This window comes from Gobio gobio (genome assembly GCF_949357685.1).
Source record: "Gobio gobio genome assembly, chromosome: 17".
NCBI lineage: Eukaryota > Metazoa > Chordata > Actinopteri > Cypriniformes > Gobionidae > Gobio > Gobio gobio.
Window position 1 is genome coordinate 48,540,846 of NC_137110.1, and position 129,834 is coordinate 48,670,679.

General features: G+C 37.8%; 3 protein-coding genes across 13 annotated transcripts; 2 read left to right on the top strand and 1 right to left on the bottom strand.

Annotated features, from left to right (window-relative positions):
* The first annotated feature begins 39,142 nt into the window (after positions 1-39,142).
* rtf2 (replication termination factor 2) lies at positions 39,143-104,828 on the top strand. Of its 2 annotated transcripts, none has more exons than XM_079840307.1 (9): positions 39,143-39,344; positions 40,773-40,867; positions 44,787-44,880; positions 47,290-47,429; positions 50,605-50,683; positions 90,027-90,140; positions 91,697-91,748; positions 96,167-96,244; positions 103,648-104,828. In XM_079840307.1, exons 1-9 carry the CDS (start codon positions 39,276-39,278, stop codon positions 103,845-103,847), a joined length of 921 nt encoding a protein of 306 aa, XP_079696433.1. In that variant the 5' UTR covers positions 39,143-39,275; the 3' UTR covers positions 103,848-104,828. The 2 variants fall into 2 exon arrangements, with proteins under 2 accessions (XP_079696433.1, XP_079696434.1); XM_079840308.1 differs by having other exon boundaries at positions 39,182-39,344; positions 96,170-96,244; positions 103,648-104,273.
* Positions 67,735-91,949, bottom strand: gcnt7 (glucosaminyl (N-acetyl) transferase family member 7). Of its 6 annotated transcripts, none has more exons than XM_079840303.1 (4): positions 91,896-91,949; positions 72,448-73,431; positions 70,939-71,034; positions 67,735-68,801 (listed from the first exon to the last, which is right to left on the bottom strand). In XM_079840303.1, exons 2-4 carry the CDS (start codon positions 73,394-73,396, stop codon positions 68,554-68,556), a joined length of 1,293 nt encoding a protein of 430 aa, XP_079696429.1. In that variant the 5' UTR covers positions 73,397-73,431; positions 91,896-91,949; the 3' UTR covers positions 67,735-68,553. The 6 variants fall into 6 exon arrangements, with proteins under 6 accessions (XP_079696429.1, XP_079696428.1, XP_079696432.1 ...); XM_079840302.1 differs by lacking the exon at positions 91,896-91,949 and adding an exon at positions 81,183-81,320 and having other exon boundaries at positions 67,744-68,801; XM_079840306.1 differs by lacking the exon at positions 91,896-91,949 and adding an exon at positions 81,924-82,195 and having other exon boundaries at positions 67,747-68,801.
* A 537-nt stretch (positions 104,829-105,365) lies between the features above and the next one.
* On the top strand, positions 105,366-121,560 carry tfap2c (transcription factor AP-2 gamma (activating enhancer binding protein 2 gamma)). 5 transcript variants are annotated; one of them, XR_013818306.1, is made up of 8 exons: positions 105,379-105,439; positions 111,000-111,452; positions 111,533-111,581; positions 115,182-115,404; positions 117,588-117,706; positions 119,660-119,801; positions 119,995-120,901; positions 120,970-121,429. XR_013818306.1 is itself a non-coding variant. In XM_079840871.1 (7 exons), exons 1-7 carry the CDS (start codon positions 105,410-105,412, stop codon positions 120,287-120,289), a joined length of 1,311 nt encoding a protein of 436 aa, XP_079696997.1. In that variant the 5' UTR covers positions 105,366-105,409; the 3' UTR covers positions 120,290-121,560. The 5 variants fall into 5 exon arrangements, 2 of the variants coding, with proteins under 2 accessions (XP_079696997.1, XP_079696996.1); XR_013818307.1 differs by lacking the exon at positions 105,379-105,439 and adding an exon at positions 108,833-109,137 and having other exon boundaries at positions 120,970-121,554; XR_013818308.1 differs by lacking the exon at positions 105,379-105,439 and adding an exon at positions 108,859-109,137 and having other exon boundaries at positions 119,995-120,909; positions 120,970-121,419.
* The last annotated feature ends 8,274 nt before the right edge of the window (positions 121,561-129,834 follow it).

The following is a 129,834-nucleotide window of genomic DNA, read 5'->3' on the forward strand; positions in this document are numbered from 1 at the left end:
CCCGCGCGAGCCGAAGAAACGCTGGAGCGCGCTTCGGGATCACGCGGGGAAACATGCATTTGGTGAGCGAGCAAGCGAAAGGGACGGACCCGTCTCTTGCTCGTCAACAAACCCATTCGAGAGCTCCGAAAACTGGTGCGGACTAAAAGTAGCCCAGACGAGCATAAAGCATTCTAACTGCAAAGGCTTGCAATGCTCACACTCGTCTGACTCAATGCAGCGACCGCATGCTCTGCCCCAAACACACAGCAATAAACGTGCACATCCAGTTCTATTTGAAAGAGAACATGGATATACAGCGTTTTACTCTGCTGACTCGTTTCCAACTGATCAGATTTAACTAGAACTCTTTCCACTTATGTTTCTTTGTAACAGAGATGAGAAAGAGAGAGAAATCTGCACACTGCCATGTTGAAAACTAACTCCTAACAAAGATCTCGAGTTGAGTCTTGAAACAGAGAGAGAATTTTTTTTTTTTTTTCAGAGACTTTGTAACACACCATAACACAGAGTTGGTCTGAAAACAAAAAGACCTGGTTTGCTCCAGCTGAAACTCATCTATTTATAGCCTCGTGCAGCAGGTGCGCCTATGACGTCACCGGCCGAGGCTATAAATACCTCCGGGTCAATTTCATTGACGTGTTTTCACACTATTTTCACAGCTGGTTATGTCAAAGACATTCCCATTTGCATAAGCTTATGCAGCATTGAGTGTAGCTTTTGAAAGGGAACACCGTTCTTGTAACATATGAAATATGATTTTCGAAAGACAAGTTGCGGTCTAATATAACACCCAGGTCTTTTACTGTAGATATACTGTATTTTACTGTAGATGTTCGATATACTGTTATCGAACATCCGACGCCACCCACACAGCTGAGAGCAGAGTTTAGCATTTTTTAATAAAGCATGAGAAAAGCATTTGATAATAGCAACATGGATATGTTTGCAGGAACTCTGCAATTGTGCACTCTAGTGAAGTCATGTCATGTCTATTTATACAGCACTTTATACAATAGATTGCTTAAAGGAGTCATGAATTGAGAAATCAACTTTCCCTTGAGCCTTTGATAAATAAAAGCTCATGGTAATATAAGAATATCCTGTAAGTTTCAGAGCTGAAAACTTCCTTGTGAGTCAAAGAAAAGCTTTTATTGACACCAGGCCCAGCAAACGCTCAATCTCAGAATATGCCAGGCTGTGACGTCAGAGTGTGGTGAAACACCGCCTCAACAGAACAAGAAGAAGAAGAAGAAGAAGAAGAAGAAGAAGAAGAAGAACACCTGATTCTGTTGTTCCCCCCACTGACTCACTGGCATGTTAGATAAATAACAGGCCTAAGCGGAGCATGGATTAAGCTTCCTTCGGATTCAGGAATGCATGATTGAACTTTATGTTTAATCCAGCTCACGTGCACTGTAAAAAATGTTGTGGTTTTACAACTAAAAAAATCTTAGTACTAATTTCCCCTAGCTTTTTTTTGTTAACTCAACTTTTGTAAATAACAGTTATACGAACAGAAAAAATAAAATAAAAATGTGTGACACAGACAACTTATTTATTTACAAAAGTTGAGTCAACAAGAAAAAGCTAGGGGAAATTAGTACTAAGATTTTTTTTGTTGTACGAGATTTTTACAATGTGGATTTTTGCTGAACCAACAAAACAAAATCAGTCTTTTCAGCTTTTTTCAAGTTGTGTTTTTTACAGTGGAAGACATTGCATTTGTTTGCTTCATTTCACCGTGGATTCGTTTGTAAACTAGAGACTGGATTTGCAGACAGGATGAGATTAAAAAACAATGCTGTGGCTTCTGGATCTGACAGGAATGATGCAACACAATTATGTGAGTAAAAAATGTTTTGTTTATATATATATATGTGATAGTATTGCATTGTTGGGTTTGATATATATTATGTGTATGTGTCTAACTAAACATAACTTACCACACTGTCACAGGCTTTGTATTTGAGTTGGTTCATTGACTGCGATTCCTGATCAGACTTCAACATGTATGGGCCAGGGCTCGCACTTTTGTGTGTGTGTGTTATGCACGGTTCATGGTTATATCCACCGATCGGGCCGGACAAGTAATAAAAAATAACACTCCAATTAATTGTGGGTGGGTCGATGAGAGATAAATCATTGTGTTTGTTTGATAAAGACGATTTGCGAGACCTTTTGGCGAATCGGTTGCCGCTTTTCCACACATTTTCAAAACAATTGCAGAAGCTCATTATAATATGCAAAACTGTTATCCAATCATATCAGTGGGCATTTACTTCCGTCTTCAGTGCGGCACACCCATAAAACCAGAGCGTTTCAGGAGCTAGGCTTAAAACCAGGGTATAAATAGCCTATTACTTATTCATTAGGATTTTTTTAAATGTAAAAACCACGCGAATGTCATAAGTTCACCTCAGACAACAGTATAAAAGAATTTAAAAACCCAGTTCATGACACCTTTAAAGGGTTAGTTCACCCAAAAATGAAAATTAGCCCATGATTTACTCTCCCTCAAGTCATCCTAGGTGTATATGACATTCTTCTTTCAAACAAATACAATCAGAGTTATATAAAAAAATGTCCTAGCTCTTCCAAGCTTTATAATGGCAGTGAATGTTGCTCTGTTTTTGAAGTCCATCAAACACCTTCTGAAGCGGAAAAAGTAAGAGAAAAATAATTAAATTAAAGTAATCAATTACTTAGTCATCCATTATAGCTAACACTTATGGTTATAAATAGATTTTACATTGCAGTTAATTTGTCAAATGAATATCATAGATATTCATCCAAGACACGGGACGGAGGTTAATGGACACGTTCTGACACTGTAGAAGGGAGGAGGAAATAAATTTTTTTTGTTTTTGGTGAACATTGCTAATGGTGAATGAGTAACACAGTGTAGTTGTAGTGTTTCAGGAGGTTTTGGTGTGTTTAAACTCTTCACAATCCTTCAAGGTGTCTGTCTGAACGCCAGAGGCTTCACACTCATCTGATGAATGAGGATGGACAGAACGGAGTGAAAACAGAAGGAGAGAGACATCAAACTCATAAATCAGCGTCATCGCAATGATCTGGCTATAATAAAGTGCCTCCTCCCAAATAAATGTTCTCGACAGGAAAAGAGAAAGGAAGACAACACAACGACTACAAGATAAGAGAGAAGTGTGAAAACATGGAAAGAAGACAGACATGCGACATCCATTCTCGTGTTACTCATCAGGTTTGACCTTCTCAAGAACCAATGAGGTTCATTCTTGTGTTACGCAGCACGTTTGAGCTTCAGCAAGAACCAATGAGGTTCATTCTCGTGTTACACAGCACGTTTGAGCTTCAGCAAGAACCAATGAGGTTCATTCTCGTGTTACGCAGCACGTTTGAGCTTCTCAAGAACCAATGAGGTTCATTCTCGTGTTACACATCACGTTTGAGCTTCAGCAAGAACCAATGAGGTTCATTCTCGTGTTATGCAACACGTTTGAGCTCCTCAAGAACCAATGAGGTCCGTAGTCACGCATTAAACAAGTACATTTGAGCTTCTGTTTATGCTCGTTGATGAATGTTAAGATGTGAATAAAAGTCTAAATTCAATATGTTCATCATATAAAGCGATCGAGGCTCTTCAGAAAATTAGGACTAAACCGCTCAATTCATATGGATTAGTTTTATGATCTCTTTATGAACTTTTTGAAGTGTCAAAGTGGTAGCTGCTTAGCTGTCAATGGAGAGACATAAAGCTTTCAGATTTCATCAAAAGATCTTCATTTGTGTTCCGAAGATGAGCAAAAGTCTTACGGGTTTGGAACGACATGAGGGTGAGTATGTTTGGGTGAACCCTTTAAGTTGCTTGTAAGAATCATTGAATAACTTTTATATTTAAGAGAAAGTAGACTGTCCGACCAGATCAAACATGTTTTTTTTAAACTTAATGTTTACTCAGGTCAAAGTACATGTATGATTTGGTCAATAATGAAGTGGTCAACCAGCCTTCAGGTTAAAATGATGATGGTGTAATGGATCTACCTCGTTCTGCTCTGCTTATAATAAATCTTTCTCCGGGGACAGAAATAAGGTCCTCAGACACTTCAGATTTGCGTTCGCTCCTAAAGCTCACAGCTCCGTCTGCTCTCAAGGATTGTTTGAAAGTTTTAAGTAGGGAACAGATTTGTAAACACTTCCTTAGGAAGAGATGGTGTTGCTGGTTAACACCCATTTCATAGCCCCGAGGTAACTAGAGGCACGGGGTACATAATGTATATTTATATAACAACAGGTTTGCTTGAGGTTACAAGCACTGAGGTTACGGCAAAAGAATTCCTGAACCTCTTTCCAAACAGTGAAGGCAAACACCTTTAGGATGAATTTAATCAAAAACAGTTCACCCCAAAGGAACATACTATATTATCCATTAGCACATATTGTGATAAATCTCTCTCAATGCACATCATCATGTGTGGCATGTGCCATACTCACATGTGCTCGTAATAAGGCCCATAAATGCCTTGATTTTAAAACCCAGAGCAGTGGGTCATGATGTAAGTGTTTCTAATGCTGCTGAAGTGCCTCATTCGACTGGAAACACATTCATGTGGAGTTGATTAAACTTGTGCTCCTCTTTGCCCTCAACTGGGCTTGAGTATGGTTCAGGCTCTGAAATTCACCTTGATCCACACACACACACACACACACACTCGCTAGGCCCATGCCCCGAGGCTGTGTGATTGACAGGTTGGGGTTGTGTGGTGGGATTAAGCCGAGCCAGGGGTGGGCGGGTCAAGGAGGGGGAGGAGGGATTAGGAGCGGTGAGCTTCATTAACCCGATTGTTTACACAAGCAGATCCCAAGCAACGAGAGCTTTTCCTTCCCACAGGATTCCCCTTCAAACCCCTGCCATTGTGGCCGTCCGGGACTCGTCTGTGGTCCCGCACACTGTGGTCTGGATGAGTATTTAATACAGAGAGCAATGCAATATCATTCATTCATTAGATTTCATGTCGATGTGTTACTGTATATGGTACCATTAGCTGTAATGAAGTGTGAATTCAACTGTTGGGACACTCAACGGCCACACCCTGTATGATTAAAAATGATTTTCTTTGGGTGGTTACATTTTATTTGTGACTAATATTATGATGTTGTGTAGTATAGCATCATAAATCTAACATTCACATGAATTTTGAATGTAGAGACTTTGACATTAAGTTGAAAAGCCAGAATGTTGCCCGATATACTTTAATGCACCCAATATACAGTACCATATTCATATACACTCACCTAAAGGATTATTAGGAACACCATACTAATACTGTGTTTGACCCCCTTTCGCCTTCAGAACTGCCTTAATTCTACGTGGCATTGATTCAACAAGGTGCTGAAAGCATTCTTTAGAAATGTTGGCCCATATTGATAGGATAACATCTTGCAGTTGATGGAGATTTGTGGGATGCACATCCAGGGCACGAAGCTCCCGTTCCACCACATCCCAAAGATGCTCTATTGGGTTGAGATCTGATGACTGTGGTGGCCATTTTAGTACAGTGAACTCATTGTCAAGTTCAATAAACCAATTTGAAATGATTGGAGCTTTGTGACATGGTGCATAATCCTGCTGGAAGTAGCCATCAGAGGATGGGGACATGGTGGTCATAAAGGGATGGACATGGTCAGAAACAATGCTCAGGTAGGCCGTGGCATTGAAACAATGCCAAATTGGCCCTAAGGGGCCTAAAGTGTGACAAGAAAACATCCCCCACACCATTACACCACCACCACCAGCCTGCACAGTGGTAACAAGGCATGATGGATCCATGTTCTCATTCTGTTTCCACCAAATTCTGACTCTACCATCTGAATGCCTCAACAGAAATCGAGACTCATCAGACCAGGCAACGTTTTTCCAGTCTTCAACTGTCCAATTTTGGTGAGCTTGTGCAAACTGTAGCCTCTTTTTCCTACTTGTAGTGGAGATGAGTGGTACCCGGTGGGGTCTTCTGCTGTTGTAGCCCATCCGCCTCAAGGTTGTGCGTGTTGTGGCTTCACAAATGCTTTGCTGCATACCTCGGTTGTAACGAGTGGTTATTTCAGTCAAAGTTGCTCTTCTATCAGCTTGAATCAGTCGGCCCATTCTCCTCTGACCTCTAGCATCAACAAGGCATTTTTTTCGCCCACAGGACTGCCGCATACTGGATGTTTTTCCCTTTTCACACCATTCTTTGTAAACCCTAGAAATGGTTGTGCGTGAAAATCCCAGTAACTGAGCAGATTGTGAAATACTCAGACCGGCCCGTCTGGCACCAACAACCATGCCACGCTCAAAATTGCTTAAATCACCTTTCTTTCCCATTCTGACATTTAGTTTGGAGTTCAGGAGATTGTCTTGACCAGGACCACACCCCTAAATGCATTGAAGCAACTGCCATGTGATTGGTTGATTAGATAATTGCATTAATGAGAAATTTAACAGGTGTTCCTAATAATATTTTAGGTGAGTGTATAATGATATAATAATAATAATCATCATTTATTTATTTAAAGGTATTTACAAGGTAATTTAAAGAGAAAACCATACACCAATCAGATATAACATTATGACCACCTTCCTAATATTGTGTTGGTTCCCCTTTTGCCCTGACCCGTCAAGGCATGGACTCAACTAGACCCCTGACGGTGCGCTGTGGCACCGGTCAGCGGCTATGCCGCCCCATGAGCCTTGGCCACCCGTGACCCTGTCGCTGGTTCACCACTGTTCCTTCCTTGGAGCACTTTTGATAGAGACTGACCACTGCAGACCGGGAACACCCCACAAGAGCTGCAGTTTTGGAGATGCTCTGACCCAGTCATCTAGCCATCACAATTTGGCCAAACTCGCTCAAATCCTTACGCTTGCCCATTTTTCCCACTAACAGGTGCCGTGATGAAGAGATAATCAGTGTTATTCATAATGTTATGCCTGATCGGTGTATATTACATTCTTTGTATCCATATAGTACCACTTTTGTGTCCAAAACCAAGGTATTTCAGAATTTATGGTAATTGCATGGTATTTTTATTATTTAGCTTTGAATTTTGTTTATGCTAACAGATTATTCTCAGTGAATTCAGATTAATTCAGTATTCGATGACTCTGGAATAGAACGATTTCTAAATGTTTAATATAATATAAAACATCAATTGATTCATTACTTTTGCTTAAAGGATTAGTTCACTTTTAAATCAACTTTTGCTGATATTTTACTCACCCCCATGTCATCCAAGATGCCCATGTCTTTCTTTCTGCAGTCGAAAAGAAATTAAGGTTTCTGATGAAAACATTCCAGGATTTTTCTCAATATGATGGACTTCAATGGGCTCCAAACGGTTCAAGGTCCAAATGACAGTTTCAGTGCAGCTTCAAAGGGCTTTAAACAATACCAAGCAATGAATACGGGTCTTATCTAGCGGAACGATCAGTTTCTGCGAGAAACCGAGCAGTATTTATGCTATTATTTGACCTCTTATCAGACGAACGTGATCATCTCTGAGCTCCGCCATAACTTCCGCTAAGTGAGGTCAAAATACGAGCGTGGTCATAGATGTATACGTAGATGCCTCATTAGCGCCTGCACGGATCAGTTGAATGAGCATCTTCGATCGAAATGTCTTTGACCTCACTTAGCAGAAGTTATGGTGGAGCTCAGAGATGATCACATTCATTCGTCTGATAAGGGGTAAAATAATAGCATAAATACTGCTCGGTTTCTCGCAGAAACTGATCGTTTCGCTAGATAAGACCCGTATTCATCATCTGATATTGTTTAAAGCCCTTTGAAGCTGCACTGAAACTGTCATTTGGACCTTGAACTGTTTGGAGCCCATTGAAGTCCTTTATATGGAGAAAAATCCTGGAATGTTTTCATCAAAAACCTTCATTTCTTTTCGACTGCAGAAAGAAAGACATGGACATCTTGGATGACATGGAGGTGAGTAAATCATCAGCAAAAGTTGATTTAAAAGTGAACTAATCCTTTAATGCCATAAGTTTAATTTATGTATTATTTTTTTAAATCTTTTTACCTAGATTCTGCTGTAAAAAAAAAAAAGCCATAGAAATGAGATGCAGGATAGAGGCTGGTTTGAATGACATGAACCGCAATGATTCTCTGGCAAAGATAAAGTGCTAAAGTCATGTATGCAAGCAAAAAAGCGTTAAAAGGTCCTGAAAGTGTACATTACAGGCAGCTTTATTAACTCGGCAGAACATCAGAACCTATCCGCACCTCCTCAAAGACATCTCCGGCCTCTTTATATGTCAGTGAAAGGGGTTAGGAGAGATGGAGACAGCCATAAATTGAGTCTCAGACTTCAAATGCTCTGATTCACTCTCTAAGCGGGTCCGACGCAGAGCCCTAAAAACAACACTGGGAGCTATTTACACTCCGTCATACAGAGAGCGAGAGACAGTGCGTGTGTGCGTTTACTCTCTCGCTAAATAGGCTTTATCTGAGAGCGGGGAAGCTTCCAGAGGTGCTGCTATCACCTCTCAAGTGGCTCTTTTGTTTAGGCACTGCAGGGCTGTTGTTTTCCTACTGCAGTGAAGTGGAAAAGTAAATTAGTCTTCCCTCCTGGCTGAAGGAGCGGTGTGAATGGTGTGTGTCGACAGGCAGGGTGTTGGACGGCTTTGGGTGGGCTAATGGGCCGATTTGCTGTCTCTTTGGCAGGAGCTGATGCATACTGTCAGCCCTTATTGAGACATGCTCAGCTTCAAAGAGAGGCATGGCACTGATGCATGGAGGCTCTAAATGTTTAATGCGTCCTCCTACGGGTGCTTTTTGTGCTAGTGTGTGTGTGTGTGTATGCACCGTATTGAATGGTATATTTGAAATGCATCAGTTTGCATGCATGCTTAAATGTTTGTATATACATGCAATAGCACGTTTAAATGCTTGCATGTGTGTTATCGCATGCTTAAACGTTTGTGCGTGTGTAAATAAAGCAACACATGTTACTCTCACTATGTAACCAGTTTTAAAGATCAGACCAAATCTCGGAGATCCCGGCAGATTCCCGTCCTCTCGGAATGTGGAATTCCAGACAGGAAAGAGGGATGGTGGAAGAGAAAAAAACAGCGCAGGGACATCTGGTGCTGATTTGGCCGGGGTGCTGCGGACACGGCCGGCCTGGCGTGTTTTGACTGGAATACCAGGGGGAAGTGGCCATTGTTTGTTTTTGAATAAGTGAGGTCATTAATCGATGAACGTGATGGAAGGAGCCTCGGTGCCAACTGACAGAACGTGGCAACTCAAACTTGGGTCGAGACAAGCGGAGGGTGGAGTGCAAACAGCAGGGAACCCTTATCCCCCCTTCCCTTCGGATGAAAAATAAAACCCCTGGAGCTCGGCTAGAGCGCACATCACAGGCCGTGAGGATGATGGTCTGCTGGCAAACGCTCTTCATGCAACACTGAAAACAGGCTCGCTGCCATGATGAAGCTCATAGGCATGTAAAGGGAATGTGAAAGCAACATTGATCTCATTTACTTTCTTAATAAAATGCACATTATTGCAAAGAATGAAAGAAATTGAAATCTTTCAAATGAACTTTCTCCACCTAAATTGTTTAATGTATTAAGCAATAATATCACAGCCAATAGTTTATTGTGATCCTGATGGATGAATTCAAACTCCTTGCTTAAAATCGTTACGATTGGAAATGTATCATATTCTAGTGTCGCAAACACTCGTACACTTGAAATAGACAAGTATATAATCAGTATATTTAATTTTTTCTAAAAAAGTGAACTTTCTCAACTGCTTAATCTTGGATTTTTATTTTATTTATTTATTTTAGGCTGACTTTATTAGTGATAGTTTCTTCATGAGTGAATTCAGGAAGGTCCTAACATTTGTATTATTATTATTATTTTGAAATATTCTGGTTTAACACCACAATGTGTTTACTTTTATTCTAAACCTTGTTTATTTGATTTGATTTCGTTTTATTTTAGTGTAATGCCACTTTTGTTCTAATTCTTTGAAATAGAAAAGTTCACTGAAACACTTCAACTGAAATATTTAATTTGTTCTAAAAAAAGTGAAAATATAATATAAATAAAAATATTCATACCAGTACCATTTAATTGTGTTGCGAATGCTGCTTTATGTTATTATTTGAAATATTTAAAGAATCAATATTTAATAATAAAAATGGTCCTTTGTTAAGATTTGTGGGTTTTGGTGGGTTTGTTTGCACATGCTGTCTGTGTAGTTTAGCACCCCATTGACTAAAGGAATTATGCAAATCGGGTAACAGCGCAAGCACGCCCACAAAATTAGTGCTGAATGCCATTAACATGACACAATTTCCCATCTTGCAGGCTGGTTTAGAGTGGAGGATGTCGAGATCCAGACACAAGAATGGTCTGAAATGCTGAAAGTGCACTTGACAGCTTCTGTGTGATGCTCTTCTCCATAGTTTGATCTTCATTGGATGAACTGCTGCTGCATTGACCAGTAGAAACAGAAAACAGAGCCAGACTCATGTGCTGTTTTATGCATAAGGGCAGTGTATAATAATGAGTTCCTTTCTTCTGTTGAAAACAAAAGAAGGCATTTTAAAGAATGTTGGTAACCAAACAGTGATGAACGTCAACTGTCTGGTACATTCTTTAAAATATCTTCTTTTGTGTTCAGCAGAAACTCATACAGGTTTGAAACAACATGAGGGTGAGGAAATGATGAATTTTCTGAATTTTGGTTGAACTATCCCTTTAAGAGCATATTTTGAACTCACTTTAAAGGAACACGTGGAGTGTTTTTAGAAATAGGGCTTATTCAACTTCTTTCCTACATTTAGATATGTGGGCAAATGCATTTTTGTCTCAGTGCATTTATTGTTTTAGTTTGGCAGGGTCGCCGTCACTAGCTTAGCTTAGCATAATGAATGGAATCCTATGTTGCCAGCTAGCATGTCCCGAGTAAAAGTGATCAAAAAAAAAAAAAGAAAACCCACCTAATTACTTCTTGTGGCCTGTGTATTCACAATGAGTACAAATAGTGATGCAGATTAAGACTAGGTGATTTCCTAGGCAGATATTGACATGGGACTATATTATGGGGAAGCACAGGCGAAGCACTGCTACTTGGGCGCAGAGATATCACGCAACACATGAAATCCCGCAACTTCCGTCAACATACCAGCGTGAATAGTAGCTGGCTATTTTTCATACAGTACATGAATGGCGATGAACATGTCTGATTTTGTGAGAGACGAAGAGGGTTACTTCTTATGCTGCGTTCACACCAAACGCGAATAGAGTGTCTGGCGCAAGTGATTTCAATGTTAAGTCAATGGAAAGGCGCGTTGACGCGTGTCTGGAGGTCCCGCAGCGCTGAAGGCGCGTTTCGCGCGGCGCGAAGGACGCGAATCCGCCTCATTCGCACGAATTGAGCGTCTTGCGCGATACGCGTGTTACACGCATGTGGTGCTTTTGTGCATTCACGCGTTTGAAGCAAATTCACGTCTGACGCCCGAGTTGAAAAATTTGAACTTTTCCGTCAATTCGCGCCGCGTTAACCAATCAGGGGCCTGCTCGCTGCAGTCACGTGATAAAGTGACGTGATGAGAAACCCTGCATAATTTAAAAATAGAACTATTGTGTCACAAAATGTAGTTTTAAGACTTTTTCAGGTGAGAATGCCAAACTAAAACAATGCATGCACTGAGACAAAAATGCATTTGCCCACATATCTAAATGTAGGAAAAAAGTTGAATAATCCCTATTTCTAAAAACGGTGGAGTGTTCCTTTAAGTTGCATCTTCATCTCGAGCTTCTTAATCATGAGTAAATAAAGTTGTTTGTCCTTGTTTGGTGTAATTTTCTTGCCCCATGCACGGGCATAAACCACTAAATGTTGTTAGATCTCTCTGAAAAAGGTATCTTATGTCAAGACAAAATCATCAGTAGAAGTAGCAAACTGAAGGCTTTTGTGCTATAATAAGCCTCATTTACATAGAAAGCATTGGATAAAAGTATCTGCCTCACAAATAAATGTAAATAATGCATCATCATTAAGGATAAAAAGACATAAATACTCACAGTGGAGTGCTATACCATCATGGGTGATTAGTGAATACAATGCATGTCTTTGCACTAAAACAGCAAAGTTTAGAGAGTTTGCAACGTTGAGTTTGATTAGATGCAGATTGCATCTTCCTCTCAGAAGCGTTCTCGTTGCAAGCATGGCACAGCCGTGGTGCCCTGAGAGCCTGAATATAAACCACAAACCCGAGACGACTGCCAAAGCAAATGAACTGCAAAGCCTGTTTGGAGAGAGAGATGGATGGCAAATACGCTCACCGAAATGAAGGCCATCAAACCTTTCAAAATAGTAATTTAGCACGCTGTCTAGTTCCGCAAACCTCTTCATTGTTCCACCATGACATCTTCTCCATTGAAGGGCCGGGGAGTCGTGATGGTGGGCATGAAACCCCATATGTTGGCGTCGCTCCATCGGGGCACATGGAGAGAGTTGAGGGTAATTGGTAAAGACAGATGTTTGATTTAGTGAGGTGTCAGGCTGTGCTGTGTGCTCGCTGCAGTATAACGTGTTTGCTTGCTGTGTGTTTCTTGTGTTTGGCTGTAGTTTATGGTTACTGTGTGTTCGAGTAAATGGAGAACGTGTGCTGGCGAAAAGGACGAGAGGAAGAGGCAAAGGGTGGCTCCTTACTGGCCCAAGTCAAAAGATCCCACCTTCAGCTCTCCATATCCAGGTTCTTCCTTCAATGTCTACAATATAAAGATTCTTTGAAGGTGCAGTGTGTAGTATTTCTGAGGATCTATTGACAGAAATGCAATATAATATGCATAACTATGTTTTCAGTGGTGTATAAAGACCATTTCTATACACAGTGAAGTCACCATTTTGTGTTTCTACAGTAGCCCTAAACAGACAAACTTCTCAACAGAGCGCTAGTCACGCTCTGCTCTCTCCGACGATGACATTTTTGTCCTGTATCAGCCACCGTAGCTTCTCTATGTGCTTCGAAAGGGAGGGGTGAGCGGTGAGCGATTGCAATTTACAACCTCACCACTAGATGCTGCTAAAATTCACGCACTACACCTTTAATGGCATGAAGAACCGTTAACATCCATGGAACCTTTGTAGAGCAAAAAAGGTTCTTAAATGCACTACAAAAGGTTCAACCTGGCGCTCAGGTAGAGTTAAATAGTCCGTAATAGGTGCTCTTGGGGTAGGGAAAAATCCAATGACAAAAAAAGGCAGGTCCCAGGCACTCCCAGGAAGGAAGGAATTAAACAGCCTTTATTTGGTATGGCTTAAGTAAACCAACAAATGGTCTTCTTCAGTGGTCAAATGGTCAAAACAACCAGTGTTGCTTTGCCTGAAGAAGACCATTTGTTGGTTGAAACATGTTGGCTCTTGTATTTTTTTAAAGAATGACTTAAGCCATACCAAATAAAGTCTTTTTAATTCATTCCTTCTCCACTTTTTGCCTGGGACCTGCCTTTTTTTTGGGTTCTTAAATGCACTGTAAACCCTAACGCTCAAAATAATGAATTGGTTTAGAGCCAACTCAAATTAAACAAATGAGTTCAATCAAATTAACTTACTTTTTCTTTTGAGTTCTCAAAACGGACACATTTGAAGTAATCTGAATGTTTTGAGTTTTATGAACTTGTTTCTTTTATTTTAGACAAACTTCAACTTAATTGAAACTGGGCTGAGATTTCTATTTCCCAGCATGCTTTGCCATGACAGTTGAAAGGGAGAGTAAATGCTAGAATTAAGTGTTATTTTATATTTTTTGTGCAAGATTAATGCTAAGGTGGAGATTTAGTGTTCAATGTTTTGCTATGTTAGTTTAGTTTCTGTTATGTTGGGTTATTTAAGTTGATCATTTGAATATAAATGTATGAATTATTTGAAGTTAAGAGCAATTCAAATGTAGAAAAATACAAATCTGTAAGTTCTGCTTACTTACTTTTTTTTTAAAGTTTTGCCAGCTTATTTGGGTTTGCTGTGTCTTCAATGAAAGGTTCTTTGGGGAACCAAAAAAAGGGATCTTCTATGGCATCGCTGTGAAAACACCCCTTTGGAACATTTATTTTTAAGATTTTTTCTCCCATGTTTTATGTCCAAGCACACCTTTAATTAATTGTTTAAAAGACTATTAATATCTAGTAATATCTAGTAATATCATCTAATATACTATAATTACCTAATATTTAACTGCACTGACACTATCAGATGAGAAAAACTAGTTTGAGTTGTAGTTTAGTAGCGGAGAAAGATGCGAGCGAAGCCATTCATCCGTTGTGGCACCGCTGCCGAATATCCAGAAGTTAAAGCCGGAGCGAGAACAAACTTTGCTGAGTTTTTTTGGTGGCCAAGATATTGTGTCCTGGGAAAAGTTTGATTTTCAAGCTTGCTCCGTTAGTGGTGAATCACTTAAAAATTCACTATTTATATCCTTTTTGACCCCTGCAGAGCACCGTACGGCCGCACTTCGCTGTCATTTGGATGCATTTCTAGACTTGTATTTCTTTAAATGCTGGCAAGTATTTTCAAGAGCAATATATTTAATCACGCTCAAAAAATAAAAGGAAGAAAAGCACGTAAACATTTGAATTATGCCGTTATTTACGGCAGCATTTATTCTTATCATACCATCATATTTTATTTACAGCAAACAATCATGTTACGGACCACATGAGCGGCGCGTTTCTGGTAACAAAAAAACTCTCCCCTCCACCGTGAATAAATCACAATCCAAATGCACAAGGTTTTATCACTGAGGTGGCTGCACAATCTGCACAGTTATTTTACGGACTTCCATGTGAGAAACAGAGGCGAACGGCGCATGACATCAAAACCAAACGTTAGCGATTGGTTATGGCAGATCCAGAGCGGCTCTGGGCAGATCCAATAGTTTTAAACTTCAACAGAGTTCCCGCCTTCAAGGAAGTGAACGCTTGTCAATGGAGAGTGGCCAGACTCTCTGTACAAATGAAATGTACTAAATGAAGAGGCTACTAAAGATCTGCTTTACAGCTGAAATCGATTTTATTTTATAATTGATTAAATTTACAACATTAAAGGATTAGTTCACTTCAAAATGAAAATTTCCTGATAATTTATTCACCCCCATCTCATCCAAGATGTTCAAAACATTCCAGGATTATTCTCCACATAATGGACTTCAATGGGAACCAACAGTTGAAGGTCCAAATCAATGCAGTTTCAAAGGAAGGGCTTCAGAGGCTCTGCACGATCCCAGACGAGGAATAGGGTCTGATCTAGACAAACCAGTCGTCATAAAAAAAAGTACATTTATACACTTTTTAACCTTAAAAGCTTGACTTCGGGTTTGTTCTTCTTCATGGCGTATGATGTCATCACGTCAGAAAGGTCACGCGTGCTGTAGGTGGAAGTACCGACCCAGTGCCGAGAAACTCCATCTCATGTTCTCCTCCAACTTTAAAATTATCGTTGTTTTACCTTCGTTTTTGCAAAGGGCGTTTGATTTAGTCTTTGCATGATCGTTTTAACACTGGCTCTGTACTTCCACGTACGTCACAGGCATGACCTTTCCAACGTGATGACATCATACGTCTTGACATCATACATTTGTGGTTAAAAAGTATATACTTTTTTTTTTTAAATGTCTGATGGTTTGTCTAGATCAGACCCTATTCCTCGTCTGGGATCGTGCAGAGCCTCTGAAGCCCTTCCTTTGAAACTGCATTGATTTGGACCTTTAACCGTTGGTTGCCATTGAAGTCTATGATGGGGAGAAAAATCCTGGAATGTTTTCCTCAAAAATGTAATTTCTTTCCGACTGAAGAAAGAAAGACATGAACATCTTGGATGAGATGGGGTGAGTAAATGATCAGGACATTCATTTTGAAGTGAACTAATCCTTTAAAACAGGGGTTTTCAAACTTTATGATGCCAAGGACCCGCAAATATGATGAATCTTTTATCAGGGACCCCCTTCCTAATCTATATATTTTTATGTATGAAAAAAACATTCAAACTTTTAGATAAGTGTGACATTATAAATACAACATATTGTTTCCAAACTTAAATTGGCTACACTAATGTTGGATGTTAAACCTAAAGAAGAACAATTTCAATTTAAATGATTTATATAAGCAACTTTCACAATAAATGTATATAAGCAGCTTACATACTGCGATTAGAATAGTGCCTTACAACCCAGTGAGCGAGATAAAGGGGACTATAGTGAGAAAAACTCACGAGAAAGATACAAAGGAAACATACAATTCTGGAAAATATGTATACGGTAAGAAAAGAGAGAAACATTTAGAAATGAAACAGTTAGAATGTTCGGTAGACTTTATCCATTTTTGCTTTGTCTTTTTATTCTCTGAACTTTTCTGGGGACCCCTTAGAACCTTCTGAATGGAGGACCCCTGGGGGTCCCCGGACCCCAGTTTGAAAACCCCTGCTTTAACCCATCTAACAGGGTACGTTCTCAAGACTTAATTACATTAATAGAATGCTCATTTAAAGTTTATCTGGTATTTGATGATGTTCTTGCAAAGGTAAAAAAGCTGTCACTGAGGCGGTTCCTTTTCAAAAGGTACCCTTTTGTTCCTTTTTGGTACTAATATGCACTCTAGGTACATATCTTTAGATGTACCTTTTGAAAAGGAACCGCCCCAGTGACAGCTTTTGTACCTTTTTTTCTGAGGACATTCAAAGTAACATTCCCATAATGTTTGCACAATGATTAAATGGAATGTTCCCTGTTAATGTTCCCTCATAACCATGGAAAAACATTTTTAAAAAGAACATTCAGTGATAACATTTTCATAACGTTAAAGGGGGGGGGGGGGCACTCAGTTTCAATCAGTCTCATGTCAATCTTGAGTACCTATAGAGTAGCATTGCATCCTGCATATCTCCGAAAAGTCTTTATTTTTATTATAATTATAAAAGAAAGATGCGCTGTTCCGAGTCTTTCCGAAAAAAGCTGTGCGGCTGGGGGCGTATCGTGTGGGCGGAGCTAAAGAATGTCGAGCGCGCGCCGCTGTTACTGTGTTGAGTGCGTCTGAAAGCTGCGTCATCCCTAAAAGCGGGAAAAAACTTTATTCAACATAAAAAATGGCTTTTAATCAGATACAGCCATACATCTATGATCCGGAATCAGACCCAGAGGCTGAAGTTGAACAGGAGCAGCAGCAAAAACGACTAGAGCAGGACATCTCTATGTGGTATAAGTTACACTAACTATATAATATGCTTAGCGGCTTGTGTTATTTACACATTTATACTTTAATTATATCGTGTGTGTGTGTGTGTGTGTGTGTGTGTGTGTGTGTGTGTGTGTGTGTGTGTGTGTGTGTGTGTGTGTGTGTGTGTGTGTGTGTGTGTGTGTGTGTGTGTGTGTGTGTGTGTGTGTGTGTGTGTGTGTGTGTGTGTGTGTGTGTGTGTGTGTGTGTGTGTGTGTGTGTGTGTGTTTACGAGTGGTTTGTGTAGACATGATTTGTAGTAAGCGGACTGGTTTTGCGCGTCAGGCTAGTGTTTACATAGAAAGACATGGAATAGTAGCGCATTTGAATGAAGAAGAGCGCTTATTTAGTTCAACACATTTCCCCACTCTTTGTGTATTGTTGTTTGGAGTGCTTTTACAATACACAAACATACACATATAGTGGCCAGTTAAACAAATGTACACACTATACATCGCATGCTCCATTGATCAATATGTGATCATGTTTGGGCTACTTGATGTGCATAGGCAAAAACAGACATTTGAAGCAGTCTTACTCACTGCCTGCGGTTCCAACGTTGGGACCTTTATCGTTGGGACCGCTCCATCCTTCAGTATTAGGCGATCTGAAAATCCGGCGTCGAACTGGGCCTTGTTTATAAAACAATCGGCAACGAAATGCAGGGAACAGACATAAATATTTGCGCAACTCAGTTGCTGATCTGGAAAAGCAAATTCGATCCACTTTTGCCTTAACGCGGGGTTATTTGGCTACGAGCCAGCGCTTTAGGGCGTAGCCTATTGCTTTCACGCGCTCTCTCTCTCTCTCTCTCGCGCGCTCTTCCGGTAGAATTGTCCGTACGGCCCATACAAGGAAATTCCGCCCTGTTGACGTCAAGCGGACCCATGATCGAAAAAAACTTTCCGAAACTTATGACTAACAGGAAGTACTAATTTTGGCAAAGAAATACTCCCATCAAACGTCCACCTTAGCTTTTGAAACTGTGTCCATGTTTAGCATGGGAATCCAAGTCTTTAACAGTGCAAAAAGATCAGTATGCATGAAACAGCATTTCACCCCCCCTTTAAAACAATGCTTGAAACAATCTGTGTTGTTCTATATAAATAAATGTGACGACTTAATTGACGAGCTTGATTTGAGGCATCATTTATGTCTGTAGCACAATAAAGTTTAACGGTACACTAGTGCAGGTAGAAAACCGGCAAGGAAACAGTAGAAATTCAATAAAAGTGTAACAAATATTGGCAAGAAATCTTGGCTTGTCTTGCAGGTTTGGCTGATGAATGAGGAGCTCCAGGAGAAGATCCAGCTGGAGAGGCGAGCGACTAAAGAGGCTTTTTAGCACACGGGGAGGACGGGAGCACAGATGAATTCACCTTCATCATCTTCATCACAGTCTGCCAGAGGATCTTTCTGCTGGAGTTCAGCTCAGACCTCAAGATTATCCTGCACAGTTAGGACAAATGTTTAACGTTTCTTTCAAACTGGACATAATAAAAGAAAAACGACTGAAATGACTTGTCTCAAAGGGACTTTGATTGAATGCGATTGAATTAAGTTGTGGCAAAATCATCAGGAATTGTGTTGCATTAGCTCATTTAATTAAAAAAAGCAGGGGATGTTCCTTCAGCGCTCATTTTCACGTCACTGCAAACATGCATCACGGATCAGACTCACTCATTATGACTGGTTGTTGTTATTGGCTATAGCACAACACACGTCTGTGATTGGTTATGATGCTGCAAACAACAAACAACACTTCCAATGCCATAATCAACGCTCTCACAGCTAGTCGTAATCTTTGTCCTTATTTGATGAATTGTGCGCACAGCCTCACTGACTCAATAAAGTGTGATATTTTTCTCTGTACTTCACACACCACAGTGACGGATCACCGAGGAGGAGCGTCAGACATGGAAAGATCCGGAGTGTGTGTGTGTGTGAGAGAGAGAGAGTGAATAATGAGGTGTGTGCTAGCACGACATTCATGATTTGCAGATCACTTCACACATACGGACCATTAAAGTTCTGAAATATCTCAGTGTGTTGGACTGCTGTGTGTTTGACTGGCAGGGCTGACCGCTGTGAAGCCACAGTAGCCCACAAACAACAGACAGTATAACACTTTCTGACAACCACTGCTTGCGATTGTGTTTAATTATTTAATTATTATTATTTATGTTTTTTTTTTTTTTTTTACACTTTCTGACAACCTAGCGGTGACTGGTTGGGAATATTTTTTATTATTTATTTTTTATTATTTATGTATTAATTTTTTACTTTTTTAATTTACACTTTCTGACAACTCAGCGGTCACGGTTGGGATTGTTTTTGATTTTTTTTTATTATACTTTTTTTATTATTTAAAAAAAATCTTTTTACAATTTCTGACAACCCAGCGGTCACGGTTGGTATTGTTTTTTATTATTTATTATTATTATTAATTTTTACACTTTCTGACAACCCAGCGGTCACGGTTGGGATAGTTTTTGATTTTGTTTTTTATTATTATTAATTGTTTTAAAATTTAAAAAATCTTTTTACACTTTCTGACAACCCAGCGGTCATTGGTTGGGATTGTTTTTGATTATTATTATTATTATTTTTTTATTATACATTTCTTTCTTTTTTTTTTTTATCTTTTTACACTTTCTGACAACCCAACGGTCACTAGTTGGGATTATTTTTTATTTTATTTGATCATTTATTATTATTATTATTATTTTATTTTATTTTATTTTTTTATTTTTATTATTATTATTTTTAACACTTTCTGACAACCCAGCGGTCACTGGTTGGGATTGTTTTTGATTATTAATATACATTTCTTTAATTTTTTTAATCTTTTTAGACTTTCTGACAACCCAACGGTCACTGGTTGGGATTATTTTTTATTTTTTTATTATCATTTATTATTATTATTATTATTATTATTATTATTATTATTATTAATTTTTACACTTTCTGACAACCCAGCGGTCACGGTTGGGATAGTTTTTGATTTTGTTTTTTATTATTATTAATTGTTTTAAAATTTTAAAAATCTTTTTACACTTTCTGACAACCCATCGGTCACTGGTTGGGATTGTTTTTGATTATTATTATTATTTTTTTTTATTATACATTTCTTTCTTTTTTTTTTTTAAATCTTTTTACACTTTCTGACAACCCAACGGTCACTAGTTGGGATTATTTTTTATTTTATTTGATCATTTATTATTATTATTATTATTTTATTTTATTTTATTTTTTTATTTTTATTATTATTATTTTTAACACTTTCTGACAACCCAGCGGTCACTGGTTGGGATTGTTTTTGATTATTATTATACATTTCTTTAATTTTTTTAATCTTTTTAGACTTTCTGACAACCCAACGGTCATTGGTTGGGATTATTTTTTATTTTATTTTATCATTTATTATTATTATTATTATTATTATTATTATTATTATTATTATTATTATTATTATTTTTAACACTTTCTGACCACCCAGCGGTCATTGGTTGGGATTATTACTATTTTTTTAAACTTTTTATTTTAGGCTGACTTTATTAGTGACATTTTCTTCATGCGGGAATTCAGGGAGGTCGTGAAATTGAATTTTCGACCATTTGTATTATTATTATTATTATTTTGAAATATGTCTGGTTAACACCCGATGCAGTAATATGTTTACTTTTCTTCTAAACCTCATTAGTTTATTTGATTTTGTTTTATTGTAATGCCATACTTTAGGCTGACTTTCTGTGATGAATTCACATTTTAATAGGTAATATTTAGTTTCTCAAGCGTGAATCTTGGGAGGTCCCGAAATTTAATTTGCTGCCGTCCATTTTCTTTCTTGTAAAAAAAGTCAACACCCAGTGCAGAGATATGAGTATTTTGCTGTTGCTGTTTAACAAGACAACCTTAAATAAATAAATAAATAAATGTATGTAAGTTGAATAAGTTGACTCTTGAAACTGTAGGAAATGTGTGTGTTGTATCCGCATGTGACAGACAGCAGCGGGGCGAGTGTGCACAGGTCTGACCCCGAGCGATCCCTCCTCGCCTCATCAAGCTCTCACTCATCTCGGGAAACAAACGCCCCCTGGCCAGCGCAGGTGAACTGCTTAAATCAGCTTTAACAGACTGATGACTAACCAGTCCAGATGAATGGTGTGGGAAAGTGAGAGGACGTGACATTTATAGGCTCAAAGGCCCGAGCGCTTGAGAAAGAAAACAGAAAGTGGAGGAGGGGAAGCCGGCCTGCTGAAGAAATATGAAAAACCTGAGCGGAGCCGTAAAATATGACATGTACAGAGGCTTGTTCTGTGAGGATATGAACTGTTGAGCACTGAAAAGATGGAATTACTCCAGAAAACTCGCTCTTTGATGGCTTACTTCAACTTTGTTTCAAAATGTATAATAAAACTGATACAAATGAGTCAATAGTTCGACTATAGAGCTATAACAAGAATTTGATGAGAAATGATCTCTGACTTTTGATATCTTGTCAAATCTGAGAATATTTTGAGATATCGAGGAGGATTACAAGTTTGTGTAGCACAAAACAAACAATGTTGCTTATAAATATTGTGACATTTTATTTTGTAAAAGGTTTGGTTTTAAATCTTTAGCTTGAATCTTTTTTCTTTTTATTTAATCTTCTTTATTTTTCTATTTTCTATAAAACAATTCTAAGCTGCTTAGAAATGATGTGTGTTTTCATCCTGTGTCTGTTGGGGAGAGTAAAACATGTTTCCCAAATTGTTTTATTTTATTATTTATTTATTTTATTATTTATTTAATTGTATACTTATTCTATTTTTATATTTTATTTTATGCTTATTCTATTTTATGTTAGGCTTATTCTATTTTTACATTTTATTTTATTTTAGGCTTATTCTGTTTTAATATTTTATTTTATGTTAGGCTTATTCTATTTTTATATTTTATTTTATTATTTTATTTTAGGCTTATTCTATTTAAAAAAAAAAATTTTTTGGCTTATTTTATTTTTATATTTTATTTTCTTATTTTATTTTATTTTAGTCTTATTCTATTTTTATATTTTATTTTATTGTTATATTTTATTTTAGGCTTATTCTTCTTTTATATTTTATTATTTTATTTTTATTTTAGGCTTATTCTATTTCTTATTTCTATTTTAGAAATATGCTTAAAACATTATTTATGTGTGGGAAAAAGTGACATAGCAAATTGGGGTTGAACAGAAAGTGCATGGACAAATCCTAATTTTGTATTTTCTCAGAAAATGCATTAAGCGTTTTATAAAAAGCCTGTCGACAGAATATATATATATACATATACATACATGCATCATGTTATTGTACTTCTGTCTCTTCCTCTCTCTCAGTTCCAGACCGCCTGATGATCTTCCTCATGTGAGCTATACTCTCAACTCTGCAAATTTATTGACAGCCTTTAAAAATATTCGCCCGTACACTTCCTCTTCCCAATGGGCGCCTGGCCCATAATCCTCCTGCCCCTTTATTAGATCATTTGTCAAACCCTAGAGCTCTTTACTTGTCTTCTCTTTCTTTCTGGCCCCTCCTTCCCGTTCCTGTCCTCTCCTTTGAGAGAGTTGTTGTGTAACGGCCGTTGGTGTTTTAACTCTTTGTCTCTTTTTCCTTTTAAAAGAAAACTGTACAGCTGATTAGCCTGTGCCGTAAAGACAGAGGCGGTCCTGAGACCTGAGAGGAACGCACCCCAACATTTAGAGTTGGAACATTCATGCAAGACTAGACGTTCAGTGTTATGAGAAACACATGGAAAGAAAGGCAGAAAGATTGCTGCAAACATTAAGAATATAAACCTGAGACTCTGTTTCAAAAGTGAGCTGCCTAATCATAGACATGCTCTTACAGTTTTTCTCAGTCGCTTTGGTCCATTTCTCAGATCAGAATTGAAATTCTCAAAGCTACCTGTTCAATCTTCACATCATTGTGTCACTTGTGCACATCAAAAAAGCAGTTTCTCATTTCTTTGAACAAGTTGCAAATGCTTGTGTACATCCATGCAAATGATTATGTACAATTCTCTGCTGTTTCCTACATTATCAGTTGCTTATGTCATGTTGATCAAAATGTTGAATAGTCTCGCCCCCCACAACATTTAGGCATTAGTTCATAGCAGAAGTCTTTACATGCAAAATGGTTGAACAAGTTGTCATAATATGCCAAGCATATTTCTATACATTTCCGTTAGACGTTCATATTTCTACTTTTGTTTTTCAGTTTTTTTTCTTTGTGCTATGCAGTGCTGTCTTTTTCTCTCTGTATCGCAATGACGTGGTCTGTCAACAAATTACAGTACAAACAGTAAAAGCGTAAATGTGAATCTTGTCCAGTCTCTTACAATCAAACTCACACATACACTGAGGTGTAACCTACAATTTACAATAATTGTCATCAAAACTTTAGCCATATTTACATCAGAACATCCCTCCAGAGTACAGTTATATTGACAATATGACTAAGCAATTTGACTGTGTTATTCATGCACAATGACACAAGGACTTGTCATTCTGATGGCAGACATGTTCATTGACACAGATATTTACTTTTGAGAGATGAACTAAGGATTTTGAGCAAGAGACTGGCTTTTGCAGGTAATCCATTAGCTATTTGTACGAATTGTTTTGAGAAATGCTCTTGCTGTTTTGCAAATGTCAAGGTCGAGGATGATTCGAGAAACGTACCAAAGCAACTGAGAAAAACTGTAATGCAAAAACACATGTGCTGCTTTATATAAGGAACATCGTTTTGGTCAAAACAAAACATGAAAAATTAAATAGATAGATAGATAGATAGATAGACAGACAGACAGACAGACAGACAGACAGACAGACAGACAGACAGACAGACAGACAGACAGACAGACAGACAGACAGACAGATAGATAGATAGATAGATAGATAGATAGATAGATAGATAGATAGATAGATAGATAGATAGATAGATAGATAGATAGATAGATAGATAGATAGATAGATAGATAGATAGATAGATAGATAGATAGATAGATAGATAGATAGATAGATAGATAGATAGATAGACACTCTAAATAAATAAATAAATGGATGGATGGATGGATAGATAGATATATAAACTTATAAATACACTTTAAATAAATAAAATTATAAAACAAAATATGAATCAGTACTTTATATTTTATATAAAACTTCAATAAACTTTATTTGACATTTATTTGAGTTTATTTGTGCTACGATACTGACATACAGCTCTTGCATTTGTCTTATTTTTACTGAAACAAGACAAACATATGGAGCGCCTAAAGGGACATGGTGAAGGAAAAAATATGAGATGGGAGGAAAAATTATATGTCAATGCTTTTGCGTTCTCTCGCAAAATGTTTGCGTTCCCACAAAGAGCACAAAACTTTTGCGAAGCAAACACAAAGTTTCTTTGGGGAACACAAAACTTTTGCAAACGAACACAAAAGCATTGAAATATATTTGATATTTTTCCCCTCATCTCATATTTTTTGGCTCAGAGTAAGAAAATTATTTAAAAAAAAAAAAAATTCAGTGAAAATGCAAAGCTCATGGCACAAGATGACGCAATGGCCAAAAATGATGGTTTGACGGACGTGCATGAAAACGAACATTTAAAAACTATCTCAGCTGAACATGAGACCGCGTTGGAGCGCCGGACAGCGTGACAGTTTACATGTTTAGAGACAGAACGATGGTTTCATTTGGTCAATAAACATAGCAATGTTGTGCACGTGAGAGCTAAACCACATGGAAATTCACTGACAAGCGTCTTTCCCAACGATTAGCGTAAAATGGCATCCATGTTCATCCATTTGGCAAACACACACATGCAGATTCCCAGTATGGAGAGTTTCCTCTCAGTCTGAGTGCTGATGTGGAAAAGCAAAGTGCTGCAGCTCATTGATATGCAGAAGCATGCGGCTCAGACAGGGAGTGCTGTTATTATTGGGGTGCGCGGAGAGGAGGTCTGGCACGGGTTTCCACACGGCAGCGGCTCTGCGCATGTCTGCCAAGCGCACAAACACACGCACACACACACTCGCCCCAGCCACAGGTATGTCCCCGGCCCGGTGGGTAACCTCTGCCCGGCCAAGGAGCTGTCAGAAACCCTCTCCTCTCCCATCAGCCTAACTCGAGTGGAAAAGGCCTGAGCAGCCGGTGAGGAGTTGGGGGTTGCACACCCATGCGCTTTCAGACGTATGGGTTTCCCTCTGTGTTTTAGGCTTCGGGCGTTCTTTATTAGCCAATTACGGATATTCCACTGCAGTGGAAACAACGCTTCTGCGAAGACAGACAAATTACGACTCTCCCTGATGAGGGAAAATTGGAGTGAGCGTGCATCATCCGTGCAGGCATAATATTTTTTGAAATACTCTGTGGTGGGCGTTTTCTTTTTTGCCATGCTAAACAATCTGGAAAATTTAGATGACTGGACTACGTTACCCACAATGCACCAAGCCGCAGCAGATCTAATCGAGATGGGACATTCTGACTTAGAAAACAGGAATTTGTCACGGGTTGTATTTCCTAGCTTTTCAGAAGTGAGTTTTGAGGCTAAATCAGGAGTGACAGGAGAAGAAAAGTCATGAAGTGATGAATGACGCTTTTCCCCAAACACTTGGAGAGATGTGTGGCATTGTCTTTGTCATTGCATATTTCGTTATTGTTCTTATTACTATGATTTGCAAGACACCAGGCAAAAGTTATTTCATGCTCAATTTTGCATTCATATAACTTTCCTTTTTCATTTATTTTAGATATCCCTCTAAAAAACCTTCAAATCTAATGTGTCAACAAAATCAAACAATCCAATGGTCATATTTATGTTCTGGCTCATTTGCATATTGAAGCATAACATTTCAGAATACCCCTAATACAAAACAATAATCAACTGGGGAAGTATATCAGCAGCCATATCACCCTGTAGCCCAAGACTGGTTTCCCACTGAAGCTAAGCAGGGCTGGGCGAACTGGGAAAACTAGGTTTCTGCTGGTAGAGGTGTTAGTGAAGCCAGCAGGGGGCGCTCACCCTGTGGTCTGTGTGGGACACCCCAGTATAGTGATGGGGACACTATACTGTAACAAGCACCGTCCTTCGGATGAGACGTTAAACCGAGGTCCTGACTCTCTGTGGTCATTAAAAATCCCAGGATGTCCTTCGGTAAAGAGTAGGGGTGTAACCCCGGCATCCTGGCCAAATTTGCCCATTGGCCCCTGTCCATCATGGCCTCCTAATTACCGATTGGCTTCATCACTCGGTCTCCTCTCCACCAATCAACTGGTGTTTGGTGGGCGTTCTGGCGCTATATAGCTGCCGTCATATCGCACATAGTTGGTGGTTGAGGAGATTCCCCCCTTCCATATAAAGCACTTTGAGTGCCTAAAAAAGCACTATATACATGTAACAAATTAATTAGTTAATTATTATATATCTATTAATTAAAATACATCCCCTTTTCACATGTAGTGTCTTGTTTAATTATGTGGGATTGTTTTTGCACTTAAACACTATTGTTCATTGGTGTGACTATGACATATACAAAAATGAGTTATTCAAATAATGAATGATATGCCTTCCGATTTTTGAAAAACTCACCAGCACGATACTAACATTTGTTAAGGTTACAAGATGTTATGATAAATAATTCCAGAAGTATTCATGTGTAATACAAACTGATAACATGCCTTGAACCTTGAATGTATTGCAAATTGCTGTGAGTAAAAGTGTCTACCAAATGAATGAATATACAGACTTTTGCTGGGGTGCTCTGATTGGTTGCTTACTGGTCAACGTGAAGAGTCTTCTGGTATTTCATGTAAGTCTGTGGGGGTTTTGTCCATCTTTAAGTCATAAATATTAGCAAGAACCACTAATGATAATTATAACTGACAAATTGGATGTTGGCTTATATGCTGACACCTTTTTCTGTACAACAATAATGTTTTAAGCATATTTCAATAAAATAAAACAAAATAATACAACCCCAAATCAGAAAAAGTTGGGACAGTATGGAAAACGCAAAAATGAAAAAGAAAAAAGAAGTGATTTCTAAATTTACTTTGACTTGTATTTCATTGCAGACAATATGAACACAAAATATTTCATGTTTTGTCTGGTCAACTTCATGTCATTTGTAAATATGCATAATTTCCTGTCATTCAGACCTGCAACACATTTCAAAAAAAGTTGGGACAGGAGCAATTTAGGGCTAGTAATGAGGTAAAATGGTTAAATAATGATGTGATTTGAAACAGGTGATGTCAACAGGTGATTGTAATTATGATTTGGTACAAAAGCAGCATCCAAGAAAGGTCTAATCCTTTAGGAGCAAAGATGGGCCGAGGATCGCCAGTTTGCCAACAAATACATGAGAAAATTATTAAAATGTTTAAAAACAATGTTCCTCAAAGAAAGATAGGAAGAGATTTGGATATTTCACATTCAACAGTGCATAACATAATTAAAAGATTCAAGGAATCTGGAGGATTTTCAGTGCGTAAAGGACAAGGGCGCAAGCCTAAGCTGAACAACCGTGATCTCCGATCCCTCAGGCGGCACTGCATCAAGAATCGTCATTCATCTATAAGCGATATCACCACTTGGGCTCAGGACTACTTTGGCAAACCTTTGTCAAGTACCACAATACTTAGTTACATCCACAAATGCCAGTTAAAACTGTACTGTGCCAAAAGGAAGCCCTATGTTAACAGTGTCCAGAAGCGCCGTCGACTTCTCTGGGCTCGGAGGCATCTGGGATGGACCATCACACAGTGGAAACGTGTACTGTGGTCAGATGAATCAGTATTTCAGGTATTTTTTTGGGAGGAATGGACGCCGTGTGCTCCGGACCAAAGAAGAAAAGGATCATCCAGACTGTTACCAGCAACAAGTCCAAAAGCCAGGGTCTGTCATGGTATGGGGTTGTGTCAGTGCCCTTGGCAAAGGTAACTTGCACTTCTGTGAAGGCACCATTAATGCTGAAAAGTACATAGAGATTTTGGAGCATAATATGCTGCCTTCAAGAAGACATCTTTTCTAGGGACGTCCATGCATATTTCAACAATACAACGCAAAACCACATTCTGCACACATTACAAAGTCCTGGCTGCGGAGGAAGAGGGTACGGGTACTTGACTGGCTGCCTGCAGTCCCGACCTGTCTCCAATAGAGAATGTGTGGCGCATTTTGAAGCGCAAAATGTCACAACGAAGACCCTGTACTGTTGCCCACCTTAAGACTTGTTTGCAGGAAGAATGGGACAAAATTACACCGGAAACACTTCATCACTTGGTGTCTTCAGTCCCTAAACGTCTTTTAAGTGTTGTGAAAAGGAATGGCAACATTACAAAGTGGTAAATGCTTTACTGTCCCAACTTTTTTTGAAATGTGTTGCAGGTCTGAATGACAGGAAAGGATGCATATTTACAAATACAGTGTTTTGCTATGGTGTTCTGATTGTTTGCTTACTGGACAAAGTGTGTCTTTGTGATATTCTGGTAGTTGATGTAAGTCATGTTTTTTTCCTTCTTCCATTTTTAAGTCATAAACATTAGCAAAAAACACTTATAATAATACTAACTGACAAATCGCCTGTTGGGTTATATGCTTTTTTTCCCTGTACAAAAATAACGTTTTAAGCATGTATATTTAAATAATAAAAAAGAATAAATAAAAATAAAAATTATAATAAAACAATTATCAAAATAAATAAAAATAAAACAAAATAAAAAAGTATTTTGCTATAGGGTGTTCTGATTGGTTGCTTACTGGAAAAAGTGTAGTCGGTGATATTCTGGTATTTAATGCAGGTCTGTGGGGTTTTTGTCCATTTTTAAGTCATAAACATTAGCAAGAACCACTAATAATACACTCTAAAAAAATGGTGCTATATGGCACTAAAAGTGGTTCTTGGTCATAATCATAGGGGAACCACTTTTGGTGCTATATAGCACAATATCTTAACAGGTTCTGTAAATGGTAGCGGTGCTATATAGCACCTCAGTCATCCCAAATAACCGCTGAAGAACCAAGAATTGGTGCACAGCACTTAAAGTGGTTCCCCTATGATTACGAGCCAAAGAACCCCTTTTAGTGCCATATAGCACCATTTTTTTTATAAGTATAACTGACAAATTGCCTGTTGGCTAATATGCTGACACTTTTTATGTACAAAAATAATGCTTGAAGCATGCATATTTCAATATAAAATACAATTAAAAAACAGTATTTTGTTTTAAAAAAAAGCATTTGCTAGGGTGTTCTGATTGGTCCTTACTGGACAAAGTCAGTGATATTCAGGTATTTAATGCAGGTCTGTGGGGGTTTTGACCATTTTTAAGTCATAAACATTAGGAGGAACCACTAATAATAATTATAAATGATTCATTGGAAATTAAGTCTGTATCGGCCCTGTAATAATGAGCACTTTCTGGAGCAAATTATAGTGACTTTTATTTAACGACCTCCTTAAAAATCCACAAATATTTGCCGTAAAATCGGACAAATTGTCTCTGTCCTTCCCTTCTCCAGGTGCATTCAGAGCAAACAAGGCACAGAACGCCTCTCGTCTTCAAAGTGTCTGCTGTGAAATGCACATGGCCCTTGATATTTTGATGGACTACTTCTTGAAACCTAATCAAGATACGCTTTCCCCTCCCTGAACGCACTATGAGGCTTATTATTTCAACCCCGAATGCGCTGCATGATGTCTATACCGTATCTGCCGGCCAAGATTTCTCCGGTATGCTACGCTTCCTGCTTAAGCATGAAAAAAAAAATCAACATTCCTCTGGGTTTCTCAATTTGGCCTTGGAGTTGGGATGGGACACAGCCAGTACAAACACCCTGATGCTTGGCCAATTAGACATGCTAAATGCATTTGATTCACTGGCCTGTGAACCCTGATGTGTTCAATTAAACACGCCTCATCTCCATGCGCCCGTTCAACCTGATTACACCTCAGGTTAAGCTAGACGTCTCAATCGCACGAAGAGTCTCTTGAAAGACGTTTTACTTGATGCTAGTCTGCATGAGGATTTGATCTAGTCACAGCATTTTAAATATAGGAATTCAGGATGGTTGGGACACTTCTTGCCATTGAGATGCCTGGGGGAAAAAGTCCCAGTCAAACTGAATTCACCCCTATATAAAACACAGTTCTGATCTATCTTACTTCCATCATTTACATATTTGTAAAACAAATGTGGTGAAAATAAGTTTTTAATGTTGTTAATATGTCTGTGGTGTTTTTAATATGCTTTCAGAAAAACCATGTGCAAATTCATAAGTCAACATAAGTATTTTCTCCTTAAAACTGCAGTGAAAAAAAGTCTCAAAAACATGGTTTGAAATGGCTGGTGTTTCTGACGTCACAAACTACCTAGTAACCAATCACGTCACAAGGGGGGCGGAGCTTTAGCATATCAATAACTATGATGGCTCTGAAGCAGAGAGTCTCAAGAGAAGCCATACCGGTATATTTTTCTGTTGATATGAAAAATCGGTTACATTTAGCAATATAGTGGGTGAATTATGCATGTGATGTACACTCACCTAAAGGATTATTAGGAACACATACTAATACTGTGTTTGAGCCCCTTTCGCCTTCAGAACTGCCTTAATTCTACGTGGCATTGATTCAACAAGGTGCTGAAAGCATTCTCTTGAAATGTTGGCCCATATTGATAGGATAGCATCTTGCAGTTGATGGAGATTTGTGGGATGCACATCCAGGGCACGAAGCTCCCTTTCCACCACATCCCAAAGATGCTCTATTGGGTTGAGATCTGGTGACTGTGGGGGCCATTTTGGTACAGTGAACTCATTGTCATGTTCAAGAAACAAATTTGAAAGGATTCGAGCTTTGTGACATGGTGCATTATCCTGCTGGAAGTAGCCATCAGAGGATGGGGACATGGTGCTCATAAAGGGATGGACATGGTCAGAAACAATGCTCAGGTAGGCCGTGGCATTTAAACGATGCCCAATTGGCACTAAGAGGCCTAAAGTGTGCCAAGAAAACATCCCCCACACCATTACACCACCACCACCAGCCTGCACAGTGGTAACAAGGCATGATGGATCCATGTTCTCATTCTGTTTACGCCAAATTCTGACTCTACCATCTGAATGTCTCAACAGAAATCGAGACTCATCAGACCAAGCAACATTTTTCCAGTCTTCAACTGTCCAATTTTGGTGAGCTTGTGCAAATTGTAGCCTCTTTTTCCTATTTGTAGTGGAGATGAGTGGTACCCGGTGGGGTCTTCTGCTGTTGTAGCCCATCCGCCTCAAGGTTGTGCGTGTTGTGGCTTCACAAATGCTTTGCTGCATACCTCGGTTGTAACGAGTGGTTATTTCAGTCAAAGTTGCTCTTCTATCAGCTTGAATCAGTCGGCCCATTCTCCTCTGACCTCTAGCATCAACAAGGCATTTTCGCCCACAGGACTGCCGCATACTGGATGTTTTTCCCTTTTCACACGATTCTTTGTAAACCCTAGAAATGGTTGTGCGTGAAAATCCCAGTAACTGAGCAGATTGTGAAATACTCAGACCGGCCCATCTGGCACCAACAACCATGCCACGCTCAAAATTGCTTAAATCACTTTTCTTTCCCATTCTGACATTCAGTTTGGAGTTCAGGAGATTGTCTTGACCAGGACCACACCCCTAAATGCATTGAAGCAACTGCCATGTGATTGGTTGATTAGATAATTGCATTAATGAGAAATTTAACAGGTGTTCTTAATAATCCTTTAGGTGAGTGTGTATTATGATTTTATGATGAACTATGTGCCTTTCTCCACTCAATTTTGAAGCGTTTCTAAGGATGCTGATTTTTTTAAGACTGAGATGGCGAACGGGAACATGGTTTGTGTGACACTAGCAACACATTATTATCTGTTTGATAACTTATAGGGTAATCATATTAATTACTGTAATGTGTCCGATGGTGTAAAGAACGATACCTTTGTGCAGCGTTTACTACAGTAACTTTAGTAAAAGTTGAGCGAGTGGATCTCTGAGTGAGTGGGGGCGGAGCTAATTTGCATATTGATGGTCCCGCGTATACTAAATGAAGCAAGGGTGAAGTTACATTCAATTTTAAGGCATGCAGATTTTTTTCACATGAAAAAAAACTTTTTAATATGTCATATTGGTGATAAAAGATGAGTTTTAAGGGATAAAATGATTGACTACAGGGGGACTTTAAACAGTAAGAGACCGTAAGTAGCCTGAACTGGATTTTATCTGGTTAACTTTTTTAGCACCTGCTGGTAAATTATCATTGTGCACAAAGAGCTTATTTCTCTATTAACAAGCATTTAAAAGTCGCCCTGTATTTTTAAAATAGAATTCGCATCAATGTCTCCTGATTTTGCAGGGTCTGTGCACACCGGGACGTTATCGCCAGCGTTTTTCGAGACTTTTTCAGCACGTCTTTGTGTTCACACCCAAGCGAATTTCATTGGCGATGTACCAAGTGAACGTACAAATTCAGTAGATGGCGCTCCCGGTACACAAGCTGGTGCTGTGCCACTTTACGCTTCTGACACTCGCTTGTCACACAGAAGAAGAAGAGAGACAGTATTTACGTGCTTGCCAAAACCATTCACACACTTTCTTCTAACTGGCAAGCAGCATTAACAGCTCATCTTCTTCTTTGTCTACTTACTTCCTCTTTGTCGTATCAATGTGTGCTCGGCAAGACCGTTTTGAGCATGAGCGCCACCAAGTCGTGTTTTACTGTCTCTTCAGCAGCTCCAGGCATGTGAACTAAAGTGCCGATCTCATTGGTCGGACAGTTTTTAACACACCACGCCATAACAAAAAAAACAAACCCAAGGCGTTGAAAAAAATGACGCTTTTATGTTTGCCGTTTTGCGCGTCCGTGTGCACACTCACACTCACATTGGCGGTCTTTGTTTAGTCGCGAGGCGTTAAATGAAGGCGATAAACGTGTGCGATTTCCCAGTGTGATCAGGCCTTTAGACATGCTCCTGGGTCATATTTTGTTGACCCTGGAACAACATTCCAGACCAAAATTTTTATCTTAATCATATTTCTACCCCTAAACCTAACCCTATCGATAAGTTATCCCTAAAATCAGAGGGAAATGAAGGTTTTAAGCCTAAACTTGACGTGAACTGTAAACTTGTCCCTCAAATCTGATTTGTTGATTGTCAAAGATGTTGATCCATAAACATAAAATCAGGTTCTGCATCTTTATATTGAAGTAAATGTTTCACAACTGACCATTTTTGATGATTTGACGTCCAATTATGTTTTTTTTGACTTGATGTTTTTCTGCAAACAGATCAGTCATGACACATTTGTCTCAAAACATCTCAAAAAAAGTCTCTTCTGCTCATCACAGCTGCATTTATTCGATCAAAAATACAGTAACATTTAAAAGAGCTGTTTTCTATGTGAATATATTGTAAGATGTAATTTATTCCTGTGATCAAAGCTTCAGTCTTCAGTGTCACATGATCCTTCAGAAATCATTCTAATATGATAATTTGCTGCTCAAGAAACATTTATGCTTATAATCAAGTTGTGCTGCTTCATATTTTTGTGGAAACTGATTGTAATCAAATTTTCAGGATTCTTTGATGAATAGAAAGTTCAAAAGCATTTTTTTAAAATCCTTTGTAACATTACTGTACTGTCACATTTGATGCATCCTCGCTGAATGAAATGTTGTTTTGTTGGAATGCCTGCGGAATAACGTGCACAAAACCAGGAACATGCATACGAACGTGCATGAGGTCAGTTTTGATTTCATGTTGACTTCAAGCTAAACTCAATTTGAAGGGTAAATGTAGTGGCAATTAAATTCAGATAAATGGCTGTACTTCTAAGAGCGCGCTCAGACGCGAGTCTAAGGCAGTGAATGTGTTTATTACAGCTTGAGAGCGCAAGGAAACGCATATGGATCCACACCACTGTGTTGAAAGACACTTTAAAGTATTTGAAAGAGTGTACTAACAGATTAGAGCACTCCTTGATCTAATGAAAATCCATATTGCAAAACATTTAGCCATGAGAGAGGCATACATAATCTAATAAGACACATAACGCAATTTCTGAATTACTGGTAGAGCAAATAGATAATGGAGATGAACTATATGGGCTTTATTTGATAATGTCAAACAAATTGAAAAATGTACCCATGAATATTCTCATATTCATTATTATTATATCTCATAATATACATACAAACACACATTGGCATTAACGCCGACTCAACCATATTCATGGTTTTACACCATGCACTGTAATAAATTATACAGCCACAGTCGTACTTTACATACCGCTGCACAAACTAATGGTCACTCTGATGTGCACGTCAATGTTAAACCAATCAGTCGTTCCTGAAGGCACAGGAAATAGACTTTATTAGCACTCACCTCCTCTCCTAAGACAACTTTTAGCTCTCATCTACACAATTAGACTAAGTGGCCTGTCACTGACCATTTCGATTCATATTCATTGTCCACACAGTGTCAGAATTGCCATGAAAACACTGCAACATGGATGGGTCTGGTCATACACTCATGCGACCTCAGATTAAGAGTCGGTCAAGCCATTCCTAAAAGACATCAGTTAGCCAAAGAGCCAAAATAGAGCGATTTAAAGGGTTGGTTCACCAAAAAATGAAACTTAGCCCATGATTTACTCCCCCTCAAGTCATCCATATGACATTCTTCTTTCAGGCGAATACAATCAGAGTGATATTAAAAATGTCCTGGCTCTTCCAAGCTTTATAATGGAAGTGACTTGATGGGTCATTTTTAAAGTCCATAAAAGTGCATCTATCCATCATATAACTGCTCCACATGACTCTGAGGGGTTAATAAAGGCCTTCTAAAGTGAAGTGGCGCGTTTGTGTAAGAAAAATATCCATATTTTAAACTTTATAGACTAAAATAACTCGCTTCCGGCGGTCAGCGGTACACAAGTCGACTTGTCCTCTGTACACCAGGACTTAAACATTGTTTAAATAATGTTATAAAATGGTTGGTTCCAGTCCCATGATTATGAACGCTTCACCCAGCGGTTCTGTGTATCACTACACAACACCCTTAGCAGCCACTCTTAGCAACATTTGTTCTCGTTTGCATTGTTCTTTGAAGCAAAGCATTGTTCTTTGCATTGAATCAGTTTGAATGTCCGCTGCGAACATGCACTTATCTTATCCTTTTAACAGTTAAGGGTTTTCTAGTGCCCTGACACTGGCAGTGCTAGTCAAAGCAGTTTCAGTCCTTTCAACATAAAAGTCTTTGCTACTGACCGACTCCCACATAAAGACAGGCTGAATCCAAAATTCACTATGGTTTTGGACACCACTATGGCTGTCCCCTCAAATAATGCCCTATTTGAGGTACACTCAAAAAAAATATCTTTGAATTAACATAAAAAAAATCATGGAAAGTATTTCCACATGATTAACTTGCTTTATATCAGCATTATGCAATTATGTTATTCCAATTTAATGTACTTACGTTGGGTCAACTTCACTTATTAAGGTTGATTCAACTTATTTACTATGGTTAGGCACAGCCTAATTTAATAGTGTCAGCCCAACTCATTTGCAATGTTTTGGACCAACTAATTTATTTAAGTTAGCCTAACAAAAGTGCTTAATGCTGAGAGAGAGCCGTTTTATCAAGTGGAAATCCTTTCCATGATTTAATTACATTAGTTCAAAAAATAATTTTGAGTGCATTTACAAAACCCTTTTCTTTTACAAAGATTTTATTGGCTAGTCAGAAGATGGTTTTGTTACATCCATGGCATGCCCAGAGTAGATTTTTATTATTAAAACAACTTTAATAGTTATTAGTAGGTCCTCACCCCAAGCACATGCTCTACACTTCACCACAATGGTAACCTCCAAAAACACTAACATAACACAAACTTTTAAATACCAACATAACAAAACATTAAGCATTAAAAAGTATTGAATTGTCTCATCTTGTTAAAAATGCATCAAATTGCACTTTATTTAAACATTTACTCTCCGAATTCAGCCCCTTTGCAAAGCATGATGGGAAGTGAAAGTCTTATTTCTTTGGGTTACTTGATTGAAACATGTTATTTCAAAATGAAAACATCAAGTTATGTCAAAGAGTAACGGTTTGAAGTCAGTTTAACATGAATCAATTACATTTGAACCAGAAACCTAATATGATGGTGTTAAATCAAGATGAATTACTTAAATAAAGTATTAGCATCATAAATTATTGATTAGCATCATAAATAATTTTTTTGAGTGTAGGGGCGATTTCGGATTAAGCCAGTCTTTGCCGCCATCTAAGGGCGTAATAATTCTATTGCCGTTCATGGTCAGGGATTTTTTTTTATTGCAGAAATTAGGCTTTTAGTGATTTTACTTCATGAAAGTTGCATTGATACATATTTTTTGGCTTTGATATTTGTATTGTGTGGTAACTGTTTTATAAAGAGCAATACGGGACTCAAGGCTAGTGCTGTATCGTGAATAAGTCACGGCTAAAGGGGATCTACTTCGCTTTGCGTCGTGCCTAACAACACCCTTTTGTGACTTATTCACGATACAGCACAGACTTAATGCTTATAAAAGGCATGGAATGACATGTATAAGCAAAAACAATGGGATTTTCTTCCAATCAAATTTTAGGTTTCAGGATTTTTCAACCAAACTTTCAACCCGAAGACAGGCTTTGTCTCTGATTGGTAGCAATGCCAGAAAATCATGTAAATGAGCTAATGACTGGTCCTCTGCAGCCATCTGCTGGTTATAGTTGTAATTTCATTTTCATGTTAAAAGTGGCTGAATCCGAATTCGCCCCCTAAACCCTCAATCACTAGCCTGGATGCCAGCCGAATTTAGCCCCGCCCACAAAATGTTTTGCTCGGGCAATTCGGTCTGGACTCGCTCCAGAGAGGAGGAATTATGCCCGAACAGAAACTGTTCGGACCAATGAAATCATCAGGGCGGGCTATAGACGATGATGGACAGATGATCAACAGTACGTAATCATCCACGTCATCAAAGGCTCTTGGGTTGAATTTGCTCTTATCCTAAACGGAGAACTTGTTCCTATATGCATTCACCTTCACTATTTCTCTCAGAAACGATGATCGTGTTGGTAAGTACTCTGTGTATCCTTAAATTATTTTATTACTGGCAAAGATCGTTTACACTCATCTTTTTCTTGTAACGTTACTTAATCCAGCGTGCGTGCAGACAGGGTTGCCAAGTGTTTTTGCAATGTCGCACACAATTGCTACTCAAAACTATAGCCCAAAACAATAACTTTCCGGGGGGTTCTCCGGAAAAAAATGGCGTTTGGTTGGCAAAATATGTTATTTTGGCAAGGTTGCCTGCTAAAATTCGCATTCCTGGGTTTATATAATCACATAATTGGGGTCGCTTCAACCCGCGGACATGGAGAAAAACACGGACTTGGTAACACAGTGCAGTTGAGTTCTGTTGACATTTGACAACTAACGTTACGCGTCGCTTCGTTGCTCTGATTGGTTGTGGGTCTATCCAATTGAGGTCTTTCCTGGCTCGGTTGAAACACGCCCCATAATCAAAGCTCAATGGAGCGGTACCAGACTCATATTCTGACTCGAATTGAGTATGGCCACGCCAGGCTACTCAATCACTATACTGTAGTTCAAACTTGAAGGAGTGAATGAAAACGAGTGAGCCAATTCGGACAGCCGCTTTGTGTACATCGGCTGTACACTCGTTATTGCAGTGCATTGTGGGATAGAATGAGTGCACTCAATGACGTCCACTATGGTTTCGGACACCACTACAAATGGCTGTCCCCTCAAATAGTGCACGTTGATTTAGGATTCAGCCAGTGTGTTTGTTTTCCACCAGGTGACAGAAATCCTCCACTAGGCAAAATTTGTAGAATTTAATTTAATATTCAGGGATTGACTTGATAGGTATTGTAGAACCTACTGTAGGCTATTGTTAATACCTTGTGCAAAAACAACATAAGATTTTTTTTTAATCATATACCCTCATTGGGGGCTGAGCCACCCTAATACTGAAATCCTAGAATCGCCCCTGTTCTCAACTATGTTATGAAATATATAACAGAATGAATGCAATATGTGGGTAAAATGGCCATAAATGGGTAGTCCCATTAAATTAAATGTATCTATACACTGTATCTAATTTGCATATTAATGTGTTCTAGGGGCAACATGCAATGAAAAAAGAAGTGTAATAATGGGAGTAATAATTGGCAAGATTAATATCTAATATTTCATAGGCATGTTGATATACATTATTTCCCTGTTCACTTATTGTGTCTTCCAAAATGCCTGATAAACACATAAGCCCTGGTGTCTCTACAGTAGGCTATGAAATAAATGCCCTGTTTTGAAACAGAAAGTCATATTTTGATTAGAAACCCCAACATTTTCCTGAGATGTTCATTTATGACAAACAATTAGTCAGATTTAAATGATAATTACAAAATATTATCATATAAGAGTATTATCCTATTTCCATAAGAGTGCCAAAACTCCAAACATTTGGCATCTCTGAAAAGCCCTGAATGTGCTCTTTACAGGACATCCAGACCTAAAACTGTGACATGTATGGTGTCAGAGAAATCACAAAAATTGGTATAATGTCCACTACAGTGGACAAAAGTCTATTCCTGGTTCCCAGGGGATATTTCAACCCAAACTAGTTAACATATTACTGTGAACTCGACGATCACCATCGTCATTTCATTTCCCTCCATGTGATTGGGTCTTTCCCCGCGTGGTTAAAACTCAGCGTCGAGCGCCATCATGTGGTTGTGTTTATATTCACAGTGCAGGTTTTAAACTGCCCTCCAGGCGGCGCTGTCTTAAAAACAAACGCAAACTCACAGCTGCCGCTCTTCACTGAAGCTCTTCGGTTGTTTACCTTTAGCTTCAGCCACAGAGCTCAGTTCGCTTGGTAAAACCGTTTAAATCTTATTTCCAACATGGGATGTGACGGCGGAACCATCCCCAAAAGACACGAACTAGTCAAAGGACCGAAAAAGGTTGAAAAGGTAAAAAAAATGCTTTAAACGCTCGATTATTTGTCACTAAACGTCATGATATTAGCATGTAGCTTTGTAGCACGTCTGCAGCTCGTGAGTTGTCATTAAATATTTATATAATGCTGTAGAATGTACACATGCATACATGCTATAGCACTTTTGTATGTGATGTTTATATTATGGTACACGAATGTCAGTACCATGATATATTTCAAAGTACCATAGTAGTGCCTCAGTAACTTACCATGACATTTCTTACAATACCGTTTAAATACCATGGCTTATGAGTATGATAACGAAACAGTACCGTCATAAATATTAAAATACTTAACTATGATGATATTTATCTGCATTAATAAACCTTTACAAAGATACAGATACTGAATATACAAATAAATATGAGGTTCACTAATAAATGTAACATTTCACACAAAAATGGATTCAAGTAAAATTCGTTTTAATATTAAAGTATACTATTATCGGTAACACTTTACAACAAGGTCTCATTTATTAATAACTGAACAATTTTTACATGCATTAACTAATGTTAACATTAGTACAAATATTGATCTTAATAATGTATTAGTACATGTTGAGATTAACTAACATGAATAAATGCTGTATAAGTATTGTTAATAGTTAGGTCATGTTAACAAATTAAACTTTATTGTGAATTGTTACTGAATTATGTAACTGTATAACATTTGGAATTGAATGCTCTAAACATGATTATTTTTTTAGCTCACAAACTTCACAACATTAATTTATAGAATCTGTATTAAGGCTTTTTGTGAGTGCCATTTAATATTTGTAAATCTCATTCTGAATTATGTCATTAGTGTATTTTTATTAAGGCCCCTCACAAATCAGACATCTTTAATTTCTACTTCCCTTTCCCTCTGTACAGATAAATGTTATCAAAATGATTGGAAATGACTAAAAACGCTGTATTATGCATGCCAGACAAGTAATTTGGGGTCATATTGTAAAGAAACACTACTCGCCTGTGCACATGTATTCAAATGCATTTGCTATAGACGAAACACGTTAATTAGATTCACGTTTTTTGAAGTTTACACGGAGATGATAACTGTATCTTTTCAAAGTTAGCGTTCTCAAGCCAGCAAACACTGTTGCCATGCAAATGAAAGGCCAGAACGCATTAAAAGGTTTCTATTTTAGTTAAAAATGGTGTCGCATAAGTAAATAACGAATTATTTTTTACAATGGAAATCAATCAATCAATCAATCAATCAATCAAAAATGTCCTTTAGCTAGAGCCGATGTACAGCCAAAACAATCTCTCTTCCATTCATTTCCTGTTATCACTGTGAAGCTGCTTTGAAACAATCTATATTGTAAAAAGTGCTATATAAATGAAGCTGACTTGACTTCTAGTGGTATTATGGCTAATAAATCAGAACTTGTGTTTTACAGGTCGATAAAAATGCAGAACTCGCTGCCAAATGGAAATACTGTGCACTGAGTCAGGAGAAGCTGAAGCGGCCCATAGTCGCCTGTGATCTGGGAAGGTACCGCATTCATTTACCTTCATGTCTTACGTTTGTTTGTGCTCAAGTACAGCCAGTTGAAGCGGTTGTTGTTCTAGTTTAAGGCTATTGACAAGTCGGATATTCATATGCACAATTAATAAGCAGGATCAATGCTCAGGAGAATTATCATCACAGAAAAAATGCAAACCCTTCAGGCTGATACAAGACCTCTGCTTCAGGCCAGGATCATGTTGCGATTTATTTTGACCTCTAATGACTTTCTACCTTACATAACCTCTGTTATAAAGATTTACCATCATTCTTGCATTAAAAACCAACCATTGTTTAAATGTGGTATCTGAAATAAGATCTGCGTGACCACAGGTCGAGCCATGGATGGATCCTCACGATACAGCTCCACAGTTTTCAATAGAATTTGAATTTGTATTTTGACTAAGTGTCTTTCAGCGACCAATAAGAATGCAGAACTCTCTGCTCTGGTTGGCATATTTTACCATATTTAAATGCGTTCTGCAGAATTTCATTTATGACACCTAAACCTAAGTGCGAAAAATGCTATTCAAATTATGAAAATGATGTACTGGTTTGTTATTATTCATTATTGGTAACACTTTACAATAAGGTTTCATTAAGTTAACATGAACTAATAATGAACTGCACGTGTAAAGCATTTATTTTTCTTTGTTAATGTTAATTTCAACATTTACTAATGCATTATTAAAATCTTGTTAACATTAGTTAATGCACTGTGAACTAACATGAAAAAACCATGAACAGCTGGATTTATATTAACCAACATTAACAAAGATTAACTAATGTTAACTAATACAACCTTATTGTAAAGTGTTACCTCATTATTTAATATGCATGCATCTTTAATATTTCTGCCTGAACACTATTACTATTGTCTTAATATAAGACTGGACCTCATAAGGGTCAATTTTTTGAAATTGAGATTTATACATAATCTGAAAGCTGAATAAATAAGCTTTCCATTGATTTATGTTTTGTTAGGATATGACAATATTGCAGAGATACAACTATTTGAAAATATGCAATCTGAGGGTGCAAAAAAAGTCTAAATATTGAGAAAATCACCTTTAAAGTTGTCCAAATGAAGGCCTTAGCAATGCATATTACTACTAATAATACAACTTTTATATATTTACAGTAGGAAATGTACAAAATATCTTCATGGAACATGATCTTTACTTAACAGGGTTCCTACGCAGTTTGGAATAGTATGAAAAAGTATGGAATTTGATTTGCGTAATTTTCAGGTCTGTAAAAGTATGGGAAAAAGAGAATAGACTATGGAAAAATATTTGCGTTTCCAGACTATTGCCCCGATTTAGTTTTTTATAATAAAAAATAAAGAATTGAATGAAAATAAATGTATCATACAAGTGTTTTCATGGCAGCTGTTCAGTGATTCTTGTCAAAAACGAAAGTGCAATATCAAAGTGCACTTTTTCATTACGCAATAATTCGCGTTTCGGGTTTCTTCCCACTATATTGTTAGCACCCTATTACACAAAGCCTCTAAAAGGAAGGACCTTTGCTAAAAATATACAGACCTTCGTGTGAACACAAGAAACCATTAAAGGATTAGTTCACTTCAAAATGAAAATATCTTGTTATCTAATTTACTCATCCAAGATCAGTGTTGGGGGTAACGCATTACAAGTAACTTGAGTTACGTAATACTATTACTTTTTCAAAGTAACTAGTAAAGTAACGCATTACTTTTCAAATTTACAACAAAATATCTGAGTTACTTTTTCACATTAATTTGACTGACAGCTCTCTTGCCCCCATGTTGAGAAAAATAAGTGCAGAGGCGTTGTGTGTAAACATGATGGTTATTGTAGTTCTAGACTAAATGTGAGCATTTATTTATCCTACTTGCACAATGAAGATTCTGTACTCCTCAAAATGAATAAAATCAGTCAAATGCAAAATCAGAGTACTATGCAAACCTCCAATAATAATAATTAAATGTTAAATAAAACAACTATTTTTATGCATAATCTACCTTTATATTTAATTTACCAATGTCTTACTGCTGACCTTTGATAATGAAAATTACTAGATTTTTTGTTTTTATTGGTAAAACTTTTTTCTCCTGCATCCTATTCTACCATTATCCAGAATGGCAGCAGAGCTGCGCCCTCTACTGTTCATGCGGGAATTGCATTTTTACCTCAGCCTGGGGCTTATTATTTAAATTTTGGTATGAAGAGGTCTTTACCGTTGCTCAAAAATATTTTTTTTTTGTTCTAAACAAAAACAAGCCCAGCCCAGGTGAGAACGCAAAAGTAACGTAACGCATTACTTTTCTTAAAAAATAACTAAGTAACTCAATTAGTTACTTTTTTAAGGGAGTAACGCAATATTGTAATGCATTACTTCTCAAAGTAACTTCCCCCTACACTGTCCAAGATGTTCATGTCTTTCTTTCTTCAGTCGAAAAGAAATTGTATTTTGAGGAAAACATTCCAGGATTTTTCTCCCCATAATGGACTTCAATGGCAACCAACAGTTGAAGGTCCAAATCAATGCAGTTTCAAAGGAAGGGCTTCAGAGGCTCTGCACGATCCCAGACGAGGAATAGGGTCTGATCTAGACAAACCATCAGCCATTCTCAATAAAAAAAAATATTCTTTTTAACCTAAATTGCTCATCTTGCGCTGCTCTACGGCTCGCCATGGATTGCGTAATCACATCGGAAAGGTCACGCTAGACGTAGGCAGAAGTACTGCCCCAAGAGAACATGCTTCATCAGAACTCTTCAACTTCAATGTCTAGCGTGACCTTTCCGACGTGATTGCGCAATCCTTGGCACGTTGCAGAGCAGCGCAAGATGAGCAATTTAGGTTAAAAAGTATATTCATTTTAAATTTTTTATTGAATCTGTCTGATGGTTTGTCTAGATCAGACCCTATTCCTCGCCTGGGATCGTGCAGAGCCTCTGAAGCCCTTCCTTTTAAACTGCATTGATTTGGACCTTCAACCGTTGGTTGCCATTGAAGTCTATGATGGGGAGAAAAATCCTCAAACGTTTTCCTCAAAAACTTAATTTATTTTCGACTGAAGAATGAAAGATATGAACATCTAGGATGAGATGGGGTGAGTAAATGATCAGGAAATTTTCATTTTGAAGTGAACTAATGCTTTAAACTTCGCACACTGAGCCACCTATTGCTCTTTCAGCCCATTTCGTGTCATAGTTTCTCCGCCACCACAGAGGATGCGTTAAATTGGACATTAGGCCTTGATATTAGAGGTACTACCCTAAGGAAAGCCAAATCTTGAGCAAATAGATCTCTATTAATTCATGTGCATCCATGCTCTCGTTTTCTTCATAGTAAGATGGCAGTGATGCAAAGGAAATAGGTTTTAGTATATAAACTAGAAATTGTAATGTGTAAGCAATTTCTTGTACGCATGTGAATAGATTCTCAAAGGCACAGAAACGTTTTTCGTGTGCATGCAAAAGTCTGTATATTTATTAAAAAAAATATATATATTTATTCATTTATTTATTTTAGGGACTCTGTATGTTGTCATGTCGAGAAAATCAATGGAAAACCCATTGAGGAGATACAAATATTTACAGATGACCAAATATAAAGCTGAAAATAATGTTGTATGAACCATTTATGTTACATATAGTCTGAAAATCTATACAGAGGTTTGGAAATTTGAGTCTGGAAAAGTATGGCATTTTTTAAAATGGAAAATGTGTAGGAACCCTGACTTAATATCCTAATGATTTTTGACATAAAAGAAAAATAGGATAATTTTGACCCATACAATGTATTGTTGGCTACTGCCACAAATATACCCGTGAGACTTATGACTGGTTTTGTGCTCCATGGTCACATATAGTAAAGCATTGGTTCATTGTTAAATAAAATATTTTTTCTTCCACCAGACTGTATAATAAGGATTCGATCATTGAGTACTTGCTGGATAAGTCCGCGGAGAGGCCGAACACAGAGGTTGTGGCGCACATACGTGGCATCAAGGTCGGTACACATCCCGCTGCCATCAATGACAGGCTGTGAAAATAAGCTTGTCATCGGGCAATACTAGATACGCCTTCACACTTGTGTTTCACTGTTATTATAGTATCACTGAGATTAATTTGTTTTTATGCAAACACTTTACAATCAGGTCTAACATTGACAACATTTATTTTTAATAGATCTTTATTGTCATTGTGAACAATGAAACACGTTTAGCAGCTCTTCAGAATCAGCAGGATAACAATAAACACTGTAAACGGTACTATATATATATATATATATATATATATATATATATTAAATAAATAAATAAATAAATAACAGACATTTAAATGAGAATAAGTAAAGATATTCAAACAAATAAACAAAGACATGTATACAACATGACTAGGACATAATATAGCATAATAAATAAGATATAATACAGCGATAGACACAATGGACTTGAATAGAGAGGAAGTGCAGGGTGAAATAATAGTGCAGGATAGTGATATAGTGGGGGGGGGAATGTTATTGCACTTCTTTCTTTAAGTTAGGGGTTTATTGCAGTCCCAGTATGAAGGGGGGTTATGCATTTTAGCATTTAAAGGGTTAGTTTACCCAAAAATGAAAATTCTGTCATCATTTACCTGCTTGGTTACAAACATTCTTCCAAATATCTTCCTTTGAACAAAGAAACTCATACAGGTTTGGAACAACTTGAGCGTGACTAAATAATGACAGAATTTAAATTTTTGGGTGAACTATCCCTTTAAGTGTAGTGACCTGCTTTTTATTTATTCATCAAAAAACTGGCTAGGTATGTTTCAGTTTAGTTTGTCCAACCCTGGGTTTTAGGGACCATGAAAGAGGTTTGGATTTTAGCAGTTCATCGCCATAGTAACTTACGCTCCACGGCTAACCTGCTCCAGGGCAGGTTATGTTATGGATAAGATATCTCAAATTGAAATTGGACCAATCAGCTGTGAGCAAAGTAACACATCTATGACTGAATAAAGTCACTTCCTGAGTTTCTCCTAATTAAAGGTCACTACTTTAGTCACGCTCAAGTTGTTCCAAACCTGTATTCTTTGTTCTGCTGAACTGTCCTTTTAAATCAAATCGTGATATAGACTAGTGTCTGTGAATATTAAATCACAAAAAGATTATTTAATTACGAATCCTGCATGCTCTGCTTGTCTCTATGTAAATGGTGCAGGCACATGGTCGCAGTTACACACACACACACACACACACACACACACACACACACACACACACACACACACACACACACACACACACACACACACACACACACACACGCTGTTTTCAGCTTCTGTAGCCTGACTATATGAGGCTCTGAGAGTCACTTCATGAGCATTTTACCATTTCATTTGAGAAAAAAAAAATATTGTCATATTATATCAACTATCGTCAAAAACTATCGTCATATCATCATATCACATCATATCGTCAGACTCAAAGGTGATGATTTTCACGGCAACCCGAAAAAATTTGACAGAAATATATTACTGTTGTTCAGAAGAATTTAAATACGTCTCAATGTAAAAATAATACTAACAATAATAATACAAAATATTATCAAAGCTTACATTTTTAAGGAATAATCACAATTTTCTTCCATGCTTTTATTTGAACAGTAAAGCTCATTGTGCAGCACGTTGTTTGACAACAAGTTTTTTTAATTTCATGATTAAATGTTAAATTAAATGTTTTATATCTTATCTAATTTAGAAATATATATTACAATATTTTTTTAATGAATTTTATTAATTAGACATGATTTTTGGTTTTTGAAAATGTAATTAAACGAGTAAAATGGAATCCAGAAAACATCAGATTGCATATTTTCAAATAGTTGTATCTCTGCAATATTGTTATATCCTAACAAAACATAAATCAATGGAAAACATAGAATTTGGTAAAAATAAAACTGAATTGGATGGGGAAAAAAAAAACATTTCATAGGGCCCTAAACATGTCATTTTTGTTAAACTTTTAATAAATTGTTCTTAAATTGTATGTTTTATCATTTCAATTAATTAAACATGCTTTTTGATCGCTAAAAATTTTAATTTAACCACTCCAAAAAAATTGTAACGGAATTAGTAAAAAAATTTAATGGAATTTGGGGAAAAAATAAAACAAATTTCAAAGGGCCCTAAGAATTAAATCTTTTCCCAGTGTTTTCTGCCACATGCTGGAAACAAGCTGAACTGTCTGTAGTTTGCTGGAGCAAAGTTATACACTTTCAGCAGTGTTTTATGTCATTTCAAAGGGTTCTTGCGAAATGACACACATTTTGCATTTACACCACTGCATGTATATATGTAGGCCAAAATCGGGTGTAAATCCCCTAAATGGCTCAGAGATGGTTAATTGTAATAACCCTGGTGTGTTTCACAGGATGTGAAGGAGCTGAATCTCACCGATAACCCTGCGTGGGAGGGCGAGAGGAGGAACATTAAAGGGGACTGTTATGAAGACATGAATTGCGCCATGTTCATCTGTCCTGTGGTGGGACTTGAAATGAATGGAAAACACAAGTAAGGCCACATCCGTTCAGCTCATTCGCTGCTGTTGACTTCAACCTCAATGCAACCACTTTTGATAGCAGAGATAGCATTGTTCAGGGCTCGACAGCCTTGTCCTGTGCGTAAATTAAACTAAAATAAGTTGGTCAATCACTTGCCTGAGTAAAAAAGCGGACAAGCGTTAATGTAGAGCCCTGATGTATACTATTTTCAGTCAAACTAAAAATTATTCAGACACCAGATATCATTTTTTACTAGTGAGTGCAGGACACTATAGTTCATTTATGTAAGTGAGGATAGCAAAATAAAGTAAAATGTGACGTATTACACCCGAAAATTCTTCTTAAAGTGACTACCATTAAAATTGATAAAAAAATATGGAGCAAAATGATTTAGACACTTCGACCGGACCGTGTTTTGTCTTTAATTGCTAATGCGCCCTTTGGCACCTCCGGAATAAATATTATTTTATTTTTTTAAATAACCCCATAAACTATGACTTCTGGCAAGTTTTGTGGATAGAAAAAGACATTTTGGAGATATGACATACCATCAATTGATTCAATGCATGATTATTAGCACGTACCTTGAACTTAGGGATGCACGGATATGAAAATGTTGGCTTATACTGATTACCGATCATTTTTTATATTTGAAAGCCGATCACCGATATGTTGGCCGATACATGCAAATCCAAATTGATAAACTTTGAGAGCCTGATTACAAAAACAAAAAGCTGACCATTAAAAGCCATGTCCCAAACATTTCAACATAAATCAAACACATTCAATACAGTAGCCTAGTTTGAACCAGTGTTAGATTCTTTAACGTTTCCAATAAATGTTACACTCCTATGGCCAACTTACTTTATTAAAACATGGTAACACTTTAAAATAAGGTTTAAGTTTTGTTAGCATTAGTTAACCAACAATGAATGAACAATACTTCTACAGGATTTATTAATCTTAGTTCATGTTAATTTCAACATTTTCAAGAATGGACTGTTAATAAACACAAACGTTTTATTGCATTAACAAATGAGACCTTATTTGTAAAATGTTACCAAAAATTCTATTGCCTACCAAAAAATGAGTCATTGGACAGCATTACTTAGGTTGCATATAAAGAATCAAAATGCATGTAAGATCATTGGCTGTTTTTTTAACAATGGCTGAAAATGATTGCTTGTAATGGCCGATACATCAATGCATCCCTACTAAATATTATTAAATATTATTGCATAGCAAAGTGCAGAAAATATCATAGCAAATGCCATTTAAAAATAATACTGCTTGAGCTTTGTTCAGAACTAACGCTTTATAATTAGATGTAATTTGTTAGCATCAGTTAACTACATTACTTCACATTAACTTTGAACGACAGCTTTTATTAATATTAGTTGTTCATGTCAGCATTTACTAACTCATCATTACAATCTGTTTGCATAAGTTAATGCACTGTGAGCTAACATGAACAAATAAAAAATGCTGTAAAATATATATTTCTCATTGAGAGATCACTTTAGCTAATGCATTAACTAATGTTCCAATCTCATGGTATTTGCATTGACTACTGAAATATTAGTATCATGACAACCCTGTTTCTAGCAAAAATAACTAACGTAATACTTTTACTGATATTACTTACACCATGATTGAAGATTTTGGTCATATTTTTGTTCATGTTTCTTAAAAAGAAAGATTACTTGGTTTGATAGTTTTCTTGGTATTGATATATCTGTTGCTCCTCGTGGTTATTGACATGACATACAGAGAAAATAAAAACCTATAGATGCTCCTTTTAAAGTTTGAAGCCACTGTCAGGGTTCCCACGCTTCTTGAAAGTACTTGAAAGTCCTTGAATTAAGCGTGAACTACATTTTGTTAGAGTAGCATGGTGCTATTAAAAAAATTGGCCTTTATGCGCTGCCAAAGCCATAAAAAAACAGCGCTACTGATTGGGGAGGAAGCGGGAAAAACCTGAAAAAATGCTGTGTGAGCGGATGGATCGTGATCACATGCAAGGAGCTCTGCATAATGAGCACATAACGTGGAGCTTTTGGTGTCAGGGAAGTGCTAATTCAGTGATGCTTGGCTCAGGGTTGAGCTACATAAAAATTGGTTTTATCAAAGTTCCAATGAATAACGGTTAATAAAGTAGTGTTTATCAGCGCAGCGCTCTTTTGTTTACAGAGGTTACCGGGGAAACCAATATATTTCTGCTGTTCCATAAGCGCCATCTACTGTCAAAGAGTGAAATTGCATTATCAGCGCTTCAGTTGGTTTGTTCAGACTAATGCATATTAACCTATATTTTTACACAGCTTACACACAGTTGTAAATGTTAACTGGTGGATTGATGAGAAGCTAATGTGCTTTTAAAAAATGTAGAATAATATTATATCTAGAATATTAAGTTGTATTAATATATAAATATTAAGTTGTATTAGTATTAATATAAAGGAAAGTCGTTTTTTTTAACAGTCATTTTATGGTTTAGGAAACTTTCCATAAATGCTGATATCACCCTGTGCAGGTCTTAAAAGTCTTAAAATAGATTTTTAAAAAGGTACCATGTACAGGTGATTAAGCACATTTTTAATGCCTAACAATTAACGTGTCCATATCTTTTCATTTAATTGGAAAATTCATGTATACAATATTATCTCTATATTGATGTTTTAATTAAGTAAAGATTTATTTAAAAAAAAATAACTAAAACCAGTGTGAAATAAATGTTAAAAGCTGAAATAAGAGCTGCAAACTGCATCTCTCGTTAAAACTCGCTCCTTCTCTTGTACACTCTACCTGCCTCTTTCCTCATTAGATTTTAAAAGTTGCATGCCCCTATTTAGTTGTCAGTACATGCCTTAGCGTTACTGCAGTAATGATAGACCCAGGTATAGTAGGTATTTGATATACTGTGCAGTTTGGCTGTAACACACCCACCTTTATTGTATTTATTGTGCTTGATTTAAAATAAAAGGTGCTTTAAAAAGTCCTTGAAAGTCCTTGAATCTGGTGTTCATGAAAGTGTGGGAACCCTGCACTGTATACCAAATGGAAAATGTGTCCATTTTCTCTCGTTCAGCCTATTAACTCACAAATCAAAGCTGCTCTTGACAGTTTCCTGTTTCCATGAGGTGAGGTTTGTTTTTAATCACTGTGTCTTTGTGTCTTTCTTTGAGGTTTTTCTACCTGCAGACCTGTGGATGTGTTTTCTCAGAGCGAGCTCTCAAGGAAGTCAAAACCGAGATTTGCCACAAGGTGGGTAAAAAGCAAAGATTTTCTGAAAGATCCTTTATGGTCTGTTTTCACACTCCTCTATCTTTGCGTAGGCGTATTATTAGAAATGCTATACAAATTCTGTTCCTGAAATCTTAAGTTGCGTTTTCGCTACAAGGCTTAAGGAACTGTATGTAGGATTGTAGAGCGGTGTATCCCCTCTCCCCCTCCCCCTGACTCGAGGTTGCCAGATAGGGTGCAGGATCCAGCATGAACGTAGGCTCACTAGGGCTGCTTCCAATGGCTAGTGACGAGTCCTACACAGCAAGTTTTTTTTTTCCTGTTAATTATGTTTATGCTTCATGAGAGATGTTTTGTGAAATAATTATGAATCGCAACAATTTACTAATGGTGATTAGCCAAGTATAATCCTAAATATGAACGCTCGTATGTGACAGTACATTGTTAGAACAGTAAGTTAGCTGTTAGTCTAACTTGCAACGGTAAGTATCTGTCATTAACGTAAGTACAAGCACAAGCCTAGTCACTATGTGTCATACAGGTCAACTTGCAGAATGTGTTGTCCACTATATATGCGAAGAACGAATGCGTAATAATTTTTATAATCAGAATCAGAAAGAGCTTTATTGCCAAGTGTGCTTGCATATATATACATATACATACATACATATACATACACACAGACAGGTCCTGGAGGGTTGGCAGGGAGGCACCAATAATCCTTTCTGCAGTCCGGATTGTGCGTTGTAGTTAGAGATGCACCGATTGCAATTTTCTTGTCCGATTCCGATTTGCGTTTTTTTGTTAGTGAGATCGGCCGATACCGATTTTTGCAGATTCCGATTTTCTTTCTAAGAACTATAATTGACAGCATGTACAAACAAAAATCCACTTTTTCTTCAAAGCAAAATTTTATTTTAAAGCTACACTGTGTAACTTTTTTTGTTTATTCTTAGCTAAAAACACTTAGTTCTTTCAAAAATATATGTGCTCATTAATTTATATTTACTTCTTTCAAGTAATAAAGTATTCTCGTAAGTTTATAATATGCCATTGAAAATACATACGGGTGAGGGGTTCGAAAGCCGGTCGCCATGTTGCCCCTCCATCTTGAAAGGAAAGATAGGAGAGGCTGCTGACCTGTGGCTGGCTCTGAGCTCTGGCTAGCTTTAGCCGTTTTACCTTTACTACCTTCTTCAACTGGGCAGTTCCACGGGGGGATGGAGTTTTAAGTGTATAATTAGGTTGTGTTTTGCGCTTTCCTGGTGGTTCCCCGTGGTTTATTTTAACCTTACAAGTTTTACAAATGGCATAATTAGTGTCTTCTTCACTCACAGTAAAAAACTTCCATGGCAACAACATGTTTGCATGCGGCTGTGAGCGCTCAATATAGACGGATCAAACAATTCCTTAACTTTACATTTTCAATTCAATGACCCACCTCCCCCATATGCGCTAACCAGAGGTGTCAAGTACAAATACTTCGTTACCTTACTTAAGTAGAAATTTTGAGTATCTATACTTTACTGGAGTAATTCTTTTTCAGCCTACTTTTTACTTCTACTCCTTACATTTTCAAGCAATTATCTGTACTTCCTACTCCTTACATTTTAAAAATAGCCTCGTTACTTCTATTCCATTTCGGCATGTTTTCATTCCGGCTTGTCATAAAAATAAAAATAAACTATCCAGATAAATCGCGCCATCCGGACAGAGTGAATTTGATTGTGGTTGGATGAGAAGGATAAACATAAACCATTCCGACACCCTATTGGGTTGTACGCGATCAATCACGCCTGCACCTGCACAAATCACACACCATGCTGCCAGATAGGGCGGGTTCTCGCCGACGAGCACGCACTTTCAGCCAATCAGCGATCAGCAGGCAGACGTGCTCAGCCTCATTCATGACTTTAGCCGGGTTTTTAGCGCGATAACTCGTAGCTGTATATTCCAGTGATCGCTATGCCAGTGGCATAAATACACAGTAAGTTGTATCTACAGTAAAGAGTGGGAGAGTGACTCAACTCTCAAATGTGAATTACACCTGTGACTCGAAGACTCTTTAAATATAACCGTGACTCCTGTCCATCATCATATACACATTTAGGACATCTGCAACTAGCAACCCCGACAGCTGCTGAAAGAGGTTTAAATCAACGATTAATCTGCTTTGACTGTGCTAAGTGCATGTGCCATGTACTTCACGAAAGACATACTGTAGTTTTGTCAAAGCAAAGTGCAACACAAAGGTAAGCGCATTGTTGTTATTTATTTGTTGACGGATTATTGTACAGTATAAATGAATTACGCATTTTGACATTGGTGTGTGCATTAACGTGTGAAATGCCTGTTAATTACATAGCTTTTTCCAATCTCTATATTGGGCACTTTTTGCACGTAAATTGGCTTCTTACTGTTGACATTGAAAATCTTGTGTTTTTCTAAGGGATTGCTGTTTTGACAGTTTCTACCTGACATATAGTCATATTTGAACCGTTTTACTGGGAATTTTTTTTTTTTTAATCATCAATGTTATGCTTTAAGGAGATAAAATGGTAACTTACTTATCAACATTGATTGGTATGTCAATAAAATAATATCAAATTATTTTGGCAGTTAAAGTTTTGGGGTTTTTTTCTTGGAGTGACTAGTTGCCTATAAGTATTGTAAGAGGTGCAAAATTCAATAATCAATATCAAAATATCAAAATCAATAACCAGGCATGTTATCAATTACCATTTTCTTTAAAAAATATAAATGTACATTTGGTGAGGTTTTTGGGCTGGAAATTGTTGACCCAATCTGGCCACACTGATCACACATTCAAATAATGGTTATTGATAACATGCCTCTGAATTTTGACTTTTTGCACCTTTACAATATTTATAGGCAACTAGTCATCAAATCTCCCACTCCATGAAACACGTTAATGCTCAGTAGTACACAATATGGTTCTTTAATGTATTTGCATTGTCCTAAAATGCATTCATTTCAATGGGAATATATGCGGCTGAAACGCGTAGCCAAGTGCATCTAAAAATGTTCAACATTAACTTTTTAATATAACATTATAGTCATTATGGCCTTCAGAAAAATGTTTTTTTGAGGAGGTGGGGTATGCACTGTGGCGTGGCCTAATCTTTTGTCCTTAAAGGGATACTTCACCCAAAAATGAAAATTCTGTCATCATTTACTCACCCTCAAGTTGTTCCAAACCTGTATGAGTTTTTGTTCTGAAGATATTTTGAAGAATGTTTGTAACCAAGCAGATAGAGCAACCATTGACTGCCATAGTAGGGGGAAAATGCTATGGCAGTCAATGGTTGCATATAATCTGCTTGGTTACAAAAATTCTTCAATCTTCAGAACAAAGAAACTCATACAGGTTTGGAACAATTTGAGTAAATTATGACAGAATTTTCATTTTTGGGTGAGCTACCCCTTTAATGGCATTTTTTCCCCTTACATTACTTTTACTTTTATACTTTAAGTAGTTTTGAAACCAGTTACTTTTACACTTTTACTTGAGTAAAAAGCTTGAGTTGATACTTCAACTTCTACAGAAGTCTTTTTAAACCCCAGTATCTATACTTCTACCTGAGTAATGAATGCGAATACTTTTGACACCTCTGGCGCTAACCTAACGTTACTTTGCACGAACATGCATAACTTTTTTCGACTGTCATGAATATTTGAAATGTCCATTTACATTAAGTACAAGTTAAGTACATAGATGAACCTTACCTGTCCAGGAGAAAATTAGCAACGCTGGCGTCTGTCCAAATTCTTCTCCGTTTTCAGCGGTCTCCATCTTTCAAAGGCATCTCCTATACAAATCCTTGTTTTATTTCGTGCATTGTCACAACGTTTTTCTGATTCATAAAGTTTCGTAAAGTTAAACATTTTTTTTAGCAAAAAAGTTTGTAGCTGCTGCTGTGGTAACTAGAGCAGAGCTGGCAACCCAGATGCCGAAACACTACTGACTTCGTGATTGGTAGATAGGTGGAGGGTGGCGCTTCAGGCCAAAACATAACATGTCAACATCAACATCAGTTGAGGGCTGCAACTTCACTTTTAAATGACAATATCCTGGCCGGACAACTGTTGTCAGTGATATAAGTATTTGAAATTAACATAATTTCTTAATGTCTAGTGACATATCAGGGCCATTTTATGATGAATTGAAATACATTTCTTACATACAGTTCCTTTAATGCGCAGATCTGATATTTGTTTTTGTCCCGCCTGTTTACATTCCCTTTAGACACGACTGGCATAAGATGTCTATGTTTACATTAATCCCCGGCCAAAATGATTCTTTTGATGATCGCTTTACTATGTGACATGGCTCGCCCTCAGGTTTTGAATGGCTGTGCTATTAAAATTATGGTCATACTTGAGATTAGGGTCCAATTCTCACTATTAACTATGACTTTTGCCTCAATGAACTCTTAATTTCTTCTTCTTAATAGTTAGTAAGATAGTTGTTAAGTTTAGGTATTGGGTAGGATTAAGGGATGTAGAGTATGGTCATGCAGAATAAGGCATTAATATACAGTATAGTAGAGCTGCAACTAACGATTATTTTTTCTGTCGACTAATCTTAACGAGTATTTTTCCAGATTAATCTGATGATCCTTTTTTACTGATTATTGTATTTCAAAGAGGGTAGTGATATTATTATATTATTTTAACATGAAATAAATGAATGATGACAATATTAATTGTATTTCAGGAAGGGTAGTGTACTTAAGCCATTTTATAATGAAATATATGAACACAAGAAGCTTTTTAAACATTATGTATAATGAAGATACTATTCATCATAAAATGTATACAGAGTAGGCCTAATTAGGAAAAGTTGTTTACTAAAATAGTTGAGTACGATTTACTTATTGATTTGTGTCAACAGTAAACAAAAATGCACTTGTATTTATCTGCAAAAGGTTCACATACAGGAGCTTTCAGCATAGTTTTAATGTATAACTATATGTGCATAAACAACGACTAAACCTGCCAGAAGTTTTTGCCCAAACTTCAAAGACACATTTTAAATTATTAAAACTAGAGGCATATCTTAACTTTAATGTTACTTTAATCATGTAAACTACCTATATACAGCATGTTATTATGCATATGTGTTTGGGACAGAGGGGAACCCGGTCGCATTTGCAGCAGATTTATGCAGCCCATCATAAATAAAAGCACGAGACATACTGGGGTCAGAGAAGAACACCGGAAAATGTGACCGAATGGACGATACTCTTCTGTATTTGCAATACACACGCCACGGTTCAGCTGCGCGAGACGAACACTGGCAGTGTGAAACCCCAACGGTATAAATAATCATGGGCGTCAGTTTGGTTTGAAATGTGCTGGGGACAGAGACGCATTCAGAAGTGCATTTTCAGAAGTGCTGGGTACATTTTTTTTTCTCTTTCGCGCAGGTCATGTTTTGAAAGACTATGTCCTGCAGCTTACTAATGTAAATAAATAAAAATGTCAGATGAGAGACATATTGTGGGTCTTATAGCCTATCTTACTCATGCCGACGAAAGCGCCCCTCGAATTCTTTAATATTTTTCATTTTTGCAATTTTTTTTACCACTTCATTAGGCCTATCAGAGTCCCACTGGAGCCCGTGTTTTTTTTATCCTCCCCATTACACATTAGTTACAGCCATTAAAATAGTTCAGTTTTGTTTTTAATGTCAAAGTAGATATATTTCGTTTTGTTTCTTTATTAAGTTAATTTAGAAAAATGTTTAAAGCATTTAATGTTTGTTAAACTAAAGTTTTTGCTTTTTAAAGTGACGACCAAGCGGCCAGCGGCCGACAATGAGTTAACCCAACACTTTAGCCTCTGAAATCAACACTTGACTTGTCTTGCTTATTAAATTCATAAAAAACACTTAAAGCATCGTTTAAACGTTTAGCCTATTATCACCACCATCACAGTAAAAAGGCATTTTTGACAAGATGAGGCAGGCAGATCGCAACGGCGCGCGCAAACAAAACGGGCTACACAATCTAAACAAATAATTAAAAATAAAAAACATGCTGGTTGTCTTACCTTAGGCTACACCTCTCCGCGAAATGAATATATATCCGATCTTCAATTCCCGTGCTATATGCACATTTAACGGAGTTCATGTCAACGAAATCAACCGATATGAGTAGCCTATTTTATTCATCAGCTCCTTTCAACATCAAAGACCGCATTAGGAAAACGAGCGACCTAAACACTGGTAAGAGCATTTAACCTCATTAATTTTAATGAAGATGATTGTGCTTTTGAGCATCTAAAACTTAGCTTATTTTCAGTTTCACTTGTGGCAGTTTGCGTGTTGGCTTTACTCATTTGCGGCGATGCGTGTTGCATAGCGCCGTCCTATAGCCTAAAAAGTCCCGAAGCCCGGCCCGCGTCTGAGGTAGGCTATGACTGGAAAATTGGCCTGAAGCCCGGCCCTAGGGCGTAAAAAAGTCGGGGCCCGTCGGGCTCGGGCAGAAATGTAGGGCTCTACTTTGAGTAAGGCTGAAAGCGTCTTTCTTTTTAATACATTTCTTGAATGTCTCAATTACAGTAGGCCTAGTCTATAGATAATTATGATATTTGTGGCTGCACCGGGGTCCGTCATTACGCTAAATCATGAGCGATCCATGGCACCTGCTACCCATGGCTGTTAAGAACTGTATAGGCTACATCAATCCATTACAACAATTTCGTGTTATGGGCACTGCCACTGATACAGGCAGCGGAAGAGCCTATTTTACGGAGCTTGCTTCTGCTTTTCAAACGTTTTTACAACAAAAGATGTCGTTAAAACGACATAAGATCTCGTTATTATGAGAAAAAATGTAGTTAAACGACATAAGATATCGTTATTACGACACAATTGAGTGGAAAAAATAATATGTGTGTGTCAGCAATGCTTCACCGCAAAATTGAACTCGAGGTTTAAAAAAAAAAAAAAAAAAAAAAAAAAAAAAGTGGTGGGCACAAAAGGACTCATGACGAAATCTGGTGGGTACGCGTCCCCCCCGTCCCCCCCGAAATCGACGCCTATGTAAATAATGAAGTAATGATTATGAAAGTGTCAAAAATAGGAGGGTGCATTTTAAATGTTTATTAATAAACTGTTTTCTGAATCGGTGTCGGGTGACTCATCTCCACAGTAGCCTAGTGAGAGCCTCATTTCAAGCTTTCTATAGGCCGATATTTCTCATGTTTGTGAGGCAAATATTTTCTGTTCATTTACGAGGCGCACTCCAGTTCACGTTTAATGCAAGTCATCCCGCCGGCGCCTTGCCTTCTTGCTTCTTATTTATTAATTCCAGGCAATTGGTTGATGAAAAATTTATCAATATTAAGATAAATTTTTTCCAAAACGAAATTCACTTTAAAGAAAGGCTTTACACTAAACAAAATGGTCAAAATCATGTGTGACCCACTCCATGTCTCCCGACATATTGCACATGATCTTACTCGTGCAGTTCACTTTCCATAATTAACATGGATTAAATAAATTTAAAAAAATTGTACGGCGAAATGAACGGCGTTTTGGATCGGTTCAAAACCGACGATATTAACGGCATTTCTGCGGTGAAAACGCTGTCATTTACACCACTTGTACTACAGAACGCTGTATTTTGCGCCGTTTTTTCATCTAAAATGCACACTATTGACTAAAACATTCAAATGTATTGACACAGCGCTAGGAATATTGAGAGCTCCATGAACTTTTTGTCCGCGCGCACCGCCCGGAGATGAGAGCATGTCGCAACTCCGTTTTTCAACTTATTGTTTGAATTTTGCATTAAAACTTAAAAAAAAATGTAAAAGCTTAGACTTTGTTTAATATCAAAAGCAGGTTTGGCAATTTGGCGTGTGATTAAGTTGGGCAGAGTGAGACCGTGAGACAGAGCCTGAAAGCGTGTGTTTCACGCCAAATGTGTGAGAGTTGACAACCCAAACAACACACATCTATTTAAACTGATGTGTGTTATTTTGGTGTTTAGAGTTTGCACGCTACACTTGGTGTAACTGTAAATGTCTGTTTTGTTACCGTGCTGTGTCCATCATCTGTTATTTCCACCACTTAATCAAGCCACTCTTCTTTAAAACATGATGAGATTTTATTCCACGTCTTTGCGTTTCTCGTTACCTCTCATTTTGAGCTATTTGGACCGCAAACACGACTCACAGCTGCATGCTCACACACGACATCATTGTGGTAAATGGACTGCATTTATATAGCGCTTTTAACAGACCAATGGCCATCCAAAGCGCTTTACACATTCACCCATTCACACACCGACGGCGGTGTCAGCCATGCAAGGCGCCATCCAGCTCGTCGAGAGCAGCTGGGGTTAGGTGTCTTGCTCATGGACACCTCGACACTTGGTCAGGTGGAACCGGGGATCGAACCACCAACCTTCCGGTTTGTAGACAACCTACATGAACCACTGAACCACTGCCGCCCCCTGTCTTTCTATGAAACCTGTAAATCGCATCCACTGGTTCTAACACGATAGCGATACTAACTCTATAGCGGTAGAACAGAGCACTGCAGTTATTTCTCATTTAAACTACAATCAAATGGATTTCTCCCCACTTTTCGCGTCTGTGTCTATCGTCTGCACGGCATTTTATTCTTTCTGGACGGCCGCGCACGCGCGCAGCTTAGAGTGAACATTGGTACCACCTACCTAAGCATTGTTGCAGACCATATACACCCTTTCATGGAAACAGTATTCCCTGGTGGCTATGGCTCTTTCAGCAGGATAATGCGCCTGCCATAAAGCAAAAATGGTTCAGGAATGGTTTGAGGAGCATAATGAGGAGTTTGAGGTACCAACACAATATTAGGTCATAATGTTATGCTTGATCGGTGTATGTCGGCAGTGGTGGGGACAGGGCTCAGATAGACATATAATCCAATACTACAATATTTTTGAAGACAATTATTGATAAAATATTTTTTTACATATCGCCCAGTCCTAGTGTAAACGCAGCCTTAGACAATAAATGACAGGTGCCATAAGCTCTATATAATTCATTTGTTTACTTATGTAATTTGAGCTTAATCTTTGTTTAATGTCAGAGCAGATGGTTTCATAATAGATCTGAAATGTCTAGTTTTTCATAACGTTTTTTCCTCAAAGGCAAACATGTTTTTTTGTGTCTGTAAGCTGTTCTGCTTAATATTTTTGAGTAAACCATTTTTCTTCAGAATTCATTGTTAAACAAACCCAAACCTTTGAACTTTGTGTACATGTTAGATCATTTTTAATTTATTTATTTATTTTTTTAAATTTTAACTAAAAACTCATCTCTTCCATGAGCACTTAACCTCTTAAAAAAAAAAAAATCCTTTCCTCTTTCTCCTCCGCTTTCCCTCCCTACTCTAGCCTGTGCTACACTGAGAAATGTACACGGACTAAGTATTTCAGGCACTTGTTGCGCTCACTCGACTCTTCACGACCAATCGCTTATTGTACCCCCAAGTTGTAAGTCGCTTTGGATAAAAGCGTCTGCTAAATGCATAAATGTAAATGTAATTCAGTCATCTACAGTCTCCTGCAATGCCCTTCAGATCACCTGAAGCCTTACAGCGCACTGAGAGAACCAACTAAGAGAGACGCAGAGACCAGATTGCTGCTCCGTTGATTCTCAGTTTAATACAGAGGATATTTGTACAGATACAGAAACAGGATATCATCCTTTGACTATTGTTAGTTCGCAGAACTAGGTGTTGTCCAGTCACCTAAACAATTACTGGAAATAGGGTCTCACACAGAAGCTAAACTTGAGATCACAAGCAGGGTGACAGAGAGCCAAAAAATTGTTTACAGTACATTAGCTGGACTGAACAATACTGTAATTTTATTCCAAATTTGAAATGTATGTAAATTGAACATTTCATTTACAATCAAAGACATTTTTGTATTTCTATCTGAGTGATTTATAGTTACTTAATTTACAATACAGCATGCCCTCAAGTGCTTTATCTCTTTAACTCCCACACTCTCATCCACTCTGTGGACGTGGATAATGACTTATCATAGGTGAAGATAAGTAGTTAAGCAGTCAGCAGCTCTGGTGATGTGCTTCTGTGTGCAGGTGATTTGTCACCTATGTGTGCACTTTGCACTTTCTCTTGTGTTTATGTATGTTTGCGTTTGGGATTGGACTGAGTTGGACCGTGGCTAATGAGTGCGACTTGTCTTTTGCTCTCAGCAGTGAATCATTAACCTCACAGTCCCCTGCCTCGGTCTAATTGGTTTCAGGCTCAGCTAGCTGATGTTTCTCTGTGGCATTTGTCTCAATTAATCCAAGCATTAAGGCGGAAATAGGGAAACTGCATCCTGAAGTCCATCTCTTCTCCAAGCCGGCAGACTGGAGCATGCCTGGCGTGCTGTCCTTGGACAAACATTCAGCAACATTTGAATATACAATATAAACCCCTAATGGTTATCCATTCCCAAGCAAATTTTTAACTATTCTCGGTGCTGTTAATCATAACCTGTGGTTATGTATTGTGTTACATGCATCTAGCTTTTGAATAGACATTTTTCATTCTGTGTGTAACACCAGGGAACGCTGACCAGATTGACAAATATTTTGCTGTCCATCAAAACCTTTGGTGAAGTAGTTTGTATGTCTTATTGAATCTTTTAATCTGTCACAATCAGTTGTTAGCCCTACTCATAATTTGGGGCACACTTTGGATTTGCTGTTGTCAAGTGCCGTAACAAATCTGAGAGTATTTGATGCTGCTATTTCAGACCATTTGCCAATTGTGTTTGAATCTGTCTGTGTTTTCCCCACCTCTACTTGCTCTCAGTCTGTGAGTTACTCTGTGAGTTTTATTTTCAGAGTACTATCAAGCCAACCTTGCGGATGCTGTCCTCTTCAGCAAATTAAACACAGAAGAGATGGTGGAGGTTTTTTACTAAAGCCTGCTCCATTTAGACTCTGTTGCTCCCCTTAAGCCCAGGAAAGCTAAGGGAAAGGACCCCGCTCAGCCTTGGTTAAATGATTTTATTCGCTCTCTTAGACAAGTGTCGTTAGGCGGAGCGGAAGTGGAAAAGATAAACTCCAAGTATCATTTGAATGTTTAACTGCATGCTTAATCAGTTACCAAAAGTCAATGAAAGAGGTTAAATGTAAATTCCTCTCTAAAATCATCACTGAAAATGCAAATCGGCTGAGAATGCTGTTTAAGACTATTGATTCAGTGCTAAACCCCTTACCTGTGAGAAGTTTTAAAAAAAAATTTAATGATAAAGTGTTAGCATTCAAGGTTTCCATTAAGCCAGCATTACATTATGCGCCCTTGATCTGTTCACCAACCGATTCACTAACTTGTTTTCATCCAGTTACCTCTGCTCAGCTAGTTGGTATTGTTTCTAAGGCTAAATGTTCCTAGCCTGGCTCTGCCCTCCTACGTACTTCCGTTCAACGTTCAATTTCCTTCAGTACTCTGTCTGGGATTGCGGTATATTCTCTGGTTTTCTCCGGTCAAATCTTAACCGGTCCAATCCACGAACAGAGGGAGTGGCTGAGAACGATGACTTTGTGCGCTAGTTTGAGATGACATGCGTCCCGACCAACCGTTAGCGATTATTTATGGCAGATTCAGAGCGGCTCTGGGCAGATTCAATAGTTTTAAACTTCAACAGAGTTCCCGCCTTCAAGGAAGTTAACGCTTGTCAATGGAGAGTGGCCAGACTCTCTGTACAAATGAAACGTACGAGAGTCTGGTAGGACCAGACTAAAATGTTCCAGCTGTGAATCTGATGTCATTCCAAATCGTCTTTTTAAGGAAGTGTTTGAAACTTTGAGCCCAGCTGTAAACAGCTATTATTAACAGTTCTCTAGTAGGGATCGACCGATATGGATTTTTTAGTACCGATACAGATTTTTTTTCCATCAGCCTTAGTAGATGACCGATACAGGTAAATACATATATCGATATATCGGTCGATCACTATTCTCTAGTGAATGAAATTCTCCCTGCTAGTTTTAAACATGCTGTAGTTCACCCTCTGCTTAAGAATTCCCATCTTGACCATCTACCCTCAACAATTTTAGACCTACCTCCAAGTTGCCTCTTATTTTTAAGCTCTTAGAGAGAGTCGTGCATTGTTAGTTGAATACCTACATCAGCAATTACTTTTTACAAACCATAGATACCGGTTCGCACGCAGTGCTTGTCTTGTTGAATTTAAGCGCTGCTTTTGATATAATCGATCATAGTATCTTGTTACATCGGTTGGAAAAGGTGGTGGGTATTCAGGGTGTCGCCTTGCAGTGGTTGACCTCTTATCTCAAAGACAGAGCCTTCTCTGTGAGCATGGGGAAGTCGTCTTTTTCATCAGTTCCCCTATTTTGTGGTGTACTTCAAGCGTCCATTTTAGGCACGCTTATCTTTTCAATTTATATGCCATTTTTAAGAAATATAGAATTTCCGACCACTGCTATGCTGATGACGCACAGTTTTATCTACCAGCAAAAATGGACAGTTCTTATCCCTTGGACGTACTGTGTGACTGTTTTGAGGAGATCAAATGTTGGGTGGCTAATAATTTATTTTGCAATTAAATGAAAGCAAAAGTGAATTTTTTATTTTAGCCCCATCCAGGTCTTCATCTCCGCCACTGTTCAACGTAATGTAAGGAAACTTGGGGTTACATTCGATTCGTCACTAAATTTGGAGAAACAAGTCAGTTCAGATGTAAAGGGCAGTTTCTTTTACTTGAGATTGATTGCGAAATTTAAAAAGTTGGAGTTTTTGTCTCCAAAAGATTTAGAGACCGTAATCCATCCTTCATAACATCACGTCCGGACTACTGTAATTCTCTGTACTGTGGCCTGCCTCAAACTACAATCTCTCGCCTGCAAATTGTCCAAAATGCTGCAGCGAGACTTCTTACCGGCACAAAAAAGAGAGATCACATTTCTCCCATTTTAGCGACTTTACATTGGCTTCCTGTTAAGTTCAGAATCACTTTTAAAGTGGCAGTTTTTGTGTACAAGGCTCTATCTCGTGTTTTGCACCAAAATACATAAATGACCTTCTGATTCCTTACACTCCCAAAAGAACTCTTGGGTCTTGTAATCATCTTCTTTTAACTGTCCCACGTTTTCACTGTAAAACTAAGGGTGAGGGTGGTCGGGCCTAAACACTGGAACAGTCTGCCCTTCAATGTGAGGTCTGCTCCTTCATTAGCCAGCTTTAAATCAGCTCTTAAATCTGTTCTCTCTGGCTTTTGATTAGATTGATATTGGTAGCTTTCTTTTACATGCACATTGTCTTACTTGGTGTAACTCTTTTGCTATTTAATGTGCTATAGAAATAAAATTTGGCTTGACTTGAGGTCATCTCTCTTAACTCTACATCCACTCTCTCTCTAAGTTGGGTCAATAAATACAGCCAGAGCATGTCATACATCACGGTGCCTGTGGCCGCACAGAAAACCTAATATGCTGCAAATGCAGAGTGACAGATTTGTAAGGGAGACACGACTTTTCAGAGAAGACCGGATGAGACGATATTTAAAAGAGCTCTAAAGTAGGTTGACAGGGTGAAGGGAAAAAGAGAAAGAGAGAGAGGAAGGTGCGAGTCTTTTTCTTAGCACAAGGGTAATCAGGTCAGAGGAAAAGCAAGAGAAGGTGCTGTGTTTGTGGAGTGTTGTGTAACCGGTAAAGAGATTGAACAATAACAGCAAAGGTTTACTTCAGGTGTGTGTTTGTTGGGTTCAGAGTAAAGAGGTTTTAGCGAAAGCAGGAGAGATGAGCATGCAATGCAATATGCAAATATGAAGAATGTGTGATATGACCAAAGATTTTCTCATGCAAAATAAATCGACTGGAATTAAGTGCCTTTCATTTTTAGAGTATTTAATTTACTGGATTTTAAGATTTATGTCATGGAAAAAGTACTGATACAGGTTTTTTTTATTTATAATTACTTTTTTTATAAATAATAATGTTTTGAGATTAAACTAATTTTATGTTCATCCAGTGTTGTAGAAGACAACTACAAAGTGTACTTACATTTTAATCTTAAATTTAAACTTACATTTACATTTAATACATCATAAATAAATGACCTATTTTAATGATTTAAGCAGTTTTAGAGGAGTGATTTGCATATGCAAATTCAGGTCGCCCAACAGACTGTTTCGGCCTATGTTCAACGGAAAATTAGGCAATTTTACTTAATTTAACACTTGATTTTGAGTCTCTACTACCCAAATAGTCCATCACTACTTCAGTCCAACACTACTTCACTACTTAGTGTTAACATGCTAATGCTAATATTGACCAAGAAATGGTTAAACATAAAACTTATTACAGCCAAAAAACGACAATAAACTACTTTGGTGTTAATATATGGCCATTCATTTAATTTTAGGCCCAAATCATGTTCAATCCGCTCAAATCCCATCTTGTGGACTAAAAAATGGCTTGAGTCCATGTTGATACACTGTCCTCTTCAGTTTTCTTGGGTTCATGTCAGGGGACTGGGGCGGCCATGCCAGGCCCTTAATTTTGTGCTGCTCAGTGACCCATTCTTGTGTTGATTTTGATGTTTGTTTTAGATCATTGTCCTGATAGAAAGATCCAACCATGGTTCATTATAAGATTTCTAGCAGAGACAGTATATTTAAAGCTGCAGTCCGTAAGTTTTGCCTCTTTGTCGCCATCTCTGTTTGAATCCTGCAATTATATGCGGAAATTATCTTATTTATGTGAGTTGTGCATCGGCACGGCTCCTCAGCGCGGAAGAATTTATGACCAAAATAAGAATTTTCCCTGCAAAATGTCATCTGAACAAGTAACATGTCTGCCACTTTTGTTGTGATCAACTGAAAAAAAAAAAGTACAATAAATCGTGTGACCAACGGTGATTAAATCTAATGATCGCTTGGCTCATACCACATCAAACTGAAAAATATTGTTATTGTTCCCAAATTGTTAATGTTAACATCAGAATTGCGTGACTGTGTATTTAGTGTGTATTAGCGTTACCTGTAGATTTCAATTTCTATACAGTCTAATCTTTTGCTTTTGACTACGGGTGAATCTACAGTTGTCACTGATAATTGTCATTTGGACCTTTCTGGATTACAATCCACCATCAAAACGATAAGTTTTAATTGTTCCAGCTGCTGTGAGAAAAGGCTATAAATGATCCGCCACCTGCAGCATCCTCACATGTGATATTACTACTACTACTACTACTACTAGCTGGATTCCTTTATGTATACAGATGTGACGTAAAGACGCAAAGACATGCTCGAATTTCCCGCGAAAATCCACCAGTACCACTCAAATTATAAAACATAATTAGAAGCTTTCTGTTGTGAATCGGGCTAAGGTAAGGAGATCATCTTGAACACTGGTTATGTACTTGCTCAAATTGGTTTTGGATCATTTTTATCCCAAAAAAAGTTACGGACTCCAGCTTTAACCGCGTGGATACTTAAAAAAATAAATAAAATTATCCCTGTTTGCACCAAAGTCATAAGGTGGGTTTTGTTGCCAAAAAGCTCTTTTTTTAGTTTCATCTGACCACAGAATTCGGTCCCGTTTGAACTGAGTATGCTGGAGTTTATTTTAGGATGTAAGCAGAGGATATTTCTCAAATTTAACTATTTTCTGCGATTCTCCAGTTGTGATCCTTGGAGAGTCTTTAGCTACTCAGACTCTCCTCCTCACCGTGCATTAAGACAATATAGACACGTGTCCTCTGCAAGGCAGATTTGTAGCATTTCCTGTTGGTTGGAACTCGGTTGTTTTTTTGTTTTTAATTGCCTACACGCATTTTCCTGAAACTACGGCTCCATTTCTCAAAACTCTACAAACAAAACACTCACGATTCAAAATCTCTTGCAAAAGTGCTTGTTCGTTGTGCAGCGGAGCACACAGAAGTTTGTCATAGCACTCACACGTGCATGTGCACAAATACACTGTATATACAGTATGTATGCACATTTGATAAACTAGTTATTGAACTGAACTGGATCAACACTGAACTGACTTGAGCTAAATAATGACATTATTGGCTTGTTAGAGCAGCTTTACAGCTGAATTTGTTACTATTGTGAAGCTACTTTGAAACAATCTGTATTGTGCTACAGAAATAAAGGTGGCTTGTTGCACATTCAGTATATATTTACCAAATAAACAGAAATTAATGGGTCAGAAATGTATTTGTTTCTCAAAACACTGAGTTTTGATATCTAAGTGGTTCAATTAGATATATTTACAGTACAGAAATGCAAGAGGGTACAATCATTTCTTTCTGAAAACACAGGGTTCAGGAGACACATGATTGTTGGGTGTATGTAATTGCCATTTAAATACCACAATTATTTCCCAGTGTTTTCTAAATGAAACACAAGAGCTGTTAGTTTTGAGAGATGTGTCTAATGTAGAGAACTGTGTTTAGCAAAAAGTTAGGTTTTTTTAATGGTAATTTAATAGGTTTGAGAGCTTGCGAATCGATACCCAGCCCTAGTATAAATGCAGGACGTTTCAACGCTTTAGCCATTTTCTTACAGCCGCTTTCTTTTTTGTGAAGCTCAACAATCTTTTGCTGCACATCAGAACTATATTCTTTGGTTTTACTCATTGTGATGGATGATTTAAGGGAATTTGGCCTTTTGTGTTTCCTCATATTTATACTTCTGTGAAAGCTTGACAATTCCATGTTCCTGGTCACCATGGTGTGCTAAAAATGTGAATATGAAGGGAAATATATTCAGAGATATTTTACTCATAATAATTTCCAGCGATAACTATAATTGTGGCCAGCATGTATTAGAGAAAAACATTTATTTCATAATGTGATTTCTCTAGGTTTACTTCAATGAAAGGTTGGATTTTGATCATATTTTACCAAGGGTGCCAATTATTCTGACCTCGACTGTATGTTTGACTAAATGTCTGACATTGGGCGTGATGTAAATGTTAATGGGTGTGTGTATATAGTGTCAGCATCGCCTAGTATTCGCCTAGTATAATTCACATGGGCTCCATGTTGTAACAGAGAATTTCCAGAAGTTATTAAAGAGGCACATTTATTAAGACAACAGTGGAAATAAAAGTGCTTATACAGCTGGGGTTTCATCAGTCGAATCAATGACTGCACTGAAAATATGTGAACAGTATTGAGATCACAATTTCACAATATTCACCACTTTAGAGCATGATCTTGCATGGAAATGTACACATTAAAACAAGGCTTACATTATGAGAGTATTACAGTGACATGCCATAATGATGTTTGCTCACTTGTAAGGGAGAGTCTATGCAAGTGAAAAATAAAATCACAATATTTTCAACATTTTTGGTCGATCACTGTTCATATCACAATATAAAATAATTGACAATATCCTTTTGACCACTCTTATATAAAAAAAAGTATTTTTTTTTTGGCTGTTTAATGCTTTTTTAAAAGAAATATATTAATTTATAATTTAAATTTGACCTTTTACATAATACATTTAAGATTACATTTCTTTAAATCCAAACAAATAACGAGGCTTCTCTCTTTACAGTTTTACAACAAATTGAATAGCAGTACTTATATCCTGTATTTTTCCATTTCAAAGGAATTTTATTCCGCTACAGTTTTTCCGATTGAGAAACAGTGCATTATTATTACGCATTTAATAAATAAAAATAAATAGATCTGTCACTATTACTGACATTACACCAGTTTCATTAATCAACACTCACATAAAAAACATCTACACTGTAAAGCAGAAATGGTTTCTGCTGATCCTTCCTTCATTTATACCATATATGAGTTGTACCGCAAGTTGACAAGTCTGTAAACGATTCTCTTTCTTTGTCATTTTGGTAATGCTTACTCAGACACAGTCCCCTGGTGTTAAAGTAAGAGTGCTGTTGGTGACTTCCACGTCTGTGGTGAGATGCCATGATGGCTGAATGGAAACTGAAGCGTGCTGCAGAACTTTTTGCCTGTGCCACAGTTCCAGACAATCCAGGGCCTCTGGGAAACTTGCGGTCTCAAATTTATTAGCAAACATAGACTCGCTTTCGATAATCCATGGTAAATCGCCAATCCCGAAAACGCAGATATCTCTGATGTATTGTCCTGTAGAAACAAACAGTGGTTTTGATGTCAATAATTTCATTTCAATTCAAATTTATTTGTATAGTGCTTTTCACGATACATATCGTTTCAGAGCAGCTTCACGGAAAATGCATCTACATTACAATTTAAATTGATTTGTACATTTCAGAAATGCACATATACAAAGCACACAGATTAGCTAACTATCTATTATTAATCAATATTATAACTATGGCACAGAAATAAGTGAAATAAGAATACATGTTGTTAATGAATAGGTATATAGAGATGAACATGGGTGCGTGTTGATTTCAGTCATCTAAAGTCCTCGCAGGAGTTGAGTCCTCTCTATACACAATACACACGAGGTTGCAACCCTATGTAAAATACAGTCTGTTGTTGGGAAGTCTGTGCAAAAGAGGAATTGATTCGATTGGCTCAACCTGAAGTAAATAGGGGTAGGAGAAAAAAAATTATTCTCTGATGCATCACCTGAACTTAAGCCTGCATTTATGCGGTTAAATGAATTTGCATCACTAAATGCTTTTATAATGCAGAATTAATGTATATAGAGTTAGTACTTGTGTCTTAAAGACAGGACAAAACTAAGGCCCTTTGATTTCCACAATGCAGAAAACACAGAATTGCAGAATCCAGTCATAAAAACTGAATTTGATAAATAAATAAAAAGCAGTACAGTACACTAAAATCTGATTGCAATGCATTTACTAGTGTCTGTGAATATTAAACCGCAAAAAGATTATTTAAATATGATTCCTGCATGTTTTGCATGTCTTTCATTTCGTTTCCCCCTCACACACACACACACACACACACACACACACACACACACACACACACACACACACACACACACACACACACACACACACACACACAGAGAGAGAGACAGAAGCACGCGTGACGCTCGCACTGTTTTACTGTTGTACAGTAGAACTTATTTACATAAAAAATAATAATAATAATAGTAATAGGTTATTTAAATATATAAATTTTTTGTGCAGCACTTTGTTTGACAAAAAGTTTAATTTCATATGATTAAAAGATACATTAAATTAATGTTTTATGCTTTAATTTGATTGCCAGAAAATTAAAAAAACTCAGAATTTCGGAAATACACTTTTCTTAGAAATATAATAAAGTATTGTTTTTATGAATTCAATTAATTATACATGCTTTTTGATTATTCAAATTTAATCAAACCATTAAAATGGAATACAGAAAACTTAGAACAGAATTTGGTAAAAATAAAATCCAAACGTATTTTTAGAATTTGTATAATGTTGTCATTTGTAATTTTTGTTAAACTTTTAAGAAATTTAATGATTCAATTATTTCAATTAATTAGACTAAAATTACTCACATTTAATTCAACCATTAAAATGGGGTCAAAAAAATGGAATCCAGGAAAACGGAAAAATGAAATTTGGGAAACGAAACAGAGCAAATTAGCGTGAGACCACAATCTCATAAAAGCGCAGATGGGAGTGGAAAGTTTTGCGGGTGAATCTTCTGATGATGTGCAAATTAAAGCACACAGATGCAGCAGCTAATCTCCATTATAACCAACGCAGTCTACCAAGAGCAGCGCAAATTAGCTTAGGTGTCAAAAAAACCCAGAGAGGTGATAATGAGCTCACAGGTAAACACCTAACACATCAGTTCATTAAAAATAATGTGGCTTGGCTAATGATATGTTCAGAGAACGTCATCCTCTGGCATTCCACGTAAATAAACACCAGTGGAAAAAAATCTCTCCCTTTCTCTGCAGTTCCTCCTCCTACAGCAACTATCGCAAAATATACATGCTTTATTAATGCTGCAAATACCAGTAAATTGACTACTGCAAACCTTGGTAAATCACGTTGCATGATTTATTTAAATGCTCTCCTCCCATACATTTGCCGTATGAAAGGGAAACCACTACAAATACATATGCAATATGTTCAGCTGCACGTCTTTTCTTCAAAACTTTCTCACTGCGTTTCTCTAGTAAATCCTGACTAGTAGTTTTTTTAACAGCAAAAGGTTTGTGCTGGCGCAAGCTCCTAGTAAATCTGGAGTCAGATCTTGAGGTGCCTAAAGATTCCCACCGCTAGAAATAAATGCGATTATTTTAGTAAAGAAGTGTTTGTACCTTTACAGCCCTGGTGTGCTGTTCCTTCTTGGTCCCTCCATTTGATTGCACGGACATTACCTTCCCATCCACCGTCTACATAGCTGCCAGGTGCTTCTAAAAAACACGGAAGATGAGTTTTATGATTTGGAGATTATATGCTTCTGAACAGTAATCTGTCATCAATATTGCTTTGCTTGATCTAAAATCACGTACTGGAACTAACACTCTGTCCGCAGCGCTTTTAAAAACCACCTATGCTTATGATTTTTTTATGATTATTGACTACACTGACACAATCAGTTTTTAAGATAAAACTCCACAAACGGTCTCGTCAAAGTATAAAAAGCAGTGCCGAAGTAAATTGTTCGATTGTGTGGAGGTGGAGCTCTGTCCTGTGTTTCATAGATTTGGAGATTATTTGCTTCCTGAATATCTGTCATCAATAATGCTTCTCAATATCTATTCTCTGAAATCACTTCTGGAACTAACACTGAGTTAACAGCGCTTTTAAAAAACACCCATGCTATAATTATCGACTACACTGACACTATCATATGAGAACAACTCTTGAGCTAAATGTAGCTGCATGATGACACTATTGTCTTTTTGTGGAGCTACTTTATGACTCCGCTAAATTGGTTTCATAACTGATGAATTTTACAGCATTGACACTATAGCGCATTTGGAAGTATCGCATCAGAAACGAGTGATGGAAACGCAAAATTTTGCAAAAAACATCCATTGATTTTTTTACACTCGCTTGAGATGTTTTTTGACTTGTGCGAAAAAGAGTTCATGTAAATAATGGGAGATGGAAATGCATTTGACGAATAAATTCTGACATTGCAAACATTAACCGTGGGGCCATTTAAGCCTCATTATACGCGTTTTCTATGAGAGGAAAACGCTTAACATGTAATTAAACGCGTTACATTCATATTCTGGACTCTGCTTTTTTTATTAGTTTGCCGTTTACCAAGTTTGCTCTGTTTAAACCATGTTCTCTAGCTACGCTAAGTGTTTTTCATGTTAAGGTTAAGCTGAGGGTGTTTTATTTACCCCCGGTTTCACAGACAATGCTTAAGCTAATCCTAGACTAAAATGCATGTTTGAGCTATTTTAACTGAAAGAATCTTGCACTGACAAATCTTAAAATATGTCAGTGGCATTGTTTTGTCTCAAGATGCACACCAGTAATGTTTTTTTTCTTGGGCACGTTTATAAAAGTTACTTATATGTCCTAATTGAACTAAGGCCTAATCCTGGCTTAGTCTAAGCCCTGTCTGTGAAACCGGGCCTTACTGTTGGTTACTAAGTTACTAATACCACCGAAACGCATCTAATTCGCACTTGTTTGTTTTTTCAGTTTTGCAAACTTTGAAAAGATCCGCTTCACGTTTGGATGGAAACCCAGTTACTGTTATTGAACTGAATTAAACACTATTGTCTTTTTAGAGCTGCTTTACTGCAGAATTTGTCTCATATTTGATTGTTATTTTGAGGCTGATTATTGCATTTTTGGCTTACCCTTCATGTGATTTAGTGTCACCCAGTAATGCTCATCTGGACTGAAGGTGTCTCTAGACCACTCCAGCAAGTCTTTGGCCACTGGGTCGCTGAGGACAAACTCCACAAACGGTCTCGTCAAAGAGTAATAAGCAGTGCCGAAGTAAATTGTTAGATTGTGTGGAGGTGGTCCCTTCTTTTGACCTTTGCCCTTTGGTGCCACATGGGTGCCCTTTACCTCCATGTACTGAAGCTCTGTCCTGTGCTTCATAGTGGACGGCTGCTTGACTCCCGGCGTCATGTTCTTGTCTTTCCATTCGGATCCTTGCATGTACCGGACTAACTCCAGGTTGCTCTGGATAGGGAAGTCCTGGCCGCACAAATTTATAACTCTCCTCCATTTTATGGGAGACTTCACCAGGTCTTTCATGCAGTTGATGTCAGCCTGCAGACGGGAAAAGCCAGCGTAGGTCACCTTTTCGTTGACGGACGTCAGGAAGACGTTTGAGAAGCACTCCGATATGTTTCGGATGCTTGTCTTGTATTCTTCCGGCGCTTTATCGTCGACGTGTATGCAGTAGACGTTCTGCGGCGCGTAGATGGCTCTCAGCAGACGCACAAACGTTTCCAGCTCTTTGTGTATGGTGATGATGAAAGCCAAAGGAAAGGCTTCCTCTTCTTTGCTCAGCGGTGCCATAATGAAGTGCAGCTTTGACGGCAATATAGTGCAGTTTGTGTCCGGTTTAGGCTCATAGCTGATTTTATTACAGTCTTGTCGCTGCAATTTAAACCCAGGAGTTGAGGGTGGAAGAATGCCACAGACCTTGGAGGCTGGAGATTGGCTGCTCGAGTTATTTGTAGGAAGAGGTGCGTTGGATATTTTGGCTTTCAGGTAGATGGCAGAACATATTAGGATACAGATGCCAAGGCAGAAGAGAAAACTGCACTTGGTGTTCTCAAGCTGGACCATAATAGTCCAACATCTGAAAAGCAGCTATAGACCTCCTAAAACGGAACAGAAGAGCAAAATAATCAGAGAAGCTGTTATTTCAACTAGGGATAAATATTCAAATATTTATAGTTTCCTTTCTGTTAATCATTAAGTCAGTTGTTTTATTATGCTGTCGATGTGTTTGCATAACAGTTGGTTTACAGGAACCAGTTCGATAATGCTTACGTTCGATAATCTTTTACCTAGAAAAGTAGTCCTAACTCTAAGGGACACTGTTCAAAAGTTTTGGGATCTTTAAGAGTTAAAAAAAAGTATCTTATGCTCACCTATGCTGTTTTTTTAGTTAAAAAACAGCCATATTGTGATTTATAATATTTGTAATTTAAAACATCTCTTGCATTTTCCATTTCTATTTTATAATGTAATTTATTCCTGTGATCAAAGCTGATTCTTCAGCATCATTACTGAAGTCTTCAGTCACAAGATCCTCAAGAAACATTTTTAAATCAATGTTTTGATCACTTTTGATCAATTTATTGCTTAATAAAAGCAATAATTTCCTTGAAGTAAACAACTTTGATCCCAAATTTTAAACAGTAGTGTAGCTCAAATAATAAACATTTGGTAACACTTTATTTTGCAGTGTCCTTGTTACATATGTTACACGTATTTACCATAGTAATAACAGAAAATTATGCATAATTACATGCAACTAACCATCAACCTAATCCTACCCTAACCCTATAGTAAGTACATGTAGTTACGTAATATTACTCAGTACTTAAATATATAGTTACACTGTAACAATGACACCTTAAAATAGTGTAACCAAACATAAAAAATAAAAAAGTGTGCTTTAAACAAATAAAAGTTTTAACATTAGCAAGATTTTAACAAGTGACAGGATTCCATTCAGCTCGCAAATCTCAACCAGTCTTAACTCTCCAACTCCTTCCAGCAACCTTGGCGCCTAGGAAGCAAATTAAGAAAAGAACAGAGACAAAGACAAGGAATATAGGACAAATCCTACAATCCTTTGGCTATATGGATACGCGATAAGGTATCAGCAGTTATATTCTCTGAGCCTTTAATGTAGCGAATATCTAACAGGTATCACTGTAGAAATAAGCACCACCTCATTAACCTTTGGTTGGGGTTCTTTAACGAGTGAAGAAAAACTAAAGGGTTGTGATCAGTAAAAACCACCAGAGGTCCCTCAGATGAACCCACATACACTTCAAAGTGAATAATTAGGTTGAAGAAAAATTAGGTTGGTAACAATTAAACTTTCTAGAAAAGAAGCCAACTTGGATGATCAATGCCATCTTCAGAAGTCTGTAACAGGACTGCACCAGCACCCACATTGCTGGCATCTACTTGCAACTGAAACGCAAATTTTTTTAAATAAAAAAAGGTCCCTCGGTAAAGAGCATTTTTACTTTTTCAAATGCTTGCTGACAACCCGAAGTCCAGCAAAAGTCTATTTCTCCCCGCAATACATTTGTCAAGGGGGCCACCACTGTAGAAACATTTCTACAAAAACAACATTAAAACCCAACCACTCCAAGAAATCACATGCATTCTTTCTTGGTGTTAGGAGTAGTGTAGTTATCTATCGCTTCTACTTTTGCACGGACAGGGCGCACTTGGCCTTGCCCAAACACTTTCCCTAAATAAACTACTGTGGCAAACTCACATTTTTAACAAATTAACAGTCAAATTTGCCTTCACAAATCAATCAAACAGTGCTCTAATTGGAACTCAATGTTCATCACAAGTTTGACTTTACACAACGACGTCATCCAAATATGCAAAACAGGAATAACTCGATTAATTAAACACTGGAAAGTTGCGGGAGCGTTACTCAATCCGAATAACCTTATATAATTAATAATAACCTTAATAACCTCGTAACCTTATACTAAAATAATCCGGACAGTACAATGCAAGAAATTTCTCAAGCTCTTTCAGTTAAAGGTACTTGCCAATAACCTTTGAGTAGATCAAACTTGCTAACGAATTTAACGTTTCCCACCTGATCAATACAGTCCTTAATTCGAGGCAATGGAAACAAATCAGTTTTTCTTACAGCGTTTAGCTTTTGGTAATCAGTACACAATCTGACTGATCCATCATGAATGATTCTACACCTCCAGTTAAAGGAAGTTTAGCATCTTTTATCAGATCTAAACGTTAAGGTTCAAGATCAAGCCATTGTTGTTGGACCTCAACTTTAGACATCCCAACATGATTTTGCGCTTCTAACATTTTCTTTCATCTCAAATTGAATTGACAACAATTGTTTTTGTTGTTCAAATGTTAGATGAGACATTGTAGACGTCGTATTAACAAAATCTGACTCACCTACCAGAGATTGAGACTCTAAAACCCCAACTTCGTGGGATTTAATGTTGTCTTTTAAACGTTTATCTTGGCTTATCAGGTAAATTTTATAGTGATCTGCAAGTTATACTTATTGATCCGTAGTCAAATCATTTAACAACCCTTCAGACAGAGCACTAATAAATTCCTCAACCTTTGAGGCCATTGTGAAAGACAAACATGGCTTAACTTTCAAAAAAAATATTTGAGGGGAAGAAATTGGATAAACAGTTCCCTCTAATTAAGTTTCAAAACCATCTAAACTCATCCCTAATCTTCGTACAGTTACTTGCAGTGGGTCTTTATACACTGTAAACCAGCGTTTCAAAACACGGACGTATTCCCGAGACAACTGCTCTAATTGCTTTCACCGTACCAACAAAAATAAAATAAAAAAAAGATTGGAGCATCCCGTTAAGGGTTCCCCGCTTAACCTAGCCAGGGAAAAGCATGTCCAACAATAAACTTCCCCTCAAATATACAAATAGTAGCCAATACTTACCGAAGCCGAGCTCCCGCGAAGCAACCAGAAAACCACTATATCCTCCAAAAACGTACAAAACCAAATATTTAACGAATACTACATTTAAAGACGAGCCCCTACATTTGTCACGACCGGCTCAAAGCCGTGACAAATGAAATGGAGGACGAGGTCAGGTTGGTATAGTTGCAATAAAAAAGGTTTATTCATTTAAATAGAAGGAGAAATCGACACAATCAAACACCATTTCTGTCAGACACCTGATAAATCAGGACATCAGACAGAACCAAGTTTAAATGAATAACAGAATCGAAGAACAAAGCAAACAAGAGTAAGCAACAATACCGCGCCAACAAAGCCTAAGCTCTATAGAGGGAAGAACAGGTGGTCAAAGTTCACTTGCCGAGTCTCCCAGCCACACCCACTGGCCGGCCGTAGCAGGAACAACAGGAGACCTGTCACACTTTACCAACATTTATTTAATTATTTTTGTTGATTTATTACAGAATTGTTTAATGTTAATTTAAGTTTATTCCTTATAACATTAATTTAAAATGCATTATATTACTTTAATTTATACAGCTTCAAATGTTCCCATTATGTACATAATATGTAACTTACATTAATATGTATATATGTTGTAAAAGTATTGCTTATTATTTTGTATTTGTATTGCATTAATGTAACGTATTTTAGTGTTACCACGTTTTTTTGTCATTTAAGTAATTTAAAAAAAATTATAATAATAATTTTAAGCTAATAAACATCTAAACATACACTAAACAAACAGAATAGTCTAATTCAGCTTTCAGACAATGACATAAAGGTGAATAATGAACATTAAACTCCTGAGCAGCTTTAGAGGAGATGCATGATTTGGCTCCACTATCTGAGTTGTGTTGAGAATTCATGGACAGAAATAATCATTAAGTACACGCAGAAACATCTGCAGTGTTTTTGAACAGAATGTCTCCATTATTCAGGAGCGTTTTATCTCTCATAATGACGCATCATAGTGATGAAAACCCCTATCATAGTCTTTGACAGTGACAACGACTGCCTTCATATCTCAGTAAGATTACAAACGTCTTCTCCCTCTGGATATTACTCTCTTGTGTCACTCTTTTCTAAGCGCAACAACCCTCCGGGTTCCTTTTAATAGCACCCCAGAGATCTGCATTCACTATGAGATCTGGTAAAAGTCCCAGTTGCTGGACACAGAGGAGCTGTGGATATCAGTTTTGTCTTGGTAATGTAAGTTGGTTAATGAACCCGCGGGGGCTTATAAAGCACGCTGACGTGGTCCATTGTCACCTTAAATAATGCAAAGCACACACCGTTCTATCAGCATCATGTAGTGTTTAGAAGATTAAGATATGGTGATGACTTTCAAAATGAGTTTAAAGCCATCCAGAGGATTGTAAAAATGCTGAAGTGGGATTTTAAGAACAACTTTTGGATTATAGCACTGTATGACATAACATTTCTTCACAAGGTGTGCCTATGAGTTTCACCAAAGATAGTGCTCACAATAGCTGCATTTATGTGATTAAAAATACAGTAAAACGGTAATATATGTGGAATATTATTATAATTGAAAAGTCTTTTATGAAAAGGTGTAACGTGTAATTTTCAGCATGATTACTTCAGTGTCACATGAATGATTCAGAAATCATCTAATATATAATCATCATATAGATCACATTGTTTGTGTGTACGTCACAGCTAAATATGGTTAGGGTGTATTGCAACAAACTAAATGACAAATCAAAGGTGGGGGATGAAGCAATAGACCTTTTTGATTACACTTAAATCATTTAAGGCTGTGTTCACACTTGCAAGAAAATGTTGACAAGCGCTCTTTTAGTAAAACAAACAAAAAAGCTGGCAGCGTTTGGTTCTAAATAGCAACCAAGGGCGTAGTTTTGTGGGTTGTTATAACAACAGCTGCTGCAACAAGAGCGCTGTGTGGTGCAGGTACAAAATGTCGAAAGAGAAAGTTGGCTTTTGCATTGGCTTCTGAAGTTAACGGGGAGGAGAATGTCGGTTCACAGCGATGTTTGTTGGTGCACGACATTAAACGGGGAAGAAAACCGTATGGTGCTTAAAGTAATTTAGTCCAGGAGCTCCGGTTGGATGATGTTGGATGAAGACCTGCTACTGCTGTTCAGTCGATCTACTGGCACCTTCTCCTTTATTCTTGTTGTTATGAAAACGAGTCAGGTCTCGCTACTCGCTTGTCATTGGTCAGTTGTCAAAAAAAGGCGCTTGACGTAGGGCGATTTTATCAGAAAAGTTTAACTTTTTTCAACTTGAAAAGACGTGCTGAGCTGCAGAAAGACATCGGCGTTGCCGGTTAAAAAAGCACTCACAACTTTTTTTGAAAACACGGTTTACTCCATAGGATTATAATGTAAAACAGACGCTGACAGCTAAAACGATTTTATCAATACATTTTATCATTGAAAGATCAACTCATTATTCTCCATAGAGTTTGTGGTATTCATATTGATGCTGGCTGCTTCAGTAAATAGATCAGCATTTCCTGATGCTGTGGTTTCGCTAATGGTGTTATGTAGATATCAAGTGATCTGTTTTAGGAGATATGCATCCTCAACACCATTTTGTGACAGTTCAAAGTGTTAGCTAGTTGTCAAACATGATTTAAAATCTTTTTCTTTTTTTTTAAAGCACATTTGCACAGATGAACTGATTAATTCATTTAGATTTTTTTTTGTTCTGTAATTGTTGCGTAGTAAATTGAAACATCTAAATCAAATCTTTATGAGATCATAAGTAAACCATTTTATATCTCGGAATAATTAATTAAGGCAGTGTTTAAATGAAACCTGAACTTTAAATTTGTACCTAGTTGTGTATGAATATTTCAGGCACTTTGAATTAGTGTTGTCACGATACTAGAATTTCCAACCTCTGTACGACGCCTTGCAAAATATCGATATTCGATACCATTTCGATACCGCCATGCAGATAACTTGGTATTATCTCATAATTTTATTAGGCTTTATTTGAACCATTGAACTACATTTACAAAAACAGTCAGCAGTCAGTAACAAAATAAGAACAAATAAACAAATTGCAAACGATCGCACAAATAAATGCAAGTGAATAGAGAGACAACATGAATAAACATGTCTTTTAAGTTTTTTCAGGTGGGTTTAACAGTAGTATTCACATTAGAAATTCTACAGAAATTAAAGTAATCAAATGTAAAATAACTCTGGATAGTTTTCATGTAAAAATTAAATACAGATTAATGCTTACAATTAAAGTTAGAAAAGTTATTCAGTCAAGAGCAGTGAGTGATTTTCTCTCTTTTGTTCTTTGATTAATAAGAGGTTTATTAGGCTGCTGTCACTTTAAGAGCTTGTGCGCAGATAATGTTACACAACATGCAATTTATTTTTCAACTTTTTACATTCTAAAACTGACTGTATTTACCTGAATACTTGGTAAGATGAGCATTTTGACATAATTTTGTATGCGTTTGACCGTTAAAAGCGCAAATAAGCCATGAAAAAGAAGTAAATTTGGCACTCACGAGCTGTTTGAGGGTGTATTCACAGTAGATTGGTTTGTTCGGTCTGGACCCACTCCAAAAAAAAAATTATCATCGAAACCAAAAGATACTGAACCTAAAGGCATAGGGATACATTCACAACCTGATTGGTCTGCTTTTGATGTATTGCCCATTTTAAGAAGGAACTTACCGAACATCCAAATCAATGCTGTGTCCTGGGATAAATCTGCTCGTTGTATGTGCGGAACCTACATGTGATGGTGTTTTGAACTCGTGAAGAGCTTATAAAATGTGTAAAGGAGTCAAAACAGCCGCAGGAATCCCTCTGTCACACACAAACCAAGATCTGCTGTGAGGAGACCCCTGTACCAAACTGTGATGGCAACATCACGACTATGACGGAAAAAAAACTGATATGTCCTTCCTGTCTTTGGTTCGTTTACGTGTCTTTGGTCTGTGTTGCGTTCATATTTCAGTTGAACCGCAGCAGAGTTCGTTTTGGAAGCTTTCGATTTGGTGCGCACCAGGCTTCGTATGGCAGCTTTCACACTTATTCAAAGTTTCAATCGAACCAAACGTGCCAAGTGTGAACATAACCTAAGTGGTGGCTTTATGAGAACGTCAGTTATATAGGTCAGTGGTGCACGCGATTTTTGGTGTGAGTAATGACTAAAATGATGCACAGTACAAGCACTATTCAACCGCAGCGAATGAGACGAGTGAGTGAGAAGATGCTGGTGTGTGTGTCAATTCGCTGTCGGAGAGAAGGGAGAGTGAGAACGCACAGCTGGTATCGGTGTATCATTACGGCATAAAAGGAGTATGGGAACCGTTTCAGAGTTTCCAGTATTGATGCATATCAAAATATCAATATTTTTGACCACTTTGAATAGAAAAACACCTGTGCTGTGCTAGTTGTAAGGTTTTTATTGGTGATGCATTCTCAGTGCTTTGTATTGAAACAATGATTCATGTAATTTTCTAACTGTCTGAGTAGTTGTTAGCCGACTTGTAAAGCACCTGCTACGTTTACAAAGGTAAATGCACAAGCACAGATCAGCAGATTTGTATCGATTTAATGCGGGAACAACGTGCTGATGGGAAGACATTATGCTTCAACAGGTTGTCAGTTTGTTGTTATACCAATAGTGTATAACCAGCTTTTAAATGCAGTATGTATTGTATAGCTACAAGGAAAACAGAACCTTTTCACAGGCTCTATACTATACACATGTTTTGGTTTTCTGAAACATAAACATCAAGTGTTTTTAGACACAGCCCAATAAATCCATGACTCAAAGTGACCCTACCTTGTTAGCTCGAGCCGTATCCACTCCTGTTAATGGGAAATGAGATTAAACATTCACAAATGCTCTCGGGTACGCTGACTTCCACATTACCTCTATCTAACGTGCTCCGCTGTGACTACAAATCCACCGGCAGGCACTTACTGTCAGTGCGTCTGCCTTTCTGAGAAAGGAAGCTGCTATGGGTGTGAGCCGTCGTTGTTATGATGTCGTCGCCGTCCTCCCGCGACTGTGTGGTTTGGCTGCTCAGTAACACTCCCCGTGAGAGGAGAGGAGGAGCGTAAGGAGCTGAATAATGGTTGGTCCAGCTCAAACAGCAATTTGCACCTCTTTTGCTCTTTAACACCCCCGCGTCTCTTTTCTCAGAGGAATTATTGTCATGAAGCATGGCATTAACAATGCCTTGCCAGTTCTCTTACCCAATGTTCAGAACTGGTTTATCCACATACAACATATTATGGTTTCAGGCTTGCCTTTCCTAGTGAACGGCTTTGGGGATTTAGTTGCTAATTAGTTTGATTCTTAAGGGAATAGTTGCTATCATGCACAAAATGAAAATTCTGTCAACATTCTATAATCTTCTTTAATGAATGTGAACAAAGACTGAAACCCCCCCCCCCCCCCCCCCCCAGCTAAAATAGCCCATACAACTACTTTAGCAGTTCATATGAAGTAGCTTTGTGTAAATAACAGACCAGAATTTAAATTAACGCAAAACAATGGGCATTGATCAGGAAAAAGTAGTCGAAATGAAACTGAAATGGACACCATTTAAAGCATCACCCAAATTTAGTTTCTTTTGATTAGCCGATGTGTTGCTCTCTCCATTTTTACCTTCATCCATTTCTTCTCTGTTTGCCCTCTCCACCTCGTGTTCTCTTCATCAGGCACATGGTTTCCAGATAAATATGATTCCAGATGCATTACCTCCTTTTTTTTCCCCACTTGAGCACAGAGAGATAAATGATCTGACCTGATGTGAGCCCAAGGGCCGATGGTCTGTGTTTGCTGATCAGCGAGAGATTAGCGCTTTTGTGCGTGCCAGTACAAGACAATAGCTGCTGCTGAATGCCTCATCGTTCATGATTGTGTGTGTGTGTGTGTGTGTGTGTGTTTGGCTTTCAGTTAACTTAGTCATCTGTGCCACATTTTTTTCTGTTTTTCAGGCAAAGCCGATATACCTGATTTGTACAACAATCTAATACCTGCTTTATGTCCTGTTTTGTCACTAGGGTTGCGAATCAGATACTTAAATTCAGGTTTTGGTTTCCTCTCATCAATTCCTTTGCGTGCATTTTAATATGACTTTAAACCATCCAAGCACAAGAAGACCTGCGTGCCAGCCAGCTCTCATACTGATTTTGAACCGTGCGTGCAGAGGTGTAAAGTACTTGAGTAATTTTGCTTGATTACTGTACTTAAGTATTATTTTTGGGGATTTTTACTTTACTTGAGTACAATTAAAAATCAGTACATTTACTTTTACTTAATTAAAAGAAAAAAAAGTACTTTTTACTCCTTACAATTTTATTTACAGTCAAAAAGTACTTCTTTTTTGGAGATCACTTCATTCTACAGGAAACACAATACCGGAAAGCGGAAGTAGGTCAGCACCCATTGGTTGCTGGAGAAACAGGCGGATAGAAGGGGGAAATCTCCTCAACAACACCAATGTGCAGCATCCACCTGGATGATGCGACAGCAGCCATATTGCGGCAGAACGCCCACCACACACCAGCTTATGGTGGAGAGGAGGCGGAGTGATGAAGCCAATGGAGGGTGATTAGGAGGCCATAAGGCACAGAGGTCAATTTGGCCAGGATGCCGGGGTTACACCCCTACTCTTTTTCCGAAGGACATCCTAGGATTTTTTTTAAGACCACAGAGTCAGGACCTCGGTTTAAAGTCTCATCTGAAGGACGGTGCTCTTTGACAGTATAGTGTCCCCTACTGGGGCGTTAGGACCCATACAGACCACAGGGTGAGCGCCCCCTGCTGGCCTCACTAACACATCTACTAGCAGACACCTGGTTTTCCCTGGGAGGTCTCCCATCCGGATACTGACCAGGCTCAGCCCTGCTTAGCTTCAGTGGGAAACAAGTCTTGGGCAAAAGGGTGATATGGCTGCTGGCAAATGATCAGACAGAGTGCCGGAAGTGATCTCTCGCATGTATCTCTATGCCAGATTGTGTACATTGACCTCACTTACCGGAAGTGATGGCGCGCTGAACGGGTGTCGGACATAGAACGTATTCGAGGTAAAACATTTTTACAAATACTGTTCGGTTTCTCGCACAAACCGATTGTTTCGTGTCTTAGGACATCAATGTGTCGTCACGAGCTGCGATTTCTCTGTGCATCTTTTTTTTTTTTTTACTCTCATAGATTTTGCTTCCATTCACATGCATTATACGACTGACAGACTGCAACTGTTGGAGTTAAAAATCTTCATGTGTTCTATTGAAGAAACAAAGACACCTACATCTTGGATGCCCTGTAGATAAGCAGATAAACATCAAATTAGGTTAAATCCATCAAGTTAAAGCCAGGGTTTTACAACTTTGAGTAGCATGTTAGTAGTCTTATAGTTTGATAATTAAATACCATTAATTTCAAACAGTTCTAAAGCAGGATAAAACCTTGTATGTGGTTCATTCACTTCATGTTATTAGAGATTAAAAGCTTAAAGAAGAATCTCGTTTTCATTCTTGCTGCTACTTTTACGCTACTTTTACTTTTTTAATACTCAAGTTCAATTTTAATGTGGTACTTTTTTACTTTTACTCAAGTATGATTCTGGCCAGATACTTTTACAGGACAAGCTGCAGCGAGTTCGCTAGGCTGTGCTGCTGAAAATGTAAGACCTGCCCGCATCTACAGACACACGCCGATTTTACTTTCACTTTAGACATAACCGACTGTGTTTATGTTAACCTTGTGTGTATTTGACAGTATTAGCGTAGTAAGGCTACTTAGTCCAGTAATCACGTGTTTGCATGTGCATAAACACGCGAATGAAATGTTTAACCGGCAAGGTTTTAAAACGCATGCAAATAATGAACTTTCGTGATTGTGAATAACTATAGTGTTCCGTGAGTAATACTCTACCACTAACTTGTGATGTGAATGTATGTCGCGTTGTTCAGTATTGGGATGGAGGCAAACGATAGAATGTGTAGAAAAATTATTATTTAGACCGGAAAAAACGCAATTCACAAGCGTGTATTGAACCGTGAATGCCGTACCGAACGGTTCAATATTATATTGAGAATTATATTGAGAATACCCCCCCAATCTGAGGGCTGTCCCCCCCCTAAAAACCATGCTGAGTATTGTAAATAATATAATGATATATACTTAAAATAAATGTGTAAGTAGTAAAACAATACAAACGCAAAAGGGACCAAAAAAATTGTTTTAGGTTTAGAAACATTTTGAGTCCCTCCCTTGCCCCACAGTGGTTTGATCCACCGCACACCTCAACTACGCATAAACCGTAAAAAACTACCACACAAGTTTGGGGAGAGAACAAAGCTCTTCAGACAGCAGTTGTGAAACACCAGTAGCTGTCAAGGCTATTTTATTCACTTTAAACATCAGATTAAGTGGTTATTTTCTCTTTAATACAGATTAGACAAAACACCGGTAACATCTCTTGCACCGTCCCGGGCCACTGTCGGTTTCATTTTTATAGTAATAATATCACTTAATTCAGTTAGAGCAACACTTAAAAACGGAACGTGTCTGCTCAACAGAGGTGGACAAAGTACACAACTCCATTACTCGAGTAAAAGTAAAAGTACCACTGGTCAAATATTACTCTGTTACAAGTGAAAGTTGTTAAAAACTAGTTTTACTTAAGTAAAAGTACAGAAGTACTTGCTTTTAAAAGTACTTAAGTATCAAAAGTAAATTTCCTTTTTTATGTCAATGCATTATTTCATTATTGTTGCATTGTTGTATAAATGCACACTATGCCATCATGGTCCAACATGCTAGCGTACGACCACCTTGAACTAATTTAAATACTTAAAAGTTACAAAGCTTTTTACAAAGCTGCTGTCACTTTAAGGCTGAATGCACAAATCCTACACACTGATACACATCTGATATTCCCCCAACTGTTTACGTTCACTTGAGACATAATCAACTTTGTTTACGTGAATACTTTCCAAAGTGAAAATTGTGACATTTTGTGTGTATTGGTCTGTTTAAGTGCGAAAAAAACACAAAAGAAAGCTCTATTCAGTACTCGTGCTCTGGCATCTCAGAGGCACAACAAAACAGACTGAACTGAGCTCTTTCATCATGCTTTTTCAGATTCATCCATATGTCTATGCTTCTCTTTCTCCCAGACATTTACATTTTGCAAAAAAAAAAAAAAAACACTTTTAAAGAAGAAAAAAAAATCATCCACTGACTTGCAAAGCTGCTACAGAAACGACTTTTGACTTCGAGGATCTTGATAGAAATGTAGTGGAGTAAAAAGTACGATATTTGTCTTTCAAATGTAGTGAAGTTAAAGTAAAAGTTTCCCTAAAAAAATAATACTTCAGTAAAGTACAGATACTCAAAAAGTGTACTTAAGTACAGTACTCAAGTAAATGTACTTCGTTACTGTCCACCTCTGCTGCTCAATACAGCACGAGCCGAACGAGAGTCGCCGCACAGACCAGCAGCAGGAGTCAGATCTCATTCATCACGAGAGCGAAGAGCTGACAGACAAGATGATCGTGGAAGATTTGGTTTCAAAGCGAAATGTAAAAGTGCCTATTTAAGGGAGTGTGTCATTGTACTGTTTTCTTGCTTTGTTTTTCATTATGAATAATAGGCTAATAAACCCAAAATTCAAGCAACCCGCCCCCGGCTTGGCGCTAATTCTAAACCGAAAGTAAAATGAGCACGGCCGCTCTGTCAAATCTGTGTTGGGTTTTGCTCAATATGATAAGCGGCAGATCAGAGGGCCTGCTCCAATTGACCTAACGGTAAGCCCCGCCCCCCTTAGTTACTGTTGCTAACTCGGACAAACAAACGGAATTGCTATATCTTACAATGTACAGCTGTCAGTGTGAAAACCTTATCCCAAGATGTTTTTGAACACAGAATGTAGCGTATACCCCGTCCGAATGATGGCCAAACTTTACTGATGGTTTATGAAGTTTATTACATCGTTTTTCACTCAAAAAATCATCGTAAGAGCTGAACAAACAAAGCATATGTGCGCCTTAACGTCTCATTCACAAACTCTCTCTCTCTAGCCCTCTCTCCGTGGCATTACCATTAACATACACAGCAAATTACACAAAAACACTCACAGTAAACAAACATATACACAGACTTTTTGTCTTTTCGGGGGTGCAGTTAATAACTGGTGAACTTTGTATCTGCAAAACAACTCCGATAAACAGCGTGTGAGCTCTCCCTTTACTACCCGTTGATTATAACACCCGTCAAAATAGTAGTCCTCCTTATAAAACAGATAATGCAGACCTTTGAACATATCTAAACTCACAGAAATAAAATGGGAATAAAATAAATATGGTGAGATTAATTTGGAAGCGATGGTTTACAGATCTCAATGCAAACGGGAGAAGCCTATTGTTACAATCGCAGATGATAACATCCAGGATCAACACTGTTCATGTACCGCAGGGTAAGATTACATAAATTCACATTTAATCAGTTTAATAATATGGAGAGATGCACTGAAATGTAGACCTTCGTGTTTCTGACCTACATGCATGAGAACAGTTAGTTCTAGTTAGTCGGTTTGTACGTTAGCAAGGAATTACTAACTTTAATAGTAACTTAATTAGAGTATGACAACCAGAAAATCCTCTCAGGATCCCTGGAATCAGTGTTGCAGTACCTCAGGCACGACGTTTACCATTTTTGTAGCATAAACACCATCAAACCGATGACAGCTTCGGATTTTCCAATGTTTCTCTATGGCTCATCGGCGTTCGATGGGAGAGGCTTACCGATAGGTCAATTGAATATCTGAATATCATAGTATAAAATACTATGTTGAGGACGCAAGATAATTTAATAATTATAATATGACTGCGTGGTGAACCTTACGCATATTTAAACAACGATATCGCTTTGCGTTGTTGGTCAGATAAAATGACAGAGAAAAGAAAAACTGACTTATTTGTGTCCCCTCCAAAAATTGCTCTTGAGAATTTTTCTCCCCCCCCCCCACACACACACACACACACAGTTCCTCTTTGCAGTTCCCCTCTGAGAGACAACTTCCTGGTCGGATCGCCCGATACACATCTCTCTCTCTCTCTCTCTCTCTCTCTCTCTCTCTCTCTCTCTCTCTCTCTCTCTCTCTCTCTCTCTCTCTCTCTCTCTCTCTCTCTCTCTCTCTCTCTCTCTCTCTCTCTCTCTCTCTCTCTCTCTCTCTCTCTCACTCTCACACTCTCTCTCTCTCACTCTCACACTCTCTCACTCTCACACTCTCACACTCTCTCACACTCTCTCACACTCTCTCACACACTCTCTCTCTCTCTCTCTCTCTCTCTCTCACTCTCTCTCTCTCTCTCTCTCTCTCTCTCTCACACACACACTCTCTCTCTCTCTCTCACTCTCACACTCTCTCTCTCTCACTCTCACACTCTCACACACTCTCTCACACTCTCTCACACACACTCTCTCTCTCTCTCTCTCTCTCTCTCTCTCTCACACACTCTCTCACACTCTCTCTCACTCTCTCACACTCACTCTCACACTCACTCACTCTCACACTCTCACACTCACTCTCTCTCTCTCACTCTCTCTCTCTCTCTCTCTCTCTCTCTCTCTCTCACTCTCTCTCACACTCTCACACTCACTCACTCTCTCTCACTCTCTCTCTCTCTCTCTCTCTCTCTCTCTCTCTCTCTCAAAAAGGCTAAGCATTGAAATGTGTTTGTGTCTTTGTGGAGGAGAAAGTGCTTTGAGTTTGATGTCGGAAAACAAAGCAGAACGGGAACTACGACAACGACGACGAGTCATTCCGCTAAAAAAACGGTTATTGCGTCCAAATGGTTCAATCCAGTTCCACCTCGACTCAACGAGTCTCACTTTCTGTGCTTGTCCATCTTGTCCTCTTTGTTGGAGCCTTCGGAACTCATGTACATTTTGTCCACCTGCTTGAGCGCCTCGTTGAGGTAGTTTTGCTCAGAAAGGTGCCCTAAAATCCTTTAAAAAGTTAAAAGTGGACAGACAGAGCTAGCAGACAGAAAGACATGCAGCCATCTTGGATTTGCGATGATTCTCTAATGATGTTCTCTAATGATTTAGTCATTATTAGAGAACTATCCATTTAAGCCAGGCTATAATTTCTACTGTTTTGAAATGCATTGATTGATTTTTCTTCTCTCCAAGGCATGGTCATGAAAATATTTCCATGTGTAGCATAACTTTGAATTAATCATACGCCTCATTTAGTCTCATGCAACATTTCAGCAAAGGTTGATCCCAGTGGTAAAGGTTTCTCATGCCTCAAACATCTTTTGTTTTGTTGCACTTAAAAAAATAAGTACCTCTAGGGATGCACCGGTTGACCGGCCAAAAACCGGAACCGGCCGGTTTTTGCTTCTAGCGTGCGATCGGCAACCGGCAATCCGGAAGTGCGCCCGCGTGCACATACGCCTATATTGCAATCATTCGCGAACATGTCACTAGTGTGTTACAAACGGAAACTGGAGAACTGAGGAAGAGCCGCTTTCCTGCGCGAGCCTACCTCTCCGCGCCCTGCACAAGTGCAGATAGTGAGCGTTTGTTCAGCTCAGCTTCATCTGCTCACACAACGCGTCTGCTAATGTCCGATTCGCGAAACAATGACTCCTTTGCCACGACGCATGCGCGAGAACTGAGATTACGGCGTTCTTCTTCTACTACTACTTGTTACTGGCTGCTCACTCTTTCGGAGTAGGGTTAATCTCAGTTCTCGCGCATGCGTCGTGGCACTCCCGCGAACTCTCGTCAGAGGCTCAAATTGAACAACAATAATAGTGTGATAAAGTCGTTATTTTTGTTGTTTTTCCGCTCAAAAAGTATTTTCGTCGCATGATAGACTTAATACAGAGCCACTGTAGTCATTTGGACTCCTTAAATGACGTTTTTACTTACTATTCTGGGCCATCAAGTTTCATTCCCTCTGAAAGCCTATGGAGGAGTGAGACAGCTCTCAGATTTCATCAAAAATATACTAAATTATGTTCCGAAGATGAACGAAGGTCTTACATGGTTGGAACAACATGAGGGTGAGTAATTACTGACAGAATTTTAATTTTTGGGTGAACTAACCCTTTAACATTCAATAAACCCATCAGAGTCTCATCTTCCATTCCCTTTAAAAGCCAGTTGTGCTCGCGCCATGGCAGATTCACTATTTATTTACATGGTGGAATTTGTGAGCGGAAAGACTGAACACTTCTCCAGAGAGTGTAATAAGCAGAGCACCAATAGACGCATACTTACGCGTTCTTTAAATAACAAAAAATATTGCGGCATTGACTTTAGAGCAGGTTTTTGTTGGTCAATGGTGCAGTCGTTTTTATTTCCTCAAAATAGCAACACGCCAACAAGACGCCTAAACACACCTGGTTTTCAGACTAGCATGCCCATGGGTGAACAGATAGGCGTGTGTGCATTTGCTATTTAAACAACGTGACGCGAGAATGATAACTGTGTTGGGCTGAAACTAGCAATGATGTCGCATTGCTCCAGGTGTGTGATAGGGCCAATTAGCTCCATAATTGATTTTTTTTTTGTTTTTTGTCTGGTCGATTGAAACTGGTTGAGGTTAATCATGGTATTTTATTTTGTTTTTACTATTATTATTTTAGTTATGTATACATGTTTTTTTGTGCCAAATCCAATCATTTAACAGTAATTAAATTTTTTATTAATTTTCATGTTCTTGTCATTATTGTGTTTTTATAGTGTGGGGATCCTTTCCAAGAAGACGACCTTGTGGTGCTGAATGGGACTAAAGAGGATGTGGAGAAGCTACAGAAGACCATGGAGGAGCGCCGATCAAAGGCTAAAACTGCAAAAGTAAGCTCATGGCTTGAGTTGTTGGGGTGTTTGGGATGTGCTTGATTGATTAAAAACTAGGGTTGGGCCGATAGACGATGCCATCGCCGATGGCTGGCAGACATCACAATGATGTTCTGTCGATTTGTCCTACCTTGTCAGATTTTCCTACGTCCCATTAAAACCGTAGGTACCACAATTCAACGGCAAAAAATCTGATTGTGCTACAGGCTTCATATTCATGTGATTTGAGGCTTTATTTGCATCCATGCCTACCCTAAACCTAGCTTAAATGTTAGGTTATTCTCTTCCTGCTTCTCTCTATCTTTTATTCTCTCCTGATTGACACACACACACCCACACACCTCTTCGTGCTCTCTCTCTTTCCGCACCTGCTTTGCGATGACACCTGTTCCCACTTTGTCCTTAGCGCTCACCCTTTATCTAGTGTTTGCTCTCACTGCTTCTTTTCGGATTATTGTTTCTTGTCATGCCATACTGCTGCTGTTTTCTCCATGCCTGATTAAGTTTTGAAGACTCATCTTGTTTGTCTGGTTCAGCCTGGCGCCTAGTCTTGTCTGTGCCCTGTTTCGGCTACATATGGGCCTTTTGCGGACCCCTTTCCTGGCCTTGTTACAGCCTCCACCTCCACGGGTGTCCAGTCATTATCCCTCTCCAAGACAGGAACATCTCTGCAACTTCTGAGTTTGCCTTTCCAGTTCTGTGTGCCATAACGACAGACTGCCTTGTTTTTGAGTTATCATTTTAAAGACTGTTTGTATCCTGTCACCTCTGCTTTTGGATTATTTTATATGCATGACTTTAAAACTATGTAAATATTTAAAAAATGTATATTAAATATTGATGTGCGCATGCGCAGTAAGCCCTGGTAGGACAATCTGACGGGTAGGATGAAATATCAGGACACCGGCATCATGATTTCCCCCCCGGGAAATAATGAAGTCGTTCAAGATCACAATACAAATTACTTTCAAAAAAAGTTAAACTAACACAATTTAAACTAATTTAAGTTTACGATTTTATTGTGCAAAAAACGGCAAACTAATTAGATGTTTTACTCAAACTAAACCAATGATATTCAAATGGCGGGTGGCACCATTTTCCTGTTTCTAGCTAAAGTGGGCAGATTGTCAAAACAGCAGTGCGGATCACACCACAAGCACTCAGGATATTGTGTGGTAATGATATTTCAGCGCTATATCCTGTAGTAGTTTTATCTAAACCCAAACGCGCCTCATTCAAGCCCTTTCAACTCCGTGCGCGTTCTCTCTTTCTCCAGACCCACACCACATTAACGGAGCTTAACACTGAAACGCAATCCCCCGATGTCATCATCCATCATGATGTTTCAGTGTAGACATCGCATGATACCAATTTACAAGACATCGCCCATCCCTGTTAAAAACCACCATTAATATAAATCCATTTCCGTGATCTAATTCAGTGAGAGGAGAGAACAGACTGAACGAGCACAAACATTCCCTTTCCTTTATACTTCATTTTTTTAAAGCACTTTTTTGTGTTATGAACTATTCTTATTTTTTCTTACTTTGCAGAAATCAAAGAAGAGCAAAGATGCTAAAGTCTCCAAGAAGCAGGATGCAGCAGGTACGGTTTGCGTTATAAATCACATTAAAGTTCTGACTTTCTGATCCGTATGTCTTGCTCAAATGAGCGCTTATCAGTGACGTCATTCATCCTTCTCTAAATTAAAGGAATTCACTCAGAAATGAACATTTGCTATCATTTACTCACCCGTTTCCCATTCCATGCACGTATTAAATGTCTTTCTTCTATTCACTGAAAATGAGGTTCAACGTCACATGCAAGTCATGTAACTGCATGATTCAGTTCCGCTAATTGTCTGTGATGTAATATATTGAGCAATGCAATTCTATAGACGCCTTTAAAACATGCAGATTTTAGAGCTCCGGCAAAGAGGAAGTGGATTTTTTTTATCGGTTCCTCACACAAAACTTCTCATTTGACTTCAGAGGACATTGTGTACAATATACAAAATCCACTTTAGTTCTGGCTAAAATCTCAGTTTTGTTGTTTGAGCTGTTTAGTTTTCTAAGAATGTTTAGTTATGCATTACAGATATAATTCCAGTGGGTGGATTTCTCTCTATGTAAACATCAACTTTACCTTGAGCATATTGTGTGTGGAAGTTGTACTGGCTTTACCGGCTTTACAGGCATTGCATCATCAAGACATACGTATTGAAAGATTTGAATGAAACTCAGATAAGCTTAGTAAGACATTCTATCACACTAGTCTCGTGTTAACACACACACTATTGTTCAAAAGTTTGTGGTCAGTAAGGTTTTTTTCTTTTGGATTAATATTTGTATTCAACAAGAATGCATTAAATTGATCAAAAGTGACATTAAAGGCACAAAAATATGAAGCAGCACAACTGTTTTCAACATTGATAATCATAAATGTTTCTTGAGCAGCAAATCATCATATTAGAATGATTTCTGAAGGATCTTGTGACTCTGAAGACTGTAGTAATAATGCTGAAAATTCAGCTTTGATCACAGGAATAAATTACATTTTACTATATATTCACATAGAAAACCATTCTTTTTAAATTGTGATATTTCACAATATAACAGATTTTTTTTCTCTGTTTTTGCTCAAAGAATTGCAGCCTTTAGTGAGCAGAAGAGACTCCAAACATTTGAATGATAATGTATTTGTGTTCTCTCACTGTAAGAACATGATTTTAAAACAAATCTGCCCCTAAGTTTGACTCTTAATTAACTCTGCAAGTTAAAACTCAAGGTAACCACTTTACAAATGCATAACTGGACCAAAATAATTTTAGTCACTCTGAATTTTGAATTTTAATACAGCTTGAGTGCTATGAATGTCTGTGACATGCTGTTGATTTCCACAGAAAATAATTTACATTTGTGCAAACCGGTACAAATTCCCTAACAATGGAAATCTAAGTAGCCTCAGGCGCTGAGTTAAGCACATAGTTTTAAAAGTATAGCCACAAAACCTAAGCATTTTATCTATTAAAACAGGATTAGTGTGAATTGCTTGTTAATCTTGTCTGTGAACCCGGTAACTTTTTGTACAACACCCACAAGGATATCAGAAATGTCTTTATAGGCGTAGCTTCAACATTGCTTTAACAAGAACGTCACATTTCTAAAAGCCTATAGATCTCTAATGCAAGTGCATTATGAATGCAATCTGTGGTGATTGACAGTGTCACAGATGCTGTGGAAAAACTCTTATTGAACCCATAACATTCTTTTCAACTGTATAGGCAAATATGTGAGACTTGAATAAATATTAAACTGTGCTTGGAAATAACTGAGAATAGTAGTTATCAATGTAGGACAAATGTCAATATTAAAAATATTTAATTTTATCCACCCTTTTAGTTTTGCTTCATTATGAATCAGGCTAAAGTGTACATGTGATTGATGATCCATGAGCTAATTTCACATGTAAACATTGCTTTAGCCCAAGGGTCTCCAAACTCTGTCCTGGAGGGCCACTGTCCTGCAGAGTTTAGCTCCAACCCCCAATTAAACACACCTGAACCAGTTAATTAGTGTTTTACTAGGGCCTTGTTAGACACTGATTAGCTGGTTCAGGTGTGATTATTTAGGGTTGGAGCTAAGCTCTGCAGGACAGTGGCCCTTTGGAGATCCCTGCTTTAGCCTGGTTCATTCTGAAGAAAACCTAAACGTGTGCTTAAATTCATGCAAAACAAAACACTTGAAGACATGTTTCCTTTTCTAAAAATAGGTTGAAATGGATAAACGAGTTAACCACACAGACTGCATTTATTAACAAGTCATTGGTTTATATAAACAGACATTAAAGACATTGTCAAAATATACAATATATATAATGTATTTGGATGTCATTGACATCACAAGACATTATATTGCATATTTTAAATGTGAATTAAATTAAAATATAGTTCTTAATAAAGCAGTTGATCAAAGTTCTATGCCATGTCTCATAGTTACTATTTGAGTGTACATTAACTAATACATTGTTGAATGTCACATGATATGATACAGTCTGACAAAAAGCTCCTACTGAGATCCTACTGTTGTGTCTGGGGTGAAATTTACATTTAGTCATTTAGCAGACGCTTTTATCCAAAGTGACTTACAAATGAGAGCAATAGAAGCAACTAAAACAGTCAAGGGCAAAAATATGCAAGTGCTGTAACAAGTCTCAGTTAATCTAGCACAGAACACATAGGACAGAACTTTTTCTTTCTTTTTTAATAAATAGACAAACAGAAAATGAATAGAGTGATAAGTCAGGTGCTGCTGGAAAAGATGTGTCTTTTTAGATGTTTTTTGAAAATGGCTACAGACTCGGCTGCACGAATTGAGATAGGCAGGTCATTCCACCAGGTGGGAACAGTCCAGGAAAAGGTCCTTGAGAGTGATTTCATGCCTCTTTGGGATGGCACCACGAGGAGTCGTTCACTTGCTGAACGCAAGTTTCTGGAGGGTGTGTTTGTCTGAATAAGCGAGTTTAGGTATATTGGTGCAGAGCCTGTGGTTGCTTTGTAGGCGGGCACCAGTGCCTTGAATTTGATTCACCGCTGCATTCTGGATCAGCTGCAAGGGTTTGATAGTGCATGCCGGAAGGCCCGAAATACAGTCAAACCAAAATATATCATCGTCAACATTTCCTCACATTATCAAGGTTTATTCGCTATAGTTTTGAAAATGGTAATAAAATATGACAAGAACTCAGAGTTAAACTGTGTCTGAACAAATTCATCTTAATGTCATATAACTTTGATAGAAAGGGATGTAATTGATTACAATTAACCAATCAGCTGTGAAATTTAACTACACAATGCATCCTTTGCTGGGGGTTTGATTGACAGGCGATCTGACCAATCATAATCCGGCATTCGCCGAATCTGCCATTTTTGTCCGACAAAGCAGTCAAGAGAGTTTGTAGATTAACGTCGGTGGACTTGAACTTGAAAAACGGTGTGTACTGACGTCTTTCCGTGGTTGAAACAACATTCCTTCTGAAGTTCATTGATGTTTATTTGATACTATAAATCTACTTTGGAAAAGATGATCGGTTCACGAGCAGCTTTAACTGAGGCACTACAGCGACCTGTCACCACACATTAAAGAGCCACAAAACTGTATTTATTGTTTACATTTATTTAACAATGACAATATTTTAGAGTTGAGTCTTTGTTTCATATTAAAAGTAACCTGCTCTGTCCTGTCTGTCAGTGCATTGTCAGTATCCTCTTTGCTCTGCGATGTGTTTTTCACTGCGTGAGAACGTGTGTGTGTGTGTGTGGTGTGAGAGCGCGGCTTGTCGGACATAGCAACAGTAACTAAAGGGGGCGGGTCTTTGCGAACGGTCAATTAGATCATACCAATTTAGCTCAACCAATGACCAAGCAATGCTTCATTTTGTTCAGTCTGTGGTGTCAAAGGTCGCATTAGCAATTAAAGACAAAGCACTTGAGCGAATCATGGTCAGGTCAAATTGAATAATTTTGCTCCCAAATGTTTATAAATTTTACTGGTAGTCACTGTGTGAAGAATTTTTGGGTATAATATGTCACAGTTTACTTACATAAATGAACGATAGTGTCCTTCACTCACTAGTAAAAAATTATATCTGGTGTCTGAATAATTTTTGGTTTGACTGAACATATACTGTATTGCATAACTGTATGAGCGTTGCTTTTTTAACATCAGGATGTTACATTAAAACATGAACATGTATGCATTTTATTTGAAATGGACATGCGGTGTGGCGAACTACATTTTAAACATTTAACATGAGCTGGATGAAAAAAACTAACCAAATTCTGTGTAGAATAGTTTGTTGGTGGGAAAGTATCCATAAGCATCAGATCAACATCTTTATCATCCATATTCTCAGAAAACAATGTTTTATGCTGTTTATACTATAATGGTTAAACTACTCAAGTACTTTACTAAACTAGTGAAACTACTTTAATAGATGTTTTTTCTTCTCTTCTCTTATAATAGCAGAAAGCTGTGATGTACCCAAAAACACATCAGAGGCTGAATCCACACCACTGGATGGAGACGGCAGCAGTCAATCAGGTATCCCAGAATGCCAGGGCACAGAAGGGCTGTGGCTAGATTTACATTTTAAATTGTGCTATATGTACATGGTTTAAAAAAGCACAATTATATAAGGGTTATATATGTAGATGCGATGCATTTCATCATCGTTTTGGAGGAAAGAAAGGGAAACTCCTCATGAAAATCTGTTGCAGTTTAAATTTGCAAGAAATATAGTGCAATTGCAATATATATTCAATATTCATTCCTGAGATTACACAATGTAATCAGGTCATGTGAGACAATTATCATTGCATACTGGGTTCACATAGTATTTCTAAATAGTAATATGTACAGTAAGCACTATATGGTCATATTTCATGTTCATTATATCCATCATGACAGTAGAGGGCAGCAGAGGAAGTCAACTTTTGTCTTTTTATTTAACTCAATTGATCTTTAACTAGAGTATACAATTTATATTAAATTGTTATTATTTACAGCGTACACAAGTTTGGAGTCGGTAAGATTTTAAAATTCAATTTTCACAAAAAAAAGTCAATAATGCTCATTAAGCCTGCATTAATTTGACCAAAAATACAGTAAAAACAGTCAAATTGTGAAATGTTATTATTATTTAAAATAACTATTTTCTTTTTGAATATATGTTAAAATGTCATTTATTCCTGTGATCAAAACTGAATTTATCATCATTACTCCAGTCTTCAGTGTCACATGATCCTTCAGAAATCATTCTAATATGAGAGCAATTTCTGATACATTCTTTTAAGGATTATTTGATGAATTGAATGTTCAGAAGAACAGCCTTTATTTGCAATAGAAATCTTTAATAACATTCTAAATGTCTTCTATTGTCAGTTTTGATTCATTGAATGCATCTTTGCTGAGTAAAAGTATTAATTTCTTCATAAATAAATCTTGACCCCATATTTTTGCACAGCAGTGTGTTTGAATATATTTAATGATACACATCTATTTTTGGACACATTTCGTGTATTATAAACATGAATATGAAAGTATAGGTCCTCTATGACAGTGTTTCCCAACCACTGTGAAATAAATGGTGCCAATAAGAATATCATTGCGCTTGTCGACCGAAACCATGGATCTCTACATTTCGTCATTATTGTTTTATAAAACTAATGTTATTGGTCATCCTTTACATCTGTATATGGGTTTTACAAATGTTTAACCAGTACAAATCTTTAAAAGAGGTTGTGATTAAACCTCGTGACTCCATTGGCTCCTCAAACTGTCAGTCAAACCTCATAACTCCACCCCGCCTCCATTTATAATGTAGTGCGGTGCACAGTTTGGAGATTGCAAGGGTAATAAAGAACTGATGTTTGAGTAAAGGCAGTGTTTTCTTTACTCAAGAGTCACTATGTCCATAAAGGCTAACGTTTTTTTTTTTCTATTTGAAGAGTGAAGAATAGTCTATTTGAAACAATTATACTGGTTTAAATATCCTGTGCATAAGTGTCATGAGATTTTGATCATGAGATTTCAAGAAGAAGAAAGCCGAGCGCCCATATAGCAACAATAAACTCTAAATCCTGCAAGTTGATGAAAATGTAATTTACTGCCTCAGATGCGACTGTTTCAGTGACACACAAAATACATATTTTCCCTTTCGTTATTTGCTGGTCAAAAACGTCATAACTCCATTTGTTAATATTATAATGACATGTGCAAGTGTCTGACCAATCAACCTCAACAACAGAGTTTAATTAAATACGAGGTTTCCAATGATAAGTGATGTTGATGTTTTATCATCATATAGCTATATATGACCTTATTGTGTTCCTACCTGATTTAAGCTGAAGTTTCACATTAAATATGAGCAGTGGTGTAAAGTAACAAATTACAAATACTCTCGTTACTGTAATTGAGTAGTTTTTCTCAGGAATTGTACTTTATTAAGTAGTTTAAAAACAGTGTACTTTTTAGTGTTGGGCATAGATAACATTTTTTAATCTAGATTAATCTCACTGTAATCTTGGAATTAATCTAGAGTGAGAGGCACGCGCGCTTTATGAAAGTGTTGCTGGTTACTGTGTGATGACTGAAATCGTGAAATTGCCTTAAACAATTACTAAAAATTGACTGCAGGATATTACATTTTCTAATACACTCACAAATGGTACGTATTCTGTTAGCACCGCACAAGCTCGCGGTGCCATCTGCTGGAAACACTTCCTTTAGCTTGATTGTTTGCCTGGCTTCAGTGCATTAGGCATTAACCGATCGTCACTGCTAGATAGCACTGCTAGTTATACTAGTTATGCTAGTTATGCATAACTGCTAGTAGGTTAGCACTGCTAACCTGCTTTCTGTCGGTTTATTGAAGTGCATATTTTAATGTAATGTGTTCTCACATGGCGATTTTAAAGCTACACTGTGTAACTTTTTTAGTTTATTCTTAGCTAAAAACACTTAGTTCTTTCAAAAATATATGTGCTCATTAATGTATATTTACTTCTTTCAAGTAATAAAGTATTCTCGTAAGTTTATAATATGCCATTGAAAATACATACGGGTGAGGGGTTCGAATGCCGGTCGCCATGTTGCCCCTCCATCTTGAAGTACATTAGCCAAAGAGGGACATACCCGTGAATTCAAGCTTCGCCTTTCGCGTTTTAACACTCGATGGCACCGTGTCGAATGTGGACGAGGTCGAACTATATTGGAAGCCATATTAATCTTGGACTAAATCGGCCACCGTAGGAGTTAAAACGAAATCGGAATTGAGAGGATGAGAAACTAATATTCACTGGATGGTCACATACCTTTTAACCGCTAGATGGGGGAAAACATCACACAGTGTAGCTTTAAAATTTTAGTCCATGCATATTGCAAATAACTTTCATAAAACATCAGGTTTATTTTTTTTAATTGCAAGCAAAAAATAATCAGTGGTGAAAATTGTGAGTTACTCAATTCAAGACAAATCAAAAGGCTTAAAGGTCTCGGATTCAAAATCAAATTTGTTGGAATCAATAATGTAACAGTACTATACAACTGTTATGTGATTAACTAATCAAAATGCAATAAGTGACTAATGTACTGAACAGTTGGTTTTCTTTGTTTTTGGTTGATTTTGGAAAGGTGGATGAACAATAAGTTTGTCGTATCTCAGATATGCAATATCACCTCTCTCACGGGCTGCCTTCATTACTGGAAGTAATTCTCTTTTGCCGTATGGTTTCAGAGAAGTCCTCTTTAATGAAGATGCCCGAGCCCTTTAGGTTCTTAGCTTTATCCAAAACTGCAAAGTGTCCTTCAGCCGCAAAAATCTAACAACAATAGGTCGGGGCTTCTCTGATGATGCATTTGCTTCCCAACTCTATGAGCCCAATCCAACTCTATTTTCCGATGATCCAGCTGTAAATTTTCTCTAAAACGTTTTCTCACTTTTTCTTCAGATTCAGACACCTTTTCTCTCACAGATTCTTTCAAGCCATCCACAGCAATATTATGGCGTCTTAACTGGCCCTCCAGATGTTCTGTCTGGTCTGAAATTGTGATCAAACTTTGACAAATTGCGTCCGTATCTGTCCTGGTTTCATTACAATTTGAAGACCAAGTTTTACATTTGATTTTAAGATCATCAAGTTCTTTTTGAGTCATTTCTAGACTCACCTTAAAATCGTAAACTTGCTTTGACAGGTCACCAATCCTCCTGTTTGAAGAATCAACAATGATTTGTACGCAGGTTTTGAAACTTTTTTTTTCTTGTTGTTTGGGCAAAGTTCTGTAGAAGTATTTTTGCCTTTCCAACAAATCACGCACTTGAGCCATGGTAACATATTCCTCTGTATTGTTGTTTGTTGCTTTAGGTGGCATGGTTTGGTCATCAAGGCCTGTTAGGCCCAAAGTTCACCTGAAGCCAAAAACCTCCACAAAATACAGTTAAAGTCCACAATTTGGCTATTTAAAGTTGATTCATCTCTTCTTATCACAATCTTCAAAAGAAGAATGTAGTTTTGGGCAGAATTCTTTAGATTCTTGTTTGATTAAAACCCTTGCACAAGCTCAGATGAGATGCTGCACGAGCTTCCTGTCGGCCTTATTTTTTTTTTTTTTACAGAGAAAACATCCATTGAAATTAAAGCAGTTCAATGAATGCGTCTTGAAAAGAAAGAACTCTGCTTTTTTTAACATACAATTGTTAATGTACAACGCTTTGCAACCTTTTTTCATTATCCGCAAGAAAACCTCAACAGAATGGTTGTCAGAAATGTTACCGGATTATCTCAAATATTACATGGCTGTATTTATAGTGCTAGCAGTCAAAAATAAAACTTGGAGAAATATTGAAATACTGAAATACTGTTGGTGATTGGTGTTCTTACTGAGAATTATCCATAAAAGAGTGAGATACATTTTTAATTTGCAGGGTATAAGATGGAATAACACTCATAGAATAATACTCACTACTCTTGAGTACTTTTAAAAGGGCTACTTTTTACTCCTACTTTGAGTAGTATTCAGGACAGGTACTTTTACTCTACTAGCACTCCATTACTTTTACTTGAATATGCTTTTTCAGTACTCACTGAATGTGAGTACTTTTTTAATATAATATCTGGTTTTAATATGCCATTTGAAGCAATGCATGTTTGTGTAATTGTGCTATATTTTTTATGTAGTGATGTGCCTTGGGATTTTTTACTTATCAAAACTGTGCCAGGTTGGGAAACACTGCTCTATGACCCTTAATACTAACATCTGCATGGCAAATATAATCATTAACAAGAACTGTGGTGTCCTCATGTGAATCCGTGGAAGCCACACTGGATATTTATTAGCATATGAATTTTCCCCACTATGCAAACTAAGTGGCGAGGTCATCTACGGACATCATGTCGGGCGGCTATCGTCTCATCCTCAAAAAAAGAGAGAGAGAGTTGTCAATGTTGTTTTTTTGATGCAGCCTGTATGTGTGCAGGAGGTTTAGAGAACTACGGGTCTTAAACGCTCTTAATTTGACCTTCCACAATTTAAGGCCTTAAAAATGTCTTAAATTGGATCAGAAAGTCTTAAATTCAATATCATGGCATTCAATTTAGGGCCCTATGATTTATGCGATGCAGAAAACATGGACGGAATTGCAAAATCCATTCATAAAAATGTAATTTACTGTATTATGCAGAATGTCCGAATTTGTCACATTTTGGATGAATAAATCAAAAGTAGGTCAGTAAACTTAAAGGGGCGGTTCACCCAAAAATGATAATTCTGTCATAATTTGCTCACCCTAATGTCGTTCCAATCACGCAAGACTTTACTTCATCTTATAAAGCGATCGAGTCTCTTCAGAACATCTGGAATAAACTGCTTGATTCGTATGGATTAGTTCCATAGCCCTGGTGTTCCTGTCCAGGAAGATTTGTCTGTAAGGGTAATGTTTAAATGCACAGTTACCTGACAAATATTTTTTTGTACTCCCTCCAGTGTGAGGAAGACCCGTTTAGATCTGCTCTGACTGGTAAAACATTTTGAGATAGGCCTCCAGTTAGGCCAAGAAGATTTGTCTGCAAGGATACTGTTTAAATGCACTGTAGTAAGCCTGACTCCATTTTCTTCCACCCCAGATATGGGTTATACTATATATTTTTTTTATTTTATTCACTTATTCACTTCTGTGCAAAGCACTTTGAATTGCCACTGTGTATGTAATGTTCTATACAAATAAACTTGCCTCGCCTTGCCTAGTTTTATGATCTCTTTATGAACTTTCTGAAGCGTCAGTGGAAGTTCCTTGGACTGTCAACAGAGGGACAGAAATCTTTACCATTTCATTAAAAATATCTTCATAATGTGTTCTGATGATGAAAGTTAATTTAACCCTTAAAGCAGAGTCCAAATTAGAACAGAAACTATAAAACAAACAAAAATTATAGAACAGATTTCATAGGGCCCTACATTTAATGGCAAAATGTAATTGCATGCACTTCAAAAAAAAAGAAAAAATGTTCCTCAGCATATTTGTTTTCCAGTACAAATTCAAAACATCCTTAAAGTATTAGTTCACTTTTAAATCAACTTTTGCTGATAATTTACTCACCCCCATGTCATCCAAGATGTCCATGTCTTTCTTTCTGCAGTCGAAAATAAATTAAGGTTTTTGATGAAAACATTCTAGGATTTTTCTCCATATAATGGACTTCAATGGGCCCCAAACGGTTCAAGGTCCAAATGACAGTTTCAGTGCAGCTTCAAAGGGCTTTAAACGATACCAGGCGATGAATAAGGGACTTATCTAGCCAAACGATGAGTTTCTGCGAGAAACCGAGCAGTATTTATGCTATTATTTCACCTCTTATCAGACGAACGTGATCATCTCTGAGCTCCGCCATAACTTCCGCTAAGCGAGGTCAAAATACGAGCGAGGTCATAGATATATCGATCGTAGATGCTCATTCGACTGATCCGTGCAGGCGCTAATGAGGCATCTACGTATACATCTATGACCACGCTCGTATTTTGACCTCACTTAGCAGAAGTTATGTCGGAGCTCAGAGATGATCACGTTCGTCTGATAAGAGGTCAAATAATAGCATAAATACAGCTCGGTTTCTCGCAGAAACGGATCGTTTCGCTAGATAAGACCCGTATTTATCGTCTGGTATCGTTTAAAGCCCTTTGAAGCTGCACTGAAACTGTCATTTGGACCGAGGACCGTTTGGAGCCCATTGAAGTCCATTATATGGAGAAAAATCCCGGAATGTTTTCATCAAAAACCTTCATTTCTTTTCGACTGCAGAAAGAAAGACATGGACATCTTGGATGCCATGGGGGTGAGTAAATTATCAGCAAAAGTTTATTTAAAAGTGAACTAATCCTTTAAATCAAGATACATTTACACAACATGCAAAATAAAGAAATTAAGTCTCGTTTTCTGAGAAATTGTCATTGGGTATGACAATTACTTGCATTTGAATGAAGTTGATTTTTATGAACACGTTGATAGATATTTGCTCTTGTTTTAATCATAAAATTCACAAGATCACAAGATTTCTTATCTCAAACTTTAAGGTTTTTTTTGTGTAAAATTAAAGTTATGGAGATCTGTTGGAAATTGTATTCTCAAACTTTGAAGTGTCACTAATAAAACTCATGGTGTGCTTTAGACATCTACAGTTAGAGATCATATTGATGTGTTTATTCCTTAAATTGTCTTTAATTGGTCTTAAATTTACCTTCATAAAACCTGCAGAAACCCTGAGAACATGCAAGAGAATAAAAAAAAAAGAATATACTTGTATACATTGCCACTTTTGTCAGACTTTTTATATGTTTTTATGAGGTCAGTCATCAGAATCATGTATAAGCGTCAGTGGTAATCAGCACACTAGTGGTTTGCATGTTACATCACATCCTGAATGCTTAATAATGTCTGTCTTTCCCCCGCTCAGCTCCGGGACCGTCCACATCCGGCGAGTGCTCGAAGGAATTAAAGGCGCCCGTGGGTCCCGTCGCCGGCAGCAAAAGATCAATCCAGGGCATGAAGGATAAATCTGAGATCTACAAGTCTCTCTTCACCTCCCACAGCTCGGCCAAGCGCACCAAAGACCAGATCTCCAACTGGGTCACACACACGCCTTACCACTTTTGAGTGCGCTCTTCCTAGTGAAGCTCGCTCTCTAGTGGCCAGGCTTTGGAGGAGCGACAATATACACCAAATTATTGCGTTATTTTAGCCTATTTGTTTTACAGTAACATTGCATTTTGTCCATCATCTTAATTTTGTGGCATGCTTAAGTCTTACCCATGTGGGCTCGAGGGTTTAAAATGGTCATTATTTGACTGCATCGTGCTTTGCAGCAATATCTTGTTTTAAATCACTTCATTTCAGTAATGTATTGCAGGATTTCTCTGTATGCTTTCCATCCTCAGGACCGTGAATGTGTGTTCCTGAAGCGCTGTTGTTATTATTGTCTTGTTACGGTATACCTGTAATAACCCACTAGTTACAGTAGTTATGCATTGTACTTTTAATGATGCATTATTTGTTGATACAATAAAGGTCCAATCTGGGGGGAAAAAAATCATGCATTTCTTTGTGTTCTTAATTATTTACATTTATGCATTTGGCAGACGCTTTTATCCAAAGCGACTTACAGTGGCCTTATTTATTACCTTATTAATTATGGCAGTGAAGTTGAGCTTTTGGCCACAGGGTGGCAGTAGATGTCAACGAATGAGCGCGTTCCCAGTCAATCGGTATTTGAGTGTTAGCAGCTCCACCCAATGGCATCGCTCATGTCCCTCTGACAGGTGAAAAAATAAAACCCGCACATTTTCAGGTATGCGTCTTAATTCCTGTATGTGCGTGAGAAAGCTTGAGAAACGCAATCTTGAATGTCAGTCAAACTTTAAAAATGTCATGTATTAATTACTCTGTCAGAATTGTGTGCGACATGTTTGAAGAATTTGTTAAGCATATGTTAAAAACGGGGGTAATTATGTTGTTCAATGAAGAAATAGATTAACAAATGTGTTTAATTGTTATTGACGAGAGGGGATTCGGTGAGCTTCTTTGCTTGCATGTGTTTGGACAAAAGATGTTCTGCTAGAATACAAATGTTTTCCTTTGAAAACTGGGCATATCTGTGTTCATTGGTTTTATCTTGTTTCATGTAATTCAGTAGTTCCTGCCTGGTCTGGCATATTTGCAGCGTTTCTGGTTGACGTCCCTTAAAGTCTCGCAGGCCTAATGGAATCCCGAAATCATCCCCCCTTTCCTGCAGGACTATCGTTTACTAATATAATGAAGGTTCCCGTCATGGAAAACATGGATTTTTTTAAAAATAGTACCTCAAATGTTAGTCATGTAGAATCAGGGGTTTGAATGGTTGCAATATAGTTATAGCCTAATTAGCTCTTAATGAGTGCAATCTCTCTCTTCAATCCGTGTCCATTATAACCAGCGATTAGAGCAAATGTGTGGGAACTCTTTTGATGGTGTTGGCTTTTAATTACAGCGCCGTTGTGCAACTGATGTGACGATGACTAATCACCCTCATCGATTGGAATGCCGCGGCCCCCGTTCAGGTGTTCCAGGAGTCCGCGCATGCGCTCTGCCGGCCCGGCGCATCCAGGTGTACTGAACGTTAGGAGCGCGCGTGATGCGAACATTCGCTGCTTCACAGCGGGACTGAACGGCTAGTCAAGCAGATGTCGCTGCTGGAGAGGCTGGACTGGCGCGTGAGTTTTCACTTCTTTAATATAGGCCTAGTTTATTTATGCAAGGAGAAAAAAACAGGCTATTTAAAAAAAAATCGTCCTAGATTTAGCATTTGTTTTATTATTTGTGTTAACGTGTGCATGCATGAATAAATGCGTGTAAACAGAACCTTTTGCTTTCGTTTGCAGAACGAATAGCCTAAAGATATTAACAACTATTATTATTATTAATAATAATAACAGCAAAACTGCAGAGCTTTGATCTTAGGGTGTGGAACTTAATCCCTGCGCGCATCCTCTTAGAGGAAACAATAGCAATCAATGCATTTGTCTAATCGCCTAAACATTTATCATTTAAGTTTCGCAGACGCCTTTAGTCCAAAAAACACAAGCACTTAATCATAATTGTACATTTACAGCAGGAGAGCGGGTTATTAAACACTTTAGCCCATTAGAGATGAGCTTCTGTCTAAATGAAGGATTTACTCAAATAAGAGATTTAAAAATAAAAGCACAACATTTTGCTCATTGGTTATAATTTGATGTGTGATCATGTCAACGAATGTAAGCGTCTTTAATTTGACGCATCACATCTGCTCATCTCAATGATGTTAAAGGGCTGTAAATATCACGAGCTGCGGTGTGTTTCTGTCGGCTACACATTTGTTTGGACTAACACACGCAAACACATTTTATTAATTGCATGTATTATGTAACACGTTTCGAAGAAATAAGAAAAAAATACATTTCCGTATGTTTTTATTAGCTATTAAAACGCTTAAAATGAAATCCGCTTGAGGTTGTATAACATCACAAAATAGGCCTGATTAATGTTCAATATTTTAAACTATTTTTATCGTTTTTCCCTTTTCTCTGTTAATGTTACACGGTTACAACTCATCTTTCAGAAGCAGATAATTGTGAGAATATGCGTTTGGTTAAAATCTATTGCCTTAACCGTTTGCATGTTTATTTAATATATGAACACGTTAATTAAACACAGAACGTATATGATATTTATGTGTGTTGTATTTGATAGCACAGGATAGGCCTGTATGATCAGGAATTGTTCATTTGAAAAGTGCTTCATTTTATTATTTATTTTAAACGAGACTTATATCTTCGTTCAATTAGCCTATTACGATTTTTTTTTATAAAGGCATTTATAATTGGAGAAAAAAATATATATATATAAAAAAATTTCTATATGGCACCAAAAATGGTTCTTGGCTCGTAATCATAGGGGAACCTTTTTTCGTGCTATATAGCACCAATTCTGGTGCTTCAGCGGTTCTTTGACTAAGGTGCTATATAGCACAACAAACCAATTCCCCTATGATTACGAGCCAAGAACCATTTTTGGTGCCATATAGAACCTTTTTTTTATTTTTATTTTTTTTATTTTAGAGTGTAGGACTAATGTTACATTTTACGCTATCCTTAATATCATTTTTTTTTAGGCTATGAGTTTTGATCTGACATTGAACACTGACAATACTTACAATTATTACAGTGTCATATTAATGCTTTATCGGTTATTAAATGATCTCTGATTGCGCTGCAGGCTCTTGACTCTCAGGCCTCTGTGAAATAATATTAATAATGATTGTCTTATGAAGATTGGCACTCCTGCATGTTATTATCGCCTCGAGAGAGTTGTGCTCGCGATCTCAGCAGGTTATATAAGTGGATGTTTCTCCCTCGGGGTTACAGTAGGTTCTGATGTGACACTAACATCATTCAGATCACAGACGCGCGCCCGAGCAAACCCGCGCGCGCGCTTCACTTCTCACAGACTCACACAGATGCGAAACACACACACACAATTACAGATCATTCACCTGCATTAACACATCATCCTCTTTCTTTCTTTCTTTCTTTCTTTCTTTCTTTCTTTCTTTCTTTCTTTCTTTCTTTCTTTCTTTCTTTCTTTCTTTCTTTCTTTCTTTCTTTCTTTTATTTTGTAAGGCCTATTTATTTGTTATTATTAATTCATTTATTATTATTCATCCATTTTAGTTTTTTATATTGCATTTTACTGTCTAATTTAATGCATTTGTGTATAATCAGCATAACAATTAGAAAAAATGACATTAATATTTTTAGTTTGTCCAACTTTTTCTTTAATGACAGCAGCACTCCATATCTATCTATCTATCTATCTATCTATCTATCTATCTATCTATCTATCTATCTATCTATCTATCTATCTATCTATCTATCTATCTATCTATCTATCTATCTATCTATCTATCTATCTATCTATCTATCTATCTATCTATCTATCTATCTATCTATCTATCTATCTATCTATCTATCTATCTATCTATCTATCTATCTATCTATCTATCTATCTATCTATCTATCTATCTATCTATCTATCTATCTATCTATCTATCTATCGTTCTAGTTTTCTAGCTTTCTAGCTTTCATTCTATTTATCGTTCTATCATTCTATCGTTATATCATTCTATCTTTCAGTCTTTAATTCTATCTATCAATCTATATATCGTTATATCATTCTATATTTCAATCTTTCGTTCTATATATCATTCTATATATCGTTCTAGCTTTCTATTTTTCATTCTATTTATCGTTCTATCATTCTATTTATCGTTCTATCGTTCTATCTTTCAATCTTTCATTCTATCTATCATTCTATCATTCCAAATATCGTTATATCATTCTATCTTTCTATCTATCATTCTATATGTCGTTCTATCATTCTAAATATCGTTATATCATTCTATCTTTCAATATTTCATTCTATCTATCATTCTAAATATCGTTATATCATTCTATCTTTCAATCTTTCATTCGATCTATCATTCTATATGTCGTTCTATCATTCTATCTTTCAATCTTTCATTCTATCTATCATTCTATATGTCGTTCTATCATTCTATCTTTCAATCTTTCATTCTATCTATCATTCTATATGTCGTTCTATCATTCTATCTTTCAATATTTCATTCTATCTATCATTCAAAATATCGTTATATCATTCTATCTTTCAATCTTTCATTCTATCTATCATTCTAAATATCGTTATATCATTATATCATTCTATCTTTCATTATATCTATCATTCTATATATCGTTCTATCTGTCTATCTTTTCAATTCGTCAAGGGGCCGAATATGTATTATTAATAGTAGCCTAGTGATTATTTTAAGGGAGTAAATGGTATTTCGTTTCAGTAATAATAATGTGCACGATATTTAACATTAGTGTGTGTAGAGTTTGTTTCAGTGAATATATCAAAACATCGCAACTTTTCGTCCAGGATAAATGTGCATAGACGGACAGCTCTGCGATTGGCCCGTCGCTCTGACAGTGGCCAATCAGCGGCAGGGTCTTCGCTCTGACGTCATCCGCGCAGTAGGTCGACGCCCACCGCTGGTTCATCCAAATATAGTAGAGAGAGTCCAAAGAGAGTCAGTGAGTCGAGACTGAGCCCTCGATCCGTCAGAGGGAGTCGAGTGCTTCTGTTTGGACCGCCGCGACCCTGCTCTTCGTTTCTCTTCATTCATCCTCCCTTCTTCAACGCTCGAGTTGATGCTTCACTTCTGCGCAGCGCGCGCCGGACTCTCTGGATTATATCCTAGAACACACACACTCATCTCCTCCACAGCTCCACACATCTGAGACTCGCGCGCGGCAAAGCCAACATGCTGTGGAAATTAGCAGATAACGTGAAGTATGAGGATGACTGCGAGGTAAGAAGCGCAGGCTTTAACCAATTAAACACACGCGTTGTCTGTTTATCATTTAAAATATGCATATTTTATATTTTCTATTCCCAAAATAACGTGCAAAGTGAGCTCAGGGGGAAAGTTAACTAGATGCACTAGTACCGGCTGGTCAGTTATGCACGAAGTTGCATTTTTGTAGTAAGGAAAATTCAAGCTATTTTTTAAAAGCTTTTACAAAAGAAAAAAAAGAATGATATTTTAAATATGACCTCGCGCGTGCACATCGCAACCGAGCAAAGACCAAAATGCGTTCACTGTGAAAACTATTTAATGTGTCCATTTAGTAAATTATAAATGCATTGCAAATCCATAAACAATTGTGTAGCCTAATAATATTTATTTTTGCACGTTATATTTATAGCTAATAATAATAATGTAGCTAAGGCTGTAGGCCTAAACACACAATTGAATTGGAAACGCAATCATTGCACGCGATCTTTATAATGCGATTCCCTAAAAAAAGCACATTTTCCTCCGTTCCTTTTTTATTCGCAGTCGAGCGCGCGCATGCTTGTTTTCGCGAATATCGCTTTTCAATATGAATATGAGCGCAAACTTCATGTGGTCTCCATTAGGCTGTCTAGAAGTGTCCGCCGCTCATTGTCATTCATGTGTCTCTGGTGACAGGAACCATCCGAGCAACTTCACCAGACAATAGGAGGCATGAGAGCACTCACGAGCTCAATGTCTGCTGATGTTTAATTCATGCCAATTAGGAAAAGAACAAATGACACTGTAAAAATGTTTGGTTTGGTAACCTACAGAAATCTTGCATATGAGAACATGTAAATTAGCTGGAGTCACAAATTCGTTATGAAGGACATGTTAAGGGTCTAACAACTGACATTTATTCTCAGCTTTCTGAGCATACATATTTTGCATGATAAATAAATGAAAGAACATGCAAAGCTCGGTTTTTAATTAGCATGATGTTTATGCATGTATTTTAATTTTCCAAGACTATTTCCAGGAAAAAAAAAACATATTTTGTTCAATTTAGAGTTTGTATTACCTCAGATATGAATTGCTTTCCTTGTGAAGTACTCTAAATGCATGCATTTATGTCCAATATTAATAATGCTCAGGAAACCAAATAAAGCATTTCTTCCAATTTAGACTTTTTTTCATTACCTCAGATATGAATTGTTTTCCTTGTGAAATGCATGCATTTATGTCTAAGATTAATAGTTCATACATTTATGTCCAATATTAATAATGCTCAGGGAACCAAATAAAGTATACGATATATATTTTTATATTTAGACTTAAAAAAAAATAAAAAATGTTGTATTACCTCAGATATGAATTGCTTTCCTTGTGAAGTACTCTAAATGCATGCATTTATGTCCAATATTAATAATGTTCCGGAAACCAAATCATTTTCTATTTACACTTAAAAAATACATTTTTATGTTTGTTACCTCAGATATGAATTGCTTTCCTTGTGAACTGCATGCATTTATGTCCAAGATTAATAGTTCATACATTTATGTCCAATATTAATAATGCTCAGGAAACCAAATAAAGTATATATATTTTTATATTTCGACTTTAAAAAAAAGTGCATTACCTCAGATATGAATTGCTTTCCTATTGAAGTACTCTAAATGCATGCATTTTTGTCCAATATTAATAATGTTCAGGAAAACCATTTTCTATTAAGACTTAAAAATACGTTTTTATTTTTATCTCATATGAGAATTGCTTTCCTTGTGGAATGCATGCATTTATGCATTTGTCAGATTGCTTTCCTCCACAGATATGCATGTGGCCAGAGTGTGTAGATTAAGACTCGTTGTTTTAATGTGGTGCATTTTCTTCTTCAGCAGGAAAGACATGATGTGAGCAGCAACGGGAACCCCCGGTTACCTCACATCCCAGCGGTGAGCCAGCACCTCTACAGCCCGCCGCCGTCCCTCTCACACACAGCCAGCTCGGAGTTCCAGCCGCCGTACTTCCCTCCCCCTTACCAGCCTCTGCCGTACGGCCAATCCAACGACCCGTACTCTCATCTGGGCGACCCGTTCAGTATCAACTCCATACACCAAACGTCTAATCAGCAGCAGTCATGGCCCGGACGGCAAGGCCAAGAGCCCATCGGGACCCACGGCCGCGTGGGGCTCGGCAGCCCCATCCTGGGCCTGGAAGGGGGCTCGTCCGGGATGCGGCGGGATGGCTTCAGGAGACCGGATCTGCTGCCTCCACACATCCATGGAATCGATTCCATAGGCGACAGCATTGGATTGCACGACATAGGCCACGGAATGGATGACGTTCAGGTGAGTGATGAATGCTTATTTAACACTCGTCTGTTTGGGATTGAGTAGACAGTGATGCATTTCCTGGTCCTTTCTTGCAGCATGAAGGTGATCACAGTGTCATGCCTGATCATACAGTCATCAAAAAAGGTTGGTTGCATTTTTATTTCCTAACATAAATTCATCTTTGCGTATAGGTTCAAATTGAAATGAATGTTTAAGGGAAAGTGTATAATCTTTTTAATCACCTTTAGCTTTAAATGTTCCTGTGACAAATGAAAGTAAAAAAAAACTATATAAATATGAGCTCATTAAAGCTGTGTATATAATAATTATAAAGGATTTGCATGCTTTTTCAAATAATAGATCACACTTTAGATCAAGGTCCTATTGTCACTATTAACTATGACTTTTGCCTCAATAAACTCCTAAAGTGATCAGTTGAGTTACATTCCAAAAAACGAGGAAACCTGTTGCCTTTAAAATTAAGTAATAAACGTCATGCATACTTGAAAAAATTAAGTTATGTGAACTTTTATGTGTTTATTTTACTTAATAATTTTAAGTTAAGTCAACTGATCACTTTTTACAGGGTAGGATTAAGGGATGTAGAATATGGTCATGCATTAATATGTGCTTTATATATGTACTAATAAACAGCATATATCCTAGTAATATGCATGCTAATAAGCAACTATTAATAGTGAGAATTGGACCCTAAACTAAAGTGTTATCAAATAATATTATATGAAGTTTATGCACACACTACAGGTGTCAAAAATCCCTCTATCATTTTGTGAAATTTGATACTTGATCATTTTGCATTTGCAATCTTATCCTTTTTTAGTATTAATCTTGACCCAGAAGTGACGTGATTAAACATTAAAAATCCATGTTGTCTCTCAATAAATATGAGCTCATTAAAGCTGTGTACATAATAATGATAAAGGATTTGCATGCTTTTTTAAAATAACAGATCACACTTTAGATCAAGGTCCTATTCTCATTATTAACTATGACTTTTGCCTCAATAAACTCCTAAAGTGATCAGTTGAGTTACATTAAAAAAAGCGAGGAAACACGTTGCCTTAAAATTAAGTAATAAACGTCATGCATACTTGAAAAAATTAAGTTATGTGGACTTGACAATTCCACACAACTTCACTTTTTAGTTCATATTACTTCATAATTTTAAGTTAAGTCAACTGATCACTTTTTACAGGGTAGGATGCATTAATATGTGCTTTATATGTACTCATGAACATATAGTATTATGCATGATAATAAGCAACTATTAATAGTGAGAATTGGACCCTAAACTAAAGTGTTATCAAATAATATTATATGAAGTTTATGCACACACTACAGGTGAACAGATACTAGTGAAATTTGATTCTTGATCATTTTGCATTTGCAATCTTATCCTTTTTTAGTATTAACCTTGACCCAGAAGCGACGTGATTAAACCGCGTTAAAGACGAAAATCTCGCACCTTTGCTGTCAGGGGAAGTTTATGTGGAAACTATAAGTCAGGCTCCAGGTTGAGGTAGGCGTAGCTGAGGTGGTACTGGTTCATACATCACTAATCCTCTTGGTCATGTGTTCCATTGAACTAATCTGGCATTGATCCGCGGGGCATTCTGCCACTCTTTCAGCATGAATGGGAAGCCAAAGAAAGGATTCCTCTCAAAATGGCAGACTAGCCAAAGTTGTAGATGTTGGGCAATCCTTAAAATGGTGTTTGCTCAGAGAGAGGAGGACTAGGCCTGCTTTTTAGTCTTTTGAAACAGCACTGAGCACTGTCAGAAAGCAATTCTGCCCCTCTACACACACACACGCACACAAGAAGACAAGAATCAACTGTAGTTGGGGTGTGGCTGCTTTTAAACATGCATGGGTATTTTGTTCGGTCATGTGCTGTGACATGAAATCTTCTTAAATAAGCGAAACCGAAAAACAGTTTTGAAAGTCTGTTTGTTTTGTGGTATCACTAGCTGTTGAGATGAATGGTTTATTTGCTTCATCCCCTCAAGCAACGACACAATTTAGGACTAAAATATAATAAAAGTGCCTGCATTGTTTAAAACAATGTCTTTTAGTTTTGTTCATGGCGTTTGAGGTTGACATCTCATTTGACTAGCTTCTCCAAATGCATGTGCACCACAATACCATAGAGTTTAACTGGACCTGCATGACCTTTAACATCAAAAGGCGTATTTTCCTTCCTTTTTAAAAGTTGACATTCCTATTTATTTTGCTAAAATAACTATGCATGAACATATGCATGATTAGCATTTTAAAATAAGCTTCTATCAGAACAGCCTTGCAACGCTATATAGAACTAAAATGGGTTCTTTGGCTCATTATCATGGGGGAACTACTTTAAGTGCTGTATAGCACCAATTCTTGGTTCTTCAGCGGTTCTTTGGTGACTGAGGTGCTATATAGCATACAGAACATGTTAAGATATTTGCTATACAGCACCAAAAATGGTTCCCCTATGATTACGACCAATAACCACTTTTAGTGCCATATAGTGCCATGTGATCTTTTGCTCTTACTTTTGAGATTCCTGCAAAAACACCCACCATACAGATGCGCTAAAGATTACATTTGCAAGATCGATTGAACGCCCGATCAATCTTCGGCACACATGCTATATTTTGGAGATTGTTTGCTGGTTTCTTGCAGTATAATGAGGTGTTTTTGGTGCGCAGCGTCTGCTGTGTGTTGTGGTCAGGAGTTGATTGACAGATTCTGCCATGCATTTTAGTCAGTCAGTAATTTAGAGATTCTTTCGAGTTACCAGAGTGTCTTGCTGAATTAATGTCTATGTCAATATTTTAGTCGGCATGATTATAGCATGGGTGACTGCTCTGCGGTCCGCTGTCCCGTTCTGGTTCATGTCAAAATTGATGTCACATCATAAACATCTTTATCTATAGCATCACAGCCTCCACTTTGCAAATACATACACATATATATATATTTTTAAAGTGTATTTGCAAAGTGTATATATGTTTTTACATTGCTCATCAAAAAGTTTTTTTTTTACAGTTTTTTTTTAGTTATACGAGATTTAACACATTTTTTAAGTCACTTAATGTAATTTGTTGAAATGACTTGTTGAAACATCCAAGTTGATTGTACTTAATTTTTTTTTTTCTATTCTCACTCTAAAGAAACTGTCATTACTGATCTTATGCTGGTGAAGCTTAACCTCCTTCAAGTTGAAAAATAAAACCGTGATCAGATTTGCTCAGAGACTAAAGTCAGTCAAAATCAAATCTTCGTTAAAATGAACTCACACATTTCTCATCAAATGATCTGGGCTGTTATCCACAATCATTAGCTCTGTATAGTGTGAATGCATGTTGTGCATGTTGCAAACACCTTTTTTAAAAGGTTTCATTTGTTAACATCAGTTTACTACGTGAGTTAACAGTGAAAAACACTTCTAAAGCATCTATTTTAATGTGTATTAGTACATCAAAAGTTGTATCTGTTAATGCTATTTAATGAACCTGAGTTAACAGTTGCATATCTAACATTAACTACGATTATTAAATACTAGAACATATGTATTGCGCATTGTTAATGCATTAAGCAACGTTATCTAATAGGACCTTATTGTAAAGTGTTACTGGAATTTTCGAACAGAGTAATGAAAATGTGCTCCTGTTTATTTCTGTCTCGTCTGTATTTCTGAATCTGTTTGTTTGACCGCGCCGATATATTTCTCATCTCCAGGTCCGGTGTCCCTGCCAAAGGGTAATGCGTTTGGAATTCCCTTCCAGAAAGAGGCCCTGCTGGGAATGGTGTCAAATCCCACCGAGGTCTTCTGCTCCGTACCTGGCCGTCTCTCTCTGCTCAGCTCCACTTCCAAGTACAAAGTGACTGTGGCTGAAGTTCAGAGACGCCTGTCCCCGCCGGAGTGTCTAAACGCATCCCTGCTCGGAGGGGTTTTACGCAGGTGAGCTATTATGAAAATATGAATGCTATTGATATATTGTAGACTGGAGCAAACAACAAAACGCTTGGTGGGTGAATCTTGTGAAACCTGTCAAGAACTTGTCCAGGTCATATTTCAGCCAAAAATCAGAAGCATATTTCAAATACCATTGTGACGTTATTTTCATAACAATTGATCAATATTATAATGCAAAATAATGATTTTGATAACCATAAAATATTTGGTCACACTTTAGTTTAGGGTCCAATTCTCACTATTAACTATGACTTTTGCCTCAATAAACTCCTAATGACTGTGTATTAATAGTTAGTAAGATAGTTGTTAAGTTTAGGATTAAGGGATATAAAATATATGGTCATGCATTAATATGTGCTTTATAAGTACTAATAAACAGCCTATAATATGCATGATAATAAGCAACTACTAATAGTGAGAATTGGACCCTAAAATAAAGTGTGACCAAATATTGATTTATTATAATTGCGTAAGATGTAGTTTTCATCTGTGCTGATTGAATTAAAAGTATTACCGTAATTTAAACACTACAGTAAAAATAAATTAAAATAACTTATAAAATCAAAAGTATGCTTATCATGAAAATTGTCAGAATGCAACATGTAATTTCTTATGTTTTATATCTTGATTTTGGGGAGAAATGTGATTTGTGTGTGTGTGTGTGTGTGTGTGTGTGTGTGTGTGTGTGTGTGTGTGTGTGTGTGTGTGTGTGTGTGTGTGTGTGTGTGTGTGTGTGTGTGAAATTCCCACGTGCATTTGGAAATCATAGTAAATAAAAAGTTAGATTATGTGTGTATGTTTATCCAAATATGCAGGTTCATTTGCGTGCGTATAGATGAGATGATTTTAATTTCATAACAACTGACATAACCTACTATCATTACCCTTTATTACTGGGAATATTTGTTCCGTTCCCATGTGTCTGACGCAAACACACTGATATTGGTTAAGTAGGTCATATAGCTCAAGCGTTGGGGGGGGCGGGGGGCGGACGGAAAAAGGGGGCACTTACTCATGCCTCCTGCTAACAATCCCTTTCCCCACAAGTGAAGGGTGATGCCAGGCCACAACTCTAGTCATGCATATCACAGAGGCCGAAAGAGCAAGTGGGGCTTTCGCCTGCGCCTGTATGCGTTTATGTTGCGCTGCATTTTAAACACTCGAGCTGTGACATCATTTTATTTCATGAGCCTGTTTATTCATGTGAACCTGGGTCCAAAACCTCTTTCCGTAATGGCCTCGAAGTTGTATAACACAAACAAAACAAATAAAACCCATGTGTTTCACCTGCAATAATTGAGCCTTTCACTCACACCAGCTTTACAGAACATGCCGTTAAAATAAAGACGGAGATTTTAGTGAAAAATGCAGTTTCTGCTATTTGGAAAAGAGAAAAAAATGCTGTCGAATGTATTTATTTAGCGCTTTTCAGAGCTGCATGACCATATTTTACATCTCTTAATACTACCCAATACATTACAAACTATTAATAAGCAGTAATTAGGAGTTTATTGAGGCAAAAGTCATAGTTAATAGTGAGAATTGCACCGTAATCTAAAGTGTGACCGTATACTGTAAACTCTATTATCGCTGTAATCTGCAAAATGCAACTATAAGGCATGAAGATTTTGAGATAACATTAACATTAACAATGCAGATTACATCTGGGCGATAATAGAGTTTACAGTATACGTGACGTGAAGTTGGACATACTTGTATATCCAATTTTATATTAACAGCTGAGTGATAATATAACCATGACTATAATAATAATAAGCTCACACTTTAGATTAGGGTCAAATTCTCACTATTAACAATGACTTTTGCCTCAACAAATTAATAGTTAGTAAGGTATTTGTAGGATTAAGAGATGTAGAATATGGTCATGCATTAATATCTGCTTTATAAGTACTAATAAACAGCCAATTTCCTCAATATGCATGCTAATAAGCAACTTGTTAATCGTGAGAATTAGACCCTGAACGAAAGTGTTACCACTAATAATAATAATGATAATATATCATCTGGGTTTCTTGGCAAACATGTACAAGATCTTGTCTGATAATATGACGGATGATAACAGTTATTAAGATAGGATTGATAGCAAAAGGTCACTAGTGATATTTGCAATTTTCAATGTGCTAATTTTTGTTCATTTTATTACAAAGGGCAAAATCGAAGAACGGCGGCCGATCCCTGAGGGAGAAACTGGATAAAATTGGGCTGAACTTGCCAGCGGGTCGCAGAAAGGCTGCTAACGTCACCTTACTAACCGCCCTGGTGGAAGGTAAGCGCTTTACTGTATGTGTTACTGTAAAACCAGCCACAGGGCAGAGGTTGGGTATGAGCGCTAAGAACATGAGCATACCTGTATTCCAATCTTTGGAGGATATCTTGAAGTTCTAGACGGGCAAGTGAATGTTAAAGGCTGGATCCACATGATTTGCAGTCTGGAGGAGTCAGAAAAGTTAGAGCTTGTCAGCAGATTTTGGCCAATCCAAATTGACATATTTCAAAAATCGTGAAGTGTATAATGAGCACAGACTGTGATATTTTAGCTTTAAACTTTGATTTAATCTACTTGGAGGATTTTTGATATTTTGAGACGATTTTAGAACACATATTGTTTTCATTTGTCGCGCGTCTCTTAGCCTTCTGGTGCTGTTATTGACTGAAAAATTTTACTCTAAAAATGTTTTACTTCATCGGAATGATACGGAACTTGGTAAAGATTTTGGCACTTGCTGTGTGAACACACACACACACACACACACACACACACACACACACACACACACACACACACACACACACACACACACACACACACACACACACACACACACACACACACACACACAAATCATGGACATGATCCGAAAAAATTAAATAGTCCTAAATAGTTACACTAGTATTGTTCGTGGTCAAAAATAAGCCCATTGGAAATGAATGAGAGACGAATTTCATTTAGTGGAAGCGTTTGGTACTGCACACAAACAAAATCTCACTGAAAGCTCTTTTTTTTTTAAATATGAAAATCAAATTTGGTAAACAACTTGTTTAGATTAATAGATTTATCTTTTAGCGTAAAACGTTGAAAATATATATTTTATATTATATTGAAATGTGCATTTTTCATAACAATAAATGTCACATTTAAAAAAAATATTCATTTTAGCAATAATCTGCCATGTGTCGTCTTTAAAAGAGACCAAACTCAAATCTGTGATCCAAAGCATTCAAGATTTATGAGCCTTTAAGTTGGAAATTACATTTTCAGGTCCATGCTCAAAAAGTGGTTTATAACTACTGCATAAATATCACTTAGTTTCATAAAACCCCCTAAAAATACAAAATATTAAATAAAAACAAACATTATCAAACTAAAATATAGTACAATCAAAGAATAGAATCAAGTTTGTTAAAGTCTGGCGTTCATCGGTCATTTAGTCTATGATGCCCAGTAACTATTTTCACTATTTCAGCCTTAAGTTGCAATAAAATTGGTTCTAAATGACCCACAACAACACGGAAGGGTTAATCGATCCTCCCTGTGCTTGCAGTTCACTTGTAACCTGTTACCAATCCATTAAAACTTCCATAGAGCTAGTAATAATTCAAAACATAGATCACGTTAGCACCACTGGTGTATTGGCAGCAGAGTCTCAAGTGCGCATGTAAGCGAGCTTTAATTTCCTGACATTTCATCTCCGCTTTTACCTTTCGCATGAGCGTAGCGAACCGTTGAGTCACAGAGACATGAGCGTAAAGATCACGAGTTAACTAGCACCAGGAGCGATGCGGAATACTTTTAGCTTTCTCTTTTAATGTCACCATTCTCACCACTAATGGGAGCATGGGTCTGAAGCAGGAACATGACTAGAAGGCGTAGTTATTTACAGACCTTCAAAGCTGAATTAGGGCTTGTTATCACATGTTCGCTAGCCAAGAGGAGAGACTGACCTTAAAGACGACGACTGTGAATAATGTGCTAGTCTATCAATAAGAGCCTGTTGGGTCCAGGGGACCGCTAGACGCCTTCAGCTACAAAGGCTCATTAAAGACATGCAGTGTGACCAGCGCTATCCACAAGAGAGAGTCTATTCATCCCAGTTGATCTTAGCTGACGATTCTTTCTGTGATGCCGTTTTGAGTCAGATCGAGTCTGTGACTCATCTGTGTGGTTCAGTCACACGCTATATACGTGAGTCACCTGATTCACATCTGATCCTGTCTGCAGGTGAGGCCGTACACCTGGCGAGAGATTTCGGGTATGTCTGCGAGACGGAGTTTCCCGCCAAGGCCATCGCGGAATACCTCGGCCGGCCGCACGTGGAGCGCAATGAGATCAACTCTCGCAAAACCATGCTTCTGGCAGCCAAGTGAGTAACCGTCCGTTTGTTCCTCCCATTTCACAGAAGCTCTTGAAGCATTAAGGTTAGGGTGGCCAAGCCCATTTGGATGGCGCCATTAAGAATGAGTCCCCTGCTTCGCCTAGTCGACAGTCTGTGAGAAAGCTTCTGAAACGTCTGCTTTATGCTTTAATACTTAATAACCGGTCATCTAATCTTTCAGGCAAATCTGTAAGGAGTTCACCGACTTGCTGACTCAGGACCGATCTCCTCTGGGAAACTCTAGGCCAGCTCCCATTCTCGAGCCGGGGATTCAAAGCTGCCTGACTCACTTCAGCCTCATCACCCATGGCTTCGGCTCTCCGGCCATCTGTGCGGCCATGACCTCGCTGCAAAACTACCTCAACGAGGCGCTCAAGCAGGTGGACAAAATGTACATGAGTTCGACCGGAGACTCCTCGCAGGCGTCTTCCGACGGCTCCAACAAAGTGGACAAGATGGACAAGCACAGAAAGTGAGACTCGTTGAGTCGAGGTGGAACTGGATTGGACCATTTGAACGCAATAACCGTTTTTTTGTAGCGGAATTACCAGTTTTTACCAGATCTGACTCGTCGTCGTCGTTGTCGTAGTTTCCGTTCTGCTTTGTTTTCCGACATCAAACTCAAAGCCCTTTCGGTCCACGTCTTGGTCTTCCAGCACTTTCTCCTCCACACAAACACATTTCAATGCTTAGCCTTAGTCGAGAGAGAGAGAGAGAGAGAGAGAGAGAGTTGTGTATCGGGCGATCCGACCAGGAAGTTGTCTCTCAGAGGGGAACTGCAAAGAGGAAGTCGTTGAGTTTCCCAAAGACACCATTTCAAGAGTTAATGTGGATTTTAAACAATGTTTTCTTTCGCTACCAATCTGGGAGGAGGAAGTTTTGTTTCTCTGTGTCCTCCTCCTCGGTGCTGACCTCCTTATGGACTTACCAATGATGTGATTTATGTTTGAGACATTATTGCTTGTTCTACGCTTGACTTCATTGGACGCAGTGTTATTGTTCTTCTGTTTGTGGGAGTGTTGTTGGCACGAGTGTGTGTTTTGTGTGCCTGGAGATACATGATTACCAAACAACCCTATACCCAGACAGCGACATGGTGTCGGCCCAGATCCGGCCCACATCTGGCATGTACCAGATGTGGCCCGGATCTGGGCAGACACTGTTGCCGTCTGGGTATCCACCCATCAATTGGACATTTGGCTTACATTTCCACTTTTTGAACAACTGAGAACAGTCCTTGTTGGAGTTTTGATTAAGTTAAAATGATCAAATATCATACGGTTGGGTGCGTGTGTGTGTGTGTGTGTATGTGTGTGTGCATGTTCAGTTTGGCATCTTTTTGATGCCTTTACGTCAGACTAGAAGTTAAATGTTCCATTTGTCCTTCCCCAAATGTAAATATTTTCTAATTTATGTTGTAATTTAATGGGATTTGTAAATATTGGTACAATTATGGTGTTTGGTTCCACTTTTTAAAAAGATGTGTTAAGCTTTTATAAAGGGGTTTGTTTTTTATCATATAGTGGTTAGGCTCTGGGATCGATATTCTTTATAGATATGTGTAATATTGGTTTAAAGCTGTAGGAATAAAAACTCAACACTCTTGAATTGCGTTGACCAAGACTCCCCATTTATGCCGTTGAGTTGTACACTTCACTACACGCGTGCCCTTCCAGTGAGGCGTGGTGAACTTAGACAAGTCATGTGTATAAAGATTCCTTTTTAAAATAAATGCTCACAGAAACAGTAGTGCTCAATCAGTCTGTGTAAAAATCAACAAAAAAAAGAGCAGGCCAACCGACAGCTTTCCTCTGAGAAGACTCTTTGAAAACACCTGTCTCACTCTTCGAATGTTTGTCTTTGTCATTTGCTCGAAACAGACAGTTCCCCTCTTTTCATAACCACACTTATCTGGCAAATTGGCGTGACAGAACAACAGCGATGTGTGTGAAGTTTCCGCAGAGCTCTTTTCATATTTAAATCCTCTGCTGTGAAACTCTCAATGCGGTTTCAAGTGACGGGTCTGTTGAGAAGAGCTAAACAAAGCCGTATGAGAATATTGACTTTTTTTATCAGCACACTACTTTATTATTAATGCACCATGTGGCCGGTTGCAAAATCAGTCAACGTTTTATTCATATTGTTTGTAAAGATAGCATGTGCGTCTCACTGTGTTTTCGGAAGGCTGATATGCAACTATCGCATCTCCTTATCAAAACCATCCCCTATCTTAACTCGTTCTCACAGCAAGTCCATTTTTTGCATGCCGTGTAATCGCAGGTGTGTGCGAGCAAGTGTGCGTGTTTGTCTCCGTTGAGTGACTGACTCATGCAACCGAACTGACAGTCGAGCAAGTGTGAGCGTCTCCCTCAGAACCTGTTGGACCAGATGTGTGGCTTTGCCGCGCTCCTACAGTTGACTTTAACCGCCTGCACTTACTCCGATTCTTTTCCTGCACACGGCTGTAAGTTGAGACACACTTCTCTGTAGGAGTTTGTGGCAGAACTTCCTCCTTGTAGGTGTTGATCGGACACACGGACACACACATCGACACGGACTTCGAACGGTCCCGTGATGATGAGTGTACACGCAAGTTTTACAAAAGTTTGCGACATAACTGCATCTCTCTACGTCCTGAGGGCACATTGTGCTTGTTTACACTGGCTGCAACCCAACTCTGAAAATGGCAAATTATATAATGAAAAGCATATGGAGACCAGCACGACTGCTGGAAAAAGACCCTTATTTCTTGTCATATTAAATATTAAAAATGAGTGCTGTTGTCCTATGCGAAATTTGGCGGCACAATGCTACGGGTTGTTAAAATCTGTGTGCTTGCAAGGTCAGTTCAAACGTCTCTATAGCCGCGTTCCAGGAACGAGGGACTTTGGGGTGGTACTCCACAGGAACCTGGGTCTAAATAAAGTTCCGGGTAAAGATTTCCCCCTCAAAATGGCCCTGCTTGCGAGGTAGTACTTTTTCAAAGTATAGGAACTTTCGGGGGTGAGACTTAGGCGCTGAACATGCTGATTGGTTGAGCTCATGCAGCATTTTATTTCAACCTAAAAGTCTCTTGTGGTGCGTGCAGTAAAGCCGCGTTTCCACTGCAGGAACTTTCCCCAGGAACTTTGGGGTGGTACGCGGTGTGTTTCGACCGCAGGAACCAGGGTCTAAATGAAGTTCCGGGTAAATATTTCCCCCTCCAAACGGCCCTGCTCCCGAGGTGGTACTTTTTCAAAGTTCGGGAACTTTCAGGGGTGGGACTTGGGGCGCTGAACATGCTGATTGGTTGAGCTCACGGAGCATTTTATTTCAACCGGTATTTTTAAAAGTCTTTTGCAAGGTTCGTTCTGCATTCAGTAAATATCAGTCTTGCTCTTTCTATCCGATGGCGTGCGTTCGTCTTAGCAATCGCGCGGTCAATGTCCGTAATAGCTGATCATAACATACGTCGTCTTATTTTATATCTAGCTTTACGAGATTTCAGAATATGTCTCTTTTCCGGAGTTTTGTTAAAGCAGCACTAGGTGGGTTTTGCTCTCAGGGTCCCCCTACAGTTGGGAAACAGTATTGTCCTCTACTACTGTCGTAAACTGTTGTCATCTTACATCAGTGGATGCATCGCACGTGCATTTGTTGACATGACAACTATGATAGCCCTGAACACAGCTGGAGTTCACATGCAGGTGTTCTGCTTGCGTTGCGTGTGAAATGTCTTCATCCCAGGTACAGTGGCATATGTTTCAGCATGTCATATGAATATAATTTCATGGGTTTTATTTTTTTTCAAACACCAAGTGATCGCGATGCTCACGTTTTTTTATAGTAGCCATTATAGTAGCCTAGTCTATTGGTTACCGTTTTACGGAATCTATATGATACTTCAATTCAATGTTTGAGTGGTAGGTAATGACCATATATCGTCAATATTATAATATCAAGCTACCATAGATGAATCTGCAAATTTGAAAAATCGATTTGCATTATAGCTTGAGGCTAGACAAATAAACAAATATCACAGACATGTTAGGTATCCTAAAATATGATTTTGTGCGTCTTATGTATTTACTTGCAGGAATGTAGCCCCTCCTCCTTCAGCTCACGCCAACGAGCAAACGCCGGCCCAATGTTGATCCTCGTCCTGCCTTTAATTCGATCACTTTCTCGTTTCCTCTTTTTTGCTTTCCTCCGACAAAACCTTTGCTTTGTTATTTTTCTGTGCTGCTTCGGCCATGACTATAACATCCGGCAAACAAACGATAGTTGGGCTCGCACGTCCGAATTTAAGGAAGTGGGGGTGGTGGTGGAAGTGACGTATATGCCGTAAAGCAGTCGAATTTTGTAGTTCTTTTTGTTCTCGGGTTACTACCCGAAACCCGAAGTTTAAAAGTACGGTTAAAAACGATACAGACCCCGTCAGGCTATGGCAGAAGTGTCATTCAACCTATTGTAAGTCGATGTATCATCACAAGAGTCTTGAAAATATATTATGAAGGTTGAAAAGTTACCTAGTGCTGCTTTAATGACCTCTTTAGTAAACCAATACATAACCGGCAAAAGAAAGCGCTGCTCGCATCTCCTTCATACTAGTTATTGTTGCAGACAGCGTCGCGCAAAAGTGATTCCTGTCGGTCGCTGACTTGGAGGAGCTGAGCGCAGTCCTACATCACCGGACTAATTTGCCTAATTTTCTCTGTACTTTAGACCGCAGTGGAAACGCAGACAGTAGCAGGTCTGGGGGGAAAAAGGTTCCTGGTACAAATTGTTCCGGGTAATTGCGTTGGAAACGCGGCTTAAGAGTCGTTTGCTATTCAAATCAACAGTGGAGTTTAAAAAGTATGACCAATGGTCCGACGATGATGTTCGGGCTTTATTTAGTTTATTTGCAGAGGACGAAATCCAGTGGGCTCTGGGATGTCGCGCGCAGTCCTACGTCACCGGACTTATCTTTACGACCCTTTAGACCGCATGGTGTGGGGGGAAAAAGAGTTCCCGGGAAAAAAGTTCCTGGGACAAATTGTTCTGGGTCATTTTGGTGGAAACGGGGCTTTAGATATTATGTTTATTACTTGAGGTTGGGTGTTTGTTTAAATCACAAACCCAAAAATGAACATCGCCCTCATGTCGTTTCAAACCGGTGTGCATTTTGAGGAACACAAAATATGACATTTCAATATTTTTTTTGTCCATACAATGAAAGTCAATGGGGTCTAATGTTGTTTTTGACTTTTAGTGCATGGGTTAGTGCAAACGTTCTTCACAATATCACTTAAAACGTTATTTAGGCTTTGCCATTAGCCAATAAATCTAAAAAAAACATTAGATTTAGCTGATAAATATGTCTCTTCAAAAATTAAAACCCTGTCATCATTTATTAATGTTGTTCCAAACCTGTATGAGTTTCTTTCTTCTGCTGAACACAAAAGGAGATATTTTGAAGATTATGGGTAACCAAACAGAAGTCAATGCGGTCAACTTGTTTCATTAAAACCACTCATATGCATGAAATTGAATTAGTCAAAATTAGGCCATTTCGCCAAATTTTGCAATGCTAAGCTAACATTAACGCCATTTCTTGTGTTCAGGCTTTGCATAAATTACTGTTAATATATGCAAATATGCTTATTAAGATGTGCAAAGCTTATTTGTTTAGGGTTTCTTGCAACCCTTGATTGGATGACCTATGCTAACGCAGGTCAAAGGCAAGAGCGGAAAATGCCACGCTTCCGGATGACTGTGTCCGCTTCTCAGCTTTTTACAGTATATGCACATAAAGAAAACAAATCTATTCTCAGACTAAATCTCAAGCACATGAACGTTGACTTGCTAATGCTAAATTAGTTGTCTGTGCTTAAATAAAATCACATACTGACTTGTAGCATTGTATTTTCTGTTTGCTGTCATGCTTTTATTTCTGGAATCAGATAATCTCCCTGAGTAGTTTTGTAACACTGTGTTTCTGAACTGTGTGTGAGTCTGGGTTGAGTTAGGAGTCATTAGCAGTGACACTGATGGAAACAGAGACTCCAAACCACTGTAACCGCTCTTTAAGACACGCTGTCTGTAACGTCCCTCAACTCCAGTGCCTGGATGTTTTTGCCTACTCCTTCAGAAAGATGTTTGAGAGGAATATGGTGTTCAGAACTTTATGTCGGATGTTGTCGTGCAGACGGAAGAGGGGGAGGTTGCAAGAGCCAAGCCGAATGGTTGCTTGTTGGTATGAGTACGCCATATAATGGGAACATAAAAGTTGCTGGAGGGAGGGATGTGTGTGCGTTTAACGGGGGGCAGGAAGAATTCCTGCAGAAAATGCCGGGAATGAATTTAAATTACAGACGACGAGGAATTCTTCCTGCATGTTCGGGGTGGAGCAGAAGCTTCCAGGGAGGAAATACAGGCACCTGGTGGGTGTGGGTGTGGGTGGGGGGGGGGGGGGGGGGGGGGGGGTCGACAGATTAGATTTTTTGTTACTTTTGCATTTGTGTTTGGACGGGACTCTCTGTTTGGGGACCAATGGAAGGCTAATGGGAACTAAGGACGGCCTTGCAAAGTACGAATAACTCTAGGCCGAACCCTGAAATGTTACGTTATTTCAACTTCATCACAATAATTTATGAATGTGTATAGTTTTAATATTAATAGATCCCTGAGTAAATTCTTTCTGGTAGTGTCACTGGTTTAGTCTTTTTTTAAAATCTTACAGAAAATGTTCTGAGAAAATACATCAATTATTTAGTCATTTATTAAATGAATAGATTTACATTTTATTAATAATAATAATAAAAAAATGTATCTATTTAAATTTTTTTTAATTAATAACAGTGTGGACGTAAATGGGCTGATAGTCCATGTTTTAACAAAAAACAAATATATCCTGTTAATTGAATTAATTTGGCCTTGTTTAGTGTGTTTTTAACCAGAAAGTGAGGGAAAAATTATATAATAGGGAATATTCTTAATGATATATATATATTTCCATTGTGGATTTTTAAATTGGCTGATATTATTTTTTAAGTATTTTTTAATGTATTACTTAATCAGAAATTGAGAAAAAAACAATGATATAACAGAATGTTCTCAGAAAATGGATTTAAAATATTTTAATAAATATTTTTTATATAAATAATATTTATTTATTTATTTATTTATTATTATTTTTTTTTTTCGTGGACTTATAAATTGGCTTTTTTACATGTTATTTAATCAGAAAGCGAGGAAAAACAATGATATAACAGGGAATGTTCTCAGAAAATGCATTTAAAATATTTTATAAATTATTTTTTAAAATAAACAATATTTATTTCTATAATTTTTTTTTAAATAAACAATATTTATTTATTTTTGTTTGTTTTTTTGTGGACTTATAAATTGGCTGATATTTTTTTTAAGTAAGTTTTTACATGTTATTTAATCAGAAAGCGAGGAAAAAAACAATGATATAACGATTATATTTATTTATTATTTATTTATTTGTTTGTTTTATTAAATTATTATTTTTGTAATTTTTTTTTCTTCATGTGGACTTATAAATTGGCTGATATTTCTAAAGTAATTTTTTTACTTGTTAATTACTGCACAATAGCACTGTCTCCTGAAAACGACCCAGAACAGTGTAGGTTAGGATGGATTGGGAACGTTATCCTGAACTGACTCTCCTTTTGATCGTTTCTTGGACTCGTTCTGTGGGAATGTGATGGTCTGCCTGCGTCTCCAGTGTCAGCCACCCAAACACCCCCCCCTTCATCACAACACGTCCCGCCAATTAGCCTGCGCTATCGCTAACGAAGCCGCGGCCTCCTCACCCCTCCACGGCAGACGACAGATGTCCGTCTTTCTGCGGGAACGGCCCAAAACGCCAAGATGGCTCTTGCTTTCTCAGAAACAGCCATTACCTACTTTCCAGCGCAAGAAATTACTCCACGGCTCACAAGACATATCCAGCTTAATTAAAAGCATCTGTCCCGCCTAACGATACGCAGCTAGTCCTGTTTATTCTCCTATAATGCACTAAACAGCGCTAATCAAAACAACCTGGCCGAATTCCCTGTCCAACTCTGGAGCCATTATCAGATGCAAGGCTCTCTGTTTTGTAAGAGTACTTTGTTCGATCTTTTCTAAGGAAAAAAGGTCTTGTTGTTAGCAATTGTCTCTAATTGTCTTAAAAAGCAAGGCCATAAGGGAACATGTACAACATGTTTTATGTCCGCCGAAAATGTTGTGTCCATTGAACTGATGGCCAGAGAAACGGCCAGATTCTCTTCTATTGATTGGGCTGTTGATGTTAATCCTGCATGTTCATGTCCACCATATGGGTGATTCTCATGTCCAGGGACGCTTCTTTAAGCTGGGATGCTTACAGGCGATGTGAACGACCACCTGTCATTGATGCTGCATGTTGATCCTTTATTTTGACCGTCGCTTTGACTCCCACTTGTAAAATATAAGTGTCCATCAGGATTAATGATCCAGTGATTCAGATGACTACTGTTCAAAAGTTTGCTCAGTATGATTTTATAAAGACATTTTAAACACTTTTACATAGCCAGGACACATTAAATTGGTCAAAAGCGACAGTAAAGACATAATGTCAAGATTTCTATTTCAAATAAATGCTGTTTGAGAAGCGAATCATCATATTAGAAGGATTTTTCTGCTGATGACGACTGCGTGGATGAAGCAAAGGAACCATGTGGACCTCATCAAAACTCATTTAATATACACTATATTGCCAAAAGTATTGGGACACCTCTCCAAATCATTGATGTCAGGTGTTCAATCACTTCATGGCCACAGGTGTATAAATCCAGCACTAGGCCTGCAGACGCTTCTACAAACATTAGTGAGAGAATGTGTTGCTCTCAGGAGCTCAGAGAACTCAAGCGTGGTACAGTGATCGGTGGACACCTGTGCAATAAGTCCATTCAGGAAATTTCCTCACTAGTGGTGTTATAACAAAGTGGAAGCACTTGGGAACAACAGCAACTCAGACACAAAGTGAAATCACAGAGCGGGGTCAGCGCATGCTGAGGGTCACAGTGCGCAGAAGTCGCCAACTTTCTGCAGAGTCAATCGCTACAGACCTCCAAACTTCTGTGGCCTTCAGATGAGCTCAAGAACAGTGTGTAGAGCTTCATGGAATGGGTTTCCATGGCCGAGCAGCTCATCCAAGCCTTACATCACCAAGTGCAATGCAAAGCGTGGGATGCAGTGGAGTAAAGCGCGCCGCCACTGGACTCTAGAGCAGTGAGACGTGTTCTCTGAGTCTGGGTTTGGTGGTTGCCAGGAGAACGGGACTTACCTGACTGCATTGTGCCAAGTGTAAAGTTTGATGGAGGGGGGATTATGGGGTGGGGTTGTTTTTCAGGGGTTGGCCCCTTAGTTCTAGTGAAAAGAACTCTTAATGCCTCAGCATACCAAGACATTTTGGACAATTTCATGCTCCCAACTTTGTGGGAACAGTTTGGGGACGGCCCCTTCCTGTCCCAGCACCAGTGCACAAAGCGTCGCTCCATAAAGACATGGATGAGTGAGGCGTCCCAAAACTTCTAGTGTAGTTACAAGTTCAAGATGCGCTGAATCTGGTAAAAACGCATTTATCCATCCATCCATCCATCCATCCATCCATCCATCCATCATCCATCCATCCATCCATCCATCCATCCATCCATCCATCCATCCATCCATCCATCCATCCATCCATCCATCCATCCATCCATCCATCCATCCATCCATCCATCCATCCATCCATCCATCCATCCATCCGTCTTGAATGTAATTCAAACTTTCTGGTCAGACTTTGTCAAGCCAACTTTAAAGTTTGTCCTGACGAACTCTTCTATCTAGTTCAGATTAAATCTGCGGTTAAACCAGTAATAAGTGTTTATTATCTGTGAGTTTTAAGACCCCCCTCCAACCTTTTGTTCTGTCTTTCCGTGGGTGAATCAAGCTTTAAATAGGCCGTCCTGACCCACCCAAACCCTCCCATACACACCCTTCTCATCCCAGCATGGGACGAAGCATT

Coding starts and splice junctions, on each gene's coding strand:
- gcnt7 (XM_079840303.1), bottom strand. CDS start 73,396: ATGGTCCAGCTTGAGAACACCAAGTGCAGTTTTCTCTTCTGCCTTGGC. Junction 71,035..72,447: donor GACACTAAATCACATGAAGG/GTAAGCCAAAAA, acceptor CGTGTTTTTTAG/AAGCACCTGGCAGCTATGTA. Junction 68,802..70,938: donor AGCACACCAGGGCTGTAAAG/GTACAAACACTT, acceptor TTGTTTCTACAG/GACAATACATCAGAGATATC.
- tfap2c (XM_079840870.1), top strand. CDS start 109,090: ATGCTGTGGAAATTAGCAGATAACGTGAAGTATGAGGATGACTGCGAG. Junction 115,405..117,587: donor CTCGGAGGGGTTTTACGCAG/GTGAGCTATTAT, acceptor TTTATTACAAAG/GGCAAAATCGAAGAACGGCG. Junction 119,802..119,994: donor ACCATGCTTCTGGCAGCCAA/GTGAGTAACCGT, acceptor CTAATCTTTCAG/GCAAATCTGTAAGGAGTTCA.
- rtf2 (XM_079840307.1), top strand. CDS start 39,276: ATGGGATGTGACGGCGGAACCATCCCCAAAAGACACGAACTAGTCAAA. Junction 50,684..90,026: donor AAACCGAGATTTGCCACAAG/GTGGGTAAAAAG, acceptor GTGTTTTTATAG/TGTGGGGATCCTTTCCAAGA. Junction 96,245..103,647: donor AGACGGCAGCAGTCAATCAG/GTATCCCAGAAT, acceptor TCCCCCGCTCAG/CTCCGGGACCGTCCACATCC.